This window comes from Syzygium oleosum, unplaced genomic scaffold (assembly GCF_021117445.2).
Source record: "Syzygium oleosum isolate NSW1041296 unplaced genomic scaffold, Sole_v2.1 Sole_v2.10, whole genome shotgun sequence".
Lineage (NCBI taxonomy): Eukaryota > Viridiplantae > Streptophyta > Magnoliopsida > Myrtales > Myrtaceae > Syzygium > Syzygium oleosum.
In genome coordinates this window covers 5,241,853-5,360,894 of record NW_026607494.1, presented here as the reverse complement: position 1 = coordinate 5,360,894, position 119,042 = coordinate 5,241,853, and the positions used below count along the sequence as shown (strand labels likewise).

At 42.7% G+C, this 119,042-nt stretch overlaps 14 protein-coding genes, 3 long non-coding RNA genes and 1 other non-coding gene across 31 annotated transcripts; 8 read left to right on the top strand and 10 right to left on the bottom strand.

Annotated features, from left to right (window-relative positions):
* Positions 1-506: 506 nt before the first annotated feature.
* On the bottom strand, positions 507-924 carry LOC115662603 (uncharacterized). The gene is made up of 2 exons (XR_004003280.2): positions 802-924; positions 507-669 (listed from the first exon to the last, which is right to left on the bottom strand). It is a non-coding gene; the product is annotated as an uncharacterized LOC115662603 (long non-coding RNA).
* A 10,140-nt stretch (positions 925-11,064) lies between these two features.
* Positions 11,065-54,013, top strand: LOC130139059 (uncharacterized). Of its 2 annotated transcripts, none has more exons than XR_008817312.1 (2): positions 11,065-11,082; positions 53,531-54,013. It is a non-coding gene; the product is annotated as an uncharacterized LOC130139059 (long non-coding RNA). The 2 variants fall into 2 exon arrangements; XR_008817311.1 differs by lacking the exon at positions 11,065-11,082 and adding an exon at positions 37,288-37,305.
* LOC115662604 (5-methyltetrahydropteroyltriglutamate--homocysteine methyltransferase-like) lies at positions 13,425-19,838 on the bottom strand. 2 transcript variants are annotated; one of them, XM_056315263.1, is made up of 11 exons: positions 19,474-19,838; positions 19,297-19,378; positions 16,536-16,663; positions 16,061-16,452; positions 15,813-15,976; positions 15,325-15,405; positions 15,027-15,193; positions 14,809-14,914; positions 14,439-14,689; positions 14,136-14,337; positions 13,425-14,019 (listed from the first exon to the last, which is right to left on the bottom strand). In XM_056315263.1, exons 1-11 carry the CDS (start codon positions 19,821-19,823, stop codon positions 13,645-13,647), a joined length of 2,298 nt encoding a protein of 765 aa, XP_056171238.1. In that variant the 5' UTR covers positions 19,824-19,838; the 3' UTR covers positions 13,425-13,644. The 2 variants fall into 2 exon arrangements, with proteins under 2 accessions (XP_056171238.1, XP_056171237.1); XM_056315262.1 differs by lacking the exons at positions 19,297-19,378; positions 19,474-19,838 and adding exons at positions 17,160-17,288; positions 17,386-17,911.
* On the bottom strand, positions 41,455-47,831 carry LOC115683293 (5-methyltetrahydropteroyltriglutamate--homocysteine methyltransferase-like). Its single transcript, XM_030607763.2, has 11 exons — positions 47,478-47,831; positions 47,297-47,384; positions 44,533-44,660; positions 44,060-44,451; positions 43,797-43,960; positions 43,323-43,403; positions 43,050-43,216; positions 42,842-42,947; positions 42,473-42,723; positions 42,170-42,371; positions 41,455-42,056 (listed from the first exon to the last, which is right to left on the bottom strand). The coding sequence occupies exons 1-11, from the start codon at positions 47,825-47,827 to the stop codon at positions 41,682-41,684; spliced, it is 2,304 nt and encodes a 767-aa protein (XP_030463623.2). The 5' UTR covers positions 47,828-47,831; the 3' UTR covers positions 41,455-41,681.
* On the bottom strand, positions 53,537-54,232 carry LOC115683297 (dehydrin HIRD11). Of its 2 annotated transcripts, none has more exons than XM_030607770.2 (2): positions 53,864-54,232; positions 53,537-53,758 (listed from the first exon to the last, which is right to left on the bottom strand). In XM_030607770.2, exon 1 carries the CDS (start codon positions 54,143-54,145, stop codon positions 53,885-53,887), a length of 261 nt encoding a protein of 86 aa, XP_030463630.2. In that variant the 5' UTR covers positions 54,146-54,232; the 3' UTR covers positions 53,537-53,758; positions 53,864-53,884. The 2 variants fall into 2 exon arrangements, with proteins under 2 accessions (XP_030463630.2, XP_030463629.2); XM_030607769.2 differs by having other exon boundaries at positions 53,537-53,731; positions 53,864-54,231.
* A 1,621-nt stretch (positions 54,233-55,853) lies between these two features.
* LOC115683296 (co-chaperone protein p23-2) lies at positions 55,854-60,073 on the bottom strand. The gene is made up of 6 exons (XM_030607768.2): positions 59,919-60,073; positions 59,218-59,401; positions 58,092-58,248; positions 56,442-56,473; positions 56,311-56,356; positions 55,854-56,116 (listed from the first exon to the last, which is right to left on the bottom strand). Exons 1-6 carry the CDS (start codon positions 59,921-59,923, stop codon positions 56,082-56,084), a joined length of 459 nt encoding a protein of 152 aa, XP_030463628.1. The 5' UTR covers positions 59,924-60,073; the 3' UTR covers positions 55,854-56,081.
* Positions 60,074-61,543: 1,470 nt separating this feature from the next.
* LOC115683411 (membrin-11-like) lies at positions 61,544-64,076 on the top strand. Its single transcript, XM_030607958.2, has 4 exons — positions 61,544-61,962; positions 62,974-63,094; positions 63,190-63,339; positions 63,744-64,076. The coding sequence occupies exons 1-4, from the start codon at positions 61,706-61,708 to the stop codon at positions 63,903-63,905; spliced, it is 690 nt and encodes a 229-aa protein (XP_030463818.2). The 5' UTR covers positions 61,544-61,705; the 3' UTR covers positions 63,906-64,076.
* Positions 64,077-67,858: 3,782 nt separating this feature from the next.
* LOC115683372 (probable inactive leucine-rich repeat receptor-like protein kinase At3g03770) lies at positions 67,859-74,736 on the top strand. Of its 4 annotated transcripts, none has more exons than XM_056315120.1 (10): positions 67,859-68,508; positions 68,631-68,813; positions 69,178-70,597; positions 71,501-71,634; positions 72,021-72,261; positions 72,446-72,651; positions 72,740-72,786; positions 73,109-73,220; positions 73,671-73,950; positions 74,337-74,736. In XM_056315120.1, the coding sequence occupies exons 3-9, from the start codon at positions 69,226-69,228 to the stop codon at positions 73,947-73,949; spliced, it is 2,391 nt and encodes a 796-aa protein (XP_056171095.1). In that variant the 5' UTR covers positions 67,859-68,508; positions 68,631-68,813; positions 69,178-69,225; the 3' UTR covers position 73,950; positions 74,337-74,736. The 4 variants fall into 4 exon arrangements, with proteins under 4 accessions (XP_056171095.1, XP_030463755.2, XP_030463753.2 ...); XM_030607895.2 differs by having other exon boundaries at positions 69,135-70,597; XM_030607893.2 differs by having other exon boundaries at positions 69,066-70,597; positions 74,337-74,659.
* A 699-nt stretch (positions 74,737-75,435) lies between these two features.
* Positions 75,436-75,775, bottom strand: LOC130139046 (uncharacterized). Its single transcript, XR_008817290.1, has 2 exons — positions 75,681-75,775; positions 75,436-75,641 (listed from the first exon to the last, which is right to left on the bottom strand). It is a non-coding gene; the product is annotated as an uncharacterized LOC130139046 (long non-coding RNA).
* LOC115683375 (LOB domain-containing protein 20) lies at positions 75,775-77,904 on the top strand. The gene is made up of 2 exons (XM_030607904.2): positions 75,775-76,260; positions 77,074-77,904. Exons 1-2 carry the CDS (start codon positions 75,877-75,879, stop codon positions 77,464-77,466), a joined length of 777 nt encoding a protein of 258 aa, XP_030463764.2. The 5' UTR covers positions 75,775-75,876; the 3' UTR covers positions 77,467-77,904.
* Positions 77,731-77,892, top strand: LOC115683413 (U1 spliceosomal RNA). Its single transcript, XR_004006008.1, has one exon. It is a non-coding gene; the product is annotated as a U1 spliceosomal RNA (small nuclear RNA).
* A 258-nt stretch (positions 77,905-78,162) lies between the features above and the next one.
* LOC115683373 (probable zinc metalloprotease EGY1, chloroplastic) lies at positions 78,163-83,833 on the bottom strand. The gene is made up of 10 exons (XM_030607900.2): positions 83,260-83,833; positions 82,137-82,601; positions 81,836-81,976; positions 81,175-81,276; positions 79,949-80,160; positions 79,798-79,848; positions 79,640-79,709; positions 78,841-78,909; positions 78,536-78,586; positions 78,163-78,441 (listed from the first exon to the last, which is right to left on the bottom strand). Exons 1-10 carry the CDS (start codon positions 83,617-83,619, stop codon positions 78,283-78,285), a joined length of 1,680 nt encoding a protein of 559 aa, XP_030463760.2. The 5' UTR covers positions 83,620-83,833; the 3' UTR covers positions 78,163-78,282.
* A 1,626-nt stretch (positions 83,834-85,459) lies between these two features.
* On the top strand, positions 85,460-90,262 carry LOC115683374 (BTB/POZ and MATH domain-containing protein 4). Of its 2 annotated transcripts, XM_030607903.2 has the most exons (4): positions 85,471-86,173; positions 88,307-88,652; positions 88,770-89,043; positions 89,657-90,262. In XM_030607903.2, exons 1-4 carry the CDS (start codon positions 85,776-85,778, stop codon positions 89,926-89,928), a joined length of 1,290 nt encoding a protein of 429 aa, XP_030463763.1. In that variant the 5' UTR covers positions 85,471-85,775; the 3' UTR covers positions 89,929-90,262. The 2 variants fall into 2 exon arrangements, with proteins under 2 accessions (XP_030463761.1, XP_030463763.1); XM_030607901.2 differs by having other exon boundaries at positions 85,460-86,173; positions 88,307-89,043.
* Positions 90,263-91,650: 1,388 nt separating this feature from the next.
* On the top strand, positions 91,651-99,098 carry LOC115683317 (cationic amino acid transporter 4, vacuolar). Its single transcript, XM_030607795.2, has 14 exons — positions 91,651-91,987; positions 92,171-92,372; positions 92,597-92,681; positions 94,271-94,411; positions 94,505-94,623; positions 94,704-94,800; positions 95,776-95,948; positions 96,050-96,116; positions 96,669-96,827; positions 96,925-97,192; positions 97,640-97,733; positions 98,273-98,385; positions 98,509-98,584; positions 98,688-99,098. The coding sequence occupies exons 1-14, from the start codon at positions 91,846-91,848 to the stop codon at positions 98,842-98,844; spliced, it is 1,893 nt and encodes a 630-aa protein (XP_030463655.1). The 5' UTR covers positions 91,651-91,845; the 3' UTR covers positions 98,845-99,098.
* A 135-nt stretch (positions 99,099-99,233) lies between these two features.
* Positions 99,234-100,678, bottom strand: LOC115683320 (uncharacterized). 4 transcript variants are annotated; one of them, XM_056315251.1, is made up of 4 exons: positions 100,511-100,678; positions 99,972-100,239; positions 99,823-99,875; positions 99,234-99,453 (listed from the first exon to the last, which is right to left on the bottom strand). In XM_056315251.1, exons 1-4 carry the CDS (start codon positions 100,568-100,570, stop codon positions 99,283-99,285), a joined length of 552 nt encoding a protein of 183 aa, XP_056171226.1. In that variant the 5' UTR covers positions 100,571-100,678; the 3' UTR covers positions 99,234-99,282. The 4 variants fall into 4 exon arrangements, with proteins under 4 accessions (XP_056171226.1, XP_030463666.2, XP_056171225.1 ...); XM_030607806.2 differs by having other exon boundaries at positions 100,005-100,239; XM_056315250.1 differs by having other exon boundaries at positions 99,972-100,242; positions 100,511-100,668.
* A 1,123-nt stretch (positions 100,679-101,801) lies between these two features.
* Positions 101,802-106,139, top strand: LOC115683319 (protein PHOTOSYSTEM I ASSEMBLY 2, chloroplastic). The gene is made up of 3 exons (XM_030607804.2): positions 101,802-102,096; positions 103,285-103,546; positions 105,974-106,139. Exons 1-3 carry the CDS (start codon positions 101,902-101,904, stop codon positions 106,039-106,041), a joined length of 525 nt encoding a protein of 174 aa, XP_030463664.2. The 5' UTR covers positions 101,802-101,901; the 3' UTR covers positions 106,042-106,139.
* An 83-nt stretch (positions 106,140-106,222) lies between these two features.
* On the bottom strand, positions 106,223-108,592 carry LOC115683318 (protein PNS1). 4 transcript variants are annotated; one of them, XM_030607800.2, is made up of 4 exons: positions 108,512-108,592; positions 108,035-108,090; positions 106,651-107,829; positions 106,223-106,555 (listed from the first exon to the last, which is right to left on the bottom strand). In XM_030607800.2, the coding sequence occupies exons 2-4, from the start codon at positions 108,035-108,037 to the stop codon at positions 106,421-106,423; spliced, it is 1,317 nt and encodes a 438-aa protein (XP_030463660.2). In that variant the 5' UTR covers positions 108,038-108,090; positions 108,512-108,592; the 3' UTR covers positions 106,223-106,420. The 4 variants fall into 4 exon arrangements, with proteins under 4 accessions (XP_030463660.2, XP_056171418.1, XP_030463659.2 ...); XM_056315443.1 differs by having other exon boundaries at positions 106,651-107,841; positions 108,512-108,585; XM_030607799.2 differs by lacking the exon at positions 108,512-108,592 and adding an exon at positions 108,275-108,411 and having other exon boundaries at positions 106,651-107,841.
* Positions 108,593-111,329: 2,737 nt separating this feature from the next.
* Positions 111,330-114,725, bottom strand: LOC115683387 (FT-interacting protein 3). Its single transcript, XM_056315569.1, has one exon. The coding sequence runs from the start codon at positions 114,430-114,432 to the stop codon at positions 111,472-111,474; it is 2,961 nt and encodes a 986-aa protein (XP_056171544.1). The 5' UTR covers positions 114,433-114,725; the 3' UTR covers positions 111,330-111,471.
* Positions 114,726-119,042: the final 4,317 nt, after the last annotated feature.

Sequence of the window (119,042 nt, the reverse complement as noted above, 5' to 3'; positions counted from 1 at the left end):
TGTAAAAGGCATTTAATACGGAACTCTCTCCGGTGGCAGATGCCGAAACTTAACCAGACGAGAACGTTAACGAAAACATATTATTTCGCGAAACACATTAGTTACTAGGGGTGTTAAAACCGAACCGAAAAACCGAACCAAGATACGAACCGAACCGAACCGAAAATTTCGTGCATTTCGGTTCGGTTTCGGTTTCGGTTCGGATCATCAAAATAAACCAATTTTTCTTTTCGGATCGGTTTGGATCGAACCGAACTAAAATAAACACTTCGGTTTAGGGCTATTTTGCCCTCTCTCTCCCCTTCTCTCTCCTCTCTCTTTCTGCTTAATGAACTTGAAACCGAAAATTGATCCGAACCAAACCGAACCAAATCGATTTTTCGGTTCGGTTCCAATTCGGTTCGGTTCAAATTCAGTTCGGCTCAAGGGGGCACCCTTAATGGTTCGGTTTGGTTCGGTTTTCTTGAAAAATCGAACCGAACCGAATCATTTACACCCCTATTAGTTACATAAGTAGTTGCACGTCCAGCATGTCATCGGACCAAAAGCAAAGCAGCAAATACAGACTCCTATTGTTATTTTTTCTCTTTTCCCGCTAATATGATATGAGTAGACGATAAGGATGAAGTCAGCCGGCACGCCCTCTCGCTCCGATCCAATGCCGTTCGCCTGCAATAACCGAACGCGCCCTCAGATCTGACAACATGAAAAAGGAACAGAAACGGCGATCCGTCCGGCAACGACACGTTACTCTCAATCTACGATGCCTCGGACGAACCGAATGAACACGAAATATCTCACCTGAGTGCGAACCAGGGGGGGCTCGGTCGCTGTCGCTGTCGCTGCTGCTGCTGTCGCCGCCGTGCTCATGCTTCTTGTCCTTCTTCTCGTGACCCTCCTTGTCGTGGTGGTCGCCGCCGTGGCCACCGTAAATGCTCGATATTTTCTTTGAGCTAACGTCATAAAAAAATTCAAATTGATACGTCTGTGATAAATCTATCAAAAATTAATATTTTGATCGCCAAAAACCTCAAACTGATACATTTATAATAAATTTATGACAAATTGGTACATTTATGATAAATTTATCCTCTGTTAATTTACCACGAAAAATCACAAACTGGTATACATGTGACAAACAGATGGGTAAAATCCCAAACTGGTACACATGTCAATTTATCCAACTCAATAATTTGATGGTAAAATTTAACGGAAACTAGCGGAGGATAAATTTATCACAAGTGTACCAGTTTGGGGTTTGTTTTGGGTAAATTTATCATAAGTGTATCGGTTTGGATTTTTTCTTGGTATTAACCCTATTTTCTTTGGGGAATTTTGGTTTATGTAATTAATTCTATGGTCATTCGATTTTAATGCTACATAAAGAAGTTTTTAGAGAATTTGCCGCGTATAAAATATTCAAGGTGATATCTTAATATTTTTATTCAATTTAATCTCTAACCTCCGAAAAATTAACTCAATCTGATCTCTCCGTCAAAGTGTAGCACCACTTCACTTGTAATTTTCTAACGTGAAGTGCCGGGTCAGCTTTGACTCGTAAAAAAATGATGTAGCTGGCCACATCCATTTTAGTTTCCAAGTCAGCATCTTTTCCCTTCCTTTTTTTTTTCCTTTTACTTTCACACTCCCAATTCGAAAAAACGTATCACTCGAGTTTGCCACTCCTCTTTAAATCACACTTTCGATTTGGAAAAAAGTACCACACCAGTTCATGACGAACTTCAGAGACTTGAATCATCCAAAAAACAGGGTTTGGGTCCGCACAAGCGGAATCCACAATTTCTTCTCATACAGGAAGATACTGCGGAGACTGAATCAGCAGCACGAGATAAAAACTAAAGGGTTAATACCACAAAAAGCCCAAAACCGGTACACACGTGATTAATTTAACTCAAACTAATTTTTTAGACCACCAAAAACCTCAAACTGGTACATTCGTGACAAATTTACCCTCCATTAAATTAGTATCCGAGGATTTCGGTGGTTGCCATCGAGATCGGAGGTGGGTTGTGTGGTTGCCGGCAACGTCACAACCAAGGTATGGCAGAGGCGGCTAGGAAAGTAATCAGACGGCAAAGGGAGGGAGGAAAGAGAAAGATATAATTGAACAAAACTTTAACTTAACGTGCAATATGATAATTTTTAATTTGTTCAATATGATCCGTGAACTTTAGCATAATATTTAATATGGTCCATAAACTCTTTATTTGTTTTATGTGATCTCTCGTGATACATGTTCATTTTCCTCGAGGGAACATGAAATGGAATTTGGCATTATTTCGTAAAGGGTTAATACCACAAAAAACCTTAAAGTGGTACACCTGTAACAAATTTACCTAAAATTAATTTTTTTACCATAAAAAATCTCAAACTGGTACACTTGTGACAAATTTATCCTCCGTTAGTTTCCGTTAAATTTTGCCGTTAAATTGTTGAGCTTGATGACACGTGGCAGTTGATGGGTGTACCAATTTGGGGTTTTACCCTTCGGTTGTCATAAATATACTAGTTTGTGATTTTTCGTGATATTAATCAAATTTAACGGAAACTAAAGGAGGGTAAATTTGTCATAAGTATACCAGTTTGTGATTTTTGATAGTCAAAAAATTAATTTTGGGTAAAGTTGTCATAGGTGTATTGAATTAGAGTTTTTCATTGTCAAAAAATTAGTTTAGAGTAAATTTGTTACAGGTTACCAGTTTGGGATTTCTTGTGAATATTAATCCTTTCTTAAATGGCATAGACCCTAAACCCGATAGCCCGACGCGATCCGACCCTATTCGTTATCCGGTTTGGGTTGCATGCGTATCGGGTCACTGGAACATATAAAGCACTTAATCCCTTGGGTTGGGATGAATATAACCCAATCGAACGGGCCGTTGAGGTAGAAAGAACGAAGAAATGATAAGACCAAGCGTTTTGCCTTCTTGGCCTCCTTGTATTCAATGACGGCCTTGTGAGAAGCGCAAGAGAAGTTGACATCAGGACCCAATTCAGGCACAACGTAGCGGCTGGACCAAAAATTGAGATGGATGGGGTTAAATTAAAACACCAAGACAAAAATGAGTTACTGGTGCTCTTGTCTGAGATCCGTCACGCTTACTAGTTGGTGTCGAACCACTTGGCCATTTCCAAAGCAGGAACAGAGGCGTTTCCTCTGGCCATCGAGAAGTAAACATTGAATCCGATCTTGCCGCCATCCCAACCATATCTGTCGGGTACAGCACCGAGCATCGCGGTGGTGTTGAGCACCTGATCGTAGTATGAGAAGGTGTTGCTGGGAATGTACTTGATGCCAGCGGCGGCCATCTGCCTCCAGATAGACGACCTGACATCAGACCCAACTTTCTGCAAATCCTTGGCAGCGCTCCTTCCATCCCAAAACAATTCCAGGGCGAGCTTGAGCTCCCTCTTGGGGCCGACGCGAGGATATCCAATGACGTGGGACGCCATTTCCCTGGATCATCGAACAAACATCAGCTTCAGGCAAGTGACCCAGTGTAACTCACCTAGTTACCTTAGTCTACAAAATTGGGTCTAAATTGAACTCAAATTTCATCATATGTATTTGAATATCGCATTGAATTTTTTCATCTACCATGCAAGCTAATGTATATCAACATAGCATTAAATAAAACTCAGAACATTCTTGAATGCCAAATCAACTTAGGGGCAAACATGAATCACCTAAAAACACATTGACGGAAATTTTTTGTTATTTCCAGCATGGACACATCACAAAAAAAAAAAAAAAACCAATTTGCATCAACTTTATTGACTAATTACAAATAATCAAGAAACAACTGATTAACATATCACGATTTCCTATCTCTTTACTCAACAGTTAACACATGAAAGAGAGTGATGACTGAACATATCTTCTTCTTTTTTGTGTTCACCCATGGTTTTGCTTGAGAAGATATGCAAAAGTAGAATATAAACCAAGGTAGCGAAGAGAATCTGAACATAAAATTGACTATAAAATTCAATTAAAACAGAAACGACCTGATTATTGGGAATCCGAATTATTCTTGAGATTGTTGGAAAATCTGTTGGAAAAGATGAAAAATAATAACAGATTTCCGAGGCGTGCAAGCAAATATCTTAGGGATAATTCCACCTCTCGGAGTACGAAACTCAGTGCGTCAAGCTCTAGTGGCTATCCTCTCGAGATAAAATAAATCTTCATCTTTACTCCGCATAGAGTAATCGAGGGAACATGAACAACATAGCTATATGTAAAACTAAGCGAATAAATGGAAAAAAGGAAAAGAATTTCTTGTTCTTTTGTATGTTTTTATTGTGACGTAGAGATTTTCTTTATAGACAAATAAAGGAGATGGTTAATAAAGAAATAAATCAAATCAGACGTTACAAAGCCCTTAAAAATTGATTGCAGTCATACTTTCCATTAAAACTGTTACAAAACAATTGCTTCGAATAATTCAAAACCGATGAAATATCCAACAAAATTGACAAAGGAAAACAATTCCAACGACAAATATTAGGTCTTCCCAGTATCAACTAAAGGTAATTCATGTATCATTCTTTGAAATCTCGTGAGGTCCGTTATGATTTGCGCGAAATGATCGACAAAAATCGAATCTTCGTGTCTCAGCACTTTGGTATTGATCCATTGGCATACATATACGATTAAACAAGCTGTCTTGCTACACCGCGACCCAAAATATGTGAGGCTTATCACAATACGTGGCCTTATCCCATAGACCAAGCATTGACCTTGACTTGGGATATTTCAAGTCATTGCTCAACGATACTTCCCATCATTGATGCTGGTGACCCACAAAGAGCATGTGGGCGTGGTCGCCCACATCCACCATTCGATCAGATACGGGGGGAGCATGAAAAGTAATCTATGGTCCAAGGATGTCGAGCCTACAAAGTGAGGATCGTTTAGAGGTTCTTCTCTCGAAATCGTGTGGAAAACGGAATGAACACGCAAAAACCTAGGCCTCATCTTGTTACATGTGGGGGACGAAGTCGTGGGCCGTGAAATGTGAACGGGTAGAAAACCGAGTCCAAGTCAAGCTATTGAGTACAAATGACAGGTGGGCAAGTTGCGTTATCTTTTGGTTTCTGGGGCGGTGCGATAGGCTCGATTGCACGTCGAGATAACGGAAGCTCTGCGTTTTCTTCACGGTTGTCTCGTGGCCCATCTTCATCCTGGAGCAAAAGCTCATCATCATCCATTCCTGCCATCGACAAGGAGCGAACAGACAGGTACGGTGTGACCAAAAAGGCGGCTGAACGACGGTGATCACGATGCCCCACGCCACCCGTCTCTTCGCACCACTCATAGGGTTTTCCACGGCGGGTACGATCGAGAGAAGTGATTTTCACGGCATCGCTGTCGACTTCTAATGCAACATGATGATCATGACTAGATATAGAACGAGAATATATGGCAAATAGTCTATCGTGTTAGGGACAGTTCTTGAAAATATCTTCGTTGAATTAGGCCTTTCGCACCGGAAAAAGAAATATTGGGGTGGGTTAGGTCTCGATTTCTTTTGTTCATTCGCTCAACTATTTTTTATGGGAAAAATTATCCAAAAGGTTTTCAATTTATCGCACTTTTGCTAATTCAGTCTCAGACCTTTTAATTTTGTCAATTCAGTTCTAAACATTTTCACATTTTGTCAGTTGAATCCATCCTGTCAATTTTAACCGGAAATTGCTGACATGAATGCCGGTAGTGGCACGTAAGACGGCAGGCAGTGCATGGACAATTTTTATAATTTTTTGATATTTTTTATAATTTATATTTTCTTTATTTTTCATTTTTTCTACCAAGTCCGGCGACCATAGGTGAGGGCCAACAACCCTCATTGACTATTGGGTGAGGGTTGCGAAGCCCTCGCCGGTTGTATGCAAGGGCACGATGCCTTGTTGGCCGCGAACCAAGGGGCCAGGGCTTCGCAGCCCTTGCCAATTCTGGGCAAGGCCGCAACCCTCGCTCGCGACCAGCGAGGGTCGGCCGGTCCTCACCGGGGCTTGAAAGGAAAAAAGGAAAAAAAAAAGGAAAAAATTCAAAAAAATATTAAAATATTATTGAAAAGTATCCACATCAGTGCTAGACGAGCCACGTAGAATAGCTGGTGTTCACATCAGCGATTTCTGACTAAAATTGATCAAATTGACTCAATTTGAAAACATGAAATGTTTAGAGCTCAATTGGCAAAATTGAAAGGTTTAAAATTAAATTGACAAAAAATGCAATAGATTTATGATGTTTTGGATAATTTTCTCATTTTCGATGAATTGGATATGATCAATCATTTATGCACCTTTTAAGTATTAAGCCAATCGTTTCGAAAAGTTTAGTTTTGTTCATCTCGATTGGTCGTTAACCTTTCTTGTGGTTGAGGTTGAGGTTTCTTTGTAGGAGTAGAATTTAGTTAATTCATTTAATTTAATTTCAAACGAGGCCCCTTGCTTTTAATTTCTCTCGTACTTTAACAGAAGAAAACTATGATTAATAGCTTCTCGATAAAACCGACATAAGATACTGGTTATTTGAAGGCGTAATATATGAAATAATCATTAAAAAGTACTTCAAAGTCCTATAACGAAGGAAATATTACATTTTAATTTGACTAAGAAAGTAAAAAAAAATTGCATGTTATAACGCGATATCGCTCGATTAGAGCAACAGCTCTTCTCAACACCATTATATTATTATAAATTATGGGACTGAAAGCATGAGATAATCATAGGCGCATACTTATTAAATGTCTGCTATAGCAAAATTGTGAAAAAAAAAAATTTCCGTGGCAAAGCGGGTATTCAGCTAGTTCCCTCTAAGGCTCTGATTATAAAACAAAATGCGTCTCCACGTAAATCTAATAGAACCGGTCATGTTTATTAGGATTTTGTTAACAAGCGCCCGTTCGAATACTAAAAATTTATTATTTTGAAGATATTATTTTCCTCCTCTAGCGCATGGAAATTAAAAAGATTTCTTTTACTAGGTACGATTAATAAGTCTAGTAGAGACACCAGATAACAAAACCCTATCTATATCAACATGTCACAACAATATCTCTGTCGAGGATAGACTCAAATTTATAAGGAATCGATCATTCTCTTTGCAATGAAATTTTTCTTGCGCTCTCCATTCATTCTACTGCCTGTTTATCAGCCTTGACCATTTCCCTCCTCTCTCTATCTTCATATCATGACTCCTTCGTATTAAATATATTTCCCGCCTTAATATAAAAGTACGTTTGCTAAAATGAAAATACATAAATCACGTGTACTTTGAGATATACTATATAACAAACGCAGCATAACGAGTCAAAATATCACTTTAACGTCTTATTGCATGAGCTGCTCAAAATGATTCATATTATGTTAATATTAGCATTATATAAGACAAATACATTGATGGGAATTTCTCTCTATGCTTAACTATTTATATATAACTTTGAGTTATAAAATTTGTGCAACATTATTTTATTGCACTCACCTAATAATATTCGTCTTGTTTTCACCTGCGCCTCTTTTGTCCCCATCCCACGAAAAGATTCTCCCTTTTTTGGCGTTACGAAGCAAGACTTACCCACCTCTTGACAATAGCGAAAGAGTATAATTTATGCCGAAAGGTTCACGGGCTGTGTTTGTTTGGACCTGAAAAAAAGCCTTTGTCAGAATTCAAAATATTGTTTAAAATTCTAATAATAATATAAAATAATCATATACGGATTCACGTGTCAATATTTAAATGTTGTGGAAAATTTCGTTTCGAACTTAGAAAACGTTGAAACGCGCGAATCACAATATCTAAAGGATTAATATCACGAAAAACCCTAAACTGATATACATGTAATAATTTTATCCTAAACTAATATTTTGATCACTAAAAATCCCAAACCGGTACATTTGTGATAAATTTACCCTCCGTTAATTTCCGTTAAATTGGATTAATACCACAAAAAATCATAAACCGGTACATCCATGAAAAACGAAAAGTAAAACATAAAATTAGCACATTAGTCAATTGCAGCGTGTCATTTAATAAAGCAATTTGACAGTAAAATTTAACGGAAATAAATTGAGGGTAAAATTATCACGGGTGTACCAGTTTGGAGTTTTTTGTGGTCAAAAAATTAGTTTGGGATAAAATTATCACATATATATCAGTTTAGGGTTTTTCATGGTATTAACTCATATCTAAATCAATGAAAGCAAAAAAATCAATCTAGCTAAGCCCTCGATGTGCCGTAATCTCAACTATTCGTATCGCGAGTAGCAAGGAGCAGTTAAAATTGAATTCGAACATTTCGTGACGGGCGTGGGATTTTCTCGATAAGTCCGAAGGAAGTGGCGAACTTCGGTTGTGCCTCTTCTCTACTACCGAGGTGGAAAAGGCCAGACGAGGGCCCCCGCGTGGGCCGGACCACCGCACTTTTTTTAACTTTTCCGCCACTCGTCGGCCCCTGGTCCCCTTTTAAAACGTCCTTTTGCATGCCGACATGGACCGCCATGCCCATGACGTATGCTGAGCTGCGGGGCTCACGTCATCAGCTTCAGGCAAGTGAACCCGATTTTTGGGCCCCCGGGCAAACACATGCTACTTTTGATCTCCTTCCTTAACGAACAAAACGTATTGCTCAATAAGTCAATTTCTTATCGATCAATCTTAATAATGGCGGAAAAAAACACCCTGCTTCGTCTTTTCGATCATACTCTTATTGCGCGGATTGCGGGTGTGATTGCTAGAGGAGACCGCCAACAGCTCATTTGACTCTGCACCAGCAGCTCCCAGCTTACCGCAAAGGTAACCTTGAAGATGGCCAAAATTTCCGGACTTGCATTCTCGGTATGTCGCAACATACGCTCTAGCCTTCACTTGTGCGATGTTTGTCTTCGGATGGTAATTCTATGTGAGGGCTAAATTCTTGGAATCTCGGCGATTGCTCAATTTTTACAGACCAATTTTAATAATTTTAGTACACAAGTCGAAATCCATTCAATTTTCCGAGAGCCCCTCCGTTAGGAATACGCCATTTGGACGATCCAAAAGGTATCTTCTCTCTCTTTCTCCATGCACTAGCTCATGTCGCAGGCTCGAAGGTAGAGTGAATTTATAATTCCGTCCCAACCGTCGCTTTTGTCCGGATCAAAATACTTTAAAATCCATCATCCCCCCCAATACTCGGCTCTGAATAAAGAGGTTTTGGTTAAGCAGGACCCACCACGGGAGCTTCAGATGACCATATCATAAAGTCTCCCCCCAAATCACGCAATAAATAAGAGCTCGTGATGGCACCATGCATGGTGAGATCAACATCAACATGCACTCGAGCCTTCGCTTGTGCAATATTTGTCTTCAGATGGTGGTAATTCTATGCGAGGGCTAACTCCTTGAAATCTCGGGAAGAGAGGGGATTGTAGGGTTGTAAGAGGTGCTCATGTCTTTAGAATCGTCTACCGAGCTTCTTGTAGGGGGGGAGCACCGTCTGCAAACCGTTAAAATCTTAGGGATTACTAAATGGATTCGAGTCTTGTTCGCGGCGGTTAGAGTTGAGAGAGTAAAGTGTGCCAAGTGAAAGGCCAAACCAATATGAATCTGTCTTACAATATCTTCTCTCTCTTTTAACTCTTCTAATATATGTTCGATAGTAGTTACTACACTTGCATAACTGCTCTCCTTTTACAAAAGCACATTCTCACATCTTTCACTAAAAGAGTTTTAATTTTCTTAAAACAACCAATCACCCTTTCTTAGTTGTTGTTTTAGCCATTTCAATTGGTATCGGAGCATGTCACTTGAAATTTTCGAAGTGCTATATTTCAAGAGCAAGAAGATCATTATGGCTCGCATCATAGGAGATGCGAGCAAAATAAATAGGATGAATAGTGGATGTGGAAACCCACCTCATAATATGAACTCCACAAAATCACGATCCTTAAACGATCTCTGTCTGAAAAGCCCAATTCCTCCAAACACATTTTAAGGTGTGTTTAGAGGAAATTGGTGGGTTGGTGGCTTATTTGTCTGAGAGCGAGATGACCTGGGAATATTTTAAGCTCTTCGAGTTCTAGAGGAGGATGAGAGGCTGAGAACGTGAAAGCCCCGGGCGTTGTGCATCTCAAATGAGGAATCAAAGAACATGACCGCTATGAAATTATCCCAATAATAGGAATTTAACTTTGGCAAGGCACTTTAATATGACAAGACTGGAGTTAACCAACAGCTGAACAGGGTCTCGACCATGAAGCCATTTTCCAAAAGTGCTTGACAGAGCACGGTGCCTATCGCACATGGAATCCAGTCCACCATGTTCAAAGACCGAGATAGATGCCAGAAGCACGCACCCCGTATAATCCCAATTGTCTTCTTTAAGGGCTTAGCAATATATCGCGGAGCTTGATAACAAGGTACGAGAAGGACCAACCCGATTAGAACGAGCCGTCGGGGTCGTGTTATTCCTTTCTGAACACGTTCGTTTTGATATTCAATGCTATCGCAGGTGGTCATGGGCCATGGCACTCCCCCATGAGAGCTGTCCTCTTCCTATAGCTCCAACGCGGCAGCCGGGGTCCACTCCCGTTTATAATGCAGACCTGAACGAGCGGCTACAACGCATGTGATGAAACTCACCCTGAAGCCGAGTAGGGTGGTCCAATTGTGGGGATATTGACTGAGTCGTAACAAATGAAGTAAACGGCTGTTGATTTCCTTTCCCTACCATCCTTTCCTCTGGAAAATTGAAAAGGAAGAGAGGACCACGGGGAGCACAAGGTATGTAATTGGAAACTGTCGGCTTTGAAATTTGAGTAGAGGTATGATTGTCATTGATTAGATCCCGAGAGACGGGGCCAAGATTCACAGACGAGCTTCACTGTAGCTAAACGTAATTTAAGCGAGAGTCTTCATAGATATGTTGAGATCGTTTTACACGGTTCATTTGTTAGGTGATATTTTATAATGTTACTGAAAAAAAAACTTATTACATAGTAAATCGATTTTTACAAATCGGTCTTTGATAAGTTTAGTATCTTCTCTCGGAAAAACAACTTTTTTTTTTGGACGGAGTCGGACAAACAAGTTAGAGATAAGTCGAAATCTATTCAATTTTAGATGGCCTTTTCATTAAAAATACATCTACTCAAAATCCATGGCGAGCTCCGCCATGCCGGAGCTGGGCGAGCTCCGCCCTCGCCCAACCATGGCGAGCTCCGCCATGCCAGAGCTGGGCGAGCTCGCCCAGCCATGGCGAGCTCCGCCTCGCCGGCAAGCCTCCCCCCTGGCCGAACAGGCCAGGGGGGAGAAGGAAAAGAAAAAAAAGAAAAAAGGGAAAAAAATTCAAAAAAAATATTAAAATATTGCCAAGTGGACGCCGGCCGACGCCACATCAGCCGGCCGGCGGCCACGTCAGCGCCGGCCGATCAAAAGGACTGAATTGGCTGGTTTGCAAAAGGTTTAGGACTAAATTGGCACAACTGCAAAAGGTTTATGACTTTTTTGGTAATTTTCCCCTTCGGAGAGCTCATGGTTTTAAGCTCAATTCCTAGTCACTCATTGCTCTTAAAAAGACGGAAAAGGGATGAAGAGTAGCGGCATTTACGAACATAACAGAGATTTGTCAACTCATCAATCGAAGACGAAGCAGGTGGAACCAACTTCGGCTCTAGTTTCTTGTCCCTTGTCTGTCCACGTTTTCGGCTTAATAAACACCAATCCTCCGCACCAACACTCTCAACATCCCCAGCCACCAACTTGCTTTTCGATTTCTCCTTTTCTTATTCAATGGTGGGGCCACACTGCATTGCACTCCCTGATTGGAGGGCGCGTGGGGCCGTTGGTCATTTTGTCGAAGATTCCCAGATGAGCTTCACTTAGCAAGGAAGTAATTTAAGTGAGCGTCTTCGTAGATTCGCTCGCTGCTGCAATTGTCTTACACAAGTTAATTTAATTAAGTAATAAATTTGATATTTTCCTCCACGCAAACAAGTCAGAGATAAATCAAAATCCATTCTAATTTCAAATAAGCCGCTCCATTGAGAATACTAGTCATATGGCACGACTCGATCACAAGGGAAGTTCTCTCTCTCTCGTTCTCCACCCAGCCGAGTCCGTCCGCGTGTCACGAAATCATGTCGTTGCGTGCGCACATAAATGAAAAGCGTTTGCAATACATAAATGACGACACCATCGGACTGGTCCCATGTAAAAAAAAATATGAGGGAAAATATATGCGAATGTTATATTATATATAATAATAATAATATATTGGGAAACGTGGAGAAGATTGCGTGGTGGCTGTTCGAGGAATCTTCCTTCGATGGGCGAGGGACCCGCGGACACATTTATTTGCCTTTTGGTCAAAACCACGGACACATTAACTAATCTGACAATTCTATCCGCAAGAAAACAAAAGGGTACCCACCCACACATCGAAAACGTGCTCATTTGACCACGTTGTCCATTTGCCTAAGAAGAAACGGCGAGGGTCATGGTGGACTCCAGAAGGAGCCTAGGAGAAGATCTTCAACCTCTGGAACCCCAGAAAGGAGCCTAAGAGGAGATCCGGCAGTTTTGACATTTTTGTGAGGGAGAGTCAATACAGACAATACAGAAGCAAATGGCTCTGTAAATGGAAAACACCCTGCTTTGTCTTTTAAGAGTCTACTCAAATTGTCTTAAGGTGATATATTATAATGGATTTGTGGCTTGTTTGACGGAGCATCAAATGTTTTAATTCGGAGGCCACGCCACTTGGCTTGTGTTCCCGGCGCAATTGTTCGGGGGACTTGTTGTACTGATTAAGTTTTGTATAGTGAGATTTTGTATGACGCTAATTCAGATCAAGTTTTTTCGAGGAATGCTAGTTTATAATTACCAGCTATGCGTTGATTGCTATGGATTAGTCGAGTGGTTCAAGCAAGGATACACTCAGAGGTAAGTAAATCTTCGGATGAATGAATGAAAATATACTCGCCTGGGTACAGATTGGGTTTCATTTGTTCCTTCCTTGCAGAAGTTTTAAGAGGAGGTCAAGCAGATCGTATATTAGACCACACGAGTACAAGCATGACTCAGCACAACCCTTGCAATAGCTAATTTGTTATCTCGATCTCAAGGGAGCTGATACGGTAACTCAAAAATTACAGTTTTGCACTGCAGCACATCAAGTCAGAGTATCTTGCGCTCCCCAAACTCTCGTACTCATTCAAACTCAGCACTCAGTGCTGTAATCAATAGATTTTATAGATGAAATGTTCACACATGGACGAGGTAGTTTTAAGATCGCCACATCATCAGCAGCCAATGCATTCGGCAACAGATATCAAAAGTGTTTTCAAATGAAACGGCAAGAAAGTTTCTTTCCAAGGGACAATACCCAAAAGACATGAAATTGAAAGAAGGATATTGATGCACAAAAGGTCAATAACAATTTATTCATTTTTTATCCTTTTACAAACGCAAAACATTTTCTACGAGAGAGAGAGACAGACAGAGAGAGTACAAGGACAACTAAAATACCCCAAAGAGTATTGACTCCAAACACTCCATAGAGAAACTCAATTATTGGATAAATAATAAAAGACAGGAATACACCCTGATGTGTAGGAAGAATCAATGGACGAGGGAAGTTACTCAAACTTTTCTTTTTTAGCATGGGCAAGTTGGGTGCGGAGGAGCTCAGCAGCGGCATCGAAGATCTTGAGAGCAAGCTTGACCCCAGTGTGTTTACGAGTCTTGAGTACAAAGTCAGGGTTAAGCCACAATATGTTTGATGCGAGCATCTTGGTGGTTCTGTCAGCAATCTCTTCAGCCGACGGTATTATGAGAGAGTGGGTTTCATAGACACCGGGGACAATCCCACCACCAAACTCGACTCCCTCACGGAAAACTGAGAGGAGCTTCTCATCAGAGCGAGAGTTCTCCATTGTGATGACATCGGCATCCATGTCGATGAATGAGGGGATGATGTCGCGGAAGCAGTAGTAGCGCATGTGAGTGTGGATCTGCCGATCAATAATAGCCACCAAGTGAAATCAGTATACATGGGAAACAGATCTTCCCACATAAAAAAAAGGGGGAAAAGAAAGAAAAAGAAAAAGGAATGGAGCAATGAAGGAACCTGAGTAGTATCCCTGACACCACAGTTAGTGATTCTAAAAGAGTGTACAGCCCAATCCAAGTAGAGAGATTGCTCAGACTTTCTCAGTGGCAGACCCTCTCTCAAAGCTGCCTCATCAATCTGAATAACATTAATCCCTGCCTTCTCGAGATCCTCAACTTCGTCCTTGATGGCCAAGGCAATTTGATAGCAAGTTTCGAACCTGTGAAATATAAAAACTATTATTCTAGTCCCAAAAGAAGAAATAAAAATTATGTTCTTTAATCGATACCATGTACATATGAAATTCACGTTCCTCCGTACCTGGGTTGGTCATTTCGGACAAAGGACCGGTTGAGAATGGTGACAGGGCCTGTAAGCATTCCCTTCATCGGGCGAGTAGTCATGCTCTGGGCTGTGGTGGACCAGAAGACGGTCATTGGCCTGGGGCGGTTCACATCACCATAGATGATGGGTGGTTTCACACAATGATTACCATAAGATTGCACCCACCCGTTAACGGTGAAAGCAAATCCGGACAACTGCTCCCCAAAGTATTCAACTATATCGTTCCTCTGCATTGGATACATCCAGATCAAGATGTTAAAGAAAGAAAACATAGCTCATAAGATGCCACCTATTTATCCGACGTAATCTGTCTTAATTACAATACCAGATTCTAAGACTGTCTCACCTCAGGCTCCCCATGAACCAAGACATCTATGTCAAGCTCCTCTTGAAGCTTGACAACTTTGTTAATTTCGTCCTTGATGGCCTTAACATATTGTTCCTCAGAGATCCTATAACAAAGTGCGGTCAGAGGACCAAGGGGGGTCATAACGAAAAGGATAACAGCCCTGTGTCATATCCATCATATGTCAAATTAGAAAAAGAAAGATCTAGTTTACTCACTTTTTGTCCTCATACTCACGGCGCACTCTTCTGAGTTCCTCGGTCTGAGGGAAGGAGCCAATGGTGGTTGTTGGGATGACTGGAAAATTAAGCTTCTTTTGCTGAGCATCAAGTCTAGCACTCACAGTTGTGGCACGGCGATGATCAGAGCCCCTCAAAGCAGCAGCCTGAGAGAGACGAGAATATCGAGCTCAAGACATCAGTAACATCATTTAATTGGTAGCATTGGAACGAAAAAAAGATGTGGAGTAACTAAGCAGAGGAATGCATTAAAAAAAAACTAAGAAGAGGAACATACAGCCTTTTGGACAGCTTCGTTTGTGACTCTTGGAGAGGACTTTCTTGAGGCCTGAGCAGCAGCATTAGCTGAGAAGAATGCCTGAAAACAGAGCCATCGGCTCGGCAGTAAGAATTGAAATATCCTCTCACGACATTAGAGTAATAAATACTTTGGAAATTGAACATTATGGTTAACAGACACCCTATACGTGCTAGTTAACAGGCCTAATTTAAATTAAGAGCTTTGCATCCTAGTGACCATATTTACCCGGTTGCTGCCATATGTATATGTAGCTCTGTACAGCCAGTAATTAAAGAGACCCACCACAAGGTAACCCCATTGGTTTCTGCTGAAGAGAATTCGGAATAGAGTAGAAGCAACTAATTCTAGAAAATAAGCTAACAATATGGATTACCACTGTTAAGGCTACCTAGTAGCAACAATGACTGTGGGCATCTTATGCTGCTTTTCAGCATCATCTTTAACAAAAAGATAACAAACCGTACCTCATCCGTTTCTCCAGCCACTGCCTTGGCTAAGGCATTGACTTCAACGACCTTCTGAGCAGCAAATGCAAGCCATGACTTGATTTCCTTATCCAACTTGGTCTCATAAACTAGGTCAACAGGAGTGTGCAAAAGAGAGCAGGAGGTGGAGACCACAAGTTTGTCTGCAGATAAATGAGGAATTTCAGATATCAACTAAAGGATACATGAAAAACAGATCTTCAAAACACATATGCAGAAAGTAGTACCTTTTCCCACAATGCTCTCGAGAGCATGGAGGGTAACGAGTGATCCAGCAAGATCATTGGCCCAGATGTTCTTCCCATCAACAACTCCAGCAAAGAGATACTTGCCTGTGGGGAAACCGCCCTTGATTAAATCAAGGGTCTTGGTCCCACGGACCAAATCAAATCCAAATCCAGCGACACCCTTCAAGGATGTAAGAACTTTATATGCCTCGGCAGGAACGTCAGCAAAATAGGTTTCGACGACAACATTCAAGCCAGAAAGACATGATTCTAGTTCCGAGTACGCTTCAGTGAATGCTTGCAGTTCGTGAGAATCAAGATCAGTCACAAGGGCGGGTTCATCAAACTGAATCCATGAAGCGCCAGCAGCCTTCAGTTCGGAGACGACTTCCCTGAATGGCTTATCATTGGTCAGGAAACGTAATCAAAACACGAGCAAATGAAAACTGCTAGACAGGAGTTGTTAACATCTTACCTGTAGATGGGAAGTATTTTTTTGAGAAGGAACAGAAGAGAGAAGGTCTTCTCAACACCCTTTGCAGGCTTGGATAGCAGCAGATAGGACACCGGGCCAATAAGTACCGGAACAGTGTCTACTCCGAGCTGGGAATTAGCAAATAAATTCAAAAGGCGGATACCTTTAAAATCATGCTAAGATTATGCAACGGCACAAGGAAGACGAAAATGTATGAGCTGATAAAGATATTCGAAAAACAAACAAGTAACTACAAACAACGAAAGAGTCAGAATTTTGTCGTCGCTGTCGACGAGGACGAGCGCCGAGGGCGGGGGAGCTCGATCGAGATTTAAGGCTGGGCTTGGCCTCGGATCAGCCGCGAACGAGGTCTAGCGAGGCAAGCGGCGGCCTGAGCTGGTCTGCAGGAGCGTCGACGACCGTCGTTGAACCCGGGTCGAGCGTTGCAGACGCTGGGAGTTGGGAGAGGGGAGGGTCAGGGGATGGTCGGGCAGATCCGAGGCTTTCGGCGGTTGCCATCGAGATCGGAGGTGGGTCGTGGGGTTGGCGGCGGCTGGGAAAGTAGTGAGACGGAAAAGGGAGGGAGGAGAGAGCAAATCGCATTGGGGAAAACATGAAATGGACTTTTTGGAACATTTCTTTAAAGGGGCCGCTATTTCCACTCCTCGGTTTACGGTCCCCACTTGTTTGTTTCACGCATTTGGATGATTAGCCTCACGTGCGATGTAGTCATCCAAAAACTCTGCAAGAAACCTGACAAAACCCCCCACGACCATAATCACTGATCAGAAATCACGATGACACATCAGATACCCAGAAGAAGAAGAAAGCCATGGCCTATTTCTCCCACCTTTTCGACACCGACGACTCCGCAGCGGAAGACCTCATTTCTTAGACCAAGGACCTCTGCGTCCACGAGCAAATGGCAGCCATCAAACTGCTCCTCCTTTGCCGCCGACGACTTCCCTCTTGCCCTCCGACCTCGAGCCCCGTCTCCGCGAGCTCAAATCCCTCCCTCTCTCCAAACCCCAAACAACGCTCCACAATTCGAGCAATCGCAAGACGAAGTCGGCGTTTGAAGGAGAGACTCGGCCTAAACCGGACGAGAAACCGGAGGATTGGCTTACTACTATTCGTGGGATTGTCCGGCAATTTTCTCGCCGCCGAAGCGGAAATTGCCATCGGAAGTCCACCACGACGTCCGATCCAGTCTCTTCACCGGCGGGTTCTTCTGATTCGCGGAGGAAGTGGAAGTCGAAGTCGAAGCACCATCGCCGTCGCCCCGAGAGGATAGGCCGCGAGGCGCAAAAGATTCGCGCGGATGGCGACGAGGATGATGATGATGAGCGGCAGCGCTTCGAGGACCGGCAGCAAAGAGGTGGAGAGGGGCGGAGATTACGCTGGCCCAAATGCGTGAAACGAAGAAGAGTGTGGGGACTGTGGGACCCACCTTGAGTTTGGTTTTGCCATTTTCAAGTTCTAACGGTGTCGTCAGGCAAACGGAACAATGAAAAAGTGGAACCCATGAAAGATAATACTTCGACCAAAAAAAACAAAGAACGATAATACGGTCAAAACACCGAAATAGGACGGGTCTCGGCTCAAGAGGGAAGAGGGAGTGCAAAGAGCGACACCGGTGAAGAGGGAGTGCAAAGAGCGACACCGGGTCTCGGCTCAAGAGGGAAGAGGGAGTGCAAAGAGCGACACCGGTGAAGAGGGAGTGCAAAGAGCGACACCGGTGAAGAGGGAGTGCAAACAGCGACACCGGGTCTCGGCTCAAGAGGGAAGAGGGAGTGCAAAGAGCGACACCGGGTCTCGGCTCAAGAGTGAAGAGGGAGTGCAAAGAGCGACACCGGTGAAGAGGGAGTGCAAACAGCGACACCGGGTCTCGGCTCAAGAGTGAAGAGGGAGTGCAAAGAGCGACACCGGGTCTCGGCTCACGAGTGAAGAGGGAGTGCAAAGAGCGACACCGGTGAAGAGGGAGTGCAAAGAGCGACACCGGGTCTCGGCTCAAGAGGGAAGAGGGAGTGCAAAGAGCGACACCGGGTCTCGGCTCACGAGTGAAGAGGGAGTGCAAAGAGCGACACCGGGTCTCGGCTCAAGAGTGAAGAGGGAGTGCAAAGAGCGACACCGGTGAAGAGGGAGTGCAAAGAGCGACACCGGGTCTCGGCTCAAGAGTGAAGAGGGAGTGCAAAGAGCGACACCGGTGAAGGGGGAGTGCAAAGAGCGACACCGGGTCTCGGCTCAAGAGTGAAGAGGGAGTGCAAAGAGCGACACCGGTGAAGAGGGAGTGCAAAGAGCGACATCGGGTCTCGGCTCAAGAGGGAAGAGGGAGTGCAAAGAGCGACACCGGGTCTCGGCTCAAGAGTGAAGAGGGAGTGCAAAGAGCGACACCGGTGAAGAGGGAGTGCAAAGAGCGACACCGGGTCTCGGCTCAAGAGGGAAGAGGGAGTGCAAAGAGCGACACCGGTGAAGAGGGAGTGCAAAGAGCGACACCGGGTCTCGGCTCAAGAGTGAAGAGGGAGTGCAAAGAGCGACACCCCCCCCAAAAAAAAAGAGCCGATAGCCCGACGCGATCCGACCTGATTCGTTATCCAGTTCGGGTTGCATGCGGATCGGGTTTTGGATCAGGTCACATAAAACATAAAAAAAACCCAATTCGATCCCAAAAAAAAAAAAGGAAGAAGAAAGGATAGAACCCAATGGAACGGGCAGCTGAGACAGCAAGAACGAAGAAATAATAAGAACCAGCGTTTTTTACCTTCTTGGCCTCCTTGTGCTCGGCGACAGCCTTGTGAGAAGCGTAAGAGAAGTTGACACCCAATTCAGGCACGATGTAGTGGCTAGACCAAAAAATGAGAGATGGATGGGGTTAAGTTAAACATCAGAAGACAAAAACGATTTACTGGCGCTTTTGTCTGAGAACCATAGCACTTACTAGTTGGTGTCGAACCACTTGGCCATTTCCATGGCAGGGACGGAGGCGTTCCCTCTGGCCATCGAGAAGTACACATCGAACCCGATCTCGCTGCCGTCCCAACCATATCTAGGAGGAACAGCACCAAGCATCGCGGTGGTGTCGAGCACCTGATCAAAGTATGAGAAGGTGTTGCTGGGAATGTACTTGATGCCGGTATCGGCCATCTGCTTCCAGATGGATGACATAAGACCAGCCGCAACTTTCTGCAAGTCCTCTGCACTGCTCTTTCCATCCCAGAACGATTCGAGGGCGAACTTGAGCTCCCTCCTGGGGCCCATGCGAGGATATCCAGCGACGTGGGACGCCATTTCTCTGCATCATCGTACAAACATCAACTACAGGTAAGCAACGTAGTGGAACTCACTCAGTTACCCAGTCTAAGAATGGAGAAATGCGAGCGATGCACGGATCCCACCTTGGTGGTGACTGAACCGGGGAACGAGACAGAACTGTAGTCTGTTGCAGTGACGAGAGTGCGAGGGACAGAAGGGAGAAAAGAGAGAACTGGGCGAGAAAAATGTCGTAGGGGATGGTGTTATTTATAGAGGCGTGCATGGTCAAGGTACCGGACCAGGCAAGTTAACACCAAAGATCAGATCTTTGGTGTTAATAGGTAACGCCCGTTATCTCTTATCGTTATCTCTCTTTTCCACGGGTACTTGCCTGGTCCGGTACCTTGACCATGCACGCCTCTATATCTTGGTTCTAATAGGTAATGGGCCCCGGACCAAAGTTCCTTTCCACGGAAAGAATTACATGCCCCGGCTCACCCTTTTTCCACGGGCTATTCTTTAAGAGTAGCAATTTTGGTATTTTGCTATTCTTTTTTTTTGTTTTTGGTCAGAAATTTTTTTGCTATTCTTGTGACCGCAAGAATGGGAATGTAACATCCCTGGGCTCACCCCTTTTTGGACAGTCTAATTCCAAAAAAAAAAAAACGTAAATTTTATTGAATAATAATTTTGACTCGAACTTTTTTATCTCATAAAAAATCATCAATTTTAATTTAAATCACAAATCTTGCCCGAATAATTTGAACATTTTACATCACGGGAGCCAAATTTAAGACTCGAATAAAAGTTGGTACTTTTTATTAAGATAAAAAAAAATTCGAATCAGAATTGTCATTCAAAATAAAATTTATTCTTTTTTTTTTAAATTAGCCCATTTTTTCGACCTGAGGGATGCGGGTGAAAAAGGGCAAGGACTTTTGAAAAAAAAAAAGGAAAAAGAAAAGGGTGAAAAGGGTGAACCGAGTATGCAGCAAACCATCCAGAGGTCGACACGTGGCAATCCGGACCCACCTTCCGATTCCTTTCTCTCTCCCCCCGCCCCCTCTGCTCCGTTGCTTTTCCGTTTATTGGACGTTATCTCTCTCTCCCTCTCTCTCCAAGTTCACGACTCCGCCGCTCGCTCTCTCCCTGCCTCCTCACGATCAAAACTCACAGCTCTGCTTCCTCTCCGTCCCCTTGCTGCTCCAGTAACAATCCGAGTACACCACCCGGCGCTACACCGCAGATTGCAGGCTGGTTTTTAAGGAATCCCTCCTCCTCGATGAATTTAACCCCATTTTGTTGGCCCCCACAAACACATTCTATCCTGCCCTTATCTCCATTACCCAACCAAAATGGCCGGGTGTTTTCAAGTAACAAATGGTATTTTAATCTCCTTCCTTAATGAACAAAACGTACGGCTCAATACATCAATTTTTTGTTGATCAATCTTAATAATGGAAAAACACCCCTTGCTTTGTCTTTTAAGAGTATACTCTAATTCCGCAGATTGCAGGTATGATTGCTAGAGAAGACGGTCAACGGCTCATTTGACTCCGGAAACAGCTCCCAACTAACGCCTTTGAAGATTGAAGGCCTATATAAGCAGATCAAAGGTAACTTCGAAGATGGCCGGAAATTCTGGACTTGCATTCTCACTATGTCGCGGCATACGCTCTAGCCTTCGCTTGTGCGATGTTTGTCTTCAGATGGTAATTCTATGCGAGGGCTAAAATTCTTGAAATCTAGGAGGAGAGGGGATTGTAGGGTTGTAAGAGGTGCTTGCACTTGTAGAGTCGTCATCTGAGCTTCTTATAGTGGGAGCACCGTCTACAAACCGTAAAATCTCGGCAATTACCTGATGGATTCAAGTCTTGTTCATGTCTGTTAGAGTTGAGAGAGTAAATTGTGTCAAGTGAAAGGCTGAACCACCATGAATTCATCTTGAAATATTTTCTATCTCTTAGAAGTTACTACATCTGCATAATTAATCTCCTTTGATATACAACCAATCACCCCTTTTTGATTGTTGTTTTAGCCATATCAATTGGTATCAAAGCATCTTGCTCAAGTTTTTGAAGTGCTATATTTCAAGAGCAAGTGGCTCACATCATAGGAGCATCGTCCAATGAAGACAATCCATTTCTAGACCACACATTTTCGATCGTACATTCCATGGATTTCATTGCATCCACGATCCACCGAATCTTTTTCTCTTTCTTGTCTGTTCGAGATCCCATTGATTGTTTTTATACATGTCATGACTTAATGCCATGTGGGATTTGGATCAATCTTTTGACATAGTCCGTGATTGCTCCACATCCATCTTCTATATAATATATATTTATATATGTGTGTGTGAACACGACGCAAACCCAAAAAGAAAATTTTCGTCATAAACACTAGACGGCAAAGAATATAATCAAACTCCATAGCCAATGCGAAGACGAACTATAGCTGCATCTTGTCGCATGCTTCGCAATATCGTGGTTCAACTCAATCAATATAGGCAACACCGTTTAGGAGATTTGCGATAGAAACATTAAAAATTGTTGGGACGATAATAGAATCATGTTTAGGCGAAGTATGGAACCTTTGGTAAGATAAATCGTTGTCGCGACCCTCTCGACACGAGGGTCCAGGGAAATGATGGATTTAGAGGTAATGTCAAATTGGTGACCAACGATTTTCAATCTACGCGGGCTCTTCCAAATCCTTATCTCGCGCAACGTTGGGATTTTCATTTTAATTCAATTAACCCTATGAGAATTCTATATGAGGAGTCGCCACTAGCCAATTGCAGTCGGCTAGAAACGAAGCTAACCAACCAAAGATCTAGGGTCGGGGATTTGATTACATTAGTTATCTAACTAGTGTCCTTTCAGCACCTAAACTTGATTGATGGTCAGCTAAGATGTCCATGCAGTCCTTTATCAAATTATGAATCTTAAGGTTTCAGTCTGCTAAGAATCAACATAGTATTTTTGCGTTTATTATGTTCCTAGTGTGTGACCTAAGCATCTAACTAGGCTAAACAAAATATGAGACTCAATCAAGGAAATGACATAGAAGAACAAAAACAAACACGTCAAAGGCGACAATAAACGGGAGAGTAAAAAGCAAAGTGTGGTAAAGTGACCCGATACAAGTCGGGCAAAAAATATAATATGGCCCGATTATTAAGCCACGTGACAGCAGCCCCATGAGCTTAGTTCAAATCAATTATAAGCCTATCCCTAACTCAAAAGGCAAAATACTTAACCGAAGGAAATATCACTAAACGGAATCAAGGAGAAAGCATGAATCCCCTAAATGCCATTCTAATCTAAATGCAATGCAATTCTATTTTTGTTTTTGTCATTTACTTTTTTTTGTTCAGAAAAACATGCTTGACCTAAACATCTATTTCTAAGGTGGAAGGCGACAATGTATAAAGATGTTTCGTATTTCTCAAGATACACACTAATCGCGCGGTGTAAAGGACAGATGAAATAAAGAAAATGACCACAAATACCCAAACACGAAAAGTAATATGCGAAAATGAGAATCCTGACCAACCTACCATCATCAAAAGACTGGAGAGTATGATGCACCCAACGCCCAAACCCTTTAAACAAACCAAAATGCTAGACTTTCATAGGCCCGATCCCTTCAACATCAACATGCCCCTAATTATACTACCAATCAAAACCTCAGATACCCCATGGGACAGATTTACACGTAACTACCTGAACTGCGAATGCGATGAGATCCATGACTGGCCACATGGTTTATGGCGGAGGCTTATAGTTATGGTCGGCGACGGTGATCATAGGGCAGCCATTGTACGGCGGCTATGACTTGTAATGTTAATGAACAAAATGCGTTGCTCGATAAATTAATTTTATGGACCAATCTTAATAAGTTTAATATTTTCCTCCAAACAAACAAGTTAGAGATAAATCAAAATCCATTCAAATTTCGTAAAACCGCTCCCTCATCTCTCTCTTTCTCCACTCAGCCTTGTCCGTATGCGTCGCGAAAGCATGTCCGTATGCCTCGCGAAAGTTGGGCATTCAACGTGCAAGGTGTCGGGCGAAGCTGTCCCTTGACAAGGGACCCACCAAATCCAACTCAGCGAGTAAAAGAAGGTGTACGCAACTAACACATCATAGAAACATGCTGATTTTGACCACGCATGTGCAGCCTAAGAAACGGCGACAATCATCTTACAGCACCGAAGCCCCAGACACAGACAGGAGCCTAAGAGAAGATCGGGCAGTTTCGACATTTTTGTGAGGGCAATTCAGAGCGTCGACGACTACGTAGAAGCAAAAGGCTCTGTTAATGGAAAACACCCCGCTTTGTCCTTTTAGAGCGTGTTTAGCAATAGGCCAAACAGTAATTATTTCTATTTTTTTGTTTCTAGAATCAGTTTTAAAAAAGAAATCCGTTTGGTAAATTTTTATTTCCGGACACAAATTAGAACAGAATTAGTTTTGGAACAGAATCAAGAAGCAAAAAAAGTTATTTCTTGATTATGAGAACAAGAATCAGAAATGGAAAATAATTTTTTTTTTCTTCTTCTTCTTCCTGGCCTGTGGCCGGCCGTCGGCGAGGGCGGCACTCGCCCAAGCCGCGACGCCCTCGTCAGCCCTAGCCTGTGGCCAGTCGCTGGCACCGGTGACCTAGCCCTAGCTAATGAAGGAGAAAAAAAAGAAAATAAAAAGAAAGAAATATTAACAAATTCAAAATATTATTAATAAAAAGAAATTTTGTGCAGTTACCAAACGCATTTCTATTCTTTTGCTATTTCAAGAATAGAAATTTTGTGCAGTTACCAAATGCATTTCTATTCTTTTGCTATTTCAAGAATAGAAATTTTGAGCAGTTACCAAACACCTTCAAATGCTTAGAAATTATTTTCGGGCACGGAATCAAAAAGAATCATTTCTGAACAAAAATTATTTCCGGGAACAGAATGGTTGCTAAACGCACCCTTAGAGTATACTCTAATTGTGTGCAGATTGCAGGAATGATTCTCTGAAACAGCTTCCAACTAACACTTTGAAGATTAAAGGCCTGTATAAACAGATCAAAAGTAGCTTTGAAGGTGGCCGGAAATTTCAAACTTGCCTTCTCACTATGTCCCATTATACACTCTAGCTTTCACTTGTGCATATTTGTCTTCAGATGGTAATTCTGCATGAGGGCTAAATTCTTGAAATCTGGGAGGAGAGGGGATTGTAGGGTTGTAAGAGTTGCTTGTGCTTGTAGAATCGTCTTCTGAGTTTCTTGTAGTAGGAGTACGCATCTACAAACTGTAAAATCTCGGTGATTACTTAGTGAATTCGAGCCTTGTTCGTGGCTGTTAGAGTTGAGAGAGTAAAGTGTGCCAAGTGGAAGGCCGAACTACTATAAATCCGTCTTATAATATCTTCTATCTCTTTAACTCTTTGAATATATGTTTGATAGAGTTACTACACTCGCATAACAAATCTCCTTATACAAAAGCACATCTTTCACTAAAGAGTTTTAATTTTCTTAAAACAACCAATCACCATTTCTTAGTTGTTATTTTAGCCATTTCAATTGGTATCGGAGCATGTGACTTGAATTTTTCAAGTGCTATATTTCAAGAGCAAGAACATTATGGCTCGCATCATAGGAGATACGGGCAAAATGAATGGGATGAATAGTGGGTGGATGAGGAAACACAACTTATAATATCAACTCCACAAAATCACGATCCTTAAACGATCTCTGTCTTATGAGCCCAATTCCTCCAAACACATATTATAAGATGTGTTTGGGAATATTATAAGGTGGCTTTGGAGGAAATTCGTGTTGGTCTTGTGGTTTATTTGTCTGAGACTCAGGGTAGGGAATAATATTTTAAGGCGTGAGGAAATTTTTCTGAGAGTCAGGGGTGGAAATGTACATACCCTTTTACATTATAGAACATAAGCCAATGTATTTATTCAGTGGGTTAGCTTTGCAATCCAATGTATCTAACTTGTCTTGCAGTTCTTAGGCTATAGGGAGTGAACCCACTTGCCCTTGGGTCTTAAGCCAAAAAGAGAATTCTCGCATATATTTTGAGTTGTCCGATTATCAGAGAGTCTGGCCCAGCAATTCCTTCCAAACGCATCCATAAAGTAGAATGGAACGAGGCGACCAATAGGGAGGGGTAGCTGGTTTTTAGAGAGGCGAAGTTGGTGGAAAGAATATCCAAACAGCAGAATGGAACGTGCACTCTCGATCGGACTGCACGCAGAGGAGGGTTTGCGGAGGGAGAATCTCTAGGAGGACCCCACCAACCCACCAAAAGGGGTGCTTTTTGTCAAAGGGGGAGCTCCATGCTTTCCGAGTCACTTTCGTAATTCAATCTCCTTGCGGAAAACACAAAGGAGAAGTTGAGGTCGAGGATTGCTGGTGGGTACCGCCCTTTGTCATTGCGCTATGGATTGGATTGATTACGTGCAGACTGTTTGAGGACAGTGATTGAGAATCGTGATGATTTGCTTTGCCCGCATTTCCAATTTGTCTAAGGAAACGGCTTGATGTTCTCGGGTCACTTTTGGAGTATCAATCTCCAGCAGACAGGAGGTATGATGCCGAGATTTACACGTGATTGTTGAACTAGATTACACACCGAGCTTCTCTTAGCTGAAAGTAATTTATTTGAGAGGAGGGGTAGACTTGCCGACATTGCTTTACAAAGTCGATTTATTAAGAAATGTATCAGATTCTCGATAAAAAAAAAAAAACAATGTATCACTTGATAAATCAATTTTTGTAAACCAAACTTATAAGTTTAGCATTTTCCTTCGGACAAACAAGTTAAAGATAAGTTAAAATCTATTTAATTTCGGATAGCCCCTTCATTAAGAATACTTCATGTAGCAATGTACTTAGTAATGTAATGACTCGATAACAAGGGAACCTCTCTCTCTCTCTCTCTCTCTCTCTCATCGTATATGGAAACGTTGTCGTCATAGATAACAACGTCCTCGACAGCATCCATGCTAGAGATAGGGGACGTGCACCATGAGTCTGAAGACGAAGATGCAGGGATTGACAATAGTAGTGCGAGATTTGGAGAGGAAGAGACTGTTAATTTTCATTTGTTTGGTATTTTGGGGAAAGACAAAGTGGTTTTCTTTTTACTAGAAGGAGTGGTTATTTTTGTCCAATCTAAACTTGTTGTTTTCAGTTCATAGAGAACATTTTCCGTAGATCGATTAGTTTTCTGTCATCTAAACATTGAAAAGTCGGAATATAATTTTCAGGAAACAATTTTCCTTCAAACAAACGGATCCTTATTAAGTGAAATTGGATAAATCACTTTATTTTACCCAATAGCTAATATACTATAAAATTCCCTTCTCTCGACCTCAGTTAAGGTTTCGACATCTGTCGTGGTTAACACTCTCACAATGCTTTTTTCGATGCAACATTCTTTGAATAGATCCTAAGACATTCATTTTAGAATCACAATACTTGTAGTTTTTATTTTAATATGTCCTTATGATCATATATCCAGTGAAAATATTGACTAAATAGCAAAACTGATCTGTAAGATGGGTTGACCTTATGTTGTGGGTGTCAATCCTTTTAATGGTGGAATGCATGTATGCATGATGAGAACAACTAAAATCATGATGTATGTTCATGAATTATGTCATGGTAGATTGGATTAAAATGTTTTATTTCCTCTGGCGATGTAATGCATCGGCTAGATGTATCTAGAGCAGATGGCACGATGATTGTAATGCGGAATGTACACATGACATAACAAATATGTATGAAACATCAAGTGACATGAAACAAATACGATGCGTCAAGATGCTATGGCACTAATGCTATGGCACATATAGTGAAGTGGAATGACAGCATCGCATGACAATGTGCTATGTAAATTGTTTTGTTGTGGCCCAAAAGAAAAGTTAGCTAGAAGAGAAATGTTACCCATTAATCAGGTAGAAAAAGAATAAATAATCTGATCCATTAGATTCTTAAGATATTTCATAGTTTAAAATTTGGGCGGCACTATTTTCACACCCTTTTGACTAAAAACACACCTTTTTGAGGTAACTGATTAATATACCATTGTAACAGTAGATTTGGTCAAACATTAATTTACGAGACCTTTTCCTCTAATTCCTAATTTATGAGTAACAATTTTTCTATTTTTCTATTTTAAACTATTTTATGATGTTGCCTTTTTTGTTTTTGTTTTTGTTTTTTTTTTCATATGGGAAGAAGTAAACTTATACTTTTTCTCTGAAATGAAAAAAAAATCGATAAAAATATGATAAGGGTTAATTTGTTACAAGCATGGTGAAAGTTAAACATGTTTATCTTCAAATCACAACTTTTTGCTATTCTACTTCTACCATGAAAATGTAATTAATATCTACTATAGATTCAACTCATAGAAAATAGATCAAAATTTTAAAAATTCTTAAAAGTATCCTCTGAAATAATGTGATGTGAGTTTGAAAGCGAAGAATGTTTAACTAAAGTTTCAGACCCATTCTGCAATTTAGATTAAAATGTGAAAACTCCAAACAAAAGCACAAAATAAGTGATCTTTAACTATAGAAACCTACAAATTTATTTCGGCAAAACACCCACAAAATCAAGACCACTTATATAATTAGATTGAAATTTAATTATAAAGGAGCCTAGAGAAGATCTGAGCAATTTTGCTATTTTTGTGAAGACGGTTTAGGGCACGTTTGGCAACCGGCCAAACAATAACTATTTATATTCTTTTGTTCCTAGAATCAGTTTTGGAACAGAAATCCGTTTGGTAAATTTTTTGTTCCTGGGCACAAATTTGCAAAAATTTGTTCCCAAAATCAGTTTTGGAACAGAATCAAAAAGCAAAAAAAAAACTGCTTCTTAATTCTGGGAACAAGAATCGGAAATGGAAAAGAAATTTTTTTTTTCTTTTTTTTCTTCTTCTTCCTAGCTTGTGGCCAGTTGTCGGCCGCCGGCCACCGGCGATCAACCACAGGCCAAGGCCGGCGAGGGTGAACCTCGCCCAGGCCGTCGAGGGCGGCCCTCGCCCAGGCCGCTAGCCGCCCTTGCCGGCCTTGGCCTGTGGCCGGTTGCCGGCACTGGCAACTTAGCCATGGCCAAGGAAGAGGAAGGGGAAGAGAAAAAAAGAAAGATATATTAAAATTTTTAAAATATTATTAAAATATTACTAATAAAAAGAAATTTTGTACCGTTACTAAACGCATTTTTGATCTTTTTCTATTCCAAGAATAGAAATTTTGGGCTGTTACCAAATGCTTTCAAATGCTTAGAAATTGTTCTCAGAAACGAAATAAAAAAAAATCATTTCTGAGCAGAATTAGTTTCTGGAAACAAAATGATTGTCAAATGCACCCTTAGAGAGTCATATGGACTGCAGATCCAGAAGGCTCTATTCATGGACGAACCCCACTTTGTCTTAAGACTGTACTCTGTGCATATTGTTGGTCTGATGGCTAGAGAAAATAGTCAACGGCTCATTTGACTTTGAAACAGCTTCCAATCGACACTTTGAAGATTGGCGGAAATTCAAAACTTGCATTCTCGCTCAGCCGCAACATACACTCTGGCTTTCACTTGTGCAAAAATGTTTGTTTTCAGATTGTAATTCCCTGTGATGGCTAAATTCTTGAAATCTGAAAAGAGAGGGGATTATAGGATAGTAAGAGGTGCTTGTATTTGTAGAATCGTCTTTGAGTTTTTCTTGTAACTGTAGCACCGTTTACAAACTGAAAAATCTCGAGAATTTCTTAGTGGATTCGAGCCTTGTTCGTGGTTGTTAGAGTTAGGAAGTGGAGTATGCCAAGTGGAAGGCCGAACTACTGTAAATCTGTTTTACAATATCTTCTATCTCTTTAACTTCACCTGCATAACTAATATCCTTCTACAAGAGGACATTCTCACGTCTTCCACTAAAGGTTTTGATTTTCTTAAAACAACCAATCACCCCTTCTTAGTTGTTGTTTTAACCATTTCAATTGGTATCAGAGTATATTTCAAGAACAAAAAGATCACTATTCTCACATCATAGGAGCATCCTTCAGTGAAGGACAATCCATTTCTAGACCACAAATGTTCGATCGATCTAACTATAACCACCAGAAATGGAGGATGAAAATCTCCACACAAAAGTTTTTATATCCCGGTCACGTTTCATTTAATGCTCTACCTGAGACTCTGGTGCTATATAGCACCAAAGTTCTTTATCCCGGTCATTTAGGGCCCGTTTGGTAACGTGCCAAATAGTGAAAATTTCTGTTCTTTTGTTCCCAGAAATAGTTTGGGAACAGAAATGCGTTTGGTAAATCTTTTGTTCCTTGGCACATTTTTGCAAAAATTTGTGCCGAGAAACAAGAAGTAAAAAAAAGTTGCTTCTTGTTTCTCGGCACAATTTTGAGAATCATTTTTTTCTTTTCTTATTTTTGTGTTGTTCTTCCTCATTTGGCCGGCCGCGGCGACAAGCCACGGCCCCAGGGCCGCGAGGCGTCATGGCCCTCGCCGGCCGCCGGCGGAGCGAGGGTCGCCCTCGCCGGCGAGGGCGAGGCTGGACCCTCGCCGCCAGGCGAGGCAACCTCGCCCGAGATCGAGCGAGGCCGAGCCTCGCCGTCCGTCCCGACGGCGAGGTCGGCGTCGCCCAGAGACGACGAGGGTCCAGCCCTCGCCCTCGCCGGCCCTGGGCTGTGGCCGGTCGCCGGCGACCGGCCATGGCCAAAGAGGAAAGTAGAAAGAAAAAAAAATTAAACAATTCAAAATATTATTAAAATATTATTTGGGAACAGAAATTTTGTGTAGTTACCAAACGCATTTCTGTTCTTTTCTACTCTAGGAATAGAAATTTTGGACAGTTTATCAAACGTCTTCAAATACTCAGAAATTGTTTCCGGGCACAGAATAAAAAAAAAATCATTTCTGTTCAGAAATAGTGCCCGGGCACAGAATGGTATTCATGCGCACCCTTAATGCTCTACGTGACATTCCCCGGCTCACCCTTTTTCCACGGGCTATTCTTGAAGAGTAGCAATTTTGGTATTTTGCTATTCTCTTTTTTTGTTTTTGGTCAGAAAATTTTTTGCTAGTCTTGTGACCGCAAGAATGGGAATGTAACATCCCTGGGCTCACCCCTTTTTGGACAGCCTAATTCCAAAAAAAAAAAATGCAAATTTTATTGAGTAATAATTTTAACCCGAATTTTTTTATCTCATAAAAAATCATCAATTTTAATTTAAATCCCAAATCTTGTCCGAATAATTTGAAAATTTTATATCACGGGAGCCAAATTTAAGACTCAAATAAAAATTGGTACTTTTTATTAAAATAAAAAAAATTCGAATCAAAATTATCATTCAAAATAAAATTTTTTCTTTTTTTTTTTAAATTAGCCCATTTTTTCGACCTGACGGATGCAGGTGAAAAAGGGCAAGGACTTTTGAAAAAAAAAAAGAAAAAAGAAAAGGGCAAAAAGGACGAGCCGAGGATGCAGCAAACCATCGAGAGGTCGACATGTGGCAATCCGAACCCATCTTCTGACTCCTCTCTCTCTCCCTTGCTCCGTTGCTTTTCCGTTTGTTGGACGTTATCTCTCTCTCTCTCTCCAAGTTCACGACTCCGCCGCGCGCTCTCTCTTCCTCTCTTCCAGATTGCAGGCTGGTTTTTAAGGAATCCCTCCTCCTCGATGAATTTAACCCCATTTTGTTGGCCCCCACAAACACATTCTATCCTGCCCTTATCTCCATCACCCAAACAAAATGACCGGATGTTTTCGAGTAACAAATGGTATTTTAATCTCCTTCCTTAATGAACAAAACGTATTGCTCAATACATCAATTTTTTATTGATCAATCTTAATAATGGAAAAACACCCCTTGCTTTGTCTTTTAAGAGTATACTCTAATTCTGCAGATTGCAGGTATGATTGCTAGAGAAGACGGTCAACGGCTCATTTGACTCCGGAAACAGCTCCCAACTAACGCCTTTGAAGATTGAAGGCCTATATAAGCAGATCAAAGGTAACTTCGAAGATGGCCGGAAATTCTGGACTTGCATTCTCAACATACGCTCTAGCCTTCGCTTGTGTGATGTTTGTCTTCAGATGGTAATTCTATGCGAGGGCTAAATTCTTGAGAGGGGATTTTAGAGTTGCACGAGGTGTTTGTGCCTTTAGAATCGTCTACTGAACATCGGAAAATTGTGTCATTTTCCTGGAAAATGGCTTATTGAAAACAAAAAACGTTACATTTTCCGGGAAACGAACGAAGCGTTAGGGAAAATAGTTTCCTTCTTGCTAGAAGAGGAAGTTGTTTTCCTCCGATCTAAGCTTGTTGTTTTCTTCCAATCTAAGCTTGTTCTTTTCACTCCATGAAAAACATTTTTCGTAAATCAATTAGTTTTCTATCATCCAAATATTGAAAAGTCGGAAAATAATTTTCAGGAAACAATATTTCTTCAAACAAATTGATCCTTAGTATGAGAAATTGGGTGCATCTCTTTATTATACCCAATAGCTAATATTCTGTAAAATTATCTTTTCTCGACTGTAGTAAAGGTTTCTGCATCTGTCGTGGTTAACACTCCCACAACGCTTTTTTCGATGCAACATCCTTTGAATAGATCCCAAGACATTCATTTTAGAATCATAATACTTGTAGTTTTTATTTTTAATACGTCCTTATGATCATATATCCAGTTGAAATATTGACAAAATATCAAAACTGATCTGTAAGACGGGTTGGCCTTATGTTGTGGGCGTCAATTTTTTAATGGTGGAATGCATGTACGTATGCATGGTGAAAAACAACTAAAATCATGATGTATGCTCATGAATTATGTCATGCTAGGTTGGATCTGAGTGTTTTATTTCATTGCCAATCATGCATTTAATAGATCCCAAGGGCAAGTGTCGGAAAAGTCTTAAACCTATTACATTTGTACAAATTTAGTCCAAAACCTTTTTTTTTTGTACCAATTTAGTCCTAAACCTTTTGAACTAGTGCCAATTCAGTCATTTCGGCTAATTTTGGCAGGATTTTACTGACGTGAACGTTGGCTGGCCTACATGGCACGGCCGGCACTGATATCGATAATTTTTAATAATATTTTTTTTTCAAGTTTTTAATTATTTTTTCTTCTTTTTTTCTGTCTTCCTCCCTCCCTCCCTTTGCCGGTGACCGACCACCGGCCATGGCCAGGTGGGCTGCCCTCCCTTGGGCGAGGGTCGCCGTCCCCCGGCTAGGCGAGGGCGAGCCCCGGCGAGGCCACCGTGGCCTAGGCGAGGGCTAGTCTCGCCAGATTTAGCGAGGGGAGCCTTGGCTAGGGCTTGCCCTCGCGCAGGCGAGAGTTGGCCTCGCCCGGCCATGGCCGGTCACCGGCAAAGGGAGGAAGAAAGGAAGAAAGAAAAATAATAAAAAAATATTAAAATATTAAAATATTATTAAAAGTTGTGTACGTCATCGCTGGAAGTGCCAATTAGGCCGGCCGGCATGTCAGTAATTTCCGGCCAAAATTAGCCGGAAGGACTAAATTAGCACTAGAAAAAAAAGATTTATGACTAAATTGACAAAAAAAAAGGTTTATGACTAAATTGGTATCAATACAATAGGTTTATGACTTTTTTGACACTTTTCCCATAGATTCCGAGACGGGGCCAAGATTCCTAGATGAGCTTCCCTTAGTGAAAAAGTAATTTAAGAGAGCGTCTTCGTAGACTCGCTGCGATTGTTTTACACAATTGATATAATTGAGTAATAAGTTTAGTGTTTTAATGAACAAAGCGTATTGCTGAATAAATCAATTTTAACAGACCAATCTTAATAAGTTTAGTATTTTCCTCCAAACAAACAAGTTAGAGATAAGTCGAAGTCCTTTCAAATTTGAGATAGCCACTCCATTAAGAATATCGATCGAAAGGGCACTTCTCTCTCTTTCTCCATGCGCCTCGCTTGCGTCGCGGTCTCGAACCCCCCTCCCCCGCAGTCTCCTTCTTCTATCTAAATGGAAGGTGAATTTATGAACTCGCAATGAATTATGAACGTTCGCTATAAATATCATCGGACTGCTTTATGTGTAAAATGATGAAGTGTGGAAAGGCATAACGAAAAGTAAGGAAGATTACGTGCAGGCTGTCGGATTCCTCCGCGAATTGCTTAATCAGGCATTCTATACACGAGAAACGGGATGGGCGAGGGAGCCACCTACACATTGACTTGAAACGGCGAGAGTCATCGTAGACTTGCTGAGATTGCTTTTATAGAATCGACTTATTAAAGTGATATATCAGATTTTCAAGCTCTGGAACCCCAGAAGAAGATCCGGCAGTTTTTCCCATTTTTGTGAGGGCAATTCAGAGAGTCATACAAACTATACAGAAGCAAAAGGCTCCATTAATGGAAAACACCCTGCTTTGTCTTTCAGGGTATACTCTAATTGTGCATATTGCAGGTATGATTGCTAGAGATAGAGAAGATGGTCAACGGCTCATTTGACTCTGAAACGGCTTCCAACTTACGCTTTGAAAATTAAAGGCCTACATAAACAGATCAAAGGTAACTTCGAAGATGGCCGGAAATTCCGAACTTGCATTCTCACAATGTCGCAACATACGCTCTTGTTTTCGCTTGTGCAATGTTTGTATTCAGATTGTAACTCTATGCGAGGGCTAAATTCTAGAAATCTGGGAAGAGAGGGGATTGTAGGGTTGTAAGAGGTGCTCGTGCCTTTAGAATCGTCTTTTGAGCTTCTTGTAGGGGGGAGCACTGTGTACAAACCGTAAAATCTCGGCGATTACTCAATTTTTACAGACAAATTTTAATAATTTTAGTATATAAGTCGAAATCATTCAAATTTCCGAGAGCTGCTCCATTAGGAATATGCCATTTGGACAATCCAAAAAGTATCTTCTCTCTCTTTCTCCATGCACTAGCTCATGTCGCAGGCTCAAAGGTAGAGTGAATTTATGATGAACTTGAATTTATGATTCTGTCCCAACTGTCACTTTCGTTCGGATCAAAATACTTTAAAATTTCCCCGTTAGGGGTGAGCGGTTTCAGGTTCCAGGTTTCTTATAAATTTCACCTGGAACCTATCCATGGGAACAAATTTCTCATTTTTTGGAATCTGGAATCTACCCTACATACTTTGGAACCTGAAACCTATCGTGTCACAGGTTTCAAGGTCGGTTTCAGGGTCTACCCAGGTTCCACCTATATTATTAATTGAGCAATTGTAGTGAATCATCACCTTTAATGACCATCACTTACTGCTATGATTCACTGACCACAACTTATATTTAGAGACACGAAGAATATGAAACATTAAAGAGTCATAAAATGAAAGCTCGGACTAATAGTTCTGGCATTATCTAACGACATGGAAAACCGCAGAATCACGCAAAGACATAGATAAAAAAAAAACAAAAAACTTGTTTAAGGTTTCAAGTTCCCAGTTCTAGGTTCCAGGTTCCTCCTACCTTAAATCTGGAGCCTACCCGTCTAAACAAATTCTCTAATTTTTGGAACCTGAAACCTATCATGCATACCTTAGAACTTGGAACCGACAGGTTCTCACAGATCAGGTTCTCAGATTTTAAGTTCTACCTTAGAACCATGCTCATCCCTACCCCCCATAATCGACTCGGGAGCCACCATGGGAGCTTCATATGACCATATCAAAAAAAGAAAAGTCTCCCCCCAAATAACACAACCCCCCAAAATCACGCAATAAATAAGAGCTCGTGATGGTACCATGCAAGGTGAGATCAACATGCACTCGAGCCTTCGCTTGTGCAATTTTTGTCTTCAGATGGCGGTAATTCTATGCGAGGGCTAACTTCTTGAAATCTAGGAATAGAGGGGATTGTAGGGTTGTAAGAGATGCTCTAGCCTTCAAAATCCTCTATCAAGCTTTTTGTTGGGGAAGCACCGTCCGCAAACCGTTAAAATCTCAGGGATTACTAAATAGATTCGAGTCTTGTTCACGGCAGTTAGAATTGAGAGAGTAATTAAAGTGTGCCAAGTAAAAGGCCGAATCAATATGAATCCGTCTTACAATATCTTCTGTCTCTTTTAACTCTTTTAATATATGTTTGATAGTAGTTACTACACTTGCATAACTACTCTCCTTACACAAAAGCACATATTTCATTAAAAGAGTTTTAATTTTCTTAAAACAATCAATCACCCTTTCTTAGTTGTTGTTTTAGCCATTTTAATTGGTATCGGAGCATGTCAATTGAAATTTTTGAAGTGCTATATTTCAAGAGCAAGAAGATCATTATGGCTTGCATCATAGGAGATGCGAGCAAAATAAATAGGATGAATAGTGGATGTAGAAACCCACCTCATAATATGAACTCCACAAAATCACGATCCTTAAACGATCTCTGTCTGGAAAGCTCAATTCCTCCAAACACATTTTAAGGTGTGTTTGGAGGAAATTGGTGGGTTGGTGGCTTATATGTCTGAGAGCGAGATGACCTGGGAATATTTTAAGCTCTTCGAGTTACTAGAGGAGGATGAGAGGCTGAGAACGTGAAAGTCCCGTGCGTTGTGTATCTCAAATGAGGAATCAAAGAAAATGACCGCTTTGAAATTATCCCAATAGTAGGAATTTAACTTTGGCAAGGCACTTTAATATGACAAAGACTGGAGTTAACCAACAGCTGAACAGGGTCTCGACCATGAAGCCATTTTCCAAAAGTGCTTGACAGAGCACGGTGCCTGTCGCACATGGAATCCAGTCCGCCATGTTCAAAGACCGAGATAGATGCCAGAAGCACGCACCCCATATAATCCCAAGGGTCTTCTTTAAGGGCTTAGCAATATGTCGCGGAGCTTGATAACAAGGTGCGAGAAGGACCACCCTAATTAGAACGAACCGTCGGTGTCGTGTTATTCCTTTCTGAACGCGTTCGTTTTGATACTTAATGCTATCGCTGGTGGTCATGGGCCATGGCACTCCCACGTGAGAGCTGTCCTCTTCCTATAGGTCCAACGCGGCAGCCGGGGTGCACTCCCGTTTATAATGCAGACCTGAACGAGCGGCTACAACGCATGTGATGAACTCACCCTGAAGCCGAGTGGGGTGGTCCAATTGTGGGGATATTGACTGAGTCGTAACAAATGAAGTAAACAGCTGTTGATTTCCTTTCCCTACCATCCTTTCGTCGGGAAAATTGAAAAGGAAGATAGGACCACGGGGAGCACAAGGTATGTAATTGGAAACTGTCGGCTTTGAAATTTGAGTAGAGGTATGATTGTCATTGATTAGATCCCGAGAGACGGGGCCAAGATTCACAGACGAGCTTCACTTTAGCTAAACGTAATTTAAGCGAGAGTCTTCATAGATTTGTTGAGATCGTTTTACACGGTTCATTTATTAGGTGATATTTTATAATGTTACTGAAAAAAAAACGTATTACATAGTAAATCGATTTTTACAAATCGGTCTTTGATAAGTTTAGTATCTTCCCTCGGAAAAACAACTTTTTTTTTTTGACGGAGTCGGACAAACAAGTTAGAGATAAGTCGAACTCTATTCAATTTTAGATGGCCTTTCATTAAAAATACATCACGCGGCGATGCACTTAGCAATAGAATGACTCGATGAGAAGGGAACCCCTCTCTCTCTCTCTCTCTCTACACTCAGCCTAGTCCGTCTACATGTCGCAATCATGTCGCGGTCACCACCATCGCCGTCGCCTCTCTCTCTCTCTCTCTCCACAAGATTGGTTTCGTATACAAGGATGTCCTATATGCTTCCTTCCCCCCGCACCCTTATACCCATTTCTTGACGACTCGATCCTCACTCTTTGAAATCCCAATCTCAACAAGAAAGGCCGTGGTGTCACAGCCCAGAGAAATGGAACGCTCTCGAGAGTTTCTGGACGAAGGACCATGACTAATTCATGAACGAGCAAGCGGACCTTGAGGATTTTAAGTCTTGGGGTTTTTTTGTATGTTCTAGGATACTTCTGGGGGCGAGTGATACTGTAATTGTACACTCTCGAAATAAATAAGGGTAGTTGGTAGATGAGGGGATACGATCTCCACCGTTAGATCGAGAAGGGATTTACGGATACGATCAAGCTTGTACTTGTATATAAAGGGATTTCTCTCCCTCATTTGTACATCTCATTCTCAAGTGAAATACAATCCAGAGCTTTTATCTCTAGAGTTTCTTTCTTTAAGATCCTTGTGAATGAGCGTGGAAAGACTGACTTGAGAAGAAATTTCTAAGATCGTACGGATAGGGAAACGCTACATTGACTGACCTGTAACAGTGGGGCTAGGGTTTGCACTTAAAAGCAAACCAATCGACATTTGCTCATGATATTTAGTTTTCATGGGCTTGAGCTGACGTACGATGTCGAGTTTAGTTAATTTATAATATAGTATCAGAAATTATGCATATCTCTTCATCTCACCCAATTACTGGTATCCGTAAAATTTCTTTTTTCCGTACCCTTGTAAAAGGTTTCTACGTCTGCACGGTTACCACTCTCACGACGCTTTTTTGAAGCAACGTTCATTAAATAATGCGTGAGACTAAATAGTGCTCACATATGTGAAGGATCCCCGTCATGTGAACTGGTCAGAGTGCTCGAAAGCCGATGGAGACATCCCCGCCCGCTTTATTTGACAAAAATTGAAGTTCATCGAACGACCTGTCACTTGACACATGATTTGACAAATCATCAAATCGACATACAATAATTGGAGTATGATTTGTTGCGGAGAAGACGAATAGAAGCAGGCCACCATTACAGGAGTTAAAACCGCTAATATTATCATTCGATATTCACTCTGTCTTGCCGAAAAGATGACGAAATATCTGTCAAGAATGGCGGATAGACCGAGGTCCCGGGCACCAGCACCCCCCTCAATGGGCACGGACATTGGGTTCTCGGGCTCAGCTTTTGTGGATCCTGGATCAATACTCGTGTTTGTGCCTGGAAGGCGAGGATCCGAACCAAGGACCTTGGTACCCATGCCCGTGCCAGTGCCCGTGCCCGGTTCTCTGATTTCCCATGCATAAGCCAGTGCTGCTCGAATAATGTGTGTGTCTATTTTTGAAAATCAAATCAAGTTTTCCCTACTAAACGACGGAAAATATTTTCCAGTTCATTTTCAAGTTTCAGTCAAATTCGAAAAAAAAATATCGTTTTCTTGAAAAATGATTTCGTGGAAAGCATTTTTCGCAAAACATACCGAAACTTAATGAAATGTGCAATTTGGATCTATCTTTTACATAGTCCATAGTTACTCCACATTCATCTTCGATATGTATTGTACATGATGCACACCAAAGGCAAAACTCCTTCATAAACACACGAAGCATTTGTTATATTTTATCTTTATTTTTGGCTACGAGAGCATTTGTCATGGCCCTTTAACAAGTCGCACAATTATCTTCAGTAATGACACACGAAGCATTTACTATGAAGTATTAGAGGAGATTGATTTCTTCGGTCATGACGCTAATCAAACAGAGTGCAGATTTCTCTCTCCCGTCTTGCTCTGTTATCATCATTTAACAAAGTGGTGCAAAGATTCAAAACCCTTTCATTGAATCACGAGAATATATGCAATCAGAGAGCGTTGCAAGCATATGTTGCGGGTTTAATCAAAGATATTTTAAGATACAATTGACAAAATTGCAAAAGCCGACCGACCACATTTCTATGACCCCCTTTTTCCTAACAGACCCAACCGAGCACCGGCACAGTCATATCGGGCTGTATTGTGCCTGGGCCGGCACGGCTCGCTGGCCATGGCTAAGTTGTACATCAATCTCAAAAGGACCAGACTATAGTGCACTTGTATTCTACATAGAGAAAATTTCCTTCCTTTTATCATAACATTGATATGAGCCTTATGAGGTCACAAATAAGATACTTGATTAGTATCAACATATTACATAAGGTCTTATTCGGTTGAGATCGAGCGCATTAGACAAGTGTTGCAAGTGGTGATCAAATGCCTAATTGGGTGTTCGAAATATTTATAAGAGAGAGTCTTGCATGGATTCGATCTATTATAAATCAGGTGATTTCAGCGATTGGATAAAATGAATCCACATGGGAGCTACAACAATCCAACGGATGGGATTCATTTGATTCATCTCACACTGGATTGGTCAACCGGTACGAAACTAGCTCTATTGCTTTGGAGAGCTCGAGCTTTTAAGCTCAACTCCTAATCACTCATTGCTCTCAAAAGGACAGAAAAGTGTTGAACAGCAGTGGCATTTACGAACATAACAAAGGTCCCTTGTCCGTCCACACCTTCGGCTTAATAAACACCAATCCTCCGCACCAACACTCTCAGCATCCCCAGCAACCAACTTGTTTTTCGATTTCTCCTTTTCCTATTCAACGGTGGGGGCACACTGCATTGCACTCCCTGATTGGAGGGCGCGTGGGGCCGTTCGTCATTTTGTCAAAGATTCCCAGATGAGCTTCACTTAGCCAGGAAGTAATTTAAGCGAGCGTCTTCAGAGACTCGCTCGCTGCTGCAATTGTTTTACACAGTCGATTTAATTAAGTAATAAGTATGGTATTTTCCTCCACACAAACAAGTTGGAGATAAATCGAAATCCATTCAAATTTCAAATAAGCCGCTCCATTAAGAAGAATACATCATATGGCATGACTTGATCAAAAGGGAAGTTCTCTCTCTCGTTCTCCACCCAGCCTAGTTCGTCCGCGGGTCGCGAAATCATGTCGTTGCGTGCGCACGTAAATGAAAAGCGTTTTGCTATCCATAGACGACAACACCATCGGACTGCTCCTATGTCGAAAAAAAAATGATTTAAGTGTGGAAAGGCGGAAAAAAGATGGAAAAATATATGCGAATATTATATTATATATAATAATCATATTTGGAAAAGTAAAGAAGATTTACGTGCCGCTTTGTCTTTTAAGAGTATACTCAAATTGTCTTAAGGTGATATATTATAATGGGTTTGTGGCTTGTTTGACTGAGCATCAAATGTTTTAATTCGGAGGCCACGTAACTCGGCTTGTGTTCCCGGCGCAATCGTTCGGAGGACTTGTCGTACTGATTAAGTTTTGTATAGTGAGATTTTGTATGACGCCGATTCAAACCAAGTTTTTACGAGGAATGCTAGTTTATAATTACCAGCTATGCGTTGATTACTATGGATTAGTCGAGTGGTTCAAGCAAGGATACACTCAGAGGCAAGTAAAGCTTCGGATGGATGAATGAAACTATACTCGTCTGGATACAGATTGGGTTTCTTTTGTTCCTTCCTTGCAGATGTTTTAAGAGGAGGTCAAGCAGATCGTATATTAAACCACGAGTACAAGCATGACTCAGCACAGCCCTTGCAATAGCTGATTTGTTATCTCGAGTCTCAAGGGAGCTGATACGAACTCAAAAATTACAGTTTTGCACTGCAGTACATCAAGTCACAGGGTATCTTGCGCTCCCCAAACTGTCGTACTCATTCAAACTCAGCACTCAGTGCTGCAACCAATATATTTTATAGATGAGATGTTCATACATGGACGAGCTAGTTTTAAGATCTCCATATCATTAGCAGCCAATGCATTCCGCAGCAGATATCAGAAGTGCTTTCAAGTGAAACAGCAAGAAAGTTTCTTTCCAAGGGACAGTACCCATAAAAATGAAATTGAAAGCACGACATTGATGCACAAAAGGTAAACTTACATTTTCAATCCTCTTACATACCCAAAACATTTTCTACAAGAGAGAGAGAGACAGAGAGAAAGTACAAGGACAGCTAAAATACCCCAAAGAGTATGACTCCAAACACTCCATAGAGAAACTCAATTATTGGATAAAAGACAGGAATACACCCTGATGCGTAGGAAAAATCGATTGACGAGGGAAGTTACTCAAACTTTTCTTTTTTAGCGTGGGCAAGTTGGGTGCGGAGGAGCTCAGCAGCAGCAATGAAGTTCTTGAGCGCAAGCTTGACCCCAGTGTGTTTACAAGTCTTGAGTACAAAGTCAGGGTTAAACCACAATATGTTTGTTGCAAGCATCTTGATGGTTCTGTGAGCAATCTCTTCAGCCAATGGTATTATGAGAGAGTGGGTTTCATAGACTCCGGACACAATCCCACCACCAAACTCGACTCCCTTGCGGAAAACTGAGTGGAGCTTCTCATCAGAGCGAGAGTTCTCCATTGTGATGACATCGGCATCCATGTCGATGAATGAGGGGATGATGTTGCAGAAGTGGGAGTAGCACATGTGAGTGTGGATCTGCCGATCGATAACAGCCACCAAGTGAAATCAGTATACATGGGAAACGGATCTTCCCACATAAAAAAAAGGGGCAAAAGTAAGAAAAAAAAAGAATGGAGCAATGAAGGAACCTGAGTAGTATCCCTGACACCACAGTTAGTGATTCTAAAAGAGTGGACAGCCCAATCCAAGTAGATAGATTGCTCACACTTTCTCAGTGGCAGACCCTCTCCCAAAGCTGCCTCATCAATCTGAATAACATTAATCCCTGCCTCCTCAAGAACCTCGACTTCGTCCTTAATGGCCAAGGCAATTTGATAGCAAGTTTCGAACCTGTGAAATATAAAAACTATTATTTGAGTCCCAAAAGGAGAAATAAAAATCAGTTTTTTTCATTGATCGCATGAACACATGAAGTTCACGTTCTTCTATACCTGGGTTGGTCATTTCGGACAAAGGACCAGTTCAGAATGGTGACAGGGCCTGTAAGCATTCCCTTCATCGGGCGAGCAGTCATGCTCTGGGCCATGGTGGACCAGAAGACAGTCATTGGCTTGGGACGGCTCACATCACCATAGATGATGGGTGGTTTCACACAATGAGATCCATAAGATTGCACCCACCCGTTAACGGTGAAAGCAAAACCCAAAAACTGCTCCCCAAAGTATTCAATTATATCGTTCCTCTGCATTGGATACATCCAGATCAAGATGTTAAAGAAAGAAAACACAGTCCATAAGATGCTACCAATTATCCGACATAATCTGTCTTAATTACAAAACCAGATTTAAAGACTGTCTTACCTCAAACTCCCCATGAACCAAGACATCTATGTCAAGCTCCTCTTGAAGCTTGACAACTTTGTTAATTTCCTCCTTGACGGCCTCAACGTATTCTTCCTCAGAGATCCTATACAATCCGAGGACCAATGAGGGTCATAACGAAAAGGATAACAGCCCCGTGTCATATCCATCATTGTTTAATTAGAAAAGAAAGATCTAGTTTACTCACTTTTTGTCCTTGAACTCACGACGCAATCTTCTGAGTTCCATGGTCTGAGGGAAGGAGCCAATGGTGGTTGTTGGGATGACTGGCAAATTAAGCTTCCTTTGCTGAGCATTAAGTCTAGCACTCACAGTTGAGGCACGGCGATGATCAGAGCCCCTCAAAGCAGCAGTCTGAGAGAAATGAGAATATCAAGAGTTCAAGACACCAGGAATATCATTTTAATTGGTATTTTTGAAACGCATAAAAGATGAAGGGTAACTAAGCAGAGGAACATACAGCCTTTTGGACAGCTTCGTTTGTGACCCTTGGAGAGGACTTTCTTGAGGCCTGAGCAGCAGCATTAGCTGAGAAGAATGCCTGAAAACAGAGCCATCGGCGATAAGCATTGAAATCCCCTCTCACAACATTAGTAATCAATACTTTGGAAATTGAACATTATGCTTGACAAACACCCTAAATGTGCTAGTTAAACAGGCCTAGTTTAAATTAAGAACTCTTCATCCTAGTGACTGTATTTACCCAGTTGTTGCCATATGTATGTAGCTCTGTACAGCCAGTAAGTAAAGAGACCCACCACATTGGTTTCTGCCGATGGCTATTCGGAATAGAGTACAAGCAACTAATTCTAGAAAATAAGCTAACAATATGGATTACCACCACTGTTAATACTACCTGGTAGCAACAATGATAATGCGGGCATACTGTGCTGCTTTTCAGCATCATCTTTAACAAAAAGATAACAAACCGTACCTCATCCTTCTGTCCAGCCAATGCCTTGGCCAAGGCATTGACTTCAACGACCTTCTGAGCAGCAAATGCAAGCCATGACTTGATTTCCTCATCCAATTCAGTCTCATTATCTAGGTCAACAGGAGTGTGCAACAGAGAGCAAGAGGTGGAGACCACAAGTTTGTCTGCAGATAAATAAGGAATTTCAGATATCAACTTAAGGATACGTAACATGCAGATCTTTAACACACGCTGTGCTGAAAAGCATATGCAGAAAGTAGTACCTTTTCCCACAATGCTCTCGAGAGCATGGAGGGTGCTGAGCGATCCAGCAAGATCATTGGCCCAGATGTTCCTCCCATCAACTACTCCAGCAAAGAGATACTTGCCTGTGGGGAAACCACCCTTGATTAAATCAAGGGTCTTGGTCCCACGGACCAAATCAAATCCAAATCCAGTGACACCCTTCAAGCAAGCAAGCACCTTATATGCCTCGGCAGGAACATCAGCAAAATAGGTTTCGACAACAACATTCACGCCAGATAGACATGATTCTAGTTCCGAGTATGCTTCGGTGAATGCTTGCAGTTGGTGAGAATCAAGATCCGTCACTAGGGTGGGCTCATCAAACTGAACCCATGAAGCGCCAGCTGCCTTAAGTTCGGACACAACTTCCCTGAATGATTTATCATTGGTCAGAAAATGTGTTCAAAATATGAGCAAATGTAAACTGCTAGAGAAGAGTTTAATATCTTACTTGTAGATGGGAAGTATTTTCCGGAGAAGGGACAGAGGGGAAAAGGTCTTCTCCACACCCTTCGCAGGCTTGGATAGCAGCAGATAGGACACCGGGCCAATAAGGACCGGAACAGTGTCTACTCCAAGCTGGAAATTAGCAAATAAAGTCAAGATCAGATAGCTCTAGGGAGAAGAACACTAGAAGTGCCACTCATTTTAGTATCAAAAATTTTCGTCTTCTCACTTAAGTGCCAAATCGGAAGAAAAACAATCACTTAAATGCGAACGACAAAAAATTCCGATCAAATTAATACGTGACTTTTATAATTAAAATTTTAATTTTAGTTGAAATTTTTTTTTTTAAATAAGTCTACGTGACATTTCTATGTGTACATTTAAATTTTTTAAATATGTTTTCTGATTTTTTTTCTTTTTTTCTTCTCTTTCTTCTTCTTCTACCTCGGGTCACCGGCCACGGCTAGCCGCCTGGCGTTGCCCGGACGAGGCCATCGTTGCCCGCCACAAGCGAGGCCCGGCCAACCCTCGCCTGGGCAAGGACGGGCGAGCACCGGCGAGGGTCGACCTCGCCTCGCCAGATCCAGCAAGGCCGGCCGTCGTCGTGGCCACGGCGGCCTCGCGGGGCGTCGCCTTCCCCCGGGCGACGGCCGCCTCGCTGGATCTGGCACTTCTGCTGTTCTTCACCCGATAGCTTTAAGTAATGCTAAGATTATGCAAAGGCACAAGGAAGACGAAAATGTATGAGCTGATAAAGATATTCGAAAAACAAACAAGTAACTACAAACAACGAAAGAGTCAGAATTTTGTCGTCGCTCGCTGTCGACGAGGACGAGCGCCGAGGGCGGGGGAGCTCGATCGAGATTGAAGGCTGGGCTTGGCCTCGGATCAGCCGCGATCGAGGTCTAGCGAGGCAAGCGGCGGCCTGAGCTGGTCAGCAGGAGCGTCGACGACCGTCGTTGGCCCCGGGTCGAGCGTTGCAGCGGCTGGGAGTTGGGAGAGGGGAGTGTCAGGGGATGGTCGGGCAGATCCGACGCTTTCGGCGGTTGCCATCGAGATCGGAGGTGGGTCGTGGGGTTGCCGGCGACGTCGCAGCCAAGGGACGGCGGAGGCGGCAGCGTCGTGACGGCGGCGGCTGGGAAAGTAGCGAGACAGAAAAGGAAGGGAGGAGAGAGCAAATCGCATTGGGAACATGAAATGGACTTTTTTGGAACATTTCTTAGACCAAGGACCTCAGCGTCCTCGAGCAAATCGCAGCCATCAAACTGCTCCTCCTTTGCCGCCGCCGACTCCCTCTTGCCCTCCGACCTCGAGCCCCGTCTCCGCAGGCTCAAATCGCCCCTCTCCAAACCCCAAACAACGCTCCACAATTCGAGCAATCGCAAGACGGAGTCGGCGTTTGAAGGAGGGACTCGGAGCTAAACTGGACGAGAAACCGGAGGATTGGCGGGGAACTGGGCGCGATTCTTCGGCTTACTATTCGTGGAATCGTCCGGCAACTTTCTCGCCGCCGAAGCGGAATCCGGACGAGAAATTGCCGTCGGAAGTCCACCACGACGTACGATCCACTCTCTTCACCGACGGATTCTTCTGATTCGTGGAGGAAGTCGAAATTGAAGTCGAAGGCATTATCGCCGTCGCCCCGAGAGGATAGGTCGCGAGGCGGAGAAGATCGCGCGGATGGCGAGGAGGATGATGATGAGCGGCTGCGCTTCGAGGATCGGCAGCGAAAACGAGAATAGAGGCGGAGATCATGCTGGCAAACATGCGTGAAACAAAGAAGAGTGGGGGGACAGTGGGACCCACCTTGAGTTTTTTCTTTTTTTTTTGGGTCGAATAGCTTGAGCTCGTTTTGCCATTTTCAAGTTTTGACGGTGTCGTCAGGCAAACGGAATTACTGAAAAGGGCCTCGTTCCAAAAAAAAAAAATATACGCACTAGAAGTCCTAAAACTTATCACAAAAATATCATCGAGTCCTAAAATTTATAAAAGTTGTAATCAAGTCCTAAAACTTGTCAAATTGATTCGATCGAGTCCTCAAGTTAACACCGTCTAATTTACTAACGGAAAATACTGACGATGTTAATATTAGGAGTCGATCGAATCAATTTGATAAATTTTAGAACTCGATTGCACCTTTTGCAAGTTTTAAGAGTCAATTGTACTTTTGTGACAAGTTTTAGGACTTCTAGTGCACATATCAAAAAAAAAATACTAACTCTATCTTGAGTGATAATTTTGGCCGAAATTTTTTTTTGTCTCAGAAAAAAATTATCAACTTTCACTTAAATTTGTCCGAATAATTTGAAAATTTCACATCACATGAGTTAGATTTGGGACTCGAGTAAAAATTGATATTTTTTATTGAGACAAAAAAAAATTCGGATCAGAATTGTTATTCAAAGTAAAGTTGATTTTTTTTTTTGGAATTGGCCTATTGAAAAAGTGAGATCCATAAAAAAAAAAAACATGCGGTTTGACCCGAAAAAGAGAACATGGTCAAAATATTGAAATAGGGGGTCCCTCTACTGAAGAAGGAGCGGAAAAAAGCAACCCAAAAAAAAAAAAAAAAAAAAACCAATAACCCGACGCGATCCGACCCGATTCGTTATCCTGTTTGGGTTGCATGCGGATCGGGTTTTGGATCAGGTCACATAAAACATAAACGCTTCATTTCTGGGTTGGGCTGAATAGAACCCAATCGACCGTGCAGCTGAGGGAGACAGCAAGAATGAAGAAATAATAAGAACCAGCGTTGAGCGTTTTACCTTCTTGGCCTCCTCGTACTCGGCGACGGCCTTGTGAGAAGCGTACGAGAAGTTGACATCAGGACCCAATTCAGGCACGATGTAGTGGCTGGACCAAAAAATGAGAGATGGATGGGGTTAAGTTAAACACCAAGACAAAAATGATTTATTGGCGCTCTTGTCTGAGAACCATATCACTTACTAGTTGGTGTCGAACCACTTGGCCATTTCCATAGCAGGGACGGAGGCGTTCCCTCTGGCCATCGACAAGTAGACATCGAATCCGATCTCGCCGCCGTCCCAACCATATCTGTCGGGAACAGCACCGAGCATGGCAGTGGTGTCGAGCACCTGATCAAAATATGAGAAGGTGTTGCTGGGAATGTACTTGATGCCGGCATCGGCCATCTGCTTCCAGATGGATGACATGAGATCAGCCCCAACTTTCTGCAAATCCTTGGCAGTGCTCCTTCCATCCCAGAACGATTCCAGGGCGAACTTGAGCTCCCTCTTGGGGCCCATGCGAGGATATCCAACGAGGTGGGACGCCATTTCTCTGGATCATCGAACAAACATTAACTACAGGTAAGTAACCTGGTGTGACTCACTCTGTTACCTAGTCTACAAAATGGAGGAATGCGAGCGATACAAGGATCCTACCTTCGTGGAGATTGAACCGGGGAACAGTGACGAGAGTGCGAGGGATAGAGAGACAATGAGGACTGAGGAGAGAGAACGGGGCGACGAAAAGGAAGTGCGGAGGATTGGTATGTATTTATAGAGCCGAAGGTGGTGTCGTGTTAGTTCGGATTCTGGGACGAATATTGATAAGAATAAGAAGAGATCGATCCGAGAAAAAATATAAAGCGTCAAGGACCCACCCCCTTGTAAAAAATGCTGTAAACACACACACATATATCACACATATATATCATGAAAGGACCCACACACAAAAGAAAAAAAGAAATCGTTTGGGGTGACGCACACATCGCAAACACAAGAAAAGATGAAATTGTATGGACACGCAAGAAAAGAAAATTCATATGGGGCCACACACATACTGAAAGGTTCCACAGACATAAGAAAATAAGAAATCGTATGGGGTCACACACACACATATATATATCGTGAAAGACCCACACACGCAAGAAAAGAAGAAATCATATGGGCCCACACACATGCTGAAAGGTTCCACAGACATAAGAAAATAAGAAATCGTATGGGGTCTCACACACATACAAGTGTATATATATATATATATATATATATCGTGAAAGACCCACACACGCAAGAAAAGAAGAAATCATACGAGGCCCATACATGCTGAAAGGTTGCACAGACATAAGAAAATAAGAAATCGTATGGGGTCACACACACACACACACACACACACACACACACATATATATATATATATATATATATATATATATATATATATATCGCGAAAGACCCGCACACACAAGAAAACAAGAAATCATATGAGGTCATACAAACGTTGAAAAGATACACACACATAAGAAAATAAGAAATCGTATGGGTTCTCACCCACGCACACACACATGCACAGATATATATATATATATTGTGAAAGACCCACACACACAAGAAAACAAGAAATCATATGACGTCATACACACGTTGAAAGGATCCACACACATAAGAAAATAAGAAATTGTATAGATACACATATATATATATATATATATATATATATATATATATATATATATATTGTGAAAGACCCACACACACAAGAAGAGAACAAATCGCATGGGGTCAAAAATGCTATAAAATCATGAACCTATCTACTGCGAAACCGGTTAAAAAATCGTATACTTGAACGATGCCCTCTATCGGCGATCGTTCGAGGGACTACTATTGTGATGTTTGTCACATGAAGAAGCTCAGCAAGCCTTGCAAGAAGTACACACTTTACTAATAAATAGAGGCATAGTATTAATGTTTTGCAGGCTTGGTTTTGCTCTCTACCTTCTCACAGGGGGATGGCAAGAAGAGAGGTCAACTGGAGTGGAAGCCAAACGAGGGGGCCGACTTCAAATGCTGGAATAGATATCAGAGTCAAGAATTCTGCAATGCAAAGATTGATTTTTGATGAGCTAAAGCTCTATGTTACCCTTGGTCAAATCCGAATGTCAAACTCGAACTCAAAAGAAAGTACTTTCGGAGAGCTACTTTTGTAAATGTGTCCCTTGGCCGGCAACAGCAAAGGCAATTAGTTAGGACAGTATAATGTTCTATGAGCGAGACTCTTCTTTTACTAATATACACTGAACACCAAGCCAATCTCACTGGAAATATATATTAAAAAGAAAAGAAGAAATCGAAAAACAAGTTGGTGGCACCGATTGGAGCCGTAGAGCGTGCAGGCTGTCTTTTTGTAAGGAATCCTCCTCGATGCTTCACCCCCACTTTGGCCCCACAAACGCGAGAATGCTATTTTGCCCGCATCTCCATTTGTCAAACAAATGGCTGGGATATTCTCAAGCGACAATAGTATTTTAATCTCCTCTCTTACGATAAACTGTCTTTTTATTCCCTTTTAATATCGTATAATGATCGTTGAGGTGCCTACTTCTCCATTAAACTTTCGACATTTGCAAGCGCCAGAAGAATTTCTTACATCCGAGAATCTTGCTCCAAATTGCCACCAAAGTTTATCTTGTCGTACAAGGCCTACACACATTACTTAACTTAGTAGCTAACTAATTAATGACAAAAGTTACTTGTACTACACAACTAATCAAGGGCAAACATATGCATTTAGTATTTTAAATGTTCAGGAACCATATTACACATTGAGTCAAAATTTAGGTTCCATTTGTGTCATTATTCCAAATATAAAACTAGACCTACTCGAAACCTTAGCACCACCACCCTCCTCTCCCACTCAAAGCACACTTTTGGCCACCCACAAATATTTCTGGCAATGTTTCTGAACCCCAAGAAAGGAGCCTAGAGAAGATCCGGCAGTTTTGCCATTTCTGTGAGGGCAATTCAGAGAGTCATACAACGGAAGCAAAAGGCTCTATTAGTGGAAAACACCCTGCTTTGTCTTTTAGAGTATACTCTAATTGTGCAGATTGCAGGTATGATTGCTAGAGAAGATAGTCAATGGCTCATTTAACTCTGAAACAGCTCCCAAGTCCCAACTAATACTTTGAAGATTAAAGGCCTATAAACAAATCAAAGGTAACTTTGAAGATGGCCAGAAATTTCGAACTAGTTCTCACTATGTCGCAACAAACACTCTAGCTTTTAATTGTGGAATGTTTGTCTTCAGATTGTAATTCTATACGAGGGCTAAATTCTCGACTATGGGAAGAGAGTGGATTGTGGGGTCTTAAGATGCTTGTGCTTGGAGAATCATCTTCTGAGCTTCTTATTGTGGGAGCACCATTTACAAACTGTAAAATCTCAGTGATTACTTAATGGATTCGAGTCTTGCTCATGGCTGTTAGATTTGAGAGAGTAAAGGGCAAAAGTGTCAAAAAAGTCTTAAACATTTTACATTAGTGCCAATTCAGTCATAAACCTTTTTTTTTGTGTGTCAATTCAGTCCAAAACCTTTTGTCTTTGTGCCAATTTAGTCATTCCGGCTAATTTTAATCGGATTTTGCTGACGTGGACGCTGGTCGGCCTACGTGACACCGGCGGCACTAAAGTGGACAATTTTTAATAATATTTTAATAATTTTTCGATTTTTTTAATTTTTCTGATTTTTTTTCGTTTTTTTTCTTTCTTCCTCCCTTCCCCTTTGCCAGTGACCGGCCACAGGCGATGGCCGGGCGGGCTGCCCTCGCCTGGGCAATGGTCGCCGTCGCTCGGCCAGGCGAAGCACGATGAGGCCTAGGCGAGCCCCGACGAGGGCTCCCCTCGCCAAATCTGGTGAGGCTGGTCCTCGCCGGGCGTCGCCAGCGCCAAGGCGACGCCCAGCGAGGCCGCCCTGGCGTGGGCGAGGGCCTGCCCAGCCAGATTTGGCCTGGGCGAGGCCGACAGTCGCCTGCGCGAGGGCGAGCCCCGGCTAGGCAGGCGAGTGTCGGCCTCGCCCTGGCCAGATCTAGCGGGATCGGCCCTCGCCCACACCAGGGCGGCCTCGCCGGGCATTGCCTTGGCGCAAAAAATATTAAAATATTATTTAAAATTGTCCACGTCAGCACCGCCGGTGCCACGTATACCGACCGGCGTCCACGTCAGCAAAATCCGGCCGAAATTAGCCGGAATGACTGAATTGGCACAAAAACAAAAGGTTTAGGATTGAATTGGTACCAATGCAAAAGGTTTAGGACTTTTCTGACATTTTTCCCGAGAGCAAAGTGTGCCAAGTGAAAGGCTGAACCACTATGAATTTGTCTTGAAATATCTTCTATCTCTTTAATGATTTCATTGTTTGTCTCGCAGAAGTCACTACATCTGCATAATTATTCTCCCTCTACAAGGGCACATTCTCACATCTTTCACTCAAGAGTTTTGATGTTCTTGAAACAACAAATCACCCCTTCTTAGTCGTTGTTTTAGCCATTTAAATTGGCATCAGAGCATGTCGGTCGAGTTTTTTAAGTGCTATATTTCAAGAGCGAAAAGATCATTATGGCTCACATCGTAGAAACATCCTTTAGTGAAGATAGTCCATTTCTAGACCACAAATGTTCGATGGATCTGACTATATCTACCGGAAATGGAGGATGAAAATATTCGTACTATCCATGGATTACAATTTGTGGAATGTCATCAAGAATGGACTGGGAAAATTGTCCAGAAAGTCCTAAACCTATTGCACTTTTGTCAATTCAGTCATAAACCTTTTAACTTTGCCAATTGAATCCTAAACCTTTTCGTTTCTTGCCAATTGAGTCAATCCGGCCAATGGCAAGGGTCGGCCGACCACCCTCACCAGCCCTAATTTCAAAACCAAGAAAAAAAAATAGAGAAAAGGAAAAAAATAAAAAAAGAAGAAAAAATAAAAAAAAATATTTAAAAAATATTAAAATATTATTTTAAAATGTCCACGTCAGAACCACGTGGCCGTCCAGCGTCCATGTCAGCGATTTCCGGTCAAAATTGGCCGGATAGACTCAATTGGCAAGAAACGAAAAGATTTAGGACTCAATTGGCAAAATTGAAAGATTTAGATCTGAATTGGTAAAAATGCAATGAGTTTAGGATTTTTTGGACAATTTTCACATAATGAACCATACATACCAGCACCGAGAATCCCAGCACCTACGTCCACATAAACAAGTATTGTACTTCTACATCAACATTTCCACCTCCAGCAACCAAAATTTGATTAATATGATAGATGTTTGGATCATTTGAAGACTCAAGTTCCTTCCCAACCGTTGCACCCGCCCTTTCTTTCTCTCTTTTTGTCTGATCGAGATCCCATTATTGTGTTTGTACATGTCATGACTTAATGCAATGTGTGGTTTGGATCTATCTTTTGACATAATCCGTGACTTCTCCACATCCATCACACACACATATACATATGTACAACACGACGCAAACTAGAAAAGCAAAATTTCGTCATAAACACTTAATTGCAAAGAATATCATGAAACTCCATACCCTATGCTAAGACGAACTATAGCTGCATCTTGTCGCATGCTTCACGATATCGTGATCCAGCTCAACCAATACAGGCAACCCCGTCTTGGTGAAGCATCGAAAATTCCTGGGACGATAATAAAATCATGCTTAGGCGGAGTATGTAACCTTTGGTGAGCTAAATCGTGCTTGATCAACATTTTGGCAATGAAGTTGGTTCTTTATTATTATCATTATTGTTATTCTTATTATTAGAGCTACAAGAGCATTTGTCATGGCCCCTTGTCAAATCGCACGATCTTCTTCAGGAGGGACAGGCGAAGCCTTACTGAATTTTATTAGAGGAGATTAATTTCTTCGGTCACGATGCTAATCAAACAGAGCACATATCTCTCTTTCAAAACCCCTTATTCGTAACAGGCCCGGCCCAGCACGGGCCCAATTGTGTCGGGCCATTCCACGCTTGGGCCAGCGCGGCCCATTGGCCATTGCTAGGATGCAAGTACATCAATCTCAAAAGACTAGACTATGGTACATAGATTAAGAACATTAAAAATCATGTAGATCTCATCATGGAATTCATGCTATCAATAGCAATTTAGACGAACTAGGTTAGCATGATGTAGGAGGCATCCGATACGGAATTCTCTCGCGTGGCAGATGCCGAAACTCAACCGGGACAAGAACGTTAATGAAAAACATATTATTTCGCGAAACACATTAGTTACATAAGTAGTTGCACGTCCAGCAGGTCATCGGACTAAAAGCAAAGCAGCAAATACAGACTCCTATTGTTATTTTTCTCTTCTCCCGCTAATATGATATGAGTAGACGATAAGGATGAAGTCAGCCGGCATGCCCTCGCTCCGATCCGACGCCGTTCGCCTGCAAGAACCGAACACGCCCTCAGATCTGACAACATGAAAAAGGAACAGAAACGGCGATCCGTCCGGCAACGACACCTTACTCTCGATCTACGATGCCTCGGACGAACGGAATGAACACGAAATATCTCACCTGAGTGCGAACCGGGGGGGCTCAGTCGCTGTCGCTGCTGCTGCTGTCGCCGCCGTGCTCGTGCTTCTTCTTGTCCTTCTTCTTCTTCTTGTCCTTCTTGTCCTTCTTCTCGTGACCCTCCTTGTCGTGGTGGTCGCCGCCGTGGCCGCCGTGGATCTGGTCCTTGATCTTGTCGGAGTGGCCTTCATTGTGCTCCGGCTTGTGCTCGCCCTTGTGCTCCCCTTCCTTGTGGCCTCCTCCCATGTGGAGGGTCTCCTCGATCTTGTGGATGATTCCCGACATTCTCTTCTCCTCGTCCTCTTCTTCTGCGCTCTCTATGTGGGTTTGATCTTATGAGAACAAATATGGGAACCGAATCTGGTTTTGGCCTAGGGCTGGCCCCGCTATTTATATGCGAGGTGAGTGCTCAAAACGTGGGAAGAAGACGACGTCGGAGGAGGAGACATCGCGAGCTTATCCGCTCTGATTTTTGGAAAGTTATGTTTTGAAGAATAATACTAATACCAGTGGCGACCACGTGTGCGCGGCGTGTCGTCATGGATAGGTGTAGATTCTCGATAAATGATATATTCCAAAAAAAAATGAACGGTCGATATTTTTTTTTGGGGGCGGGGATTTTCGGTTTATGTAATTCTATGGTCATTCGACTTTAAATGCCTCTACATAAAGAAGTTTTTAGAGGATTTGCCGCGTGTAAAATAATTTTTATACGAAATATAAATGTCGATACGCGATTAATATATAATTTCTCGATTTTTGGTTATTGGGTGCGGAATGAGCGGATCTAGACAACGTTCACGCGCATCCGACACGGGTAATAGCATCGTCCGAACTGCGACAGACACTGTCCTTTTCTGCTTTTGGAAAGTTGTCGGTCAAACAGAGAGCGCGTCAGCTTTAAGTTTTGTGTGGTTGCCGACAGTTTGGAGGAAAGACATTTGTATCCGGTGACGTCGAGCGATTCTTTTCTTTTCTTTTTTCCTATTATTTATTTTGATAACCTATTATTCTATAAATAATCATGATAAATGAGACAAAAGCTAGGAAACTTGGAAAAATTAGGAGGGAAGCAAAAGCACTAGAGAGAAGCACGTACAAATTCTAAAGAAATATTCAAGATATCCAACACTCACAATGAATGACTTTATAAAAAGCGTGATTCTCAAATATAAATTGAAATTGCAAATACTAATGAACAAATGAAATAAAAAATGAAAATCATTTTAAATGTGCCTTATCCTCTTTATTTTTAGTTTGGAGTATACAAAGTCTAAGAGATCGATGCTTGTTTTCTTTTATTAAATTGATCGTGGGCACGGCGGACAAAAGCAGGTTCTCCCGAGCCCACAAGCCTAAAGCACATTTGGGTAAAATCTAAATAAGAATCTCAAAATGCGTGCAGTGCACCACAAGATTTATGACATATTGGTTAGCTTCAACAAAGTCTTCTAAAGTTTGTATATCGTGAATTCACATGTCGCAATTTACATAATGTGAAAGTTTCAAATGTTGGGTAAGGAAAAAGTAGGCGCATCCGTCTTGAGATTCAGATCAAGCAAAAAATAAAAATTAAATGTCTATCCAAACACACCCTTAATCGACCAAAAGGTAAGAAGTAGAAATTAATCCAGACACGTGCTTACGGAATTCGAATACATGATCTTAAGCTAATTTGCTCACAGCATCAAATACTGGTGAAGGCAGGGGCAAAAAAAATACCGAGTGGAGGACAGGTTTATGGCAAAGGAAACGAGCATTTGATCAAGCATCAGCTCATTCTTTTCCTTTTGTTTTCTTGGCCAAACCAGCTGATTAGTGCAGAAAATGTCATCAGCCAAAGAAATTTCATCCTAGTGGATGATATCATAGGGCGACTAGAGTATCAAATTAGGTCAAGTTTATGCGTTAGTTACTTGTTAGCGAGGTCGGCAAGCATCAACATCGGAGTGGGATCGTTGATTGGGGACCGGAGACAAAATGCGCCAAAGCAACCAGAGCAACAAGACTTCCCTTAATAGCGGCCCGGATAAACACTCAAATTCTCACATGTAAAACGAAGTCGACATTAATGATATAGATTGGCTGAGACTGTAGACAACCTGATGGGCTAAGCTGCAAGCATCCATGAGCTCTACCTGTGCTTCCTATCACGTGCTGAACCTCCTCAAGTGCAGCAAACAGTGCGTACAGGAGATGTATTTCTCGTACTGCTACTTTACTAATTTCCTCTAGCCTTCTCCAAGTCAGGAAGATCTGCAAAACAGGGCGTATGATTAGAAACTGGTTTCAGCATCTCTAGCGTTGCTCTAAACTCCAAATGCATATGGATTTTGTGATGTGGAAAAAAAAAGAATTTTTTCAACAAAAACACGATATGCAACCAATGACATCTTTCACTAATTAATGAACAACTTCATTTTAATAGGACAAAGTTCTGTTGAACTCACAGAGCATTCCTTCTTCATCACTGCTTTCATCATCTTCACCTCCATACTGCAACGGAACAAATAATATGATTAGTTTGTCTACTCTATGAAATATATTCAGGCAGAGACAAAGTAAGAGTCCATCAAATTACCGTTGCATCATCGCCATCAGATCCTAAATCAGCTGCCAAAAAAAAAGAAAAAAAACAGACAGAATTCAGATGAGTGAAAGATCCACTGAATAATCAAAACATTTCATGGATGCAACCATGCAACATTCAATTCATGAGCAATAGGACCCTAAAGGCCCGAAAGTAAGTAATATCAAGTCTAGCACCTGAAGTATGGAGTAATGCCATTCTAGATGATTCAAGCATTTATATGGAACCTAAAGCCGAGTCATCCATATTCTTAATCTCACAGTAGATATACTTGAGGAAAGAGCAATATTATACAGTGAAGCACAACGCTTTCTAAGGCATTTACATGTGCCACAAAGCAGTCATATAAGGCCTTTATACAAGGAAAATTTAAAAACATCAAGAAAGATAATTACACTGTAAGCCACATTTAAGCATATATTTGCGGTCAAAGGGATGTAAAGAATACTCCAATTCAAAACAACGAGACAAATTATGAGTATTCAACCTGACACTTACAGTCAATTAGGTCAATGAACTATAATTTTTTTTAAATAAGCTTACTAAACTCTTGAAGTGCTTACAACTTGTTCACTGAATTAAAAAGGTAATTAATTGGCTCTTAACAGAAGCCACTATAGCAATTTATCTATGTGCCACATGCCATGGCCCAATGACAAAGTGGCTTGATTTAAACTTAAAAGCACTTCAAACGTATAGTGACTGAACTGAAAGTCGCCTCACTGTTTGGAACTAAAATAAGTCCCTGATAAAATTTTGCTAATGACAGGCCTTCTTTTTTGCATCTAGTAGATAATCCCGGATATCAATGCTTCCACCTAAGAGGACAAAGGTCTAAGCTAAAGCTATAAAATCCACTCTAAGGACAGTAGCTTTCAAATGATAATGGGCCTATAATTACTAACTTGCTTGCAGCCGAGAGAGAGAGAGAGAGAGAGAGAGAGAGAGAGAGAGAGAGAGACGTTTAATTACGCGAGTTTTCCAGCTTTCACTTTCAAAGAAATTCCGAAATCTATCTTCAGTTTTTTACTTCTGTGATCATGAGCTTGGTGTATTATTCTCTATTTCCAAATACATAGTTTCAACCTTTTTCTCCTCATATTTGCTGAAAATGAATGGACACCAACAGATCCTCTATGAAGTTAACTTTTCTATCTGTGCAGGGGGATGGGTGCTAGTACATTTACACAGCCAAGAACATGGAAAATCAACTTTTTTTTTAAACTGTCCTTCGTCATTAGAAACTGAAAACGAGGATAGCAACCAGGCAAATTCTTTCTGCTTACTTTTCTTTTGGCACAAAATTTTCTCATCAACAAATGAATCATCACAAGGCACGGCAGGGTCATTTTTAAACCCCATAATCCACTAAAATATTTGTCTCCAACTATACAACTTGAATAGGTTGAATGAACAACATTGACAACCAAATGCTATGCAGAAAAGGAAGACGCTCAAAATGAAACAGAAATGTGTCACGCAAATAAATACAGGTTTGTCAGACAACAGCCATCTTATTCCACATAAGACCTTTCGACAATCACCTTTCTTTCAAATCTACATTTCAATTGCAGAGTAGTTTTCGGATGTAGTTGCCAAGCAACAAAACAATCAACTACCAGGAAGATATTGTGAACTTACAAGGTGATTCCTCATCCTCATCACACCATTTGTTCCAGTCAACCTTCAGGTAAGGTGCAGGTTTTTCTTCCGACTTTAATAGTCTTTTCCACCAACCTTTCTGCTCTTTCTGGATAGTGCAGAATATATTCCTCAGCCCCATTTTCGTCTTACAACCCTGGTAAAATACGAACATAACTCAAAGCATCTGACAAAAGAACCACTGGGCAATGAAACTCCTCAAAATATCACAAAAGGGAAAACATCACGTATAATCAGTATGTCTTGGTCACAGCATCTGCATAAGGTTTTGGAGGAGCAACTCCGAAGGAAGTGTCCCAAGAACAAAGAAAAAATTAGCCGGTAGGTATGAAACTACCTAACAACAATTGTTAGTCTCTCTTTTTTAGATAAGTAACAATTGTGCCATCTCTTATGATAGAAATATAGCTGAATGAGAAACAGACAATTTATTATACCCTCTAAAAGATTTGCTTTCATCTCATCTCCATATTAAACAATAAAAGCCGATATTTTAGGTTTCTGTCAAAAATTATACTTGGACTTTCGATTTGTTGCATAGATTAAAATGTCTGCAAGTTCAAAGTTAAACCTCAATTCTGACAGGGTACCACCACGGTTTCTTTTGAAATTCAGGGAAGAATTTGCACGGTTTATAATTCCCATGACAGTACTTCCTTGAGAAGAGGAAATGTAAAATTACCTACTTTAGATTATCATATCAGCATAGCTACCCTCTCGTGTCCAACATAGCTCCCCTAGCTCAAACTGTCAGCTTATTTGAACAAAAGTAGCGAGTAAATGTAAAATTGCTTAACATCTTAAACACGGGCTAAAGGCAAGACCAAGCAAAGTCCCATCTTTTCTACCAAATAAATACCCCTCTCTAAATAGTGTAATGTCCTCCCAGCCAATTATATTGATTGTTACAAATCAAAAGTAGGACACTTTGACAATTGACATAGACTATGCATTGTGCAATGTGAGTCAAACTAAATGAAATTATGAATAGCTGACCAGTGATTCTGTATGCGAGGTCAATAAATTGGATATAAGAACAACATAAGCCGATGCATATCATCTGAACCTGTAGAAAATTAAAGCATTAAATGGCATACAGCCCCACCTCCGCCACTATCGCTCCATATAGTTGCAAGCTGAAACTGAAGGATTCCCCCTGCACCCCAACAGCCGAGAAACTGAACGAGCCCTGTTGCTCACATTTCACCGAGACATCCTTTGCATCGGGTAAAGAGATGGTAAGGTACACCCTGTCCGACCTCTGCGCCCAAAGAACCTCGGGTTGACGACTGCATTTGGAAGCATCATCGCCATTATATGAAAATGCCAAAGAGAGCTCTAAATTCATTGCATAAAATGTTAAAAAACCCAAAGAGGCCCACAAAAAACCAACTCCATCAGCGCACGACATGGAGGAACTCAACTCATGTCCTGTACAATGATCCAAACAGGCCGAACTTTCGCTAGCAACATCATTCACTGTTTATCGCACGAGAGAAAAACCAACAGTCGACACAAACACACACACGTCGCAGCTTTTCCCGTCTGCTTGGAAAAACCTAAGACACATTTGGTTCACGAAATGCATATCTGAACCATGAACGCATCGCAGAACCAGAACCACCGAAACCGTACAAGGACAAAAAAAAAAAAAACAAACAAACACAGTCGCCTGAAGCTGAAGCAACCCCTGATCTGCTAGTCACTCAGGCAACCGCGGGTAGCGAGATGAGCGTCTCGTCGACGAACACGGCTGATTTCTCAAAGCGCACGCAGGAAGAGAGCGTGATCGCCGGCGATTCTTACCTCATTTCCGGCCGAGGATCGAGGACCGACGGCGAGTGAGATTGACGCGAGACGGCGGAGCAGAGCCGGCGGCGGCGGCGGCGGCGGAGGAGGAGGCAGGAGGAGGAGCTCGCAACTCTAGGCGGCGGCGTCGTTTGGAGCGTCGCGTTCCAGCAAGGAATATCAGCTGAGGAGTCAACGGGTCAAACCATCTGTCCCACATTTTTAGTTAGGAATTTCAGCTCTAGATTCTCCGTTGTTGTGACGCAAAGAACAAATAAAAACGATAAAATAAAAACACGGTTGAATCTCCTAAAAAACCATCAATTTCACGCCTAGTCCCAATTTTGCTCCGTATTTTTTTTTATCTCATAAAAAATTTTCAACTTTCACCCTAATTCCAAATATGCCCGCATCCAAAAATATTATCAACGTTAGGGAGATTCCTATTATTCCTCACAAGGTGAGGATATTTCGATGTTGATAATTTTGGGTAAACTAGTGGAGATTTCTGAATATATGGGCTAAATTGGAACTGGAGTAAAAATTGAGGATTTTTTATGAAATAAAAAAAAGTTCATGATAGAATTGAGACTGGATCTAAAATTTTTGGTTTTTTAATAAATCAGGCTAATGATATCTATACGAATTTTTCATTGCAAAGCACTCTCTATGTAAGTATATATTATATATAAAAATTTAGAAGGCAAAGAATATAATTTTCTCTTTTCCTCGTGAAATTAGGAGTGTGCAAAAAAAAAATTGGAACCCGTGCCAGAGCCAAACCGAACTGGCGGTTCTCATGGGGACTGGTCCAATTCCTTATTCCAATTTACTGGATTATGTGAGTACCAGTTCGATTCGCGGTTCTAAATGTGGAAACCGTCTACTTGCCCACTTGGACTAGACTGGTAGGTATATATATATTTAAATTTTTTATATTTTCATATGAAAACCTTCGGTCCCTCGGGATTTCTCCTCATCAGCACCAACTTCGTCATCGTAATTCGAAACTCTCGAAATCGTACAATTGATTTCGTTCCTTATAGCTTTTCCATTCTAGTGCGATAAAAAATTTCGCCCTTCACGGAGATTTATCTCAATTTAGTGAGAGACTTTGATTTGCGACATCCCGATCATTGTTGAATATGTTCCTGCTTGTTGCCTCTCCGTCTCTCGCCTTATAGTTCCTCCATTTTTTTAGCTCTCATGTAAGCAAAATATGACCGATTTATTTCATTCGATCATTCATCAATTGAGGACCTCTTTTCATGTTCACTTGTGTAGAACGCCGTAGTTTTATTGGGGACATTTAGATCTGTTATGGGATAGGTCCATGAAATCAACAGTCGGTTTCAATTTTTCAGAACCGATTTTTAGTAGACAGTTCCCGATTCCAGAGAACCAATCGCTCCTACGCGAAATATATTCAATAAATCGTTTCACATATGCAAATGCGCGCGCGCGTTGTGCGTGTGTAAAAACATTAATACTCGCAGGATCGACAAATTCATTATGTTATGAAATATCTGAATAATCGATACGGAGACGATGCGCCGCCAGATAAATTCATTCTATATTTATATATAAAAATATATTCAGGGGCCTATAAAACAATAAAATTAAAAAGAAAATAAAGAAAATCAGTCGTGCCTAGAAGGCGGAGCGAAGCCAGGCCCGAACGAAGCGAACCGAAAACGGCCACTGATCTTTCCCGTCGCGAAGAAGAAAACCGAATCGGAGGTCGCGCCCGCGTGCGGGGAAATCCGAACCGCGATCACGCCCCGACGGCGGCGGCGGCGGCGGCGATGGACGGAGCGGGGGGCGGCGGGGGGACGCTGTCGGAGGTGTACCAGAGCGCGAAGAGGCTGCTCCTGCGGACGAGGGACGCGCTCGAGCGGCTGGAGAGGCTCGAGTGCTCCGCCGCCGCCACCGGCGTGCTGGAGCCTCCGGAGCTGTCGACCTCGATCCGGAGGGACGTCGTCCAGATTCAGTCCCTCTGCATCGAGATGGACCGGCTCTGGCGGTTCCTAGGGGCCAAGTCGCAGCGCGATCTCTGGAGGAGGTATTCGATTCTCTCCTCCCGCATGGGCTTTGAATCGGTCGACTCCCGCCGTTGAATCGTGTGGTTGTCAGGTCATTTCCGTGCGTGCGGATTTGAATCGGCGCGTTACTGCTTCTCATTTGAACCGAATGCGAAGAATTTCGGTGCGGTTGTCTCTGTGTGTATATCGGATGGTTGTTTCAGCTTAATTCATCTCGATCTTGGGTCTGTCTTTTTTGAGTGCCGAAATGCTTTGAAGTTTCTTCTGCGATCCCATGGCGATGGAAACTACCTCTACTTTCCTTCCTTTCATGTCCCCTTGTAATACGATAGTGGTATGTTGCACAATCATATATATTGCTCTTTCCTGATAAACTTTACTGTATGCGATAAAAACTAGTCGAGTTACACCGGCCTTGATTTTGGCCCTTGGTGTAATTTTACACTGGACGATGACGACGTAGCTTGGGAGATCAATGGAGAATTCTCTTTTTTCGTGAAATTTCTTTTGGGTTGTTCTTGCAATTTTCGTCGCAGTTGTGAAAATGAAAGTTTGAGGCTCGGGATTCTATAGATTCGCTTGTTTACATTGCTTAGCCATCATAGAACCTCTGTAAGTAGTAATTTCAGTTTTCAAACCATATATGGTCACTTGATTGAAACGAGAACAAATGATTCTGCAATTATGCAATCCCCATTATTGGGAAACTATGGAGCTGTATCACCTTAAGCATTTAAAATTTGTCAGTGAAGTCGGATGAACTGTATTGTTCGTGTTCTTGGAAATCAAACAGATGTACGTTGGAAGTAGTTCCGAGGGTGTATACTTATCCTTTAAGCTTTTCTCTTTTCCTTTTTAGGTCGGGATAACCTGTGTTGTCCTTTGATTTCAGTTCTAGTTCTTTAACATTTTCTTATCAACGCAGCTTTCTTGTTTTTGTGAAATTTCGAGCTGTGACTTTTGTAAATGGTCGTTCATCTCACCATCTGATGGGCTTTTGATTTGATTGGTACTGTGACTTAATGGCACAGAAAGGTGGAACAAGTAGCTGAAGAGGCCGAGTCATTGAAAGTGAGCTTAGACAAGTACTCCTCAAGAAATCAGCAAAAAATGATGGAAGCTAAAGAGAGGGCAGAATTGCTTGGACGAGCTGTATGTCTTCCTTTATCTACTGTACAACATCAAGTCAAGTGTTTTATGGCAGTGAAGCTATCTTTACTCAGCATCTAATGGATTTTGTGTTCCAGGATAGGGATTCTGCTCACGTTTTAAGAATTTTTGACGAGGAAGCACAAGCAATGCAATCTGCCCGTAATTCATCCAGGATGCTGGAAGAATCCTTTGCTACTGGAGTAGCCATCCTTTCTAAATATTCTGAGCAAAGGGAACGCCTCAAGGTATCTGCGAGCTAACTTTTTGTGTACCATGCGTAAATAAGGTTTTCTTTTCATGGGTACACTGACAAGATTAAAATGATGAATAGAGAATCCTTTTTGAAGACGTATTCTTCTGAGATGTTACTTGACTTTTCGAGTTCACACACTGAACAATTGGTGACCGATGAGACAATGAAAAAAACTATGATCAGGGAAAATCAGTTATATATGACTAAGGTTTAACCTCCATTGCTTAAATGTCAATGACATATGTGTATTTTGTGCTGCCTATGTTTGTCCATTATCAATTAGTTTGGAGATCTAGGATGCTAAAGGCATGAAGCACAAGATTGTTTTTAAATTTGGACCATAAAAATTATTATAATATCCTTAAAAGTGACAGGCAGTTCTTTTATTTTTTTCAGAAAGCTCAACGAAGAGCATTGGATATTCTTAACACAGTGGGACTCTCTAACTCTGTACTGAAACTCGTTGAGAGGCGGCATCGCGTTGACAAGTGGATCAAGTATGCAGGCATGATCTTGACGGTCATCATATTGTATGCCTTTTGGAGATGGACAAGGTGATCTGGTTTACACGTTTGGATGGTCATACTGCAACTTTCCTCATTTTTTCATTTCTAATATCTTTCTCCTGTGATGAGTTGAACTTGTACGTGCCCTTCTTTTCTAAAGAGGCATGGTTATTGTACATGTAAATTTGGTTATATCAAAAATTTGCTAGTTGTGGGGGGGAAAGTACGCCTGAGAGAAACAGGGGAAAAAGATGCTTGCAATCTGCTTGGTTGTCACTCTTATCGATGATTTTGGGTGCGATCCATATAGTTACCCCAGAAAAGTAAGCCTTCGAGTGGTCTTTGGGAAATTGAATTTTTGCTGGAATCACTTCAAATTTTTTCCCTCCCAGCCTTTTCTGGCCTTGGATAGTCTTTTCTCTTTTTCTCTTTCTAATTTTTAGGTGCTAGGTGGTTTGGGAGTTTGAAATTAAACTGTTGATCCGCCATCCGACTCATCCCTACCCTGATCGCTAACCTCTAGACCAAATGCCTAGTGGCATCAGAATTGGAGAATCGAGTTCATCTGAATAGACAAGAGAATGAGCTGTCCTTTGTCTACGGCTATTGAGAGAATGTTCGGCGGGGGGACAAACACTATGCCATTAGCTGATGTTGCATGCGACTATCAAGGACAATTTGTCACTTGAAACGATCTTCGTCCCCTTTTCCTTTCTTACTTAGATAATGAGGTCCATAACGTTTGCTTGGGCCATGAGTTGCATGTTGTTGCTGGTTATCGCACATCACTTCATATGACAATGTGGTGTGTGATGTTCATTCCATGTCTCCTCTAGTTCCTCTTAGTTCATAGAATGCTTTTTCAAGTAAGTTGAGAAACATTCCAGTTCGAAACGTGCTGCTCCTAATCAGGAAGAGGTGGAGCTTGATTTACAATTCCGACGTGTTTCTGTGGCACAGGATGTCGGTAGACTATAACATGAGCGAGCGAAAAAGGTATGACCATGTGATCACTGTCAAAAACTAATTTGAAATACGAGACTCTTGGGTCGATCGTGCCTATTCAGAATATATGTCCCTGCACGAGTTAAAAACATGGTTTCATGGTGACGCATCTGTTCTACATTTTTTTCCCTGGAATCTCTTATCAGTTTGCATGTTGCCGACTGCTATTTTTTCTTTGATTTCACACTTCTGAGTTCCTTTTTCCTGGGGATAATAAGCATGGTGGACTTGATTCCTAAGCTTGATTGCCCTTTTTGGGATCCAAAGAGTCATTCTTGAGAGTATTTATGCTCTGGAATCCATGCCGAATCTGGTTCCGAGTCATTGCAGATCTCAATACCTTAAAAAAGAATAGAGGATCCACGTTTCTACACCCCATAATCCATGAATGCTTCACGATGCTTCAACAGATCTCACATTCAGTGCACTTGCTTTCGATGCCGATGTCCATGTGAGGAAAGAAACTCAGTTCTTGGCCTAGTCAGACGGCGAAATTGACTCGGCATGGCGGTAAGCCGCTTAGAGCCTTCACCTCGAGAAACGGGACAAACGACCTCAAGTGCGATCCCCCATCTACTGTTGTTCGTGATCACCTTCAAGAGTCACACATCTTAAGTATCGGGTGTACTCTGGATAGAAGAGTACCTTCCCTAACGGGGACTAGTCGATTGTTAACTAACGTAAAACGCTCTGACAATAGTAAGTCGCAAACTTTTTTGAACCGTCCCTAAACCTTATGATGATTTCTCCGATATCAATCATCGTCCAAGAAAAGAAATCCACATCATTCACTCAATAATTATGATGGGTTTGAAAAGGGGGTGTGTGCTTATAGCCAGCCAATTTTCCTCAACGAAGGAGAAAGCTGACAAAAGGAAAGGGAATAGATGTTCAACTACTATGGGAGGCATCTTCCTCCGTGCAATTATGGGCACTATAGTGTTGCCTTGAGAAGTTTGGTGATGGGCGGCCGATTGTTACTTCATTCCGTCGCTTTAGAAAGTGGGCCTCTTGAGTTTCCCCCGAAAAGATCCTATATAATCACCAAACGAATTAGCCATTTGACTTTTGAATCAAACTTAGGCATCATCCTCTTCATAGATGTCCGGTGGCACTTCGCTTTTCTCGTGCCGACGGTTTTCGACGAAGAAAGGATGAGTTTGAATTGACTATTACTTTTTATATTTTCTTCGATCAAGATCTTATCATATATTCTAATATGTCTTTTTGTAATCTGTAATACTTGGAGGGATTTGTATCTATTCAAAGGGAAGTAGCTTATCATTAATTTCTATTATTCACAGAAATGATGTGACTTTTAAACGTTACTAAACAGACCCTTATCGGCTGAAGACACGAAATTCTAGAGATGGATCGTGGAACTAGGGATTTGTGATTGTGTTATATATTGTGTATAGATTTTCTTAATTGTAATTGAATTTGCACAATCATATGGTTATCCATCACATGGCAACACGAAAGAAGTGACGTACAAATTTTGTAGGGGTGTGATTGGACAAACTCCCACAAACTTCAAATATAAAGAAGTTCATGCGGAAACTTCTCCCTAGTACTGTCTTGCACTATTTTGTGCCTCGTCTGTTATGAGAAAATATTAGGTAGACAAAAACCTCCACATCAGTCATGAGCCACTCCACTTACTGATCGCCACGTGTCCAGGCGAGTTCCATTTGTTAGAGCTTTCAAAATTCCCTCTCTTCTCTTCCTTTTTGCCTCTGTTCCTATCAAGCAGGCTCCGTTACTGACCCATGCTCTCTCTTCCTATGCCTAATGTAGAGGCCAAGGCCGACTCGGTATTCTCTGTCACTCAGTACTGGAAATTGTGAAAGTTGACTCGTTACGACAAGAAATAAAAGATCGGTTTAAGAATAATTGACTGTTATTGTTCATCAATATCGCAAATATTATTTAGTTTCAGATAAGTTTTCCTCTATTATAGCAAATGCTCTTGCTCCAATCTTTCTATTCCCACAATTATGTGTTGATGCTAATTATAGATCTTCAATCCAACTTACTAGTGGAAGACATTGAGGATAAGAGTCCCAAATGAAGGATACATTCCGTCGGTAGTAAGGGAGCAGCAAGTAAATGCTGCAATCAAGTCTTTGAACTCTGATTTCAATAATGCATCGATTGTCATGTGTTCGAAATCCATGCACTTTCACATAGGCAACTTTCTAAATACAGTGTCATTGTCATGTGGTTACCCCGTCAGTATTACGAAAAATTGATCTAATTCCTAATTGAGGAGTGGAAATAATTTTTTTTAATTGATTATTTGAAAGATTGAAATTGAACTAATGAACCAATCAGATGTTACCCACCTAATTAAATGAATGAATGAATGAATGACATGGACTGAAAACATCGGTGTCTCGTGGCAATCACACCATCATTTTCAAAAGATGTAACTCTAGTTAAGGGGGCGGTATAACAAAACAAATTCTAATTATTTTGAGAAATTGAAAGCAAACTAACGCAATCGATGAAATGTTGTCCATCCAAGTAAAACGCATGATGCGGACCGAAAATATCACAGAAAATGTTGGGAGGATTGGCTTGGGACATACTTGTACACTTGGAGTGCAGTGACTCACCTCTGGATCAGGTGGAGCGCACGTGAACACGACATGATCAAATGATTTCACGTAAACTAGGAAAACATACATTCTTTTTGCAAAACCAAACCGGAATCTGGGTCATCCAAGGTTTTTCCTTTTGATGGGGAGAGACAGGAAGGCAAAAAGGCAGGAGAAGCATTGCTATTCACTTTGCGGTATTAACCGTCAACTATTCAACCGTTGTCTCTTTTGTTCAAACGAGCATCCACTGGTAATAGCACTGTAGAGAGAGGAGAGAAAGAGAGGGTGTGGCGCCAAAAGCAAAGGAGAGTAGGAAGGGGGAGCGGTGGCGGTGGAGGGTCCACTTCGATAGCACAGAAATTGCAGCAATGACGGGACGGCAGAAAGCCAAGCCTCACCAGACTGCGAAAGCGAAAGCTTGCGTTGAACCCTTCTGTGCATTCCCCGCCCTCTTGTCAATTCTTTTACAATTTCAAAATCTCTCCTTTTATTGCCTTTTTTTCCCCCCTACAGAGATTGTGCAGCTCTGTTGAAATGGGTTGGCCTCCACGTACGGGAAAAGAGGGAGACGGAGACGGAGACGGACAGCGATGCGTTGTTGCTCTGAAAGCGAGAGGAATAAAGGGCCATCTTCTGCTAGAATCCTCCTCTCTCTCTCTCCACACACATACCACAGAAAGTGCAAAATAATAGCGAAACTAGTTTAAAGGTAGCAAGGGGTTTGCGCTCTTTTTCTTTTCTTCTTTTTCGTTTGAAGGGGTGTTCCGAAGAAAGTGACAGAAATGTCGGTTTGTGGGATTTCCAGGTCACCCTCTCGCATTGTGTTACGGGTGCGTTTGAGTTGCCATTGAGCAAACCCGTGTCACTTTGTCGTCCTGCTATCAATCAATGTAACGAGAGAGTGTCACTGAAGCCCTGAAGTAAATACAGTCTCTGGGTCTCTGGGGAAGAATCACATGACCCTGAGTTTGAAGGACAAAGGATAGTAAAGCTGCTTACAAGTGTGTGGTGTGGATGAGATTTCATTTTTTTCGATGCTTCATTATCGTAAGCCATCTGGGTTTTTTTTTTCCTTTGAATTTTACTTCAGGCTCTGTCTTTACTTCGTTAAAGTGGAAGCTTAATGTAAGTTCTTTTTCTTTGTTTTCCTTTTTCCCTCCTGTAACCAGGTGAAATGAAGAGCTCGGGTAAGAGTGGGTCTCTGCAGGAGAAGTTTGTGTTGGGATTTTGATGCTTGCTGCCGAAAATTAGTGTGTTTTCCGAAGTTTGTTTCAGGGGCTGTTTCAGAAGGCTATTGAAGGAGCTCTACTGTTAAGTGGATCCATTTGTTCATGTTCATTGACAACATAAAGGTGAGTTTTTTGCTCAAGCATTAATATTATCTGAACCAAAATAACTAGGCAAAGTACAGAACTTGAAACAGAGGCCTCAGCTTGCTTGAAGTTGGTTGAATTGGACCAGACCTTGAAAGAAATAGAAGTACTCTCTCTCTCTCTTCTCTCTCAATGGACAAATTGTACGAAAAATCTTCTTTAATTTTATGACGGCAGCTATCGTATCTTATGTCAGTTCTTTAACAAGATCCATGATAATTATGATTGCAGACCTCTATTTTAGTCTTGAGGACCAAAAGTTCAGCAATTGACAAGGACTAAGTTTCATAATTTTTGTAGAACCCACGAGGGCATCTCAAATGTCCACCTGCTATTTCTGCAGGTGTTCGGTCTGCAATATATTCATCTTCTGTCTTGAGGGAATTATGTGATGTCTTGTGTGTTCTACTGCCGTGTCAGAGCAATGGCAAAAGCATTCGATATATATGCATTTCTGGTTCTTGCCATTATTTTTCTCTCAATGCGCCCGACAGAACAGCTTCAGTCTTCCCAGGTCCAGACCCTTCTGAGAATTCAATATCTTTTGGACAATCCACCTGTTTTAAGCGGCTGGACTGACGGCACGGATTTCTGCAATACCGAGCCCAATTCATCTCTCACTATCGTGTGCTATGAAAAAAGTGTGACACAGCTTATCATAATAGGTGAGAAAGGAGCTCCTGCATTGCCTCAAAACTTTTCCATGGATTCCTTTGTGACGACGCTGGTAAAGCTTCCTAATTTGAAGGTCCTCACACTAGTTTCTCTGGGCTTGTGGGGGCCTTTGTCTGGTAAAATCGCACGGCTTTCATCACTTGAGATATTCAACGTGAGCTCTAATTTCTTGTATGGTGCACTTCCCTACGAGCTTTCGTCTTTAAAAAGCCTTCAAACACTCATTCTTGATGAGAACATGTTCTCTGGTCCACTACCAGATTGGACTGGTAAGCTCCTGAATTTGACCGTGCTAAGTCTGAGACAAAATTCATTGAATGGGTCTCTGCCTGATGCTTTGAGTAATTTGGAGAATCTCAGAGTTCTCTCGCTGTCACATAATCATTTATCTGACAAAGTGCCGGACTTAATCAGTTTGAGAAATCTTCAAGTTCTTGACTTGGGAGATAATGCTTTCGAAGGTCAATTTCCGAATCTTGGTAATAGGTTGGTCACTCTCATACTCAGCGAGAACAAGTTCAGATCTGGGCTTCCTTCTGAACTGAGCTCATATTATCAGCTTGAGCATCTAGATATCTCCTTTAATAGTTTCATTGGACCATTCCCGCAGTTTTTGCTAGTTCTCCCCTCTATTATTTATCTGAATATCGCAGGAAACAAACTGACGGGCATGCTTTCTGAATATCAGTCTTGCAATGATGAATTGACATTTGTGGATTTATCATCCAATCTTTTGACGGGAAGGTTGCCTGATTGTCTGTCTGATTCAAAGAAGCGTGATGTCTCATATGCTAAGAATTGTTTGGCCGCTGACAATCAAGATCAACAGCCTCTTTCATTTTGCCGAAACGAGGCTTTAGCTGTTGGCATAGTGCCTGGCCAGAAGAAGCGGAAACAAGCGGCTAAAACAGTTCTTGCCTTGGGCGTTGTCGGGGGGATCTTGGGAGGAATCCTGCTTGTCGGTCTAATATTTTTGGCTATCAAAAGACCTACAGCCAGGAAGGCAAATAAATCACCTCCTACGAGGCTGATAACTGAGAATGCATCAACTGGGTCTGGGTACACCTCAAAGTTGCTCACCGATGCCAGTGAGTGATCTCTCTCTCTCTCTCTCTCTCTCTCTCTCTCTCTCTCTCTCTCTGCATTAGAACTGTGCTTGTGCTTGAAATACATATGAAAGAATACCTGTCCACATAAGAGGAGATCAATGTATCTGTATGCCTCTTTGGCTTCTCATATTATGTATTGACTGTCTAAGGGGACCCAAGCATTCTAGAAGAGTTTTCTTTTCCGCCAACATTTATAAATTACTTACGGCACTACATTATTTATACTTCATCCCAAAAGAATTAATGAGAGTAAAAAGAACAACATGGTTGCAGAGAAATCAGTAAGTGGAATCTAAATATCAATGTGGTACATTCATCCTTGATTCTTTTCTCTTTGAATCAGTAAAGATTCTCTAGTGAGTGCAGAAGAGCTTTTTCAGTATTGCTTTGTGAGATTGTAAACTTTATCTTGCCGAACATGATAGAAATAACCACCTACTTTAACTTTCACTGACCCAGACATGTGCGTGCCCTAGAGGTTCAACAAACATAGCTTGATTCTTCATTATTCTTCCATTGAAAGAAGAATTGTACAATGCATGCCCTTTAGTATTTCTGCCATGTGACGGTAAAAAATTATTTTAGTGAACCTGATATATAATCACCTACTTCAACTTGGACTGGCCAAAAAACAAAAATTGGACTGACCTGAGACTGTCTGCATCTCCTGGAGGTTTTAAGTGCCTTTTGACTATCATGGACAAACAGAGCTCGGTTGTCCTTATGTTCTTTGGCGAGAGAAGAACTGTACAATGCATGTGCCAGAAATGATTGAGAACGAAAACCCATCATGAAAAGAAGAACCTATTTTCACATCTTATAACTTAAGTTCCACATACAAAGCACAAAGAGTCTGATATTTTTCATTATGTCCATGTGAAGGATACATATCTCAAACTATGAAGCTCGGAGCACTTGGGCTTCCACCTTACCGAACCTTTTCTTTGGAGGAGATTGAAGAGGCCACAGGCAACTTTGATACATCTGCTTTCATGGGTGAAGGTTCTCGTGGCCAGGTATGCTATCTAATCTATATTCTCTTTGTTTAATATGCTTCTATGTGGTCCTTTTTGGCATGATAAATCTCGGCTTTTAGACCATAAGAAGAAATTCCTGCCTACTTCCAGCAACTGCTGATCAGTGATGTTGACTTTATGTAGAATGAGATCTGCACTGTGTATTTGGATCAAGATAAAGCATTTTCCTACTTAAAATTTTGGAAAGAATGATTCAAGAAGCATGTTAGATCATGATTCGTTATTGTCTTTGCCCCATTTAAGTAGTATCTCATCAGTGTGAGCATTGTCTAAAGTGATTGTGATATTTTCATGTCTGAATGTGGAGCTCTTATATAGTGATTCTCTATGTCAGAATTCCATGCCTCTCTTTGTTATGGTTTCAGATGTACAGAGGTCAGCTGAAGAACGGGTCTCTCGTAGCCATCAAATGCCTGAAAGTTAAGAAAAGCCAGAGCCTTCAGCACTTCATGCACCACATTGAGTTAATTTCGAAACTTAGACATCGCCATGTTGTCAGTGCTCTTGGACACTGCTTTGAGTGTTACTGGGATGATTCGAGTGTGAGCAGAATCTTTCTTGTGTTCGAATACGTACCAAATGGTACATTAAGGAGCTGGATCTCGGGTAATTCTAGAATTTCGCTTTATGTCTTGGTTGGACCATATATGTGATGGTCTTGTTTGATCCAGCTATACCTGTATAATCTAGTTATTCTGCTTTCTTCTTGTTATCTGTTAGGCAGAGAAATTATTTTTGTTCAGAACTTCTCGATATGGATTGATTATGTATCTTTGGACATGTTTGGCAGGGCGGCGTGCTAGGCAATCACTCACCTGGTCACAAAGGATAGGTGCTGCAATCGGGGTAGCGAAGGGCATTCAATTTCTACATACTGGGATTGTGCCCGGTTTGTACTCGAACAACTTGAAAATAACTGATATTCTCGTCGATCTGAATCTTGTCACCAAAATAAGCAGCTATAGCCTTCCATTATTAGCAGAGGAAGTGGGGAAGGTACCACAAAAAAACTGGATGTGGCTCTTTATGCTTTTCTATTTGGGAACATCATAGGTCGCTGCTAAGATATTCTTTTTTTCTGCAGGAGGGTAGTAAGTTGCCTTCTGGAGGATCCAAGGAAATAGTTGCTAGGTGCGTGACTTAATGAAGCTTGAATGTTTCGGTGAATCCTTCTGTGGTGCTTATACATTTGATAACAACCATAAAATATCCAACACACTAACTCACGGATAAAACAATATAATGGTTTGCACAACAAGGACAAAATCTTTTTTTATCCCAAAATACATGCATTCCTCTGGTACGGTGTCTCTGTTTGATACAGCATTGCTTTCTCTGCCATAGGAGTCAAAACTGCATGATAACTGGTGTATTTTGAATAAATATCATTGAACACCTTAGTTACCTTGTATGCATCCACAGTGTAATTTCCTCCGAGTTTACAATTTTTCAGGACAAAACACCAGGATAAGACAGATATCTATGACTTTGGAGTAATCCTGCTGGAGATTATATCAGGAACGCCATTCAGGTCAAACAGTGAAGTTGATGTTGTAAAAGATCAAGTAAGGGCAGTTCCAGTTTTCTCATTTTATTATCAACCACCAAGCAATTTTTTCAAGATTTGTGGATGGTGCTTTGAATGTTCTCGGCCTACTCAGTTGCAAGCGCTTTGCACAAGCCCAATTTCTTGCATTAGATAGTGGAAAATACTTATGGTCTTGCTCTTGCAAGTTTCCAGAATAATTCAAACTCATTTATTCCTTGATCATTTTTCAGTGGATTGCAAAATAAAGTTTACAGGATTGCTTTCGTGTCACAAGTCGTTTATTCTCCATCAATTGCAATGCTTAAAAATTTCACCCTGTCATGCACATTTTTGTTCAGAAAGAGTACCAAAAATTGTATGTGCAGATAGCTTCACGAATGTCAATCTATGTTACGTTTTTTAGTTGGCCTCAAACCTTTTTTTCTTCCTCATTTTTGGTAATATGGCGTCACTGAACATCTTGTAGCTACAATCGAGTATGATGGGTGATGATACCACTAGAAGGAGCTCCGTTGATTCTTCAATTCAAAGAGCATGCTCAGACCAATCATTGAAAACTATGATGGAAATTTGCGTGAGATGTTTGAACAAGGAACCCGCGGATAGACCATCTATTGAGGATGTGCTGTGGAACTTGCAATTCGCTGCTCAGGTCCAAGATGCATGGCGTGGAGACTCACAGAGCAGTGAAGGGTCTCCGACGTCCCCTTCACAACAACTGGGCCTACATCTCTCCTTCCGATGAGGTTCTTATTCTTTGTCCCATCCTCGATAGAACAGGAAGTCGATTTGAAATGTTGCCGATTACCTACTTGCTTTCCTTCTTACAAGAATATAAATGTCTGACTCGTCTATAATCCCATTTGGATGTCAATGAATGCACCAAAAATGATGAACAGGTCTTCTTGAAAACTTGAATGGTGTTCGATGGCTCTAACCAGTTGTGTTTGAAATTCTCAAACTACTTTATAAGATAGTAAATTACTACAACTTTTGGAAACGCCATCACTAGAAAAAGAGAGAAACCTTATAGAAACACATTATAAAAGAAAGAAAAACCATTATTTAAAACTTCATGCATTGTACTGGCATTCTATTCAAATTAGTAATTGTGACGCATTTTGGTTTGCAGTTGAGGGAATTAAAAGAGCAAAACGGGAAAACACAAGTAAATCAAGATGTTATTTTCAGGGAGATTTTTCCGGCTTGTGCTCCACTTTTATTTTTTTCTTTGGCTTGATAAGTATACATTAGTTCAAGTTTCTCCTTGCTCGGTTATGCTTTCTTGCAATTTTGTAAGTTTTCTGTGCAACTGGAGACAGTGTGCATCCTGTATATTACAAGCTCCGTGAAATAGGGAAAGCAGCTCTTGTGCTCGACTCCTGCACAAGTGGTCAATCAAATGTACCTTTTCTTATACTCATTACTATGAGAAATTCCACAATCTTCCTAGCATCGCCCTTTTATGTTCTATTGGGATGTATTCAATAGATGTACATTCACCGATGTTATGGATAGTCGATTGTGTAAAACTGCATCATAACTATCTGGCTGGCATATTTGTGGTATGTGGTGTCTGTTTTTACATTTTAATGATGAGCAACTCTACTTTAGGGTGAAAATGAAACTGAAACAACTCATTTGCACAAATTTCCTGTTATTAAGTGTCTTTCAATGAGTAACAGGAACAGATGAAATTCAGAAACCATTAACTGGATTATCTTTGCAGGTAGCATCCAAAAGCTTGAAAACGTGTAACTGAGAATTACATTGTGTTTGGTGCTTGAGATTCTGATATATAATTAAGGCATAGAAAGGACATAGCTACTTAGATTCTACCAAGGAAAAGAAATTCTCTTTGCAAATTCTTGGCCATTAGATTGAACTACCGATATTATGTCGGTATCAGCTATAATAAGAGCTTAAGCATGATTTCAGCTTGTCAGTTCACATTAGAGAAGGGAGACAGAATGTGTTTCAGTTGAGTGGACATGCTTAAAAAGCATGACAAATCATGATTATTTAACATACCATAACTTCCGTTTATATTTAAGTATGCAAAAACAAGAAAATAAAGAGAAACTTTGTCGATCCAACGTTTGCTCTCTTGTTCATTCATACATGGTAATTGGTAAGATATGCATGCACGCCTAGTTCCTAGCATTCCACACGCCACGGGAAGCACAATTCTTGCACCTTCCTCCAGCAACACAAGCACAATCTTCTTCCTCTTCACACACAACCGATTTTCACCAATTAATTATTGATCTTCATTTAATTCTTCCCCATTTTTCTCAGGGTGAAATATGAACTCACTCTCTTTTGCTAATGTCACTTCACCCCTGACCAGACTCTTCCCATGTCTCTCTCTTCTCCATCTCTCACCAAACATAACGTCTCTCTCTCTCTCTCTCTCTCTCTCTCTCTCTCTCTCTCTCTCTCTCTCTCTCTCTCTCTCTCTATTACCTCATTCAACTTGCCTCGCCTCGCCTCGCCTCACCAGGGCTCTTCACGCGAGCAACGTGCCATCGTCCGCTTTTCCTTTTTTGCCATTTGGACACTAGCCACCGCCCTCTTCTCTCTTACATATTGCATTAAGTAACATCTACCACAACCTTCTCCTTTTTGATTCACCCACTACCACCAACAAAAGGATCGGCACCACCCTCAGCATGGACAGGATGCAAGGTGATGGCATGTCAGATGAACAGCACAAGGGCCGTGGCACAGCTAGGCGTGCCGTTCCCCCCGGGGAATTGGCGGCCGAGGAGGTGGCAGCGCCTCCTCTTGGGGCTCCATGCGGGGCGTGCAAGTTCTTGAGGAGGAAGTGCATCAGCGGGTGCATATTCGCCCCCTATTTCGGGTCGGATCAGGGTGCAGCTAAATTTGCCGCTGTGCACAAGGTGTTTGGGGCGAGTAATGTGTCCAAGCTGCTCCTTCACATTCCCGTCAACCGGAGGCAGGATGCGGTCGTGACGATCTCGTACGAAGCCCAGGCGAGGCTGGCAGATCCCGTTTATGGCTGCGTGTCGACCATCCTTGCATTGCAACAACAGGTTCACAAAAACACAGACTTTTGTGCAAAATCTTGTTAAATTCCTCTGAATCAATGATGCAGAACAAACGCAGCTCCGACAGCAAATAAGGAGATAGTCAAACTTTGGGGTTTGAATTACCTTCCCCTTTTTGCTCTGCTTGACTTGATGGCTGATTCCATAGAGATTTTCTACCAGGAACTTTAACACAGACAATTAATCCTTTGTGTACAATGTATTCATTGGACAAATCCAGCGTATCTCCTTAGGATTTGAAAGTTTTCAATTCTCCTAAAGTAAGATAGAACGGCTTGCCGATCCCACTAATACAATTGTATAAAAAATCAATCTTTCTACCTATAATAGCACAAACTCTTTACCCTCGGACCATTTCACACCTTGATGGAAAGCCTGTCAGCAAAAACATAACAAAAAATTGTGAGGATTGTTTGAAATAAGAAAGCGAAACGTGATTCTAACCCAGGTTCTAAACTTTGTTTCGGATGGATTTAGACGAAGTGCTTGGCAATTCCTCCTCGTTTGTTTGGCCATAATAGGGATCCAATCCTTGTCAAATGCTGGGCTAGGATCTAGGACTGCTAAGTATCGGTACCTAATCCAGCACAGGGAGAAAAGAACCAAAAAAAAAACTCAAATGGGTTCACAATAGCTGATGAGGTGACTGATTCACAGCATTCATTTCTCTCTTGAAGCTGACTCTGATCTGTTTCCCATTGATTGCCAGTAGCATCCGCGTATTCCGCAATCTTTTTCAACACCGGAGAACAAACTAATGAGAGTTATATCTTCACAAAGTCATGCTTACGTCTGCAGGTGGCGACCCTGCAAGCCGAGCTCTCGCTGGTGCAGACGCAGCTGATGAGCAGCCGATACGCGGTGGCGAGCGCCTTCCAGACCCCGGAGATGCAGCCGCCCCAGCCGGCGCACCCTTACCACCTCCCGATGCTGCAGCAACCGGAGTACTCCAACAACTCCTCCGCCACCTCCAACAACTTCATCAACATCAGCGGCTTCGCCGGCGCCGCCAGCAGCTTCGACATCGGCGCCGCCGCCGCCGCCGCGGAGGCCGCGGCGTCCTCTCACACCCTGGAGCCCCTTCGGCAGTTCCCGCACCCGCCCAGGGACGAAGACGAGGTGGAGGAGGAGGAGGAGGAGGAGAGCCATGCGCCCGCCATCTTCGCGGAGGAAATTTTCCGGGGAAGGTGAAGAGAGTTTCTAGGAAATGGGACCAATTTATAAACCCCGGCGTGGGTTTCATGTTCTCCCTCTCATTCGTAGTACAAAGGCCATCCATTTCCATGTCAGTGATGGGAATGACAAGAAACTTGTTTTTTTAGCATCGTGACCGGCACAGTTTTTTTTTCGTTTTGTCTCTTCCTTTCGTTAGTTCGGAGTCTCCCACATTGGATAGGGAGTTGAGAAAGAGAGGGAAAGCATCTTATAAGAAAGGGGCTAAGGGGAGAGAGCAACATACTTACCTGGACGGGGTCGATGGGCGATCATGTAGGCCCATGGCCTAGGTTGGCGACCTCCATTGCACTGTCGGAGGGGCGCCCGCCTAAGGTCAGCCCAAGTGGCTGAGCCTACGTCATAATTTGTGGCAGCGGGGGCCTGCGTTCGCGCGGCCCCTACCCAAAGTAACAATCAAGGTTTGTATGCGGACGGAAGGTTAATTAGAAGTGCTCGATTTTAAGAAGCCAGGAAATTTGAAGGATGTTTCTGTTTGAATTTCTTTTCAGGACGCATTCTCTTCGCAAATTCTTTGGACAGAAACTGAGACCCCAACGTTGGAAGTGATTATTTTATGAATCATGTCGTTCGGCCTTGCGAGAAAACTGGTACAGCAAAATTGGGGGTGAAAATATTACTGGGACTTCACAGCGGTTGGCTCGAAAAATGAAAAAAGTAAATATCGGGCGGACTTTTTTATTGACTATCGTTTCAAAAATTGCTGTCGATCTGTGCTTTGAAGGGCTGAACCAACGTTGCTCTTATGTACTCTCTCCGTTTCGCCACCATACATCAGAATGTTGTTACAAGGCCTACACCTAGCTCTTCTGCGAGCTCGTCCCATATTGGGAGGAGCGTCAGCACGACGAGCACGATAGCTGCTACCACCACTGCTTTCCTCCATGTCCCAACTTCTGATACATCGTTCAAGCATGGTTTCTCTGGGGTTCTCTGTACAAAGATGAGGAGTGAGCGAAAAGGCGCGCACTCGACCTTTTGAGCCTCAAATTGCAGGGCCACATTTTTAATCGAAGATCGTGCGTACCTGACATATCAGAACATAAAGCCCCCAAGGAAGTGACAGAGGTCCACCCAACTGGAAGAAAGCAAAAGTCCAATCAAAACTTTTGCATGGAAAGTAGGATGTCATGACAAATCAGGAAACAACAATGCTGACAGTGGACATCAGGTTATATGAGTGAACCCAGAACTAGAAAAACCACCTTCAAGTTTCCAAACCAGGGACACCGTAGCTTCTTGCAGATGCATATGTGATAATGAATGCAGATGGATAGAGTACCAAAGCTCGTATATTTTTAGCAAAGAAAGTAACAGAAATAAGAGACTCACCACTCCTAATCCCAACATTGTGTAACTGGTCAGACCAGATCCTAGTAGAGCACTTTTACCAAAGGCACCCTGCACGAGTGTAAGAATTCAATGCCAAATGGATAAGGAATAACACAATTGAAAGTTCGAACGGGGTACTAATCTCCAGAGATACACTAAAAACGAAAGACAACACAAGTTCTAAATTCTTAGTCATGGCACATGTGAATTCCACTCCTCGCAAAAATCTTGTCACCAAATACTTCCGAAAATGCAATAAAATAATCCTTAAGCATCCAACATAGATTGGTAAAGCCATTCAGTAGACAGCTTGTGCGTGCAAATAGAGAGCATTGGATATGACCTGGCAGCTTCAACATTGCATGACATATGCTTTTGAGACACTAAGGAATCAAATTACGTCTAGAAGCTGACAAAGGTAAAGCAACTAGATAGCCAAGAAAGAATAATCTCTTGCACTGGTGATTAGATCTCCCCAAAACAAAAGCTCCCACTACTGCAGTGCTCAAAGTTAACTTCAACTGCAAAACTTAGATGGAATATGCTCAATCAAGTTACAATTTCTTCGCTGTTTAGTGAAGTTCCAAATTCTAATAAAGTAATTTCCAAGGTTAACCGCCTCTCCATTTCAACATGGTTGTTATATTATCATATGCTTTTGAAGTTCCGTCTTTTTTTTCTAAAATAAAAATGCTGCTAATGCATCAGTTCTTCTAGTTGTCATTGCTGCTAGCATCACTTTCACCAACAAACTCACTCTAATTGACCTACTTTTCCAACCCCAAGCAAGCAGATATACCTGCACAGCTCTTCCACCATCTAAGCATCCTACTGGAAGCATATTGAAGGCTGATGTTGTCAATCCACACCTGAAACACGTGGCTAGAAGATAAACACTCGCGCATCACAAAGCATGGGATGACATATTGCATCAAAGTGGTTGCGGAATCCAATTACCATCCTACAATAACCAGAGGATGAATTGAAACAGTAGCAGCATGCATTGCCCTGCATGTTTAAAATGGCAAAGCATACATCAGAATCTTGGAGAAGGTACATGTCTCCAGCAAATTGCCAAGAATGTAAAGCTGATAGAAGGGAGACATACGCATAACCAAGAGTTGCTCTACTGATGAGTCCAAGAAGCAAAGAACCTTGAAACAACATACTGGGAACTGGCACCAAATCTCCAGAAGTATCAGGGTTCGATGAAAGCAGAAGACCAACGATGAACATTGAGAAAGAGAGTGCAGCACCAGCAAAAGGCCCAGCCAAAGAAATGTCGACTTTTGTACTCCGATCAGGAAGGATGGACTTGAACTGCAGAAATTGAAATCATGTAGGGTAAAAAGGACTTCGGCAGTATTTGCAGAAGAAACAGCACTTTATATCCTTTCTAGAAGATTACTTCACCATCTAGTGACATACTTATGCAATTTTCAAGTGCACTACTCTGACTGATCAACAGAACTTTTTGAGCAAAGTTAGAAGTACATTGGTCAATAAAGAGATGTCTAGCTTTGCTTTTAAAAAAAAGCAATAGAAAAGGAAAAACCAGCATTCTTATGATACCCATGCATCTTACAATGTCATAAAATTATGCTATAGACTTAAATGAAGTGTATCTATAATGAAATATAAAATTTTTGAGTAACATGAACCCAGGTATAGTATGACTGCAAGCCCAGTAAAGGTTATACCATTTATGTGGACATCCACATACTAAAAAGGCTGAAGTTAGCCGTGGACAGACTTGACAATGAAGAGAAGGCAGAAATGATATTAATATAACTATAATGAAGTCACATTCTAAATCTAGGATTAGAATACTAAATTATCACAATAAGCCAAAGAGAGCACTGTTTTCCAGCTTGCTGATTATGTTAAACAACTATACTCTAAAATTATTATGTGTAATGTATACCAGCAGATAGGTTGAGAAAGGCTGTGCCAAAAATTGGGCATTGCTGATCTAGGTAAAGCATCACCAGAGAAGCTCACTGGGAAGCCGGTGATAGTGGGTTTGAAATGTATTTGACAAGCCAATTACAAAATCAACCTGCTAATGACTAGCATATTAGGACAGCATGATGGCTGCAAAAGGATGTTACTTGACCAACAGGAGGTAATGATTGCTTTTGTTTTACCACAGTAATGTCAAATAGCAGAAACTTGGCTCCAAAAGATGTTGTGAGTTACATCTTCAGCGACATCAAAGCCAATGCAAAACTATGCTTATCAGCACATCAATTTCATTCTCTAAAAGGGCATTTGTCACTAACATTGCCTGTATCAACTGGAATAACCATTTAAATGAGTCAAAAGACTACTCACCTGAGTAATGGCACCAAAACTTCCAAGAGTGATGTTGGGAATAAAGTAAGGAATGCTCAACTTAACTTTCTTTGGAAAGGCAGCAAGCAAATGCCCAACTTCCTACACAAACAACTCTTTCATGTATGAATAGAGCCAAGGTATATAGTTCCGAAATAACTTTCGAGCAGTTAAAAACACGTCCATGCTTTGATGCCTAGAACATGAAAACTGGATCCAATGAGTTTAGAAATCAATAATGACGTGAATACTTAAAATATTTTTGCTAGACTCCCCTCTAGCTCATAGGCTATTTCATCCCGCCCCACCCCCCGGCGGCAAAAAAAAAAAAAATCCTTCTAATGAGAAACGGTGGCCCTTGCCCCTTGGTGGTTAGCTTTAACTCTTACACTTGTACGAAGTACTCCTTCGCTGGGATTTAGTACATTTTATCATGTTCCTATAAATATGTCCAAAATATCTTAGAGGTACTACGCAGAGAGACATTTAATTGGCAGTTGATTTGAGACTCACAGCATATAATTATGACCACCAAATTAAAACAATGGATCAAAAAGACAATTACTATACAGACAGGATATATACCATGGAAAAAAAATATCAAACCATTATTTATAAAAAGTATTTCATCCCAAAAGAAGGACAGAGAGGCATTTCTTACATGAAATATTAGAACCCCCAAGACACCATAAGCTAGGGGCAACGCAGAGTCCACAAATGGATATAGCAACGCCATATCTGGTGGTTCAGCAGCATCTGGATCAGTGAAGTATTTCACAACTTCGGGTGGAAGACGATTTATCTGTGCAGTTAAATACATGGAGATAAGGACTTACTTTTAGCACATGAAAAAATTCATTGGTGATTCTCACAACAGCACTTAAAAGATAACAAAAAAAAAGGCAGCAAGGTGCAAGGATCAGGGAGTACAGAGTTGAGCGGTATTATTAGTTGCTAAATACCTGAGATACAATTCCCAACTCCACTGATGAACCGATGGTCAAGAGAAATAGCAATAGAGCTATCACATACTGCCAAAGAGTTGTTGGTCTTGGTTCTGAGACCTCTTTCCTCAACAAACCAAAGCTAACACGTGGCCCTCCTCGAGGGTCAGGTCCTTCTGAGTTGGGTTCCTCAACCATGAAAAGATTGTACTTATCTCCAGTGACTTCAACCAGCTGTTTTTGCAGCTTGGCAAACACATCTTCTCTCTTTGCCCTGAGATTTCCAAGGAAAAGTATACCTTCACCCAGATCTCCAAATGGCTCTTCTTTTGTAACCCAAAATGTTGAGTAGCCAAAGAGCTTTTCTTTGAGTAGCTTCACATCAGCAGGATCAACTTTTTCCGGTCCAAGAAGCTCCAGAAGCTTAAAAGAGTCTACTTGAAAGCTAGTGTAAGTCGGTCCAAATGAAGGTGTTTCTGGCAGCTGGAAGAGTTATAAAACATTTGATACTCATCAGATTAATATTATGTAGCTTTTGTGATGAGCTGACTCTGCTCCTTTGTCTCTTTCTCTTTTCTCTCTCGTTGACATTCGGTTCATAACTTGGTAATTTTGAAAAGAGGAGGCGCAAGAATTAAAACCCTGAATTGCATGTATTGTGCACTGACCAGCAGATTCACTGAGGTCAAAATTAAAGCAACACAGTGTACTGCAATTCGGTAAACAGCTTCCTCTAATAGTTTCAGGAAAAAGATACTATTCCATAAAGCACGAACGTATAAAAATTTTCAGGCGAATGCTGTAGAGTGTTTTTGGTTCCTGGCAATGATGTGGAAAAGGAAATGCAGGATATCATTCTTAGAAATAACGCTCAGGACAATTTTTCTGATGGAACTACCTTCCAGAAGTAACTATGCACGGCAGTAAGTAACACACCTTAAGTACAAACTTAAGGACGTGCTTACTCAGTGAAGGCACTTTTCAATCCAACTAGCATGAGCACATCTAGATTCATTTCAAACAATTCACAGCTACTCAGTACTCAATCCAAATCACTCTTGCCTCACCGATTTAGCTCATCGACAATCCAACGCAACCAATCATTACACCAACTAGAGAACTAGAGAATCAAGACGAGTACCCTCGACCGGATCTTCTCGGACTCGAACTCGGCGCGGCTTGTCTCTTCAGCCTCTTCGGGCGGCGGCGGCGCAGTCGTGGTCACGCTCGACTCTTTCCCCGAGTCGCTCTCGCTCTCCGGTCCATAATCGCCATCTCCGCCACCGCCGCCGCCACCGCTGCTGAATCGCCTGAACCTATCCAACCTCCTACACGAAACCGAAACGCCACTCCCGCACAGAAGGCACGAGCCCCTCGGCCTCGCGGGCTCGAGAGACCGAGCTCCGACGCCGCCGGCGCCGCCGCGGGGAGCGCGGGCCACGGGAGACGAGCGGAGCTTGATGTTGAGGGCGCCGAAGCTCCAGCTCGCGAGAGTTCCCATCGACCGCGACGGAGAAACCTCGTCGCCGCAACGGCGTCGGCGAAGGCACGACGAGATTGGAGTCGCCGCGTCGGCGCAGAACTCGAAACTGAATCGGAAATTTCTCAAAATTTGGCGCGAAAAACGGAGAGAGAGAGAGAGGTGGACTGAAGGAGAGACTATGGAGCTGGAGCTGGAGCTGGAGCTCGAGGGAGGGAGGGAGGAGGAGGAGGGAGGGAGGATATCTTCTTCTTCTTCACTGGAATTTTGGGAAGAAATATCCGGTTCCGTTGCTTGTGCCCTTTTGGTGTCCACGTAGGATTTTGCGGGTCCGGGTAAATGCCCGTTTTAATTTTAACAACATTTTCCGCCCACGCCACGATTTTAACATTTCGTCCTAATTTTATGTTTTGCTATTTGGATTACTATCCCAAAAAAAATCTCAAATTAGTACGCCTGTAATAAATTTACCTTAAATTAATTTTTCGATAACAAAAATCATGAACCCGTACATCCGTGATAAATTTACTATCCTAAAAACATTTTTCGATAGAAAATTTCTTAATCAACAAAAAATATTTTTTTATCAAAAACTTTTTTAATCAACAAAAATATTTTTCTATCAGAGCTTAAATTCAGAGAACAAATGTTTTACAAAATATGACTTGATATTGGTGCTTAATTCGAAACTCTATACTTAAGAACATAAACCCCTAGATTATTTCTCGGGGCCCGGTGTTTAGGATCGGATCCCAACGTTCAGGATCGGGTCTCCGGCCAAGCTTGAGTTCATTGAGGCTAGGGTCGGGACCGCGGTGCTAGGGCCTAGGCCCCTGACACCCACGCCCAAGTCCATCAAGGCCAAACTTCAACCCCCGGTACTTGTACCCGATGCTCTAGCACTCGAAACTCGGGTCCATAAAGGTTGTGCTCCGTCCTCAACGCTTGAGCTCTAGTCCCAACCCTTAGGCCTTGGTCCACAAAGATTGTGCGTGGATCCTCAATGCTTAGACTTAGATTCGTGGTTAACTCAGCTGATCCAGGCAAGCCATTGATTTTAGTCGAGGGCCGCCACTAGCGGCCTCCAAGCTAGGGCTTTGTAGCCCTACCACCGACTTTCCAACCTTTTTTTTTTTTTTGCTTATTTTTTTGGTTTAAATTATTATTTTAATTTTAAATTAAATAAATTTGTATAAAATATTAGATTTGGATCAAAACGACATCGTTTTGGCTATGTCATCATCACGTATGAGAGAGAAAAAATATAAAAAAACATATAAAAGCGTTTTAAATTGCTTCGGTCATGTGAGTTTGACGGAGTTAACGAATTGACTTGATTACACCAATTTAATAAATTGTATAATTTGATTGCACTTTTTGCAAGTTGTAGGGTTTAATTACACTCTCGCCCATTGTGTGAAGTTTTAGGACTTTCGGTGCATATATCCATCTTACGACCCGAAGTTGTAGGATTAATAAAAAACCCTGGCGGGTATATCAGTGACAATTTTATCCATAACTAATTTGACAATTTTACCTCGAATTAATTTTTTGACCATCAAAAATCCTAAACTGATACACCTGTAATAATTTTACCTAAAACTAATTTTCTGACCATTAAAAATCCCTAACTGGTACATTTGTGACAAATTTACTTTCCGTTGGTATCCGTTAAATTGGATTAATATCACGAAAAATCACAAATTGATAAACTTGTGACAAAAAAGTGGGGTAAAACCCCAAATTCATTTCATATATCCTTACTTTTCTTATTATTAATAATAGTGGAAAACGTGATTTTTTTTTTTTACCGCGAAAAGAAATTACAAAACGAAAAATTATTAATGCGAGGAGGAAAAAAACGAAAAGAATCAAAAAGGGGGAATGACTCTTCCTCCTGCGCACGGGAGGATGAGCAGCAGCTTCCCCAGAAAACCCAACGCAACAAGAAGAAGGTGAAAAGAGAGGTTTTTCCAGCCTTCCGCCAATGGCGACGAGCTCGGGAGCATGATCATCGGCCCACCCTCTCCTCTCCTCCGCCTTCAAATCCCTCACGGCAAATCCCTCCCTCGCTCCCAATTGCCCCCCCACCCGCAACCCCCTCTCGCCGCCCCCTCCGCCTCCGCCTCCGCCGATCCGTGCCCCCCTCCTCCGGCGACCACCGCCGGGGCGGAGCCATGAACCCCCCCGCCGCGAACTCGAGCGCCAGCCCCCTGGTGTCGCCGACGTCGTCGCAGTCGCTCACCAAGACCGTGAACGGATCCCACAGGTTCACGATCCAGGGGTACTCCCTCGCCAAGGGCATGGGCGTGGGGAAGCACATCGCGAGCGAGAACTTCACCGTCGGGGGATACCAGTGGGCGATTTACTTCTACCCGGACGGGAAGAACCCGGAGGACAACTCGGCCTACGTGTCCGTGTTCATCGCGCTCGCCAGCGAGGGCACCGACGTGCGGGCCCTGTTCGAGCTCAAGCTCCTGGACCAGAGCGGCCGGGGCAAGCACAAGGTCCACAGCCATTTCGATCGGTCGCTCGAGGGCGGGCCCTACACGCTCAAGTACAGGGGGAGTATGTGGTGAGTTGGGGGTGTTCATTCGGTCGGTCGGTCGGGTTTGATTTCCTATTTGCGTTTTTGATGGTCGTGATGTTAAATTTTGCAAGAATCCTCGACTTCTTCTTTTCGCTTGATGTATGTGCTAAGTACTGATGAGCTTCGGATTGCTTAAAAATGGTGAATCGTGATACTAGTAGTTGGTCTGCACCAGCTCTTGGTGGTTGCAAGAGAGCCCATTACTTATCTCATGGGCAATTTGTTCCATTGAGTGCAAGTTTGAATGTTAAGATTATCGGCACTCTAGCTTTTCGGTGCGCACTTTGATGCTGAGGGTCAAAAGATCGGTTGCTCTGAGAAAGATCGATTCAATTAGTTCATAAGCAGCAAAATGCATCGCAGCTGATACCGCACCAAAAGGATATGGAAGTGAGGTTGAAGTGTTTACCAAAGCAAAGAAGAAACAGCTTTTCTGCCTGGAAATACTGGAGTATATGAATTGAGAAGATCGGATGAGTTTAATTTTGCTTTAGCATCCACATCCATATAGAAATTAGCAGCCACTTTGCTTTGGCCAAATAGCCAACTCATTGCTTCTTTGATCATGACAAGAGTATGCTGCTTCAAAAACAATTATCGAATGACATATTTACAGTGTTTCTTCCTCATCATTTCTGTATCTTCTTATGTGAACTTGCTTGACTTCGACTGGCATCTTTCATTCCACTTGCTATTTGACTACATGTTTTGCCTTTGCTGTGTGCGATCAAATGTTTTCCTGGTTTATGGTTTTCTTGTGACCTTCTGAATTTGCCAAAAGATCACTGTAAATCGGATTAAAGTACTTATATCTATTATGTAGATCTAATAACTTTACGATTGAACGCAGGATTTTAGTTCAATTGCAAGTTATTAAATCAACTTCTTTCCCAATTCCAGTGCTTCCCTTTTGGACTTACACTAAAATAATTCCATGTTTTGTCTGAAGTGGTAATGTTGTTCTCTGAAAATGAACTTCCATAATAATGTTCTTCTGTGACCTTATTCTTTGTTACAGGTAAGATAGTATCATAGTAATTATATGTCAGGAGAGCTATTTCAATTTTTGCTCCTCAGAGTATTTATTATGTGTTAAACTTGGAACTGAAATAGATTATGTGCTTTTGGCAATATTGAGTAATCTGTACCATAAACGCCAAACTGCTCTCCAATAGTAGTTTCGACAACTTTTGAGGTGCAATAGAACTTTCTTTCCCCCCAAAACGATATAAGTGCCACATATAATAGCTGGATTTGGCGGTTGCCACTACTTACCTTTCAATCCATAGTAGCTGTACTCTCCTTGGAGGGCTAAATATTGCTATCTCAGTCAACCTTTCCCCTTATAATTTCAACATGTATAACTATTCTATAGGAGAGCTTTTTTGCGCACATCATGTAAAAAATTTCCCCATATTGTTTGGCCGCTTACAGAAGCTATTTCTCCAAAATTCAATGCTTTTGCTGTTCGTGGGCTAGCCGGTGGATGCTCATATTAACTGTCTGTCTAAACTTCTTAATCTTCTGAAACGTGTTTCCGTTTTCAGATTTATGTTGTCAAGAATAATGGTTCTCAATCAGCGGCCTCTGGGATTGCATGACTTGAGTTTGTTTGCAAATGCTTTGGATGAATGCTTCCTTATCATTGTGTCTTGTGGTTCCACCTTTAAAATTTTCTTCTAAACTTGGAATCGGTAATCCATATTGGCTCATTCCCTCTGCAAAATAGTTAGAATGAGAAATATGCATTTTTTCATTCCATTATACAATAGTTAAAAAAGAGTTCATTTTTTTAATGGTTCTCTAGCAAAAATGGATCAACGTGGTTTTTAGGCCGGTTGGATCGTTCGATTTTTGGCGGTTCAATTGGGTCAACACCGGGTTTGAGGGCCATGGCCAGACTGGACCTTATACCCATACCTGGTTCAACCAGTTGAACCAGCCGTCCTATCTGGTTCTTACAACATTGATGTTACTCTCGTGTAGATTTCAAGATTCTCTTTTCTAATTTCAAGGAACACTCGTTCTGTTTCACGAGGGCCGTTGAATATATTTCTTGTACCCTCAGGCTATTTTGTCCAACTAACCTGTGTTGATTTTTTTCTCATTGCCCTGTAGGGGGTATAAGCGTTTCTTCAGACGGGCTATGCTTGAAACATCAGAATTTCTTAAAGATGACTGTCTCAAGATCAATTGCACTGTGGGTGTTGTGGTCTCAGAAATAGACTGTCCAAGATTACATTCCATACAAGTTCCCGAGTCCGATATTGGTGCACACTTTGGCTTCTTGCTGGAGAATGAAGAAGGCTCCGATGCTACCTTTAATGTGTCTGGGGAAAAGTTTCGTGCTCATAAGCTGGTATTAGCGGCTCGATCTCCTGTATTTGAGGCTGAATTCCTGAATGCGATGGAGGAAGACAATGACGAAGTAGTTATAAGTGATATGGAACCTAAAGTCTTCCAGGTACGTTTTGGTTTCCTTGCTTTAAATATAGGCTGCACAGCTCGAATTATGGACTATCCTCCTTCTTTCTGGCTTCGCATTCCTTTTATCTTAGTATCCTGTGTATTTATGGAGCAGGCTTTGCTACATTTCATCTACAAAGACACTTTGGATGAAGACGAGGAGCTTTCAATACCAAGTGCCTTTTGCAGTCCATCAGAAATGCCGGTGGCAAAGCTTCTAGCTGCTGCAGACAGATACAATTTGCCTAGATTGAAACTGATCTGTGAGTCCATTCTCTGTAAGGGTATATCTGTGGATTCTGTTGCCAGGATCTTGGCCCTTGCTGAGCAGCATCATGCCATGGATCTAAAATCTATTTGTTTGAAATTTGCTGCTGAAAACCTCGTAGGTATGTTTTTCTCCCCAGTTGATACACATTTTTTATTTTTATAGAATTTAAGCAACTTGGTCTCAAATTGCCATGTGCGAGGATGGATATGATTGTTTTGTTGCGGTGTGTGTCTGGGGGCTCGCTTGCATAATTTTTCGTTTAGATTGATTGCACTGGTGATATGATCACATTAGAGACACTGCATGCTGAGGTTAGCATGTTTAAATTTTCAGTTTAGATCAATGCATGCAATCCTCATTTTGAGGATGTACAAAGTCTGAACCTTGTTTTGTCTTATCAATGGTGAAATTGCGTGTTTTTCTTTTTTTCCAGAATTTTGTACCATCTATACAAGATTCCAAGTAGGATTTGGTGTAAGTACATGTGTTTCATTGCAACAAATTTTTTTTTACCAAAACTTCTTTGGTAATTTGTTTGAGCGTGATGTCATAATCATCATCAATTATTGCAACAGATTCTACATTTAATGCTGTTCATACCCCAGATGCCCAGTTGCCAAAAGGCCTGGAATTGGGAAGGAAGCTTAAACCTTTTATTGGTGCTTTATATATGGTAGCTGTTCCTTGTGCTAGGATTTACATTCTTTCCTTATTTATTTCTATTGGTGCAGCTGTTATGCGCTCGGATGGCTTCGAGTATCTTAAAGAGAACTGCCCATCTCTGCAGTCAGAGCTCCTAAAGACAGTCGCAGGATGTGAAGAGCAAGTCAGTGGAGGAGGAAATCGAAGTGTTTTTGCTCAATTTTCTGATGGCAATGAAACAAATAACAGGAGTATTAGGCAACAAGACTGGGATAATTTGGCCGTGAGAAGTCAGAGCTTGTGGATGCCCCTCTCCGACGGAGGAGATGCAAGCGGTCCGAGCCCTGGCCCAGAAAGCTGAATGGTAAATATGTTGCTTTGGATGACCAATTAACATTTTCGTTTGCTGCCCGACCAAGAATGTGAAAGAAAAGGACTACATTGAAGAATCAAAAGAGCGGGGGGAAATTTTTTCCCTCCTCTTCCTTTTGTGTGTTAAATCATTCATGTCTCTCATAGATTTGGGTTCTGTAGATTATTCCTGGATTTCCTGAATGTCAAAACAGCAGAGAAACTTGTCTGCCTTTATTGTCTCGTTATTCGACTTATATTCAGCTGATCTGACTTAGCTCGAGCTGATGAGCTGTTCTCTGTATTCCTGGGAATGCTGGATTAATAATAGGGTGATTTCAGCATGTGAAAGGAATTTCTCGATCTGCGGTTCTTCTCTCCATCTATCTTACTTTCCTCTGCGAGGTTCTCAGATGAACTCTCTGAATTTGGTGGTTTGTCCCTCTCCCTCATTCTATCCAATTTAGGGGATAAGATGCCCTGGATTTTCTTTCTGAGCTTATCTGAGGAAGAAAGGAACGAAAAGAAAGAATGAGATGGTGGTGCCTAACCACAGGAAGAACTCGGAACTTTGCAATGGCAGGATTCTTGAACTGGGATTATAGAGGAAGTGCTCTTCGTGTTCCCTCCCGGATTTTCTCAAGTGATTCAACGTCGTTATTTGGGTCGGTCTTGGCTACTGAATGCACAGCGACAGGGCCGAATTTTGCATTTCGTCCGTGCTTGGGCGATGGTTTTATCCGGTAGGATTCTTTGACCAATTCCTCGTTTTACAAACCTATCATGGGCCTGTGCTTTATGACATGTTAGCACACTGTTGGGTGTCTAGCGGCTTTTGCCACTTCAGATTCATGAATGAGATCTTATCAGTGGATGGTGAATGCGGTGATTAGGAAACGTACTCTAACATAGGAACGCGCACGAACCTTTCCATAATCTTTCGATTTGCATAACGAAGGATCATATGCCAGAGCGGTGTGTTTCTTACGCGCTCATCTATTATGACGCAAAAATTCATTTCTTAGTGAATCCGAGGGAGTAAGGTCACTGGCTTTATTACTATGTATTGGTCCATTATGACGCAAAAAACTGACTTCTTACATAATCCTAGGCAACAAGGGACGTCCTCCGACCGCAAAGGATAAAGAGCCGTTCAATCTAAAGTTTCCAATTTTGTCACGATTTTTGGAAAATCCCGTCGAGAGGAAACATCCGATCGACAATGCACGATCGCACGGAGAGAATTTGAGGTTGATGTTTGAGAAGAAATGTTACATGACCGTCCTTACACGGGTTTTAATCTACGATGAATTGAAATAACTGCAAAATGGAAATTCTGAATCCATTCCCAAAAAGGCAACTTTCTAATATTGTTTCAGTCCCGGAAGAGAAAAAAAAGTTGGAGAATTACTATCGGCACCCGCGATCTTGAACGTTGTCGCGGGATTTCTATGCCCGTCTGGCACCGGCCGTGGAATTCGAACATCCGATTTGAGTCATAAATACTACTCCAAACTCAAATGTTTTTTACCGAAATCAAGATTTTTTGAGATCAACCACTGGGGTGTGGGGCACTCTTTCTATCTGAGAAGGGGGAGGTTGGGAGTTCGATTGAGTCATGAGTTAGAGCAAAACTGATAAAAAAAATTTTTTCTTAGATCAAAGAGCGATGACTTCCATCATCCAGTAACTGCCTTTCCAATAATTCAGTTTTGCCCCTCTTCTCTCTCTCTCTCCAGTCAACCACTACGACTTTTCTATCTTCCTCTCTCTCTCTTCTCACACTCTCTCCTCCATATCTTCACTCCTCGGCTACATCACCTTCGCTTCCCTTCGTCCTCTTCCAATCCCCCATTCATCGGCGCCGGCTCATCCGCCGCGGATCTCCGGCGACCGCGAGGTGCGGGATTCCGGGGCGCGTGTCGGCATGGGGAGCTTCTGCGGAGGGAAGTGCTCCCGGGCGCTGCGGAGCTTGGTGCGGCGGAAGCGGGTCGATTCCGCCGCCCACGCGAGGCGCGACGGTCATCAGCTCGCCAGGCGGCTGTCCGTCCTCGACCTCATCGCCATCGGTAAACGCCTCCTGCTTTGTTGGTTTGATGCCCGACGGCTCTGTCCGTGCAAACTTGCCGATTCATTCGTTCGCGCTCTTCGGAATATGCGTTAAATCTCACGTTCACAGTTGCATGGCTTGTGTGTGGGAAATCGAGGTGATAATGATCGGAGAAACAAATGCGGTGTTCGTTTTGCTTCAGGAGTCGGGGCGACCGTCGGAGCCGGGGTGTATATCCTCGTCGGCACGGTGGCTAGGGAGTACACCGGGCCTGCTCTCACCATCTCCTTCCTGATCGCCGGAGTAGCCGCCGCGCTCTCCGCGTTCTGTTACGCGGAGCTTGCTTGTCGATGTCCGTCTGCCGGGAGCGCCTATCACTACACCTACATATGCGTCGGCGAGGGGTAAACCAGTCCTAGCTCTTTATTCGACGTCGAGTTCTTGATGTGACCAAGCCATTGTTAGATTGCGCATCTACGCATCCATTCGGGGCATAATCACTGCACCAGTGTCATTAAGCTGTAACCTCCATTGTGCTCAGAGCATTTTGAAAATAAGCCGAAGAAATGATTTTTTTTTGGTTTACATGCCTTATGTCATTGGCTTATTCATCTGTTGTTACTCTCAGAGTCGCTTGGTTGATTGGTTGGTCACTGATCCTGGAATACACAATAGGCGGTTCGGCTGTTGCTCGGGGTATCTCCCCAAATCTGGTGCGCTATTCTCATAATTGGTAACTACATGTATTAAGCTCAAACCCTATTCTATTTAATATGTTGGAACACGTCCAAACGGTTTGCTCATTTTCTCCATCCAAACTGTTGGCAGTTTATCCACAGTACTTCATCATTATTACATTGTATATCTGTAACTCAGGGGATGCAATGTTACTTGGTCAACTAAGGGCATTATTGCTGAAAGGTTTAGTTTAGAATCTTTCATTGACAAGTCATTAAATATTGAAACGATTAAGCCCTGGTTTAATACACACCATCTTATTTGGCAACAACTGTCGTAGTGCTTAACCATAAGGAGAGCAGAGTAAAGCTCTGTTAAGTCCATCATCTGCTACAAAGTTTCTTAATAGAACGATATAATGTATTGGTATGAGAATAATCAAGGAGCATTGGAAGAAAAATCTTGATAAGCATCGAAATAGATATCAATTCATCGTACTATTCTTTTTTGATTATTATATAACTACCTAATCCTTGTCTCACTTTGGCTTTCACAATCATCCAAATTTATTCTGGATGTCATGTAATCTATGGATAGACAATCCAAGTCTGAAAAGCACGACTTAATTAAACTCGCGGAGTTCCTAGTCTTAATTTCATAATTGCCAAATGCGTCAAGAACTCGTGCTTGTGATTGTAAAACCCAAATTTCCTAGCCAACTATTCACTTTGATCTATGAATCATTTTGGGAAACTATATAGATTGAAGGGGTGGTATTGTTGAACAGAAGGCTTTCTCATAGAAAGAACATTGCGGTCACTTCTGCTCTTCTTATTTTCACGCTGGTAATGGTAGATGAGGTTGGGAATGGTTATCATTTGAACAGTTACCACCAACAAATAGTTTCCTGCTCTCACCTTTTCTAATGCTAGGTGGGGTCATACCAGAGATTTTTTGGAAGTTACAACTTATAGGAGAGGATCTGTAGGTTGATTTTGACATTTTGAATAGAAACTTGAGGGGTTTTAGTCCTCATACTCTACTTGGTCCGCGATATGATACAGAGCTGGCATCACATGTGGCTTTCTTGAGAGAAGATTTAGGTTAATGTGCGTATTGAAACATAGTCGGACACACTCAATTGTAAGTATCTATCTCTTTCCAAAATGATTTTATGTTTGTCTATCAATATTCTAATTTGGACATGCTATGTAGTATAGCAATGTCATGGAGAGAGTGAAAGGGTCCTGATATGAATGGTGATTAGTTTTTTGCCATTTTTTATGCTCTCTACGCTCCCCCCAGTTTCCTTCTCTCTACGGTGCACTTGCTTCGGTCCATTGTCACACTGCAATAGCATTGCCACATGTAAATGAAAAAAGTACCGAATATCTGACTTAAGGAAGTGGAACTTAAGAATATTTAGTTAGCAAAAAGTTCTTGTTGCTTACAATAGTAAAAATCAAGTGCCTAAATATGAAATGATAAGTATGTGCTTCAACCAATATTTTCTTTTCATTTATCTCCATTCCTTTGGATAATAATTATTGTAAAAAGAAAGAGAGTAACCGGTGATTCTTAGTCTCTTTGATAATCTGTATTGTCCTGCTTCCTTCCTCCTCAGGCCGTGTTTTTTGGAGGAGAGGATAAGTTACCCTCTTTCTTGGCTCGTCATACTATTCCTGGGATTGGGATTGTAGTTGATCCTTGTGCAGCTGCCTTAGTTATTACAGTGACAGTGCTTTTGTGCATAGGCATCAAGGAGGTACCATTTCCCTTTATTAGGAATTTTTTTTTGCTTTTAAATTGAATCTTCAAGTATTAGTTTCTCTCTAATAACTGTAAATTAACTTTTCAGAGTTCAATGGCGCAAACCATAGTTACGACAATAAATGTCTCTGCCATGATTTTCATAATTGCAGCTGGTGGATATATAGGTTTCAAAACTGGATGGGTGGGGTATGAACTCCCGAACGGGTAAACTACAGTTTTGGTACTTCCCTTGCCGTGTGTTTTAGAGGTGGGCAGAAACTTAATATTGTTCTTGAACACTATAGGTACTTTCCTTATGGGGTCACTGGAATGCTTGGCGGGTCTGCAGTTGTATTCTTTTCATACATTGGCTTTGATTCAGTTACCAGCACAGCTGAGGAGGTAAGGATTTTCCATATGTACGAACTGTACAAGATGTTGTATAGAAAAGATGCGGGTAAAGCGTAACAAGAAAGTAATAGGCTCATGTTGTCTTTCTTTTCAGTGTGGTTTGCAACGAAATCGTATATTAGAATAAAATGCCAAAAGAATGACATTAGGATAGATCTCAAAATGATTACCTGGAGATTGTCTATCTAAGGTGTGAGTGCGCATAAAAGCAAAACAAAAGGACTTGATTCCATGAGTTATTTCAAGTGAAAGGACTTCAACATATATTAAGATACATTCTTAGCCATCATTTTGCTTTCATGACCGAATTCAAATTAAGATTCATTCTGATGTCTCCCTAATCTCTCCTTTTCTCTCTTCTCTCCGTAAAGATTAATAGTATTTTATACTCTGCCGCATCAAGCAAGGGTCAAAGATCTCTTGGGAAGCTTTAAATCTATCATAAATTCTGACTCATATCCTTCTTTGCGGTTAAAAATATTGAAATTTGTGCATGTGGCATTTCATTAGTTTAATGCAGCATAGACCTAACTTTTTGTTTTACAATAACCGATTAAGAGAGAGCATGCAGTTGATAATTCTTCTGGAAATTGATCACTGTGTATGTGGCACAAAGTTGTACATAGTCATTGCAGGTGAAGTAAACCGTGCAAGCTTTATCAGTTGCTGAACATAGCCAGGTCTACTGAAGATGAAGTAGACAATTTGATGATGATTTTGGGCACAAAGCCAAAGTTTATTTGATGTTTAGGTTGATAGCTTGAGTACTTTCTTATGACATGGCACGAGATAGTTTTATTTCTGGTCACATGCCCTCTTACTGGTAGTGGCACAGAGTTGATTCATCTTTGAACTTATCATGATGTTATAATTGATTGACATTATTGAACCACTTAAGAATTATCTTCGCAGTTTTTATTGTTGAAAAATATCAAACCTCAATCTGACTTCTGATCGACGTGACAGGTGAAAAATCCTCAACGAGATCTGCCTGTGGGTATAGGGGTGGCATTGTCTATTTGTTGCATACTATACATGCTTGTGTCTGTTGTAATTGTTGGCTTGGTACCATACTATGCATTAGATCCAGACACCCCGATTTCCTCAGCATTTGCTAACTATGGGATGCAATGGGCAGCGTAAGCATGATATTCCGCTTTTAACATGTGGACAAACGATTTAAGCTTGAGTACATCTCCCATGGACCGGTTGGTTTCAAGGTGTGCTTTTTATATGGCAGATATATACTAACCACTGGAGCAGTCATGGCTCTATGCTCAAGTTTGATGGGTTCGATTCTCCCTCAGGTATGCATATAACTCGGGCTTTAGCCTCATTATATCAAGTGGTTATATCCTTTTCTAGCCAGTGACTATCGAGACTTTCCAACTTTCACCCCCTCTCCTGCTTGGACATGATAATCTGCTGTCTGAAGTATTTCCCTCATTTGTGATGTTGACGGGTTATAAATGTTTATTCACTTAGTCCTCTATTAAATCAATCTATAATTAATTTAATTCTTATAGGACCTGAAATTTTGTATCCCATTGAAGTCGTCAAATATGAAGCTGCCTTTGTCTGGTTCTTTAATTAAAGTAGCTGCTTAGACAGGAAGCACAAATGTTTTAGAGAGCGAATACTTTCTTTTCAGCCATGAATTTTGACCACTACAGTTGGGGACGGATTTTTTCCATCATTCTTTTCAGATATAAACAAATGCACTCAAAAGTTTCAGTCAGAAATTTCCTATTCCTTCTCGTTATCCTGCATCAAGATGACATGGCTATTTCTGTAATGATCGCTAGTCAGGAAACACAAGTATGTTTTATCGAGTGAATTGTGACTCCCTTTCTTTTCAGCCACGAATCTTGATGGCAATGGCTAGGGATGGACTGTTGCCATCATTCTTTGCAGATATAAACAGACACACTCAAGTTCCAGTAAAAAGTACAGTGGTGACTGGTGTTCTGGCAGCAGCCTTAGCATTCTTCATGGATGTCTCACAGTTGGCTGGGATGGTAAGTCAAATAGTAGTTGGAATGGTATATAGAGATTTTTGGGTCAAAATCACTTGCTTATCTGTGCTTGCCTCTCCATTTTCCTATATGGGTGCAGGTTAGTGTGGGTACCCTTCTTGCTTTCACCACTGTTGCAGTTTCTGTCCTGATTCTCAGGTATGTTCCACCAGATGAAGTGCCCCTTACATCAGGACTCCAGGAGTCGATTGGTTCAGTATCTTCGCAGTTCAATAATGACCTCAAGGGAACTGCTTCCATGGATTTTGGATATTCTGTTGTCCCATCCAAGGAGGGTGATCAGCTGTTGGTTGAGACAAGTGAGTCCTCAATTGAAGATGATGCCATGCAAAAACATGTAATTAAAGGTATTGAGAGACTTACTAACCTATTTCTTTGTCATTCACATTTCTGTAAAGAATCGTTTGTCATAATCGCGTGAATTGCAATTCTGTCCTAACATGTTTACTGAATTAGTCCAAGAACTCTCGTCTTTCTCCTGCACATCTTTGTCCTCTGTTTAGGCTGGCTATGGTCACCTTTTCCTTTGCCAGCTATTAGATGGATGAGCACTGGCTAAGCAGGTTCCTCTTAATCATGTGAAATAGTCTTTCCCCTGTTAGTACTAGGCAGGTAGACATGCCTTGTGGAATACAAGTAGGTTCCTCCTTTCATTATGGATAAAATAACTGGCCTTTGTGGATTGTTTTTTCAAAGGGTAAAAATTTTGTTGGTCATAGTGCATTGCCTCTGCTTCCGCTATGTGCACGTGTTCTTTCTTAATTTGACTTGGACATATACTGATGATAATGAAGAACGACGGCGGAAGATTGCTGCCTGGAGTATAGCTTTTGTGTGCATAGGGATTCTCATACTTGCGTCTGCTGCTTCAGTCGAAGGCCTTCCAAGGTTGGTCAACCTTTCATTTGCTCCCGTCACTCTGTTATCAGAGCAAGTTGTTAACTCTTGAGTCTTTTGTGAGACGATTTTTACATTTGACATGTAGTTTAGCTATACTCATCTATCTTGAACTTTCTAGATATATTAGACTGGCTTTAATCATCTCAATGGAGCTTAATTTATCTCCATGGACAAACTTTTGGGGATCAATAGTTAATTCTACCAGTTAAGTGCTGAAAGGCCGATAATCTTGGGGTAGTAAAGGGATTGACAAGGATGAGTCCTTCCCTCAATTGTTGAATAACCGTGGCCCATATGCTTCGAGTTGTTTGCACAATAGCTAAATGAAGCAGGTTTCTTAGATTTAAATCCACAACAGAAGCATGTGTAGCACAATAGAAAAGCGGATGCTTTCTAGATACACATGCATGCACAAAATTTGCAAGGTAACACTTGATCACCTCGATCTCGTTCGTCTTGAAATTTTGGCAGTGATTGTTTCATGACTGTCTTATGCTTCATAACTCCTTACTGCATTAACTCGACAGCATGCTTCGGTTGATATTATGTGGATTGGCTGGAGATGCTGTCTTAGGCAGTTTGGTCGTGCTGGCCTGCATAGAACAGGATGATGCAAGGCATGACTTTGGACATGCAGGAGGTAACTTCTATGGCTTGCATGTGTCGATATACCGTGGTTCAGTCCTGATTAGACGAGGTTTTCTTCAGAGTTAATAATTCAATGCTTAAATGATCCAAACTGTCATTGACTTTCCTTTAACAGGTTTTCAGTGTCCATTCGTCCCTTTCTTGCCTGTTGCCTGTATTCTGGTCAACACCTACCTATTAGTTAGTCTTGGGTGAGCATCCTCAGAGTTAGCGTTTTTTCTCAATGACTTATGCATACCACCCATTTGCTCTATCTAACTGATCCGATTATCCGTTTGACAACTGGATGCCCAGGTTGGGAACATGGTTCCGTGTCTCGATATGGATGTTGATTGGAGCTCTAGTCTACATTTTCTACGGCCGGAGCCACAGCTCATTGAAAGGTGCTGTCTATGTTCCTGCAGCATATGCTCATGAGATTTATCAAGCCTCATCCGATCGTCAAGCATAGTTCCTGCAAAAATTACCCTCAAGTCTCATTGCAGCAGGTCATGGATGATCACCCCCTGACTTATTTGATTCATTGTACTTTATTTGGTGATAATAAGGACGCATGGAGAGGATAAAAATGAAATTCCTCCCTCCCTTTGTACAATAGTCTTCAGGGGAACCCGAAGGTCTCGCCCTTCTGTTGTAAAGATGTTCGAATTATACAACATCCCTTGTATCAATTTTCAGCAACACCCGATGAAGATATGTTTCATAGGAGGCATGAGCTGTCAGAGAATGTCCGACTGTTATTGCTTAGACCGCGTTGCACACGACAGCCGCCTTTGATGTATGTGCCGACCTCGGCGTTGAATATACATGTTTGTGACAAGGAACTGTGCATTATCCAAATAAGCTGAAGCAATGAACACTGATTCCATGTAACTCGGATCATGGATCTTTACATGATTGAGTTGATGGACAAAATTAACACGGGAAGAAACTCAAGAGCCAGAGTGAAAATCGCACCGAGAACAAATATCAAAATGAATGCGACTAATATTTTCCCGAGGTACGCCAAACTGATGACGGGCTTTCCTCCATCCTTCACAATGCTGGAACCGTCGGCGTTCTGCAAAAGCATCACAAACGGGATAGACTGCATCAGTAAGCTTGTAAATGCTCAGTAGGTACTGGTAAGATACACTTTACCCGTAGATTAACAGCAATATAGACTCATTTTAAGTATTCACGTCAAAGTAATGATCGACTTTTTTCTGCTTCCTTCTAACAGAGATGGCAGAAAACTCGCAACTCGCGTAAACAGAGATCAATGGGTCGGCGAGAGATGATTAACGACACTTGGTGGACATCCGAGATCAATCACATCACTTTAACAGCAAATCATAGGATTTTTTAGATCCCAGAACATATATTTCTCCAATGACCACTACTCTAAACAGATTTTCGCAAATCGATCCTGAACATCAACAACCCTTACCTGGAAAGGCGCTCGCGCCATGTGTTGCCGAAACCCTTCACCTTCGTCCCCGCCTAGTCAAGAAGAGCTATCAGAAACGAAATCGCAAATCATCCACAAAAGAAGACACAGTAAACAGAACGGCGACATCGAAAGCCGCCGGATCATACGGTTTTCCGATCCTCCAAGTAAATGTAAGTTACCAGCATAATCCACTTCAGAGACGGTCTGCAACCTCCATCCAGAGCCATAGTCCACGAGAGCCGATTTCGGGCCGAAAGTCACGGCTTCCTCTCCTTCCTTGACTGCCTCAATGAACAGAGCAAACGGAGACCCGCTCTCCAGCTTCTTGTTCATCACCCGCATGGCGAACCCGGCCTCCGTGCCGGCCGCGAACCTCCTCCGCTTCCCGGAGCTTCTGCACGCCACCTCCAGGAACTGCTTTCCAATCCCCCCAACGAAAGGGTCCGCCGAGCATCAGAAAACGATTACCCAATTCAGCACTCGAAAGAAAGAAATCGAAACGCGATGCCGAAGGAAACCCATTTCTCCGAATTGTCGTTACAGGGAAGCAATCCGCGATGCATCCACACAACACAACCAAAAACCGCATCGCGGAAGCTTCCACGACCAGATTTGTTTCGAGTAATTTGAGGAGGTAAATGCTTGCCAAAAGGAGCAGAAGAGACGAGACGGAAAGAGAGCTTACAGGAGGTGGGAGCTGTTGAGGAGGGCCGACTTCTGAAACATCCTCGGTGTCATCCGCCATGAGAGGTAGAGAGATTGAGAGAGAGAGAGAGAGAGAAAGAGAGAGAGAGTTGACAATGGAGCTCAAGATTGCTTTGCTGGTTAAAATTGGCAAAGTTTGACGGGCTCGAGCGGCAGTTGGACGGAGGAGTCCTGGTCAACGGCTGATTACAGGAAAAAGAAAAAAAGGGCAAATATATTTTGATCTGGGCTGATGAGATTCTGGCCCGCCTAAAGGTCAAACCCAATATCAAGGCCCATTGTCAAGGGGAAAGAAAAAGAGAAGAAAATTATTTTTTAAGGGATCGTTCGTTTCGCGAAAAATGAATGATTCGGAAAAAATTGAACTTGATTGGAAAAGTCGCACAAGTTAGAGGAGTTGAATTGCACCAAAAGAAGTTTTGAATTTGACAAGTTAGAGACCTTAACTTGGACTTATCCCTTAAAAACAATAATCAACACTTTGACTTAACTAAAAACTTTGGAAGTATAAAGTATCAAAATTTGTTCCGCGGAACCACCGCCCGCAGCGGCTGCGTTGGCTTTGGGCTCTCTTCCCCTCACGAAGGAAAGGAGTTCGAATCCTAGCGCTATCGTTAGGGATTCTTAAGCGTGACGTCGTGGTGGTGGGTCTTGCGCCAGCGTCACCCCGGGTTTACCTCTCCGGCTGTCGGCCGTGCGGGGGGTTCCCGAGTTACCAAAAAAAAAAAAAACTTGTTCCGTGAAAAATTACAAAAATTGTAGGTTGGGGCGATCTGATGATCCTGCCCATACCTGGTTGGTCGAAGTAGGGAAGGGGCCTGGGATCGGACTTGTTTGCTCACCTTGGCTTGCTCGGACTCGTAATTCACATCGAAATTTTTATTATTATTCAATTTTTAATCATGAGTAGTTCTATGTAAGGATTTTAGGCTCGATTCGGTTCCGGACTTGCCCCCTCATTAGGTCCTACCTCCCAAACATGAAAAAAAATGGGTTTTCATTCTTTTGGCCAGTGCCTTCTCCAATTCTCTTTCGTAACAATTGCGACCTACCCGGCCTAATTTCTTTTTATTTATTTTTTTTTAATTTTAGTTTTCATTGTCTTTATATATATATTTTAATTTTTTTGTGAAAATACAGCATACATCATTAGTCAAAGCAAAATTACACATTAATTCTTGCATTATTTGTTCTTATTTTGTTTTTGGGTTTTTCTCTCTTTTCTTCATCGGAAACAACGACACCAACCGGACTGCCTGAAAACCGCAACCAACGATTGAACCAAAGCGCGCGCTCTCTCTCTCTCTCGTTTTCGACTCGGAATTGCTCGAATTCAATCAAAAGTTGCTTCTTTCTCTTTCTGGGTGTTCGATGGATGCGCTAACGTCGAAGATGGCGTCTTTGTCGGCGAGCTTGACCTCCGTTTCTACGCCCAGATCGATCGATTCGAGCAATAAGCTCTGTTACGGGCTCCAATTCAATGGAAGAGGACGACCCACGAAGCGAGTCAGTGCGGTCGCGCCGGTGCCCAACGGTTCTGCTTCTTCTCGACCTGCTTCCGAGGGGGTTAGCTCGCGTTCTTCGCTCCTCCTTGCCCATGAATTCGGCATGTGTTTGTTTTCTTCGTTTACTCAATTAGTTGTGTTGGGCATGTTAGTTTCGTCGTTAGCTTCTTCATTTTCTGTTAAAAGTTCAAACTTTTCCAGGTGCGCATCTGTATGCATTCATTCACTCCGAAACATTGTAATTATTGATATCACATATGTGTGGACGCCTGCTTTTCTGGGTAGAATTGGGTATCTTAGGCCCGAGTTATATTCAGAGAGAGAGAGAGAGAGAGAGAGAGAGAGAGAGAGAGAGAGAGAGAGAGAGGATTTTTAGTTGGGGATTTAGATGGGCATCCTGGGAGAATTGTGGAGGCTGTGATACAGAGCCTGCCGCATTAGATTAGGGAGGAGTGAGATAAGCAATTAGTATCTTGGACTTTGCTAGTCCTCTTATTTTATGTGGAAATTCCTATATGAGGAAAGTAGAATTAAGAATATATCTTTGAAGAGATGTCTCTGATGGGGAAATATATCTCCTTGATTCTGGGAGATCGGTTGAAATTCTATTAAGTTTTGGAGTTAATATGAGAAATTTTAGTGCAAGTCGCTGCTTATGAGTGTTATCTTTAGATCGTGAAAGGGAAAAGGCAAAGGTACAAAAAAGAAGAAGTGCCAACTGCAAGGTGAGAAAAATTTAGAGGAGATGTAACTAACAAGATTTGGCGATATAGAGGGATGTCCAAGAGATTTGCAAGGATCAATTTAAGATTGGAAGCCAAAGTAATTAGAGCAAGAGGTTGAGGAAGGATATTTGATGAACTGGGGACCCAAGGAAGAGAGTGATTTTTATGGTTGAGAAGCTGTATCCAGTATGATTAGCTGTAGCCTGCATTAAGCATAAGAATAAGTTCACCCGAGTACCCGAGTTCACACAATAGGAGAAAGGCACAAAGCCTTACTTGAGTCGTGGGGAGTCGATTGAAAAGCCTCTTAAGTTCTATCTGAATATTTTCTAGGCATAATTTCAGTATGACATAGGTAGGCGTATTTATCATGACTGATTGCTTCTGAAGTTCTTGGTCTGATGAGCATATAAGGTAAAGATGGTATATGCGCAATTGAATGATTGATTCATTTAATCAAAGCTGATTAAGAACAAGTCAATTCTGGTGATGAATAATTTGAGAAAATCTTCTCCATCTTGCAGGCTGAATCAAGGTCTGTTGCTGATACACATAAAAGAAGAAGCAGTCTTGAATCGCTATTCTGTTATGATAAGCCTATTCCAGAAGAGAGGATTGAGAAGCCGGTTGGTTTGTCTTTAGAAGAAAAAGTAATCGGAGATAATCTTCGATGTGATGATTGCCAGGCGAAAGGTGCAGTCCTCTGCTCCACTTGTTCAGGTTCTGGACTATATGTTGACTCCATAATGGAGAGCCAGGGAATCATAGTCAAAGTTCGCTGCTTAGGTAAACTTTCTTTGTTTTACCAACACTTCTTATCCTCTGACTACTCATGTATGCATTTACTCAACTGAGCACTTAGCTTTTCAACTTTTTTCTCTCTTTGGGAGTTGCCACTTTAATTCAGTGTCATATCATTCTGTTGGGTGAATTTCTTGATTGAAAGATGATACTGATAGCAGAAGCTTCCTTATCCTTACATTGAACAACTCAGGAAATTCATCTATTATAGTCCTCTGCTCTTCGCTGTTTGTAGCTTGGTCTGGGTTTTGTTTTGGAATCAATAGCGATGTGCACTGCCTCGTTAGGCTTCTCCAGGAACGGATTTTTTTTTCTTTTTCGGGGGGGTGGAACTTTTGGTGGTACTGTTCATTAACAAGATGCCTGGGTCTGATAGTTTTCAGATAAATAAGTACCAGTTTGCAAGGAATGAACATTTTCTTTTCCTTCTTTTCAAAGACTCTCCTTTCTTAAATGCTACATCCTTGCAATGACTCTTTTTCTTCTATTTTGCAGCCACAGCCACTCTCTGTTTCGGCTGCAGACTCTAAAAGAAAAACACAATTTACTCAATTTCTATAACAAACTTTATGACAGTATTTCGGTTAACCCTAATGAGGGAATATAGTTCAGTTTTCCTTTGTTTGAGGTAGATTTAAAAGAGATAGAAGATACTCTTGTACATGTTTGTTTATGTCAATTTAGCAGAAGAGACATATGTTTCTTTACATTGACGGAACAAATGTAGAGAATTAATGGGATAGAAAATTTTGAATTGGGATCCATCCAATATATTTTCATTTCATAAATTAATTGTATACACACTATTTGGAATTCGTTTTCTGCCAAATTATTTTGAACTTTCCTAATTAAATATAACCTGTTACGGTCTTCTCCTTTTTTCACCTCTCTTTTTCTAAAACATGTGGACTTCTCTGCATTGGCCCCCCAAATCCCAACTCCTGGATCCGTCCCTGGACTTCTCTACTTTCTTTGAATGTTTATTTTTGGGAAAGAAGAGAAGTGGGGGAATGAGAAGAATTTGAATTTGTGAGAAGAAGAAGAATTAGGGAAATTCAAAGAATTTTTCACTTTTCTCTTTGACTTTTCTTTCTGAACCTTGTCCAAACAGACCACCGGAGGAATTTCAAAGGATAACTTTCCATAGTGTTGATCGATATTCTTGATGTTCATCTTGGCTATGTATATCTGATATGAATTTTGCCAACTATTTTCATGTTCTTGCTTTAAGAAAGTTTCGATGAAGAGTTTCTTAAGAGATGCTTCTTCATTTTAACTATTTGGCTTCCAAAACAGTTACCGATATTGTTGTGATTTGTCTTGGAGTACATTCTGAAGATAAAGTTTGAAACATAACTTCTTTGAATTTTTATGTCGTCTCCCTTATGAATATGTGAGCAAATTATGTAAAGAAATTCATCCAAAATATCAGAGTCTGAAGTAATTTGAGAATTTGCTGTCTTAAGATTTCCAATATTTTGGAAGTAGCCTAATCATTTTTTTAAGCTTGTATTTTAAATGTCGGTATTAGCCTGAGCGCCACTACGGCATGTTATCAATGCGTTTAACTGAGTTTGTGAAGATAATGTTTTGTCTCATGGAGTTGAGTAGTTATGTTTTTAGTCTTCTGCATATCAAGGAGGATCACATTTTGCCTGTCAAATGTGAATTGCATGATATTTCCCTTATTCACCTCTCCTTTGAACGCGTAATCAAAAAAAGTTCATTCATGTTGAAAGCATACACAATCATTGGGAGTTTTTCATTCCGAATTAAAACATCACACCAATGATGAAATAGAGTCAATCAAGCAAAAAGTCCAAACATTTAAGCTAAAAGAAGAAAGAAAGAAGGCCAAAAGCAAAAGGAGCCCCAAAAGAGAAAAAGACTCGCTGAAAAGAAAGATAAAGAAAGGAAATTTATCAGGCATTAATCTTAATCATTAATTACATCAATTTCTCAAAATGAAGCTAAGGCTGTAGGTTGGTGATGCCTTTGGTCATTGTGAAATGGCCACTCGATGGCATTGGAGTCCTGGTTGAGTTGTGTTTCCTCATTGGAGAATGCCGTCTATGGAAGGCATTATATGAGATGATGTTCAGTCACGTCATTACTCTCTTCTTGTCTAGTTCCCTCAGGGTTTTGTTAAAGACATCTTTCCATATGATCAAATCAACTGTATGTCCTAGAATTTGCTCAAGGCATTCTTCCATATGATGAAATCCATTGTATGTCCTAGAACTTGCTCATCTTCTGGAATCTGTATACGTGACATACATGTGATCGGATCATCCTTCTGACTATAGATTCAGGGAATGCTTTTAAAAGAAAATCTCTCGGGCAGTTGTTTAAGTGATTTATCTTATTTCACGAGATAAGTCCTAATTCCCAAATCGGTTGCCACTCATGCAGGTTGTGGTGGAACTGGCAATATGATGTGCCCGGAATGTGGCGGTCGAGGTCATCTTGGAGCTAATTGAGTTTCATGGTTTGTTTCTCCTGTGGCTCTTCTGCCAAATCTTGTCCATTGTGACTTTCATTATGAAATAGCAAAATTCATGGACATATTTTTTCGTAACTTTGCTTCATGAAATTGGTGCACGGTGATTGACTAAGGAACAGAGTTAGCAATTCAATCATGGTGAATTTGTTGAGCGGTAATTAAAGAACAGATGTGATTGTATCGCTGAAGCTTTTGTATATGCAATGGTAAGAATAAAAGAAGATGTCCCGAAAAGAAAAACTAAAGAAACATCAGTATGGTTCTCTGTGAATTGTTTTGCTGTACAGACTCTTTACTGACCCAACGAGAATGTCGAGCTCTCTATGAAACAGCAGTTCGCTTCAAAGTAGTGTGCTCTAATGCCCATATCTCCGCATTGCTTCGAGACGAGATGGGATGGTCGAGTCGAACCGATCGTTGTTTGGGTTCTCCGCATAAGCAACATAGTATGCTGAAACAGATGCTTGTGCCCATGCCACTGATATTCGACTCTGAAACGCACAAACTAAGTTAGAAACTTAGATAACCATTTCCAAGTATCGACAAAGCTAAGAACTAGAGTTGAAATTAGTTAGCTTAACCTTACCATGAAATAGCCAATCAAGAAAGCATACAGGGACACCTCTGTAGCATAACCCTTTTGAACTGCTAGTGCCCAGGTACCGCCCGCTAGGGCAGATATTGCTCCACCGGTTAGACCACAGAAGAAGCAAAACACCCCGGTCAGATCAGAGTCGATCAAGGGTTGTAATCCGGCCCTATTGAAAGTCTCCCAAGCATCCCTCGATGCTTGCACAAACCCTTTGTTGAGGGCTCCGACATGTACAAATCCCCATCTGTTCCCGCATGTAATCAGCGTCAAAGCGATGCCGGAGTAGCAATCAGTGCACGAGAACAAGAATTCATCTGACCCTCCTCCGATAGAGCTGAGTGCACGTGCAGAGCCTCGGACCGTGCCAATGATCGGGACCATGGCGGAACCCATAGAGACGCTCCCGATCAGGTATTTCATCGTGTCTTGGGAAGCCTCGCGAGTGTCCACATTTGCCCCATAACCAAAGTTCATGTACTTGACACGGGCTATCGTCGCTTGCAACAAGTTCTTGATGACATGCATGGTCCATGTAAAGTGGAGCAAGATGATGAAGATGAAGACGACGTCCCAGGTGGTCGCGGTGGCGGTCGCTCCTCCAATCCCGCACACCAGGAAGCCCGAGTAAGCGACGGAGACTACGATGGAAAGCCCGACCAAAACGGTAGTGTGAGTCGGTGGGAAAACTGTGGATACCCATAGAATCCGGCCGGCATATTCAAACCGATGGTTAACCCAGCATCCGTACAATGACTGTATCAGCCCAGAAATAATCGCGACTATTCCGAAGGCCAAACCCACCGAGGACTCGATCGTCACAAGCAACACGCCGAATGCACAAGTCAACAAGGGACTCAGCCAAAATGCTGCCTTCACGGCTCTTGCGGGGTTTTTCACGATGTACAAGTGCCATGAGAAACCAGCGATCCCGGCACATGCCACGGCAGTGAGGAGCGGAGGGTACCAATTCACCGGGTGGAAGTTGTGGCTCTTGGCCGAGAGGAGGCCGCGGACCGTGAGCACTATGGTCAAGATCACCACAAGAATCAGCTGAGCGTAGAAGAGAATCTCAAAGAGCCGCCGGACGAGTGGCGAGGCCGCCGCTGCGGCTTGGTTCTGCGTTCCCAGCGGCTGCGGATGCGGCTGCGGCTGCGGGGGCGCTGTTGGTTGTGCCTGCAATCGTACCTGGCCCTAATCAGTTGCTCATACAATTATAAGGTCAACCTCGTGTTGTTCACAGAGGAGAGAGAGAGAGCAATAAAGACAACGGAAAACAAGAAAAAGCCCAGATGATGCACAAGTCATGAACAGCCAATGGGAGCTTCAGAACTCAACAAGACCTGATGGGGATGGAGAGAGAGAGAGAGAGAGAGGGTACCATGAGGATTGAGTGTCAAATTGAAAGACCAAGCTTCTTGAATTCTTGGCCTTCTTCTGCAACCAAGAAAAACACAAAAGGAAGAATTTTGGTAAACGAGCGCACTTGATGATGGGCCATGTGACGCTTATCTCGGAGTGTCAACTAATCTACGCCTTAAAAAAATCGATGAACAGGCTGCTGTTTTAGCATCTTGGCGTCTACGGTTCACCAAAACCACATTGACCCAAAAGAAGTCACCTTCTCCTATACGGAGATCAGATCACTGTTCAAAGGGGACGACTTCCCCCCCAACAGCAAGTCAAGATGGCAACCCATCAGACCCAGTCTTCAATCATGACGACAGTCCTCCTCATTCCCCATTCCCCATTCCTTCCAGGACCCCAGCTAACACCATCACAGATGAAGAACAAGAAAAAGAAGAAGAAGAAGAAGAAGAAGAAGATGATGATGAAGATGAAGAAGGGCGTGACGTGCCTGTGAAGGTTCTTGGTGGGTCTCTAGGACGACGGGGCGGGATCGGCTCGGGGCTTTGCTTGGGACGAAAGGCCTCGTTTCCCTCCCTCCCCGATGCTCTGGCGATATTTGCGCGAACAGCGAGCGCTCGAGGAGCAGTTCGAAGTTTCCCTTTTGAGATTGGGGGAGAAGCGTGCGCGTGTGGTTGGGACTGGTATGCGGGTTTTTGCTTTCTGTTATCGCGGGGGGAGGGGGAAGCGTATAGAAGTACAACGATCCCTACGTAATTCTCCCTTTCAATGTTTTCTTTCCTTTATCTTCTTCTGTTTTTTTTTTTTTTTTCCCGAGTTCTTTTTCTGGGGTCCAATGTGTCCAAGTTACGTGATTCTAATGATTAAATTCCGACTAAGTAAAAACTGAACATGGACCACGGATATGACAGTAGGTACATGCCGAGAAGCGTGTGGGACGTAGGTCAACAGACGGACCAGAAGAATGTGTGAAAGATGATCAGTGGGTATATTCCGAAAAAGGAGCGAAAGTGACATCAGATGAAACCTGATGTGCATCAGCAGACCTTTCATTTGTAGATACCTTGATGTATCTGTCTTTCGTTGTAGATTTCCTCCTGGTTTCCCTCTTGATCGCCCGTGAAGGAAAATGACCGCTCGAATCGATCCGTCCCTTTTTCTTTCCCGTATACGAATCGGGGCAACTTCGCCTTATTTCGGATTCTTGACGGTAGCACGCTTCGGGTTCCCAATCCTTCGCGCGATGACGGGGCGGCTCCGCCTATTGCTTTAAAGGGTCGGCGTCGGAAATGGCACGGTAATCTTCGATACGTACGTTTTCGCGGACCGACTGCTCGAGTATCAACGATCGCTCTTTCGAGAACAACCCCTCGAGAAGTAAATTGGGTACGCGTTTTTGTCGAAGACGCGAACTCTCTTTGAGCCGTTGCGATCGCGCACCGAACGTGTAAAGGACCCGGCAAATCCCGTCGTGCACCGCCGCGTGAACGCTGCCCGCCCCCCGCGGTGTATCTCAAACTAAAAAGAGACGGCCAAATTAGGTAGAACATATTTATTCCTTACGAGGAAAAAACAAGCGAGGAAAGGGGAAAAAGGGTCATGCGTAACGAACTCTTCTTCCTCACGAATCCCATGACCTTTCCTTGTCATGATGGCATTAGTCATGGGCCTCGCCGCTATTCAGACGAGGGAGGCCCTTGGCCGCACCGCCGATGCCGAATCTGCTCGTGGCTTTGTCGTTCGTTGCCTCCTCTTAATTTCAGTCGCTCTCGGTCAATCTCTCTTTTGGTCAGAAGCTCACTTCGTCATGCATAGGGGTAATGAGCAATTCCAAATTTACTTGAAACCCGAAACCTATCCATTGAAATAGGTTCATAATTTTTTGGAACCCGAAACCTACCATGTTCCAGGTTCCAGGTCGGTTCCAAGGTTTACCCTTGAACGATTGTAATGAATCATCACGTTTTATGATAATCAATTACTACTACAATCCACTAAAAATAACTTATATTTAGACACAAAAAAATTTGAAACATTAACAGAGTAAAAATCTTAGTCATAAAATGGAAGCTCAGACTAATAGTTCTGAATTATATATCCATTATCAGATGCCATGGAATATCATATGATCACGTAAAGATATTGACAAAGAAAAATACAGTTAAATAGGTTTCAAATTCCATCTACGTAGAACCTAAAACCTATTCGTCAAAATAAGTTCCCCAATTTTTGAAATCTGAAATCTACCCAATACCTTGAAACCTGGAACCGGACAAGTTCCACCGATCCGATTCTCATGTTCCAGGGTAACCATGCTCACCTCTAGTCATGCATACTATAAGAGTCACGAGAAGCTCATGCACGCATTCTCAACGCTTTTTCGACGAACATCGGCAGAGCAAACCGAAAAACGGCTCATGCCTGCCAAATCATCGATCGCAGAGAAGAAACTTCGTCCCCGTATTCCGCGCGGTAAAAGATTCGACGGAGGCCAAAACCACGAGAATTCAAATGGTCGTAATCCCACGTTCACGTAATCAGCTCCCCGCGGGGCGATCTCCGCAGCTCAAGGATTGGATTTGTGTTGATGGGTCAGTCAGCATCCTCTGTTGGTAAAATGAATCGCGTTACGCGACAGGGTCGATGATGCGGGTAGTTTCTTTAGTCGTTATCACAGCATCCGACTCATGCATATACACACTTTGTAAGTTAGCAGCAACTTGCAAGCAAGAGAGAGATAGATTAGCCCAAGCTAGCTTGCTCGTGTCCCCCCATTTGCGGATGGCGACGCCACCTTGGAACGACATAAAGTCAAAGGTCAACGCCCGATTCGCCTCCCCTTTTTTTCTCTTCTTTCTTTCGTGACTTCGTTGGCCAATTGGGTCGGCAAGATGACTTTGATGATGAACGAGAGAGAGAGACCCAATTCAAAATCTCAAATTGGCCCTTCCGAAAGAAGGAAGAACGTGTGGCGGAGGAGCTTGGTAAAGGCTCGCCCCCCTGCAACGGTCACCAACGCATGAAAAGCTACAAATATAATAATAAATAATCCATGTTTCTACAAAAATAATAATAATAAATATATATATATATATATATATATATATATATTTTTTTTAGGGTATCAATCAATGGCGCAAGCCCGATGCTTGTCCCACACGTACAGCACAACGGTCACATTGCCCCCAGTTCTGGGCCCCTTTCCCGGAGCCGACCCAAAAAAGCGACTTTTCTCGCCGCCCAAACTACGAGTTTTCCTCGTTATTATTCGACCCCTCCGATTTGAAGTTTCGAACCCGTAAAAAAAGAGGGCGAAAAGAATGTCAAATAATTAAATAATTCGAGTCGTTTCCCGGAAAAAAAAATAATAATAATTCCAAGTAAAAATTAACCCCCAAAAGCGAACGCGTGTCCGTGCCCGTGTCCCGGGCAGCTCTCGTCCGACGACTACTACAGCATCTGGTCGGAGAGCGACGGGAGCCGCCGGAAGAAGTTGAGCGGCACCGACGGCATGTCCCCCCGGAACCTGGGGTGCCGCAGGTAGTAGAACCCCGACCCCAGCAGGAACACCTTGAACGGCACCACGTAGAACCCCAGCGACGCCACCAGGCAGAACCCCACGAACAGCCCCGTCGCCCGCGGGTCTCGCCACCCGAACAGCGCCTCCAGCCTCTCCCCCTGCGCGGCCACGTCCCCCAGCAGGCTCTGCGCCCGTCCCGCCAGCGCCCGCAGCCGGTCGTACCGGACGCGCACCACGTCTGAGGGCCGCGTCGTTGGGAACCCGTCGAACTCCTCGTCCACCTCGTCCGCCCCCACCACGTCCACGTGGGAGAGCCGCGGGTCCATGCTGCTCGCCCCCCGGTGGCGGTACCGGAACCGCAGGATCAGGACCAGGAAGGCGTACATGAACACGGTGGGGAGCACGAGGTGGGGGCACAGCACGACGGCGGCGAGCAGCACGTGCACGAGCACGGTGGTGGGCGGGTGGGACCACGTCCGGATCCCGTCGAGCCACCGGCCGAGCATCGCCACGCGGGACAGGCAGCCCACGACCCGGAACCAGTTGGCCTTGCTCCGCCTCATGCTCCACACGTGCGTGTCCGAGTCCAGCACGTACTGGACCACCTCCTGGCCGAGCGGCGGCTCCGACCGGGCCAGCCGGGCCGTCACGAGCCGCATCGCCGTGTGCCGGAGCACGTCTTGCTGCGCCTGGCCCAGCGGGCGCACGTAGTGCATCCTCGGGAGCATCGGCGTCGTGTAGGCTTGGATCAAGCTGAGCCACGACAAGCACGAGAATCGTACGGCGATCTCGATCTCTCCCATCTTCTTGGCTCCGCCGGGAAGCAACACGGGCAGCGAGTACGTGTTCATGTAAATGCGGTTCGTGTCGAGCGTCGATAGCCGCACGCGTATCTTTCCGATCCTCAAATCTTTCCCGGGTTTGCCCGCATCGTCGCGCTTGTACCTCCCGTTGTCGAAGACGCCGATGGTGAGCACCGTGCACGGATCGTACACGTCCCACGTGTATTGCTCGTTCCACCGCGGGTTAAACCGGTCGAGGATGGTCCGGGTCCGGACCCACTTGGGCCCGTACTTGGCCACCGCGTAGGCGTCCGTGGTCCCGCGGGTTCCGTCCTTGGTCTTCACCGGCAGCAAGTTGGTCGCTCCCCGGATGCCCACCTCGAGCAAGCCGATCGGCGATCTCGCCAGCTGCTTCGCCGAGGCTCGCACGTCGCTGGTCACGTGTGACGCCTCGTCGAGCACGTGATACCCGCCTTCCAGGCACACCCTCACGTGGATCCTCCCCGTGTACGGCTTGCTCTCGTCCCCGGCTAGGTTGAACCACCTCGACTTCGGCTCCGTGCAGTCGTCCGTCCGCCTCTCGACGCTCGGCACGTGTACCTTGGCCTGGCCCACGGCCCGGCCGTTCGTGACGTCCTCCACCGTGATCACTAGGAACGGCTCGAACGGCTCGGCGGCGACGAACACGAGGTCCTCGTTCCACGTCGGATTGGACGAGCCGGACGACAGCGAGCCGGCCGAGGTCCGGCTCGTCTTGAACAACTGCGCGCCGAGCTGACCCTTCACGTAGAGCTCCGGAGTCTTGGCCTTAGGCTCGGGCCCCGAACCTAGCTGCAGGTCCTGGGTCTGGATAACCGTTAGCCTGAGGTACCACAGCTTGGGAGCCAGGTACACTTTGGCTCGGGTCTCGGGGATCAGCCCGCCGGAATCCGACTGCCACGCCTCCGGGAAGGCCTCGTCCGCCTGCGTCCCGAACCACGCGGCGAGCATGACGTCATTCACCGGCGCCGGCGGCGACTTCTCCGACTCGAGGGTGTACCACTGCGGAGCCAGCGGGCTGTCCGGCGGCACTCGCTTCGGCACCTCCTGCAGGTCGAACGACACCGTCCCCAGGCAGCTCTCGACCGCCTGATCGCCTTCCTTCTTCTCTTCGATCCACACGGAGACCTCCAAATGCGTCGAGTTCAGTCCTTCCTTGTCGAATGCGAAGACCTGATCCCATTCCCTGTTGTCGCTCTGGCTCTTCGTCTTCACGGCGTGGGTGCCGATCACGAGCTTGGCGTACGCCGGCGATTTCGAGTCGGCGTCCCCGCGCTTGGATTTGACCACGCGCACGTAGAGGAAGGGCATGCTGTCGACCAGATCGTACGCGCTCCGGCGGCTCCGATCGCCCGACAGAGATCGAAGCTCGAGGTCGTTGACGGCCACTTTCCCGCTCTCTGGCCTCTCCTGCAGCTGCTTCGGCTTCTCCGAGTGCGCGATCGGCGGATTCTCTACTGCCGCCGCCGGAGCTTCCTCCGCCTTCGGTTTCTCCGGCGCCGCCTCCGCCGGCTTCTCCTCCTCCTTTTTCTCCGCCTCCTTAGGCTTCTCCTCTTCCTTCTTCTCCGCTTCGCCCTTGTCCTCCTTCTCCTCCGGCTTCGGAGCCTCCTCCGCAGGCTTCTCCGGCTCCGCCGCCTTCTCCTCGGCCTCCGCCGGGGGCGGAGCCTCGTCGACGTAGAAGACCTTCAGCCCAAGCTCGCCCTTGATCTGGGAGAAGACGCTCCTCTTCTCCAGCGGATGGTAGACGAGCGCCTCCGACCCGGACTGGACGAAGGCGCTCCCGGCGATCTTCACCTTGCCCAGGAAGGTGTTGCGCTTGCCGGTCTTCTTGTCGTTGTAGAGGTTGATCTCCAGGATCTCCGTGGGCATGGACTCCGCGTCGTGGACGGGGAACTCCATCCGCTCGTCCCACTCCGGGTTCAGGTCCCGGAACCTGGTCTTGGTCCGCCGCCGCTGGCCGTCGAAGTCGACGATGGCGTAGGCGCTCGCCGTGCCCTGGCCGTCCTTGGGCATCAAGTTCTTGGCGTGGCAGACCTCCACGACGAGCTTCCGGGCGCACGGCTCGGCCATTTCCCGACCGGAGGCTGTACAGGGATTTTGGCTTTGGCCGGAACTGTTTCTAGTTTGTGTAGAGAGAGAGAGAGATTTCTTGGTTGATCTTTGACTTTTTGACTGTTGTGGTAGAGTGATTTGAGTGAAGAGCGAGAGGGACCGGAGCGGGGGTTAAAAGGCGAAGGCCGGGGGGAGAGAGAGGAGCGTGACACGTCAGCGGGGAGAAGGGTGCCGACGTGGCGAGATTTTCTCGATTCCTGGCGACTGATCGGGAATGGTCGCTGGTTGGTGGGCTTGAGCCGAGCCGAGCTGGAGCAGCGCGCCCGGTGCCGACCGTGGATTTCTTCGCCGGAGAGAATCTTCGGTTCCGGACCAAAGGGAAGAGGGCTTCCGGCCCGAATTAAAGCCATCGTTGTTGCCGGATTTTACGGAAATGCCATCAGCGGCTGAAGTTTGGTTGGAGTAGTAAATGACGGTCACGGTGGTCACGCGGGGCTCGTGGGAGGTGTTCGTTTCCTTCAAAGTGGACATGAATTGCGTGAATCCGGGAGGGGAGGTACGCTTCCCTCCTTTTCCTTTTTCACTTTTTGTGATTTGGGTGTACAGGTGGACCGTTACCGTTAGTAAAAAGCCCAAAGAAGGAAAAAAGAAAAAGAGAAAAGGAATATCATTATTTGATCATGAACCTTCACTCGTGATTTGACATTACGACTTTGATCGGGGCAGGGCGGGGCGGGTCGGATCGGATCGGTATTCCAATTGGGTGATCTATCTCAAGCGTAACGAGGTATATCGGGAACCGGGATTAGGCACACTTAGGGTACGAATGAAAACCATTCTTTCCCCCAACCCAATTTCTAGTCAAAAATAGATTTTTCTATTTCAATTTCTCGGACAAGTTATTGAGCAAAAAATAGTGTTTGATAACAACGCCAAATTTTTATTTTCGGAATAGAAATTTATTTGATGGGTTATTCTTAAATTTCTGTTCGCGTCGGCCGGTGGGAAAGGCTAGCAATAACAATAGTTGTTATTTCTTTTCTGTTATAGAATAAAAAAAATTTTAAAAAATCTGCTTTCCATTTCTATTCCAAACCTATTTCCAAGCTAAAAATTTGTTCCGGAAATAATAAAATGATGGTTGCGTTGCCAAATGGATTTCTATTTCAAATCTATTATCAGGAACAGAAAAATAGAGAAATACGAAAACAGAATGATATGATTATCATTAGCCATTAGTCTCCCTTCATGCGACTTGACTGGATCCATCAAATTAGATTGGTAATTTGCCATTAAGTGGATCGAGAAGGGCAAATCTGCACCAAACCCGGCGCGGATCATGGAAAGAGAATGCAGATCGAGATGCTCTCTTCCCTTCCCTTCGTGGGTTTCTGTTCACTTGGCCTCTTGCGCTTTTTAACCCCTTTTTTTTGGGGGGGGGAAAGAGCCCAGCTGCTGCAGCAGATCTGCAGGGGGGGGAGCTGGTGCGGTCTGTCTTCTCTGCGAATATGAACGTTGCTTTTCGTCGGTCCTGGGTGCTTCTCCACAAAACTACGCATCCCGACAATCGTGATCTCAGCTGCTGCGCAAAGGTAAAAACAGATCGCAGGGAAAGTGGAGCAGACGGGCAGGCAGGCAGGCACGAGCACTGCAACATGCTGCATCAGCAAAGGCGACCATTACTAGTATTTTAATGCCCACGTACGGCTCTTCGCACTTACCAAAATGCGTAAGTACCGACGGGCTCTTGGTTCTTGTACTCCCCCGTTCGGGTTTCGCACGTGGAGAATAGTACCATGGTGTAGCTGCCCGTTCGCACGGGGTTCGGTTGCTTGTCCTGATTCTCTCGTAAGTGTGTTAAAAAATTCGCATAACTTGTTTACGGAATTTATATGCTCTTTATGTATACGTCATCTCTTCACTTATCAATTTAAACTTTTTGGTTGGACGTTTTAATATGACATGAGAATTGGGTTTTGTCAATATGTGCTTAGCTTATGCAGTTACGGCGTTCGTCCAATCCCACGCATCAATCCTAATTGTCTTTAAATGTAGAAGAGGTGGGCACATAGAGGATGCGTTTGGGAGAGTTTTGGGGAAATGGATTTTTACGTAAAAGCAAAGGACTTTAAGCTAAATGGTTATGACGAAATGCATATAGTGTTTGGGTAAGCACCATTGCATTTAGTATAAAAAGAGTAAATATAAATTAAAAGCAAGGAAACCCCACCTTAGCCGTGCCCAAGGGCCATGACTCAGGCACTGGAGGTCGCACGACCTCAAGCAAGACTCACCAACTCCAGATCTAACCACCAACCTCGCCAGTGATGTCATGCGAGCCCACACAGTGAATATGATGAGGGAAAATCTGGAATTTAGATAATTTAGCAAGGGCAAAGTTGGAAGACAAGGATCTCTTAGAGTTCCGGAAGATGGCTGGCCGCGTCACGTAGGATGGCCAGCACTGATTGAATTACCACGTTAGCGATTTCCTGAATAAATTGACCGGATGAACTTAGTTGGAAAATCATTGAGAGGTTTATGACTGTATTGGCCAAATTGAAAAGTTTAGGACTGAATTGACGGGCCGTACGATAGATTTAGAATTTTTTGGATAACTTTCCCAATGTTAGCTGATAAGTTAACTAACCACATCCATCGCGCCCCTCCAGCAAAATTAAATAAGATTACAAGAATCAATTACAATAAAACACGAATCCTCTAATTTCTGCTGCCATGAAAGTTGACCAATCCAAAGACATGCGCAGCATAGTTTTGGTTTGTATTGATGGGTTTGGACGCTCTAAGTTCAGGCCCAAAAGTCGTCTTCCTTTCATGGCGTCGCGTCGGCCCATGATGTTTTTAAGTTCAATCCACGAAGTGTACCCCCCTTTACCCTCGGACGACGACATTTTTGTTAGAAATATTAAAATTGTTTTTGGTTTTTTGTAACTTTCCTTGAGGAGCAAGTTGATCTACGATCTTCTGTCGCAAGATGATTCAAAACTTGGTCTTCAAGTTGACAAGTGAAATTTGCTTAATAAAGACGAAAACATCACCGCCTTAGGAGTAGTATAAATAGGCATGTCCCCCTCCATTTGTGTTAACATGTAGAAAGCCTTAGAAATAAGAGAGAGTTGAGAGAAAAAGCTTGTAGAGCTAAGCTTGTATCTTCTCTGTGTAAAGCCTACGCAAAAAGGCATTTTGAATATTATTCTCTCTCGTTTGTGTATTTGTGTGCTCTTCACTAAAATCTTCAAAGTTTCTCTATATCCTTTTTGGTTCCAGCAATTGGTGTCAGAGCTAGCAATGGCATCCACCAGTTCCATTCAATTACAACTTCCAAAGTTGAACGGAAGGAATTTCAATAATTGGTCTGTTCAGATGAAGGTTCTTTTCAAATCCCAAGATTTGTGGAACTTGATGGAGAATGGCTACACCGAAGTAGCCGATGCTGAAGCATTCGAGCCTTTAAGAAAGCAGGAGAAAGACTCTTTGGTGGAGTTTCGGAAGAAATATCAGAAAGCATTATATGCGATATTTCAAGCCATGGATGAAACGATATTTGAAAAAATATCGAGTGCGGAGACCGCGAAAGAGGCGTGGGATATTTTGCAAAAATCCTACAAAGGCAGTGATCGAGTCAGGCAGGTGCGGCTCCAAACACTTCGAGGAGATTTCGAGTCTTCACGCATGAATGACTCTGAATCTATCTCGTCGTACTTTGATCATGTGCAAACCATCGTTAACCAACTGAAGGTTAATGGTGAAGAACTCCAAGATATTCGAGTTGTAGCAAAAATCTTAAGGTCATTGACTGGGAGATTTGACTATGTTGTTGCGGCGATCGAAGAAGGCCAAGATATATCAACCATGACGTTGGAGAGGTTGATGGGTTCATTATGCTCGCATGAGCAAAGAATGAATCATAAGTCCATCGGCTCGAATCCCGAGCAAGCATTGCAAAGTCGGGTCGCTCACTCAAATAGAGGAGTCCATCATAGTGCCCGAGGTCGTGGAGGTGCTCGAGGTAGAGGTGGAAATTTGAATTCCATTGGAAGATATAAAACACGTGACAAAGCAAAAGTCAAGTGTTTTAAGTGTATCAGATTCGGACATTACAAATCCGAATGCCGAGCAAACATGGGGCACGAGAAGCCAGAACGTGTACATGTTGTCGATGCTAATGAAAACGTGGTGTTAGCATGCAAAACGGATGACTCGAGTACCATGGACACAAATATCTAGTATCTCAATACCGGGTGCAGTAATCACATGTGTGGCCGAAAGGAGGTATTCTCGCAGCTAGACGAGACAGTTCGTGGTGAAGTCAACTTCGGGAGTAAATAAAAAATTCCCGTTGTGGGCAAAGGTAACATTGATATCAAATCAAAAAATGGTACTAATGTTACTATTGCAGACGTTTACTTTGTGCCAGGACTTTTCTAGAATTTGCTTAGTGTTGGGCAACTTTCCAAAAAAGGTCATAAAGTTAACATTGAAAATGGAGTTTGCACTATCAGAGGTGTAAACAATAAATTGATCACGACGGCGCAGATGACAAAGAATCGAATGTTCCCTCTGTCCCTTCAGACGAATACTCTGTTGAGTTTTCAAGCGATGGCAAA

Coding starts and splice junctions, on each gene's coding strand:
- LOC115662604 (XM_056315263.1), bottom strand. CDS start 19,823: ATGGCGTCCCACGTCGCTGGATATCCTCGCATGGGCCCCAGGAGGGAG. Junction 19,379..19,473: donor AAGTGGTTCGACACCAACTA/GTAAGTGCTATG, acceptor TTTTTGGTCTAG/CCACTACATCGTGCCTGAAT. Junction 14,338..14,438: donor GTCCGAAATGACCAACCCAG/GTACGGAGGAAC, acceptor TATATTTCACAG/GTTCGAAACTTGCTATCAAA.
- LOC115683293 (XM_030607763.2), bottom strand. CDS start 47,827: ATGGCGTCCCACCTCGTTGGATATCCTCGCATGGGCCCCAAGAGGGAG. Junction 44,452..44,532: donor AAAATACTTCCCATCTACAA/GTAAGATATTAA, acceptor TAAATCATTCAG/GGAAGTTGTGTCCGAACTTA. Junction 42,724..42,841: donor TGGTTCATGGGGAGTTTGAG/GTAAGACAGTCT, acceptor TATCCAATGCAG/AGGAACGATATAATTGAATA.
- LOC115683297 (XM_030607770.2), bottom strand. CDS start 54,145: ATGTCGGGAATCATCCACAAGATCGAGGAGACCCTCCACATGGGAGGA.
- LOC115683296 (XM_030607768.2), bottom strand. Junction 56,474..58,091: donor TGAGGATGAGGAATCACCTT/GTAAGTTCACAA, acceptor TTTTTTTGGCAG/CTGATTTAGGATCTGATGGC. Junction 56,357..56,441: donor CTGATGGCGATGATGCAACG/GTAATTTGATGG, acceptor GTTCCGTTGCAG/TATGGAGGTGAAGATGATGA.
- LOC115683411 (XM_030607958.2), top strand. CDS start 61,706: ATGGACGGAGCGGGGGGCGGCGGGGGGACGCTGTCGGAGGTGTACCAG. Junction 61,963..62,973: donor CAGCGCGATCTCTGGAGGAG/GTATTCGATTCT, acceptor TTAATGGCACAG/AAAGGTGGAACAAGTAGCTG. Junction 63,340..63,743: donor AGCAAAGGGAACGCCTCAAG/GTATCTGCGAGC, acceptor TATTTTTTTCAG/AAAGCTCAACGAAGAGCATT.
- LOC115683372 (XM_056315120.1), top strand. CDS start 69,226: ATGTCTTGTGTGTTCTACTGCCGTGTCAGAGCAATGGCAAAAGCATTC. Junction 71,635..72,020: donor GTGAAGGTTCTCGTGGCCAG/GTATGCTATCTA, acceptor TTATGGTTTCAG/ATGTACAGAGGTCAGCTGAA. Junction 73,221..73,670: donor TTGATGTTGTAAAAGATCAA/GTAAGGGCAGTT, acceptor AACATCTTGTAG/CTACAATCGAGTATGATGGG.
- LOC115683375 (XM_030607904.2), top strand. CDS start 75,877: ATGGACAGGATGCAAGGTGATGGCATGTCAGATGAACAGCACAAGGGC. Junction 76,261..77,073: donor TCCTTGCATTGCAACAACAG/GTTCACAAAAAC, acceptor TTACGTCTGCAG/GTGGCGACCCTGCAAGCCGA.
- LOC115683373 (XM_030607900.2), bottom strand. CDS start 83,619: ATGGGAACTCTCGCGAGCTGGAGCTTCGGCGCCCTCAACATCAAGCTC. Junction 82,602..83,259: donor CCGAGAAGATCCGGTCGAGG/GTACTCGTCTTG, acceptor TAACTCTTCCAG/CTGCCAGAAACACCTTCATT. Junction 81,277..81,835: donor TGGGGGTTCTAATATTTCAT/GTAAGAAATGCC, acceptor TTGTTTGTGTAG/GAAGTTGGGCATTTGCTTGC.
- LOC115683374 (XM_030607901.2), top strand. CDS start 85,776: ATGAACCCCCCCGCCGCGAACTCGAGCGCCAGCCCCCTGGTGTCGCCG. Junction 86,174..88,306: donor AAGTACAGGGGGAGTATGTG/GTGAGTTGGGGG, acceptor ATTGCCCTGTAG/GGGGTATAAGCGTTTCTTCA. Junction 89,044..89,656: donor TGCTGCTGAAAACCTCGTAG/GTATGTTTTTCT, acceptor CTATTGGTGCAG/CTGTTATGCGCTCGGATGGC.
- LOC115683317 (XM_030607795.2), top strand. CDS start 91,846: ATGGGGAGCTTCTGCGGAGGGAAGTGCTCCCGGGCGCTGCGGAGCTTG. Junction 92,373..92,596: donor TACATATGCGTCGGCGAGGG/GTAAACCAGTCC, acceptor TGTTACTCTCAG/AGTCGCTTGGTTGATTGGTT. Junction 97,734..98,272: donor TCAGTCGAAGGCCTTCCAAG/GTTGGTCAACCT, acceptor TTAACTCGACAG/CATGCTTCGGTTGATATTAT.
- LOC115683320 (XM_056315250.1), bottom strand. CDS start 100,570: ATGGCGGATGACACCGAGGATGTTTCAGAAGTCGGCCCTCCTCAACAG. Junction 100,243..100,510: donor CTCAACAGCTCCCACCTCCT/GTAAGCTCTCTT, acceptor GGGATTGGAAAG/CAGTTCCTGGAGGTGGCGTG. Junction 99,454..99,822: donor TGGCGCGAGCGCCTTTCCAG/GTAAGGGTTGTT, acceptor ATGCTTTTGCAG/AACGCCGACGGTTCCAGCAT.
- LOC115683319 (XM_030607804.2), top strand. CDS start 101,902: ATGGATGCGCTAACGTCGAAGATGGCGTCTTTGTCGGCGAGCTTGACC. Junction 102,097..103,284: donor CTCGACCTGCTTCCGAGGGG/GTTAGCTCGCGT, acceptor TCCATCTTGCAG/GCTGAATCAAGGTCTGTTGC. Junction 103,547..105,973: donor AGTCAAAGTTCGCTGCTTAG/GTAAACTTTCTT, acceptor CCACTCATGCAG/GTTGTGGTGGAACTGGCAAT.
- LOC115683318 (XM_056315443.1), bottom strand. Junction 106,556..106,650: donor TCTTGATTGGCTATTTCATG/GTAAGGTTAAGC, acceptor TGTGCGTTTCAG/AGTCGAATATCAGTGGCATG.
- LOC115683387 (XM_056315569.1), bottom strand. CDS start 114,432: ATGGCCGAGCCGTGCGCCCGGAAGCTCGTCGTGGAGGTCTGCCACGCC.